At 42.8% G+C, this 115,315-nt stretch overlaps 1 protein-coding gene, 1 long non-coding RNA gene and 1 pseudogene across 2 annotated transcripts; all 3 read left to right on the forward strand.

Moving 5' to 3' along the window:
• The first annotated feature begins 749 nt into the window (after positions 1–749).
• Positions 750–42,678, forward strand: ankrd33ba (ankyrin repeat domain 33ba). The gene is made up of 6 exons (XM_034165213.1): positions 750–1,217; positions 36,799–36,928; positions 37,034–37,174; positions 38,696–38,837; positions 38,922–39,120; positions 41,039–42,678. The coding sequence occupies exons 1-6, from the start codon at positions 834–836 to the stop codon at positions 41,588–41,590; spliced, it is 1,548 nt and encodes a 515-aa protein (XP_034021104.1). The 5' UTR covers positions 750–833; the 3' UTR covers positions 41,591–42,678.
• Positions 42,679–82,231: 39,553 nt separating this feature from the next.
• Positions 82,232–83,505, forward strand: LOC117519003. The gene is made up of 3 exons (XR_004563139.1): positions 82,232–82,718; positions 82,932–83,002; positions 83,094–83,505. It is a non-coding gene; the product is annotated as an uncharacterized LOC117519003 (long non-coding RNA).
• A 3,835-nt stretch (positions 83,506–87,340) lies between these two features.
• On the forward strand, positions 87,341–92,626 carry LOC117521049 (annotated as a pseudogene).
• The last annotated feature ends 22,689 nt before the right edge of the window (positions 92,627–115,315 follow it).

Genomic DNA, 115,315 nt, shown 5'->3' on the forward strand with positions numbered 1-115,315 from the left:
CTATCACAGATTTAGACTGGTTTGTGAACAATATTTGAGGGAAATGGTGATATTGTGTATGTGGAAAAAGTTTTAGATCTTTGAGTTCATCTCATACAAAATGGGAGTAAAATCAAAAGTGTTGCGTTTATATTTTTGTAGAGTTGTCTTGGTGTCTTCCCTCACGGTCAGACAGATTCACAATACTGTTTGTATTTCTATTACTTTTTTAGAGTTGTCATGGTGTCTTCCCTTGTGGTCAGACAGATTCACTATACTGCTTTTTATGTCTTATGTAAATTTACTTCATGACATATTCTGTGACTTGGAAATGTTCATGTATTCGTCCGGACCTGTTCAACGAAAACGGTCTTTAAAAGTGATGATTTGTTTTAACAGTATGTCTGAAGACATGCGCGCGCGTGTGTGTGTGTAAAGTTGGAAGGGGGCCTGCTACCTGGTCCTACCTGGCGGTTTTGGTTTTTCGAAGTCCACCCTGAGTGATCAGAGTTAATCTGACGGTGGACTCGGAGTCTAAACGGATTAGGACGTGCTGTCTCTCCGCCCCACGTGGGACGGTCGCCTAAACACCAGTTTTACTTTCTGCCTCATCACAAACAACCACAATCTGGATTTACGTCCCTCCGGTAAATAGATATTGATTTTAAATTGAAGATGAGTGAAGGATTAAACCATGGAACATGACAGTAAGTTTTTTTTTTAAAGGGATCTGTATTTTTAAGACTGCATTCGGCGACGTAAGAGGATTTTAAAGTTTTCATCAGGGTGCTTGAGTTCCGCATGCCCTCAGCTCGCGTCCCAGACTTCCTAGGCTTTCTAGGCTCCGGGGTTCGATGGTGCTGATCACCGACGACGGTCATGGAGGAGCCGCCGCCACGCTGCGACTCAAACAGCTGCAGCTCAGAGTCGGAGGGAACCAGATCCAGCCGACTCTGTCCTCCTGCTCCGAAGACCACGAAGACCTGGACTCCTACGAGGAGCAGGAGGACGAAGGAGAAGAAGTTGACTTGGAGGACTGTCGGAGCGTTCTGTCCGACGACTCTTTCTACCCGCCGGATGATGCGTTCACGTACACGGAGCGGACTCCGTCTCCGGAGAGCCCGGAGCCGCTGTCCTTCTTCCAGGCGTGCTGCACCAACAACGCGACTGTGGTCCGGTTAATGATCCGGCACGGAGTCACGGAGGCCGAGGTCCAAGAGACCGACAGGAACCAGAGGGTACGAAGACGACTCTTAAAATAGTCCACTTAAGCGCCCAAAGTCTATTTATTTATTTGTTAAACATTAGATCGCTCCCAAACACACTTTCTGCGTCTTTCCTCGCAGTTTTTTAAATAAAAAAATGATCGCAAATTATTTATATTCTTAACATCAGAGAATGATCTTTTTGTTTGTAAAATTGTCATTTCCCCCCTCATTAATTCAAAGTTCTTCACATTTTTCCGAATACATTTGTCAATTTCTATTTTTTTTTTTCTTTCATTATAATATCAGAATATCACATTTTTTCTTGTAAATTTGGAAGGGGTTTCCCCACCTCAGAAATATATAAAATTATATTCAGAGAATTTTTTTTCTAATATATTTATGAGAAACCAACAAATTTATGATTTTATAATCTCAGAAAATATTTGAGATTTTAATCTCAGATAATAAATGATCTGTTTCTGAAAAAAGTGATTTTTAATTTTAGTTTTTTATTTTTCATTATAATTATTTACCATTTAATACTCTTGGAGAATATGAGTTTATGTGGTTAATTGATTTTTTTTTCTTTTTAAATTCATGACACATTTTATTTTTTTCCCCTTGCAAATTCATCAGTTCGTATTCTCAGATAAACTTTTCTTAATGCATAAAATTTTGAGTCTCCTTCAGGGACCATTTTAGTAATGGCCGCCAACCAGAGCCCCACAATGCACTGTAGTTCTCTTGTAACCGTAACACGACAGTATACAGCTGCGATACTTATGCGGTAACAGGAGAAAATAAAATATTGTTTAAGAAAAACGGCGGAACACATCTTTGGCCTCCTGCGATGGTTGGCTACATGAAGTCAGTGTTTATGAAAAGTTTCATCATTGTGCTTTTGTTACGTTATGCTGCGTTCACGTTGGCGGGAAAGGTAAACCGGATGTTCAACTGTTTAGGGCGAAATTAAGGTGTAACTTCCTGTTTTAGTGTAACATTGTGCGAAATTCAGTTGTGGTGTCTCACATCAACAGCCACCGAGTGTGATTCTGTTGTAACAGTTAGTGTGACGGGTTTTGTGCCCAAAGGCAGGGTTATGTAGGGATGGTAATGAGCTTTTTTTGAGTTCTGATGGTGCACTGCACTAGCATTTACATAACATTTATTTATTTTTGACAGTCATCATTTTATTAGCTAGGATGCGTGCTTACTGACTCAGCGTCCCCTTGGCTATGCTTCATGCAAACGCTCAGAGACATGAACTACAAGTACATGTTCTTAACTCTTAATGCTCGTTAGTGTTCAAATGTGTGTGTGAGCATGTGACTGTGTGTCTTCAGGAAATGATACAACGTGACAGTGGACAAAATGTTAGCATTTCAAATGCAAGTTCTGATGTTAGCTGTAACTTGAAACGGAAAGGAATTGAAAGTACAAGAATAAGATCAGCGCCCAAAGAATGGAGCCAACATGCTGATTTCTACCATGAATCTGTTTTCATATTATCACAGTAAAATGTATTGTTTGTGATATGTTGTGCCAGTCTTGAGCATAGGAATCAGACTCGCTCTGTGGGGACACATCACATTGAAAGTTAACATTTCTCAAACCTTAACCCCGAGCACTGTCTTTGTACATTTCTATGTACACAGTTTGACTGTGTTCAAAATGGTGGAGACACTAATATTAACAACATATTTATCAGAAAATAATAGAAAATCATAGAAAGCATGTGTCATGTCACAACAGACGTGTCATGCTTTTCGGTGATAGCCCATATGAGTCGTCCAATCTGTTAGCGTCCCAAGCTAATGGCTGAAGACACAATCAGCTTTTTTTTTATCATTACAAGACTGTCTTTCCCAAAAGCGCAATGTATTCCATGGCAACAAAACCCAGGACTACCCACATTGACCTACCCAAACAGTTTATCCTCTTTTAATCAAACCGGCTAGCAGGCATTTAGCAGCACTGCTAGCTAAGTCGTGGCATAGCGTGTGTAGTTCACAATGAATCTGAACACGGCCGTCCAGCATACAATACATGTTCTAATTCACTCACATGCTTTAAAATCTCAGCAGCTGGACACAGCTGTGCATTTCATGTTTATTTTATTCCTCAAATGTTTACATTCAGGGCACAACAGGCGCTGTGCTTTCGGTGATAGCCATCCAGAATAGTTTATATCGCGATCAACCAAACAAAAAGAGTATAGTTTCAAATGAAGATGCTTGGCTGGTTAGAAAAATTTGAAATCTGAAATAAGTGTAGCTAATGTTGAGATAGTTACATGGCTAATGTTAACAATAGAAGTGAGGGGGGAAAATGCTGTATATCGCCACCAACAGCACTGGAGTGGTAATGCTCGGTGCAGGCCAATGTGGCTTTTGAAGACAGGTGTCAAGTCAGTGAGATAATTACCTCTGACAGTGAAGTCAGAGATTATGTGTATTTGTTTGTTCGTTTGTTGGTTAGTTAACAGTGTCATGATCACAGTTCTGCATCTATCGTCGTAAAATTTGGAATACGGTTCATATAATCCTAGAATAGAATGAGTTAATTTTTCAAAGTCATAGCTCAAGTTTCAAGGTCAAGGTCATGGAAAAAGGTGAAAATCACATAATCAGCTATACTCACCATAGAAACGTCCAATTTGGCTCATATTGTTCCGCTTAGGGAGATGCTTTGTGATTGACCTTGGCCTTTGACCTTGACCTTCAGAAGTTCGGTCAAGGTCAAAGTTGACCTGAAAATTAATATTCTGTATTTAAATCTGATGTGTGGAAGTGTATTGGGTCCTACAATACAGTGAGTTCACTTTTCAAGGTCACAGTTCAAATTTCAAGGTCAAGGTCACACAAAACATGAAAAATGCATAATCCCATTTGAAGTTCACCATTCTGAAGTATCATTTTGGTCTATGTTTAGTTGGAATTTTTAAGTGGAACCACTTGTTGGCTTCATGCAGAACTTTTTCATAAGTCTTTGATCCAACTTGAATTTTACCACTTTGAAGCTCAACGTTTATTTCATAATGTGACATCAAAAGTGACCACTCTGGTGGCGGAGGTACTTGCGTTCTCTGAGAGCAGTTTTAGTTTTCTATATGATAATTAACATCCCCGAAGCATCTTTGCAGAGGCTGATCACCAGTGTAAAGAGTCTGTAAAGGTCAAAGGTGTGTTTCTTCCATTGTTATTGTGTGTGTGTGTGTGTGGTGGGAGGGTCACAGTTCATAGGGTCAGTTACAGATGCAGCCCTGAAGCCAGTTTCTTTGGACAAATGATTTTTAACATTTTTCTCAGCACAGGATATCGACCCACTGCTTGTGCACTAAATAACTTTTTTTTTATATCTTTGTGGTTTAGTGCCAAAGTTTAATCATGTTACACCAGTGTGGGCCAGCTAGAGGGATAAAAGATTTAAGATGAAAAAGTTAAGCAAACACGAGCCATCGCTTCTGTATTCAAATTGTCTGCAAGGCGGCTTGGATTAAAGATGGCCAACAGCCAAAAGAAAAGACAAAATCCTCAGATAAGTATTTTTAAAAAGGCAAACGGATATTTCTTCTGCTGAATAATAATAATAAAAAAACTTTTACAATGCCTTTAAGTGGGACCATAGCTAAATTATTTTATTTTTTTTATCAATTAAGTCACATATTTTCAAAATTTATATGCATTTAAGGTATATTTTGTTCTGTTGCGAGCATCCAATTCACAAAGCATCGGAAAACCGTAAGATATGACTCTATGTACATGAAGGTATTTTAGATTAAATGTAGATTTTATATAGAGTACATCTGTAATAAAGTGAGAAAAACAAAAACAGACTGGGGGGGTGGGATCACTTATTCACATTGTGAGACATTTCAGAAATATATTCATGTTGGTGCAGATTCATAGAAAGATCCAAATTTTCTGGATCAAAATATGAATTTTAAGAGGGTACATTTATATTTGGTGAGTGCAGGATAACAAATTAGGCTAGAAACCCGCAACTATTTTTTCTCATTCTGTGAGCACACAAATATAATATTTATTTTTGATGGTGTACATGCAAGAAAACGATTAAGTTTTTTGGATTATGTACAAAGCTCTGAAACCAAAACAAAGCTGTTCCGTGTAGAGGAAGACCGCCACTACAGAAGGCGACCATGACAGACTGGTGCCGTGTCTTCTTGTTGATTCTGGCCATCAGAGGGCGCTGTGTAAACAGTGACACAGCTGCTGGTGCAGAAGAAAAGGTGTAAACGTTCGAGTTGATTTTGTTTTAAATCGTATGGTGCTTTGTAACTTAGTGATTGAGTTTTGCTTTTTCAAAGCTCAAGGTAATTTTCTCCGCATCGCCAGCTAAGTTACGATGATGATGTTGGAACTCTTCACCATTGAACACCCAATGTTCAGGTGAAAAACTTGATGGCTCCCCTCACTGTGTTTGGATCCAGACACTGTTTTTAGAAGCCAGAGTTGGAAAGAGGGGTTGCCACTTGACAATCGAGGCGAGTTTGGTTAAACAAACTCTCTGTAATAGATCAGTGGCTCATATCATGATGGAGCCCTCTGCAGGCCTGGAGGATCAACCTGGATACCACTTAGTGCAAATATTCACCATTAAAATGCTGGGATTCTTAATGTTGGGATTTTCAAGAGCCAGTCTTGTATCATTCAAATGATTGGAATTTATCTGAAAATTGATTGTTTTTTCCAGCCCCATTGTCATCAGGCACGTCTGCTCCTGTTTAGTACAGTTTGTTTTGCTTCTTGGTACGTTGGACAAACTGACATGCTCACATAAAATGTCAATAAATACACTCAGTTAAAATGAGGCCACCCGGCCTGAACCCCTCAACACACACACACACACACACACACACACACACACACACACACACACACACACACACACACACACACACACACACACACACACACACACACACACACACACACACAAACAAGACCACACAGTTCCATTTTCCAAATCAGCTGAGCAGTACAGTCAGCCGCAGTTACACCGATTAAAGCAACCGTAGACCATCGAGCAGATCGACTAAATGAACCATTTGGCGCCGCAGATGGCTCTGAGAATGATGTTGCTCACAAATACAGATGAGGGGAAAAATGAAAATTATGGTCATACCTACCGAGTTTGATACCAAGTGCTGAGATGCATACTGAAAAACATGAAAGAGGAAGACCGGTGGCAGAAAGGTGGTGCAATAGCTTTGTGCCACCTCGCATAAATGCTCAATCAAACGGAGCATCCTGCTGTGTTTGGTTCAGTCAGACTGCAGGGATGCCAAACATGTGCAGGAATGATCGTGAACTTTGATTTATCAGAACACTGTATGGTTTAAAAAATGGTCAAACCTTCTTTCAGGTTAACTGGATATGTAACAGTAAAAATACATTGGGCACCAAATATGTAGACTTGGGTTGTTTTCCTGATTACACTAGAAATGGGTACTAGCCTTAGCTGGGGAAGTAAGCTATGATGGACTGGTGTTCCATCCAGGGGGACTGTCATCTGCCTCATGTCCAGAAATGCTTTAATCTAATTTTGGCTACCCCTGCTTGCTCAAGGGGCCACATCAGATCTTTTTTTTATGTTAGATGCCCTTCTTGATGCAACTCCTGTACATTTTCCTTATAAAAATGTTTAAAAAATATGTTTTGACTCATCAGTTGTCATGATAATATGTTTTAAAACACTCATATTCAACAAAAAAAGCCATACATGTATAGAAATAATAAAGGATTATTAACCGAGCAAGCAAGGTTAATAGTTCATTTATTTTATATATATATATATATATATATATATATATATATATATATATGGTATGGCCCGAATATGAAAGTTGCTGACAGTTTTGGGCTCGTAGTCAGACCTGTTCGCTTCACCTCCATGAACAACTTGCTAACAAATGGTCCATTTGTTAGCTGGTAAGCTTTCAATCTGTGTTTTTTCCGATGTTGTTTAGATATTTATAGAGTGTGTTCATTTCCGACTTGATTTTTCTAATCATGTTTTTAGCTTTGTGGTTTGTAACAAATGTGTCACGGTCACGGTCTGATATGGAAAAATATCAGACCAGTCAGCCAATCAGAGCGCACGTAGCATTGTAGCCATATAATAATGGTATTTTTCAACTATGATGCACTGATTTGATTTATTAAGCACCATAATAGACGGGAGTGTGCTGGTAATTTGTTTCTAAAGCAGCAGTCATAATATTTCAGATTGATGGTTTTGAATTCTGTATGAAATTGTCATTTTTGTGAAGAGAAACAAATAATTTAAAAAACATAATAAAACATTTCTGTTTCTGCTGACCGCTGTCCTAAGAGAGCTCTCCTCCGTGTACTAATCAGGACCTACTCTGATTAACTTCTGAGATCTGGTCGGATCAGGTGTACACAAAGCAGAGTGACCGCCCTAATAATGTTGAAAGGTAAACCACATAATTTCTCTGTAAGTAAGACCCTTCGGCTGCTCCCTTGTTTGCACTCGGGAGAGTGACAAAAAGGTGTAGTTTGCACTATTCTTGGACAAAACCTTTTTGGCATTATAGGATAAAAAGAACAAAAAATGCTGAATGTAAAGTGTTCAAATTTTGTTAAAAAGTGATGTAAAGTATTGGTTGAGCTAATGGGATTTTTTAAAAAGGAAAAATGTGCACAATCGCATATGTTTAGTTATCAGGTTACATGATAACGTGTCACAGAATCTTACATACTGTTACAAAAACAGTCAAACTACAGCTCAAATGCACACAGATGGCATGTTTGTGGTGTTTCAAGGCACTTGTCATGTAGTGCTTGCTACCCATCTCTCTGCTATCCACCACATAACGCCACATGGCTGCCGGCATTTGCCAGGGTGTGTTCAAAACACTCGCCTCTCTAGACATTGCGCAATCGCCCGTTTGACACCACTAACACGCCACACACATGGCATCTGTGTGAGAGGCTGGAAAGCAACAGCACGAAGGCACAACTGCTTGACCCACGGAATGTTACAAATGTCTCTCAGGGACTGTGCTAGTTGTTCTGCACACCCCTTGAGCACACAGTCAGGTATGTGGTCCAGACCTGCAGCCTTCTGTGGGTTCATTTTTTCAAGGTCCGACAGACATCAGGTGGATGAAGAGCCAGAACCACCTCATCCTGGCCTGGAGGATGGCCTTGGCCTCTGGAGTTTTATTTAGTGTCTATGTTGCTGTTTGTCTTTTAACTGCTCTGCGTATCTCGGGGTCACCACAGCAGATCCAGTACAGATCAGCTTTGGGATGTGGCACAAGTTTGATGCCAGATACCCTTCCGGTCACAATTCCAGTTTTACCTCTCGAAACACACACACACACAGCTCCTAGTCCTCCCAAGTGGTCTTACAGCTAAATCCTAATCAGGACCTTCTCTGCTTCACTTCTGATATCTGACGGGATCAGGCGTGCACAGAGTGGCACGGCTGCGTTGTCATAACCCCTATAGTGAGTCAAATAACGTAGTATACTTTTTGACATGATCTGAGCATTTTTTAAATTCTGACCCTTGTGTGTAGTCTTTCACTGACCCCTGCCTGGCTGTACTTATACAGTGTAGTTGCTATTCTGGGATTATGACACAGATTATAGCGCATTTGCTGGCACTTAGGCTGCAACACAGTTGAGATGGAGCTAATTCCTGGTTAGTTGCATCAGTTCTACAACCCTTGTAGAAATAAATTTAGTATTTCTTTTTTTTTGTAACTCACTTATCTTACAAAGTGAATCATTCCAAATCCTCTTAAAGTATTGCAGTACCAGGAGAGGTCAATCAAGTCACCAGTGCTAACCTGAAGTTCAAGGTTCAAGTTTTTTGTTTATTGTCGGTCCTCACCATACATGTTATAAATGCACAGTACAAGATTCCCTGGCTGGATCAGTGTGCAGCAAACACTTCAGACAATGGTAGAAGCAAGCAGTATGTGACATGTACGCTCTAAACTCTTGTTATATTAAGATTTGTCACGTGATCCTCTCTTGCGCTTTCGGGCTGATAAGACTAAGACTTTCTATTCTTATCTGCAGCTATTCTACAGATTACTGCTCTGTCTGTGTGTGTGTGTGCACGTGTGTGTGTGTGCACATGTGCATGTGTGTGAGAGAGACCACATTTCATGGATGCATGTTTGTTTTAATTACAGCTGAATTGATTCATCAAATATGTATTAACCACTTAACAAAAATTAATTGGCATTTTATCAGATTGTCATTTTAAACCATTATTAAGGAAAAATACAGAACATTGTTTCTGTCATGGATCACATTGTAGGTCTAGTTATGGATTTACTTCTGTCCATTTTATTGTCCGCCTTCGTTTTGTAACATTATTTACGCTTTTATTTTGGTGAGCCTTCTGTATTGGTTTTCAATTTGAGATTGTTGACCCCAACCCAGGCCGGTACCTGCACTTTTAGATTTTTTTTAACGTCCAGTGAGAACACCTCCTGGTGTTGTTTTCTGACAATTTGTGCTACTTCTTTGAAAAGTGCTACTATAGCACCAACTCATAGTAGAGAATCCTATCAAAAAATGTTAGCAGTAATTATGGGTCCCGTTTCCAGTTTTGTGGCTTATATCCCACAAAGTTTTAACTCAAAATGTATTGTGACTTTTATTTATTTAAATTCCAGAGAAGACCGTGTGTACTGTCAGTATACGGGGAGCATGTTTTGAACCCATATTTCGATTTCAAAGGGAGAGTATTTTGATAGACCAGTATCCCCCCATCAGATAATGCTTCCAGTAAACACACACTTTATTTCACACATCCACTCACTCCATGTGTACTTTTTGAACACAGAGAGTGTGTTTCAATATGCTAATATGCATATGTCGCCGACATGAACGAGCGAAGCTCGTCAGCATCTCACCATGTCATTTAGGTCCTTCAGACTTTATTTTGAGCAAATCCTTCAGGGGAGCATTAGCATGGCAAAAACCTTTCAGCTTCAGACCCCTGCCTTTTTCAGCATTTTCCTTATTTTGCCGTTCATCTTCTGGAGGGGCTCTGCCCCCCATACGCCCATACCCCCCACCTATTTAAGCATTTTTCTTTTTTTGACTTGCAGCTGACACTCCTAATTACAGCCCTCTTAACTCCCCGCCACTTTAAGCATTTTTTAAATGTAGATGTAAATTAATATTCAAAGTTTTCAGCTAGTTGACAGTAGGGCTGTATAATATGGCCAAATTATCATATCTCAATATTGTCATAGCAATATGATATACGATATGACTATGTTTTGACACAACGTGCAGCAACAGTGAAAATTAAACATTTTTAAATAAAACAGTAATAATACCGCACTCATTTTGCACTCATCATAAGGGTAGGATACTGTGCCCTCCAGAAGTATTGTAACTCTTGGAATTTCACATATTTTAATTTGTTTATGTCATTTTAAATACAGGAAATACAAAAAAAAGAATAAAAATTTCTAAAATTATCTTCCTCAAACTCAAACTGAAAGCAAATCTCTAAAACTTGATAAACCCTGTAAATAATAATCAGTGAAATGGAATAAGCAAATTAAAAAGTGTGAAACACCAAGTGTTCCAATACTTTTGAGGGCAATTGATTAACACTAAGCAGCAGCATCTTACATCTCATATATAGTGCAGCAGATAAGAGAATATTTAGAGTGGAATCCTACAAATGGTGATACAAACATCAAATTTGGCACAAATAATCCATAGACATGGACTCTTTTGAAAAAACTGATTGGCCACTTGAATTTTCAATAGGCAGCCAGGTAGGTTTCTGTGAAGGCTCTCAGTTGTCCAGGTGGTTTCCATAGTAGAGAAGCTTGAATCTTTGACTGGACTGGGTTGCTTGATGCGAGGACGTTTCGCTTCAAATCACAGAAGCTTCCTCAGCTAAAATTCTTGCTCTGGTAGTCTGACTTCTGTCTTGACTCTTGTAGAGAAGAATAAACAGAAGCCACAAAAGCTGGAGTTATAAACCTAACCAGACCCCTCCTACTGAGAGGCAGACTGCTATAGGCTAGTGACTAAACAATAGCTCTAATTAGCACCTATTGTGCTCTAGTTAGCACCCTCCTAATGACAGGGCAGCTGTCCCTCCCCATTGTGGCCAATCTGTACATGGAACGAGTGGAGAAGACAGCCTTGACATTTTTCACGGGCATCCCTCCCAGTCACTGGTTCAGATATGTCCATGACACATGGGTTAAAATCAAGCAACAGGAGGTTGAGGACTTTACAGAACACATCAACTCGGTGAACTCCAGTATCAAGTTCACACGTGAGGATGCCAGAAACAACCATTTAGCCTTCTTGGACTGTGATATTACAATTGGAGAGAACAGGCAGCTCCAGACAGGAGTTTACAGAAAACCCACTCACACTGACCAATATCTGCTCTTTGGCTCAAACCACCCCCTTGAACACAAGCTCGGGGTGATCAGGACTCTTCAACACAGAGCCCTACAGGTGCCCACAACTGCAGAGGGAAGGGCTAAAGAACAACAACTTGTCCGGAAAGCCCTCACAGTATGTGGGTACCCACGATGGTCCCTGGACAAAGTGCAGAAGTCCCAGAGAACAAAGAGACCAGATAGACAAGAGATGGAGACAAGAAGAAGAGGAGTGTCTCTCCCTTATTTAGCAGGAGTAGGGGAAAAAACTACAGAGGATCTTCAGACAGCACAAAATCCCAGTTTACTTTAAACCGGTTAACACCTTGAGACACAAATTAGTTCACTCTAAGGACAGGATCCCTGGATACAAACAGAGCAATGTAGTGTATTCTATCAGATGTCAGGAAAACTGAAACGAACACTACATAGGTGAGACTAAGCAACCTTTACACAAAAGGCTATACCAGCACCGCAGAGAGGGCACCAGTGGACCTCACTCTGCAGTTCATCTCCACCTTAAAGGAAGTTAAAGTCTTAGCCAGAGAGAAGAAATGGTTTGAGAGAGGGGTCAAGGGGGCATTCTATGTGAAACACCTGAAACCCAGCCTTAACCGGGGAGTGGGTCTGAGACACACTTTGTCCCCTGTTTACAATGGGGTACTCAGGTCAAAGCAGTTTCACTCTTTTGTTCATGGTAATGAGTCATTCACATCATCAGGAGAGTCGCCAAGGGAGCCATCAGGAGAGGCGTCCGTCCCATCATTAGGAGGGACAGCTGCCCTGTCATTAGGAGGGCGCTAACTAGAGCACAATAGGTGCTAATCAGAGCTATTGCTTAGTTACTAGCCTATAGCAGTCTGCCTCTAGGTAGGAGGGGTCTGGTTAGGTTTAAAACTCCAGCTTTTGTGGCTTCTGTTTATTCTTCTCTACAAGAGTCAAGACAGAAGTCAGACTACCAGAGCAAGAATTTTAGCTGAGGAAGCTTCTGCGATTTGAAGCGAAACGTCCTTGCGTCAAGCAACCCAGTCCAGTCGAAGATTCAAGCTTCTCTATAGCCAGGTAGGGGTCAATTGAAGAATTGCACAGGGGTCAAAATTAAAAGATGCTCCAGTCATATAGACAACTACACCACATTATTTGCCTGATCATAAAGATTCCAAAAGGTATAGTTTGGACAATCTGAGTCTGAATGTTATGAAGCTGGACAAAGGTCAGTTTCAGTTGGTACAGGGGTCAAAAGTTAAAGTTGCTCCAATTTTGGTAAAAAAAAAAAAAATGATGCAAATTATTGGTTGAGTTAATCAGGTTTTAAAAAGTAACAGTTTGCATCTTGTGCCATGCTTAGTTCATGTTACAGGGTAACATATGTCACATGTCATAGAATCCAATGTACATTAACCTTGTTTGACCTTTACTTTGGAGACCACGCATTCAGCACTCTCAAAACTATTCCGTTTAATAATCCCATTAACTCAACCAATAATTTGCATCACTTTTTTACCAAAATTAGAGCAACTCTTTACCTTTTGACCCCTGTACAAACTGAAATTGACCTTTGTCACCATTCTTGCCGTTTTTACCCCAAAACTCCATAACATTCAGTCGTAGATAGCCCAAACTATACCTTTTTGGAATCTTGATAATCAGACAAGTAACGTGATGTAGTTTTCAATTTGATTTGAGCATTTTAAAATTTTGACCCCTGTGTAATTCTTAAATTGACCCCTACCTGGCCACCTATTGAAAATTCTAGTGGCCAGTCATTTTTTTTTAAACGTGTAGTGTCTAAGCTGCATTTGTGCTGAATTTGATGCTTGCATCACCATTTGAAGGACTGTTTCAGTTATCTGCTGTACTAATAAGCCCACAGAGCATGAACCAGCTACTGTCTGTTAGCTTAAACGTGTATATAAGGCAACCCGAATTAAAGGTGAAATGCTGCTTTTAACAACCTGGACCTCATTTCTGGCATAAAATATGGTCGTTTACTCACCAATATAAGTTTGGTGACATTAGAAGTCCATAGTTCAAACGACGTGTTCAGGTCAAATCTGAGGCAAACATTTTTCTTCTTCTACTAAGGTGGATTGACCTCTACTGGTGGTTGGCTCTCACTGCGGTATTGTATCACTTCCTGTTCCGGAACACAGTGGTGTTTTGCTGTATCTGTTAGCTGTTTAATCTGCGCAGTTAGATTGATCTAGTTAACTAGATAACGATTTGTTTTACAGTGTAATCTTCACGTGCCTTAACTAAAGCACTCCCTCTGCTGAATCACCTCTAAATTATTTACACATTATTCACTTGGCATGTTTTTAGGAATCCGCTAGCTTAACGCAGCTACTAGCTCTTAGCCAGTTTAGCATGGTGGCTTCTCCTGTCTCTCCCGCACTTTTCTGCTCTGGGTGTGAAATGTTTAGTTATTCCTCGGCCTCCTTTAGCAGTAATGGTACTTGTAATAAGTGTAGCTTATTCGTAGCTTTGGAGGCCAGGCTGGGCGAATTGGAGACTCGGCTCCGCACCTTGGAAAATCCTACAGCTAGCCAGGCCCTTGTAGTCGGTGCGGACCAAGGTAGCGTAGCCGCCGTTAGTTCCCTCCCGGCAGATCCCGAGCAGCCGGGAAAGCAGGCCGACTGGGTGACTGTGAGGAGGAAGCGTAGTCCTAAACAGAAGCCCCATGTACACCGCCAACCATAGTCAATTGTCTTCCGGGGGCCAGAGCAGGCGACATTGAAGGAAATTTGAAACTGCTGGCTAAGGCTAAGCATAAATTTGGTAAGATTGTAATTCACGTCGGCAGTAATGACACCCGGTTACGCCAATTGGAGGTCACTAAAATTAATATTGAATCGGTGTGTAACTTTGCAAAAACAATGTCGGACTCTGTAGTTTTCTCTGGGCCCCTCCCCAATCGGACCGGGAGTGACATGTTTAGCCGCATGTTCTCCTTGAAATGCTGGCTGTCTGAGTGGTGTCCAAAAAAAGAGGTGGGCTTCATAGATAATTGGCAAAGCTTCTGGGGAAAACCTGGTCTTGTTAGGAGAGACGGCATCTATCCCACTTTGGATGGAGCAGCTCTCATTTCTAGAAATCTGGCCAATTTTCTTAAATCCTCCAAACCGTGACTATCCAGGGTTGGGACCAGGAAGCAGAGTTGTAGTCTTACACACCTCTCTGCAGCTTCTCTCCCCCTGCCATCCCCTCATTACCCCATCCCCGTAGAGACGGTGCCTGCTCCCAGACCACCAACAACCAGTAAAAATCTATTTAAGCATAAAAATTCCCAAAAAAATAATATAGCACCACAGACTAAAACAGTTAAATGTGGTCTATTAAACATTAGACCTCTCTCTTCTAAGTCCCTGTTAGTAAATGATATAATAATGGATCAACATATAGATTTATTCTGCCTTACAGAAACCTGGTTACAGCAGGATGAATATGTTAGTTTAAATGAGTCAACACCCCCGAGTCACACTAACTGCCAGAATGCTCGTAGCATGGGCCGAGGCGGAGGATTAGCAGCAATCTTCCACTCCAGCTTATTAATTAATCAAAAACCCAGACAGAGCTTTAATTCATTTGAAAGCTTGTCTCTTAGTCTTGTCCATCCAAATTGGAAGTCCCAAAAACCAGTTTTATTTGTTGTTATCTATCGTCCTCCTGGTCATTACTGTGAGTTTCTCTGTGAATTTTCGGACCTTTTGTCTGACTTAGTGCTTAGCTCAGATAAGATAATTATAGTGGGCGATTTTAACATCCACACAGATGCTGAGAATGACAGCCTCAACATTGCATTTAATCTATTGTTAGACTCAATTGGCTTTGCTCAAAATGTAAATGAGTCCACCCACCACTTTAATCATACCTTAGATCTTGTTCTGACTTATGGTATGGAAATTGAAGACTTAACAGTATTCCCTGAAAACCCCCTTCTGTCTGATCATTTCTTAATAACATTTACATTTACTCTGATGGACTACCCAGTAGTGGGGAATAAGTTTCATTACAGTAGAAGTCTTTCAGAAAGCGCTGTAACTAGGTTTAAGGATATGATTCCTTCTTTATGTTCTCCAATGCCATATACCAACACAGGGCAGAGTAGCTACCTAAACTCTGTGAGTGAGATAGATTATCTCGTCAATAGTTTTATATCCTCATTGAGGACAACTTTGGATGCTGTAGCTCCTCTGAAAAGGAGAGCCTTAAATCAGAAGTGCCTGACTCCGTGGTATAACTCACAAACTCGCAGCTTAAAGCAGATAACCCGTAAGTTGGAGAGGAAGTGGCGTCTCACTAATTTAGAAGATCTTCACTTAGCCTGGAAAAAGAGTCTGTTGCTCTATAAAAAAGCCCTCCGTAAAGCTAGGACATCTTACTACTCATCACTAATTGAAGAAAATAAGAACAACCCCAGGTTTCTTTTCAGCACTGTAGCCAGGCTGACAAAGAGTCAGAGCTCTATTGAGCCGAGTATTCCTTTAACTTTAACTAGTAATGACTTCATGACTTTCTTTGCTAATAAAATTTTAACTATTAGAGAAAAAATTACTCATAACCATCCCAAAGACATATCGTTATCTTTGGCTGCTTTCAGTGATGCTGGTATTTGGTTAGACTCTTTCTCTCCGATTGTTCTGTCTGAGTTATTTTCATTAGTTACTTCCTCCAAACCATCAACATGTCTATTAGACCCCATTCCTACCAGGCTGCTCAAGGAAGCCCTACCATTAATTAATGCTTCGATCTTAAATATGATCAATCTGTCTTTATTAGTTGGCTATGTACCACAGGCTTTTAAGGTGGCAGTAATTAAACCATTACTTAAAAAGCCATCACTTGACCCAGCTATCTTAGCTAATTATAGGCCAATCTCCAACCTTCCTTTTCCCTCAAAAATTCTTGAAAGGGTAGTTGTAAAACAGCTAACTGATCATCTGCAGAGGAATGGTCTATTTGAAGAGTTTCAGTCAGGGTTTAGAATTCATTATAGTACAGAAACAACATTAGTGAAGGTTACAAATGATCTTCTTATGGCCTCAGACAGTGTACTCATCTCTGTGCTTGTTCTGTTAGACCTCAGTGCTGCTTTTGATACTGTTGACCATAAAATTTTATTACAGAGATTAGAGCATGCCATAGGTATTAAAGGCACTGCGCTGTGGTGGTTTGAATCATATTTATCTAATAGATTACAATTTGTTCATGTAAATGGGGAATCTTCTTCACAGACTAAGGTTAATTATGGAGTTCCACAAGGTTCTGTGCTAGGACCAATTTTATTCACTTTATACATGCTTCCCTTAGGCAGTATTATTAGACAGCATTGCTTAAATTTTCATTGTTACGCAGATGATACTCGGCTTTATCTATCCATGAAGCCAGAGGACACACACCAATTAGCTAAACTGCAGGATTGTCTTACACACATAATACATAGTAATACTGTGAGAAATCTTGGAGTCATTTTTGATCAGGATATGTCATTCAATGCGCATATTAAACAAATATGTAGGACTGCTTTTTTGCATTTGCGCAATATCTCTAAAATTAGAAAGGTCTTGTCTCAGAGTGATGCTGAAAAACTAATTCATGCATTTATTTCCTCTAGGCTGGACTATTGTAATTCATTATTATCAGGTTGTCCTAAAAGTTCCCTGAAAAGCCTTCAGTTAATTCAAAATGCTGCAGCTAGAGTACTGACAGGGACTAGAAGGAGAGAGCATATCTCATCCACATTGGCCTCTCTTCATTGGCTTCCTGTTAATTCTAGAATAGAATTTAAAATTCTTCTTCTTACTTATAAGGTTTTGAATAATCAGGTCCCATCTTATCTTAGGGACCTCATAGTACCATATCACCCCAATAGAGGGCTTCGCTCTCAGACTGCAGGCTTACTTGTAGTTCCTAGGGTTTGTAAGAGTAGAATGGGAGGCAGAGCCTTCAGCTTTCAGGCTCCTCTCCTCTGGAACCAGCTCCCAATTCGGATCAGGGAGACAGACACCCTCTCTACTTTTAAGATTAGGCTTAAAACTTTCCTTTTTGCTAAAGCTTATAGTTAGGGCTGGATCAGGTGACCCTGAACCATCCCTTAGTTATGCTGCTATAGACTTAGACTGCTGGGGGGTTCCCATGATGCACTGAGTGTTTCTTTCTCTTTTTGCTCTGTATGCACCACTCTGCATTTAATCATTAGTGATTGATCTCTGCTCCCCTCCACAGCATGTCTTTTTCCTGGTTCTCTCCCTCAGCCCCAACCAGTCCCAGCAGAAGACTGCCCCTCCCTGAGCCTGGTTCTGCTGGAGGTTTCTTCCTGTTAAAAGGGAGTTTTTCCTTCCCACTGTCGCCAAGTGCTTGCTCACAGGGGGTTGTTTTGACCGTTGGGGTTTTTCCGTAATTATTGTATGGCTTTGCCTTACAATATAAAGCGCCTTGGGGCAACTGTTTGTTGTGATTTGGCACTATATAAATGAAATTGATTTGATTTGATTTGATTAGAACTTTTTGTTGTACACAGCACAAACTACTAGACAGGAGGAACCTAGCAGTCAATGTGGCTCACTAATTTCAAAATAGGCTAGTAGCAGAACCTTAAAATCTGATCTCACTGGGACAGTAAGCCAGTGAAGAGATGCCAAAATGGGTGTAATGTGGTCAAACTTTGTGCTTCGTGTCAAAACTCTGGCAGCAGCATTTTGAACCAGTTGGAGACCCCTAACGCTGGACTGCGGTAAACCAGAAAATAGAATATTGCAGCAGTCCAATCTAGAAGAGACAAACACATGAATTAGGGTCTCAGTATCAGCCATAGACAGGATGGGATGAATCTTCGCAATATTTCGCAGGTGGAAGAAAGTACTCCTCGTAATATCTCTAATGTGGAGGTCAAAGGACAACGTAGGATCAAAAATTACCCCAAGGTTCCTCACTTTGTCAGTGTGATGTATGACACACAAGCCTAGGCCAAGCGTTAACTGGTCAGATTAATGCCGATGTCTCACTCAACCAAGAACCATCATTTCAGTCTTATCAGAGTTTAAAAGTAGGAAGTTGCCAGACATCCAGCTTCTCACTGATGCAAGGCAATCTTCTAAGGATTTTATGTGGATGAGATTATCAGCAGTTATCGGCATGTATAACTGAGTATCATCAGCATAGCAGTGAAAGGTAACTGTAAAATGCTGCAATATGTGCCCAAGGGGTGCTATATAAAGGGAGAAAAGCAGGGGGCCTAAGACGGACCCCTGTGGAACCCCAAATTTCATGTTACTAAGGTTAGAGGTGGTGTTATTGTACAAAACAGTGAGAACGACTGGTCAGGTATGATGTCAACCATGCAAGGGCACTCCCAGTAATCCCAAAATGATCCTCCAGCCTATTGAGGAGAAAATGATAATCCACAGTATCAAACGCAGCACTGAGATCTAAAAGCACCAGAACTGTAGTGGTGTCTGAATCCGTTTCATTGTGACTGAAAATTTGGCACTTCTGTTTGAGCGTGATCTTGCCATTGAGTTCCCACGAGATTCCATGGGATCTTGTCTGTCAATGAGCGAGATTCGCGCTGCTGCATGACGCTTCGCTCGTATTATCATTTTATAACTTCATGAGGAGCGTATTTTAGAAGACTCAATGAGAATGACAGTTGTAGAAACAGATCTCGGAAACAAAGTCACACATCTCGATAAGGACCATAGCTCAAACGAACACCTGTTTAGCACTTTAGGTTCCATTCCACTTTGTAGCCTTTTGCTTTCCATGTTTTATTTTATTTTATTTATTTATTTATTGGCTCCTTGTTGTAATTTTGGACTCCATGTTATCAACTTTGGAGTTATTGGCATGATTTTCTGATTCAGTTCCCGCTTGGAATTCTGGGTTATCTCACTGTTAATATCAGGGAGAATTTGTGACTTCCTTTTGAAGTCTTTCTGTGTTACTATTCACTCTGCAATCTCAGATTACTGGCCACTGAATAGAGTTTGTGGTTTACTTTGCAGCCTCGGATTACTCCTCCTGAGAACCCTAGTACCTATAAGCCAAGTTCTTTGGTGTTGAATTTAACTTGGGAATGCTGTGATTGAGAAACTCAGTAGCTGTCATCACTTTGTGTACTAGTGAAACCTTAATCTTAACCCGTTTTGCCCCACTGGAAACAATTATTGCCAAAATGTATCACTGTCATTTTCTACTCACAATAAAAATCTCAGAAGGTACTAATGCAGCTTTTTCCACTTATAAAAAAAAAAATCTGGGTGTAAACGGGTTAAGCACGATCTTAATTCTATGTTCTCGCTGATTCGTGAGACCTATGAATACTGGATTAATTCTGCGTATTGACGTGAAACATGGTTTTGAATTGACTGTGTTCCAATAGTTCTGCTTTATTGAGATCTTCAGGTACTGGGTTCATTTTTAGCAGGGGGAATTACAAAAGAAAGCTATAAGAGTTATCAGTAATAAACCATATCATGAGCCAACAAACCCATTTGTCTGTTTCCACATTTTGAAATTTTGGGACTTGGTTGATTATATCACGATACAAATCATGTACAAAGTTAAAAATAAACTTTTGTCTCAATATGTCCAGGATCTGTTTGAAATGAGGGAGTCTAGCTATAATTTCAGAGGAACATTAGCATTTGATAAATTAAAGACCCAAACTATTGAAAAAGTCACTGTGTTGTAAAAGGTGTAAAAATTTGGAGTAACTGTTCTGATAGCATTAAAATTATCTGGTACTTTAGTTGTCTTAAACAGACTTTATAAAAACAATGCAATTACTTGTTATAATATGAACAGTTAGGTTAACTGAGTTTGTTACTGTTTTTTGATTGTGCGTTGCACTATTGTTTGTTCTGTTATTTTGAGATATTTTAGTTCACTGATTAATCTATGTTGTCTGTGCTTGTTTTTTTTTTTCTTTTTTTGGTATTTGTTGTTATAAGTGTACACACACACACATATATATATATATATGTGTGTGTGTACACATATATATATGTTAATTTGGGGGATGAAAATTTGGGGGGGGATGAAAATTTACAGGGTGATTCCATAATTTGTTCCTCAGAATTGAGTGATTCCATATTTTTTTTCCCTCTGCTTGGTCTAAAAAGTAACCGTTACTGACTGCCACAATCTTTTTTCTTGATTTCTTATAGTGTTTCTTAAAGCCAGAAAGTTGCCATTTGAAATGACTTTAGTTTTGTGTCATGTCTGTGATCTGCTTTTTTTCTACAAAATTAAACAACTGAATGAACATCCTCTGAGGCCGGTGATTCCATAATTTTTGCCAGGGGTTGTATATATAGTAGATGGTAAAAGGCGTGGGTGTTTATAAGCTTTTGCTTCTAACAGCACCCTTTCAGCCGCACAAACTGCGAGTTTTTTGTTTTTGTTTCACAAGATTTTTTAAGGCTGTGTGTGTGCTGAATAAATTTAATTCAATTCATTCATTTTATGTTTAGTTATTCTGTTAGCTTCATTTGACGTATTGACTTCATTGTGCACTCAGAGTAGTTCTGTTGCCAAACCCCTGTTTAAGATAATGACTTTTTGCAAACTTTACTTTTTGAATCTCTGCCTCGCTGAACTGTTTTTTTTTTTTGGACAGTAAAAACCTGTTCAGAGTACGTGATAATTCTCTGCTCAGGGGTCTTTGACTAGAATCCAGGTTCTCAAATACGATTGTCTGCTGCATTTTGTTCTTTTTTAGACTTCTTTCTCAGTATAATCTTCCATAATCCCCAAAATTAGTAATTTAGGGTTTTGTGTCTTACTGAAGGACACTCAGGGGACAATCAGGATTCATACCCAGCATCCATTTGGCTGATACAATATAAGCGCTGCCTGAGCACGAGTTGCCCCCTTGTATAAATAACTTTAAATTTTATAGTGTTGCTTTCATAAATCCAGATATTTTATGTCACACTGCTCTCTACATAATTGACTGCGTGTAGCTATTGTGTTGTATTTTACAGACCAGTAATTAATGGATTACCCACTGAAATAATACCCAATAATGGGATGAAATAACAATTTGTTGCAGCCCTTTTGTTTGGACTTCACAACCATCACAACTTGCAGTGTGAATGCTAATTAGACTTACAATAACCATACAGAAAGATGACTAACGGCTGCACTGGACCAGTCTCATTCTACTGTATATACAAATGTAGGGATTTACTTAAGTTCAATATTGTTGTTGCTTTTTGAGCACAATGTTGTTTTCCAGCCATCTATCCATGTATGCATCCTCGTAGAGCAGGTAGGTGAGTGGAATAACGAGCTGGCCTTCATGCTACCAGTCTGTGTCCTTTGACAAGACAGTTAATCTACAATGTCTCAGTCCACCCAGTAGTAAGTAGGTACTGGTCGTGGCTGGGGAAGTAACCTGAATCAGACTGGAATCCCATCCAGGAGGAGTTATAGACTCTCATCTGTTGGAATCTGGAGATAAGCATGGTGCCAATGGGTCTCAGGGACTATATAGGACATACTTCTATCCATGTGCCACCACTTCTCTGTGGTCAGGTCAGGTTGACCTGACCTGAAGGTAGAAGGTAGTCAAATCTTTCACTTTTCCCAGTTCCTTGTGGAGGATTCCAAGGTGTACCCAAGCCAAATGAGATCTTTATGCAATGTTGTAGGTCTGACCATGGGTCTCCTCCCAATTCGATGTGCTGGATAACCTCTAAAGAGAGGCATTCAGGAGGTGTCCTTTTCAGATTCCCAAACCATCTCAACTGGCTCCTTCTAGGCATTAGAGCTCTTCACCATCTCTCTAAATGTCATTGCAGCTGATTTGGTGTATGATCTGACCTGTCTTCATAATTGTAGGTGATGGATGGGTTGCAAATTAAGTGGTGACTTGAGCGCTTTACTTTATGTTCACTTCATTTAAAAATCCATCCACCCATTTTATATACTCACTTAAGCCTCAGTCACACTGAATAATAAGCAGAGGAGAACCTGTAGCCAGACTGTGCACTCTGATTTGTCTTCTAGTTCATAGTTGTTCTTGTGCCGGGCTGCAGGTCTGCGCTCTGATTTCTGTTATAGTTGGTCTTTCTTCCTTTGACCGTGAGCTGCATGCACACACGCACTGTCCATGAGTAAATGTAGAGATGTCTGGAGTTATACTTGATGTGGACATGTCCTGTCTCTGGCAGTAAGTCTGTGAGCAGGACTTAATGTCCTTTTTTGTCCTTTATTTAACACAGTTAAAAGAGAGTTTGCGGGGAGAGCGAGGAACTGCCTGCAGCCAGCCAGTTTTTTTTCTTTTAATTGTTCACATGTGCGCGCGAACGAATCGTCCATGAGTGGACTGGAGATGTCTCGACTTTTTACTGGATATGGACATCTCATGTCTCTGGCAATTAGTCTGTGAGCAGGACATTTGTGGACTTTATTTAAACACAGTTGTGAGAGAATTTAAGAGTGAGTAGCTGCAGCAGCTGTCAGGCTGCAATCAGCATTTTTTTTCTGTGCTCTTTTGAGCGTGTAGTTTTACTGCATTGTGTACACGGTATAAAAACAATCCTATGTGATTTATACTTCGGGAACAATGGAACACAGCAGGAATCATAAATTGTCATCGGGTAACATTGTATTGTGAAGGTGTGGCTTTCAGTCATGTTGAGTACTGTTGCTTTGCCCTGACTTGAGTTGAAACCACTTCTTTTCTGTGTCCTGTGCTCGATGCAGAAAAAATTAAACGTTATTTTTTGGCATCCGATTCGCTTTGTCTTTTGCAACCGTCACAGTGTTCTGGAGTTGAGCTACATCGTCTCGGCACTAGGTTGCATCCACGTGGCGTCACGACGACGCCACGTGGAAGAAATTTTGCACTTCTTGAAATTAGCACCACGCTCAGAGATGAGCCTCGTGAGCTGAATATTCTGCCTCTAAGCCACTCAGAGCCACTATTCTCCCACAATTGTTTAATATCTCCTCTTGTACCAAAAAAATAAACATGCTACATGGCTCATTTCACTGTTCATTATTTGGTGGGACCAGGGCTTCTTTAGTCCAATTAAGGGTCACATGGGGCTGGAGCCTATCCCAGCAGTCAAAGGGCATGAGGTGGCGTACACCCTGGACAGGATGCCAGTCTGACAGACAAACACACTCACACCCACACAAACAGTTAACGTCTCCACTTCACCTAATCTGCATCTCTTTGGATGTGGGAGGAAGTCAGAGTACCTGGAGGGAGCCCACGTGAGCACGGGGAGAGCGTGCAAACTCGACACAGAAAGGCCACAGGTGGGACGCAATCCCACGGCCTCCTTGCTCTGAGGGAGCAGTGCTAACCACTGCTCCACTGTGCCACCTCATTTAAAAATAAGTAGTGAAAATAATAAGGGACTTGTGTAGGGAGACAAAAATAAAGAATGGGTTGGTTAACATCTCAAAGCTTAGTGTACAGTGCTTTGAGATGACTTACGTCTTTGATACTTGAGTTCTTTGGAGGATCCTTGGGTACCACTGGAATGACTTTGTGTTCAGTGAGTGACTACATCTAGGGAAATTCAGATGAAGAGTATCACTTGCATTTTGGACATGTGGACCATTTCTATGCACAAGATCCGATCCAGCACACAGGTGTCTCAGTGTTGAGGACCACTGTGACTGGAGAAGCCCAAGAGGACACCAGCGTGTCACCTAGCTGCAGTAGATTGATTGTCTCTCTGGGTGGTCGCCATCGAGAACCCAGCACAGTTTTGGGGTGTGGTTGAAACAACAAAGTGTGGAGTCAGTGCATGCTCTCAGACTTGACTTGACTTGTAAAATATGTTGGAGATCAGCAATATTTCTACGATAAAATCTAATAAAGTGACTCAAAAGCTGTAAAAAATGTAAAATGTACGAGATAAGTATACTGTTATAATTACACAGTTTGGATAAACTTTGTGGCTTAAGCAATATTTGACAGCAGTGGTGTGCTTATTTGGAAGTGAACTTTGTGTGTTTTGGAGTAGGTTGGCCTGAGGATCGAAGCTCCTCTTCAGTCTTTCAGTGTTGGCCATGTGACTACAGAGGTGCCTGCTAGACCTTGGCAGCCTGAAGAGTCTATTATCAGGGTGTTAAATGGTTTTTGTAACGTGCTGAAGTCTCAGCCTCCCCCTCCTGGTGGATATGCCCTGCAGGTTGGGATGTTGGAACGCCCGCTCTCTGCAGGGCACCACCGTCACCAGCCGAGCAGCTCCCAGACCAGGTGATGCTGCTTGTTAGGACAATCTGCATAGCTGAGGAGTAGAAGGTCTTCAGGATAGAGGATGGGCCTTGAATTTTTGCTTCTGGTGGAAAAAAGTAATCTCTGCATTGACTGTTGATTATTGGTCAGAACTGACTTGCTTGCTTGATTTTTTTGCACAATTCTACTCCTTGTCAACACATTTTTCACACAAGGGTATACTTGCAGAATTGTAACTAGTGTTGCGTATTGCACATGGGTAATAATACCATATTAGTACTATTACAATGCCAACAAAATGATCTGAATTAACCTGCATATATTTTGTCTCTGCTGATTCAAGCTGTAATACCCCTGGAACCATCAACACACAGACATATCACATACACGTATCCTTCGACAAATCAAACATTAGTCAGTGTAGGGAGCGGTAGCTCGTAGGTTGAGTCAACAGGATTTTTGGGTTGCTCATATAAATGCAATGTGAAAACAAACCCAAATGTAGCCCACGGATGGTGGAAGAAATCCCCCAAGACTTGTTCTGAACTTTTTGGTGTAAAAACACCTTAAAACATGAATTCAGGAAAGCTGGGAAAGTTTGCCAAGAGGTTGAATGCAGTACAACCAACATCATTTAGACAGTATTAAAGATTGGCCAAATAAATTGCCATCAAAGGCAGATTTGGACCTGCATTAATTCCAGTATGTCGTTCAAACACACACGGTTTCATCTAGTGATTGTTTGGGGGCTATCAGGTTCTGGTATTTTTGTCACTGACTGGGTAATATTATGTAGCACGTGGTCACACTTTTCTGATTCCTGTGTGCATTTCGCTCATGTGCTTGACTTTGTTTGGATTTTTTGAATAAGGAAATGTGTGTCACCATAAGCTTGGAAGAGATGTAAGATATTTTACTGTGCTAAGGAGAAAACTGGAGCTCAGAGGGGGAAAAACGGCAAAATTTGTTTGTGCATGTGTGTCTGAAGGTGTTTCATAGGTTAAGTGGGACATTGTTTGGCAACTAAGATTGCTACACACATGTTGCAGGGCAGTCTGTTAAAGTACATCACATCAAGTTTGGAGGGTCTCCAACAATGTGTGTGAGAGAGAGACAACGAGAGGCACAGAGGCAGTCTGTGTGTGTGTGTCCAAACAGAGTTATCTGGACCCAGGCCAGTGTCAGTGAACTTATTCCAGGATGTCCAGCAGTTACTCCTCGGGACCTCTCACACCCCTTTCCTCTTTAAAATTCTCAAGGCTGACTGCAGTAATGTCCCCAGTTGGCTAACCGCCCGACTTGTTGTTATCTAGGGGTTTATTTAAGTTCACGTGGCTTTTCTACTGCAACAAGATCTCGAATGCAGAATTATCTGGCTTCCGAGGCTTCATCCCAGCGGGCTGGGAAGACGCTAAACTTTGTGTAAATTTGTCAACATGAGACACATGGGTCTCAATTGTTAAACCTTTTTGTCCCATTCTGCCCTTAAGCATCACTTATGTTGTATTTCAGTGAAGCAGAACTGAAATAAGACTCTCATCCCCTACAAGAAACATAATTTGGAGATATCTACCAGCACCAGTGGGCCCATGGGCCGTATATATAGGAGTTGCGGCTTTATTTCATGCTACCTTTTCAGCAGTAAAACTGTGTTGTTGTGTTTTAATATTAAACTGTGGTTTATTGCTGTAAGGTCCACCCCAGTAATCCCCAGGCAATGAAAAAGTACAGGAGGAAGAAAACATCTACTTTCTTACAGGAATCCCATTTTCTACTGGACATGCACTGTAAATGGTGCAAGATGTCTCCAGCAGCACGTATACATATCACGTCAATATATGCTGATGATACTATACATAGCAGCTCCCATATTAGGAGCTATGTCATTTTTTTAGTTTAGCTGAACTAAAGTGACTTGTGTAATTATCAGTTTGCATTATGACCTCTCAACACAAGAAACCTAATTGGGGTTGGGACCAAAATAAATAAGCTTGCTACATTGCATTCACCTGACAAAAAACTGCTCTAGGTATCATAGAATCTGTCAGTAACTTGGACCAAAAAAAGCTGGACACAAATGCAGGACTCACACAGAGGCGTAGAATGAGTAAAAGGATTTACTGGGTAAACTGGCAGAAGTCAGTACACAAAGGCAAAACCCCAAACATGAATACAAAGAAAATACAAAACCCCAACCATGAATACAAAGAAAGTACAAAACCCCAAACATGAACATAGTACCACATAACAGATTCACTGAGTCACCTTGCTGACATTTCTTCCTCTCTGCAAGTAATATGAAATCAAAATATTCAAATATTATTGGCCTTGTTGTGGAAGTGGGATGAGGCTATTGTAATGTTCATATTTGTTTCTGTTCATGGAGATATCTTCAAAATGTAAAGAGCAATTTCAATAAAAATAGTGGATAAACTCAGTAGATGGCCCACTTACAACAAAGGTTATAGGTCTAAGGTAAAGCACAAATCAGAGGTCACTGAGTAAAATAAATTCAACCTGATCTCGTGCCAAGGTCGTGATGTTATCAGGAAAAGTGATTTAATCTATTAGTTTGTGATGCCATCATGAAATGTTACATTTTCGTGATAGTATCACAAAATGTGCGGTGACACGGTGGGGGCTGTTGGGGTTATGGTTAGGGTTAAAAATAGTAACTCAAAATTGGTCGTGTCATGAAAATGTGATGCATTTTGTGACGGTGTCAAAAAAACAAAACATGAGACTGTGCTGAATAAATGAATTGCTATATCTCAGGAACTAGATGAGGTAATGAAACACTTTTTTGTGCAGACGTCTGCTCTGCTGGGGTTAACAAATGTATCAAACCTTTGACAACAATGATGTTATGTGTTGACGTCAAGCAGAGTTGAAAAAATAGCTGGTGACATTGAGGCTCTTCAACCACCATGATGCCTTGTTATAAAAAAGCAGCAAGCACCATAACTTCCATACTTATTTAATTACAAGTATGGACATTAATAATAATTTTGTGTTTGGGAATAATACAATAATAGGTAGTACTTTGGCCTGTATACCACCTAAATCATTAAACACACAGTTGAAGTACTTTGCGTATATGTGTGTTAAAACCTGAAGCTAAGGCTAGAAACTGCCAGGGGATTTTCTGGAAATATGTTTTTAATATCTGTTCAATTCTTAAGCAAAAAACATTATGGGAAACACTATATAGTTAAATCTGCATTGAGAAGTTTTGACCTTATTTTAATGATAATAACGAACACTGAAAATAATACCTGGATGATATTAATTAGGCACCTTTGTGTGATTGTAAAACGTGTTTCCCTCACCGTATGACTGGTTGATCTTTCCAACACACCTGGCTGAGGCACTAATTATGATTCCCAGAAGGTTCCCAGTTATTAGGTCCCTACAAACAACAGTGTTCATGTGACAGTTTTAGAATTAGACTTTCTGGATGTAGTCTTTCAGTGATATACGTAAAATTTTCAATACATTTTGTTACTTTCTCAAAACTATCCACTTGAACATTGAGTATATTCTGGAATTTTAGTGTTTGTGTTTAAGAAAATTCATATTCACATTAAAGAGGGAAAAAAAGTTTTTCACAGTTTGGCTTTGAAATTCCTGCTGGGTGTTTAAAAGCAGAACAGCAACAGGTTTTTAGTATTCCTGCTATTATTAGCTTCTATTTTTTTGCATGTATTTGTGCTAAAAAACAAAAATGTTGTATTTCATATATTTGTGTTTAAATGAGAAAGCACCGCCTTCCCATTTAAACAACCGTGTTTTGTGGGATCGGTGGACATAACCTTATTGTTGTGAAAGTGTAGTGACACGGACCCACAACAGGGGGCGCAAATGAACGGACAATAGAAGGAGTCAAATTTGAACACTTTACTGTGTGAATGCCACAACCATACACAGCAGATTATAGAATGATACAAAGTCAATGGATAAAGGTGTTGTGTGGGCAGGCTCGACGATAGGAGACGTCCGTCTAGAGAAGAACCGGAACCACACGATTTCCTCCGCCACCGAACCCGAAGGATACTGGAGCCGCCAGGTCCCGAGTCCCTCAGGTGGCCACCGTCTCCGCGTGTCGGATCTGGTACTGCTGGCGAAGAGCAAAGACAGTCAAGTGTGGGTGTGTGTACACCCAGTAACAACAACGGTGGGAATTCCACCTCCACCTCAAATCACACACTCATGCAGCTCCTGTTTAAGCACTTATCTGGAAAGAGTGAGAGGCGAAGACGTCGGCACTCTCACAAACCACCAATCAGCTGACAAGGCACCACAGGACAACGGCTGCTAACAGAGCACACGTAAGTTATAATTCCTTTAGTACGGCAGAGAATATTACCTCCTTAGAAGAACGATATCTCGGCGACATGGTGGAGGTGTCATCCTGCTTTTATCCGGGATGAAGTGTAGATGATCGGTGACAGTTGTCACAGTTGATGAGTGACAGCTGTCACCTCGGTTGTTCCTGTGAGGTGGCAGCGCCCTCTAGTGCCTGAAGCCCGCACTTCAGGCAGGGCGCCCTCTGGTGGTGGGCCAGCAGTACCTCCTCTTCTGGCGGCCCACACAACAGGACCTCCCCCCTCAACGGGCGCCCCCTGGCGCCCGACCAGGCTTGTCCGGGTGGCGACGGTAGAAATTGGCCAGGAGGGCCGGGTCCAGGATGAAGCTCCTCTTCACCCAGGAGCGTTCTTCGGGTCCATACCCCTCCCAGTCTACCAAATACTGTAAACCCCGGCCCATTCGACGGACATCCAGGAGCCGGCGCACTGTCCAAGCTGGCTCCCCGTCGATGATACGGGCAGGAGGCAGCGTCGGACCGGGTGTACAGAGGGGTGAGGTGTGATGTGGTTTCAATCTGGATACGTGAAATACTTGATGGATCCGCAGTGAGGTCGGACGTTGGAGCCTCACTGCGGCGGGACTGAGGACCTTGAGGATCTTGAAGGGCCCTATGTACCGGTCCTTCAGTTTAGGGGAATCCACCTGGAGGGGAATGTCCCTTGTGGATAGCCACACCTCCGGCCCGGGCCGATATGCGGGGGCCGGGGATCGTCGACGGTCTGCATGGGTCTTTGCCCTCGTCCGGGCCCTCAACAAGGCCGAACGGGCGGTGCGCCACACCCGATGGCATCTCCGCAGGTGGGCCTGGACCGAGGGTACACCGACCTCTCCCTCCACCACAGGAAACAAAGGGGGCTGATACCCCAGACTCACCTCGAACGGGGAGAGGCCGGTGGCAGAGGACACTTGGCTGTTATGCGCATACTCGATCCAGGCCAGGTGTTCACTCCAAGCCGTCGGGTGTGCGGATGTGGTACATCGCAGGGCCTGCTCCAGCTCTTGGTTAGCCCATTCAGCCTGTCCGTTGGTCTGAGGGTGATACCCAGACGAGAGGCTCACGGCGGCCCCCAGCTCCCGGCAGAAACTTCTCCAAACCTGCGAGGAAAACTGGGGACCATGATCTGAGACGTCTGTTGGTATCCCATGCAGACCTACGACATGGTGGACCAGGAGATCCGCTGTCTCCTGGGCCGATGGGAGCTTCGGGAGGGCCACGAAGTGGGCCGCCTTGGAGAACCGGTCCACTATCGTGAGGATGGTGGTGTTGCCCTGGGACGGCGGGAGGCCCGTGACGAAATCCAGACCGATGTGGGACCAGGGGCGACGAGGCACAGGAAGTGGTTGAAGGAGTCCCTGTGTCTTTTGGTGGTCCGCCTTGCCCCTGGCACAGGTGGTGCAGGCCTGGATGTAAGCCCGGACGTCAGCCTCCAGGGACGCCCACCAGAAGCGCTGCCGGACCACTGCCACGGTCCTACGCACCCCTGGGTGGCAGGAGAGCTTGGACCCGTGACAGAAGTCCAGGACGGCAGCCCTGGCTTCTGGTGGGACGTAAAGTCTGTTCTTTGGCCCTGTTCCGGGATCCGGGCTTCGTGCCAGGGCCTCCCGGATGGTCTTCTCCACGTCCCAGGTAAGGGTGGCCATGATAGTGGACTCCGGTACGATGGGTTCCGGTGGATCCGACAGCTCGTTTTGACTTCATGTTCATGCACCGGGGACAAGGCATCCAACCTCTGGTTCTTGGTCCTGGGGCGGTAGGTGATTCGGAAGTCAAAACGACCGAAGAACAGTGACCAGCGGGCTTGCCTGGGGTTCAGCCGTCTGGCGGTCCTGATATACTCCAGGTTCCGGTGGTCAGTAAAAACCATGAATGGCACTGATGCTCCCTCCAACAGGTGTCTCCACTCCTCAAGAGCCTCTTTCACCGCTAGGAGTTCTCGATTGCCCACGTCATAGTTCCGTTCTGCAGGGGTCAACCTGCGGGAGAAATAGGCACACGGGTGAAGAACCTTATCGGTCTCTCCGCTCTGGGATAGCACGGCTCCTATCCCTGAGTCAGAGGCGTCCACTTCAACCACAAACTGGCGACTGGGATCGGGCTGCACCAAGACGGGTGCAGTCGAGAAGCGCTGTTTCAACTCCTTGAACGCGGCATCGCACCGATCCGACCAGGTGAAGGGGACTTTTGGAGAGGTCAGGGCTGTCAGGGGGCTACCTACCTGACTGTACCCCTTAATGAACCTCCTGTAAAAATTTGCGAAGCCGAGGAACTGTTGCAGCTTCCTACGGCTCGTAGGTTGGGGCCAGTCTCTCACCGCCGTGACCTTGGCCGGATCCGGGGCGACGGAGTTGGAGGAGATTATGAACCCCAGGAAGGACAAAGAGGTGCGGTGGAACTCACACTTCTCGCCCTTCACAAACAGCCGGTTCTCCAACAACCACTGCAGGACCTGACGTACATGCTGTACATGAGTCTCAGGGTCCGGAGAAAAAATGAGTATATCGTCCAGATATACGAAGACGAATCGGTGCAGGAAGTCCCGCAAGACGTCATTTACCAAAGCTTGGAACGTCGCGCGGGCGTTAGTGAGGCCGAACGGCATGACCAGGTACTCAAAATGACCTAACGGGGTGTTGAATGCCGTCTTCCACTCGTCTCCCTTCCGGACCCGAACTAGGTGATATGTGTTCCTAAGATCCAGTTTCGTGAATATTTTGGCTCCATGCAGGGGGGTGAACACCGAATCCAACAAAAGCAATGGGTATCGGTTGCGAACCGTGATCTCGTTCAGCCCCGATAATCAATGCATGGACGAAGACCGCCATCTTTCTTGCCCACAAAAAAGAAACCTGCTCCCATCGGGGAGGTGGAGTTCCGGATCAGCCCGGCAGCTAAGGAGTCCTGGATGTAGGTCTCCATCGATTCGCGCTCAGGTCGTGAGAGGTTGTACAGCCTGCTGGACGGGAACTCCATGCCTGGAATCAAATCGATGGCGCAATCGTACGGATGGTGCGGGGGAAGGGTGAGTGCCCGATCCTTGCTGAAAACGTCAGCAAGATCGTGGTACTCAACCGGCACCGCTGACAGATTGGGAGGGACTTTGACCTGCTCCTTAGCCTGGGAACCGGGAGGGACCGAGGATCCTAAACACACCCGATGGCAGGTCTCGCTCCACTGTACCACCACCCCGGACGGCCAGTCAATCCGGGGATTGTGTTTTAACATCCATGGGAACCCCAGAATCACACGGGAGGTAGAGGGAGTCACAAAAAACTCCGTTTCCTCCCGATGATTCCCTGACACCACCAGAGTTACTGGTAGTGTCCTGTGTGTGATTAAAGGGAGTAGGGTGCCATCTAGTGCTTGCACCTGCAATGGCGAAGGCAGCGCCACCAGAGGGAGCCCTACCTCCCTGGCCCATCTGCTATCCAGCAGATTCCCTTCTGACCCTGTGTCTACCAGTGCTGGGGCCTGAAGGGTTAAATCCCCGCTAAGGATTGTAACTGGGAGTCGTGTGGAAATATGTGTGTGTCCCACTTGAATTTCTTGGCCCACCCTAAGCCCAGTTTCTAGGGGCGGGCGTTGGTGTTTAACCATTCGGGGCAGTCTCTCAATTGGTGCTCAATTGAGCCACAAACAAAACACGCCCCGCGGGGAAGCCTCCTCTGTCTATTCGGTGGTCTGAATGTGGCCCTGCTCGTGTCCATAGCTTCGTCAGCAGGGGGAGCTGTAGTCACAAGGGGCGTAGAGGCCATGGAGCGTGGGAAGGGCGGACCTTTTTCGGACCCGGAAGGAAGAGGGACGGTGCGTGCCCGGCCACGCCCTTCGTCTCATTCCCGACGGCGTTCCTCCAACCGATTGTCTAACCGTATAACAAGGTCGATAAGCCCATCTAATTTCCGCGGTTCGTCCTTGGCCACCAGGTGCTCCTTCAGGACCGACAACAGTCCGTTTACGAAGGCGGCGCGGAGCGCAGCGTTATTCCAGCTGGACCTCGCAGCCGCAATGCGGAAGTCGACTGCATAAGCGGCTGCGCTCTGGCGTCCCTGTCTCATTGACAGCAGCACAGTTGAAGCGGTCTCTCCCCTGTTAGGGTGATCAAACACGGTTTTGAACTCCCTCACAAACCCAGTGTACGTATGAAGGAGCCGTGAATTTTGCTTCCAAAGCGCCGTAGCCCAAGCGCGTGCCTCTCCTCAAAGCAAATTAATCACATAAGCTACTTTACTAGCATCAGACGCGTACATGACGGGACGTTGTGCAAAGATGAGCGAACACTGCAGGAGAAAGTCCACGCACGTCTCCACACAACCTCCGTACGGCTCTGGGGGGCTTATGTATGCTTCAGGGGATGGTGGGAGGGGTTGTTGAACGACCACTGGAACATTTATATCCTGCACAGGGTCGGCAGGAGGAGGAGCTGCAGCAGTGCCCTGAGCACTCGCTGCCACCTGTGCGGAGAGAGCCTCCACCCTGCGGTTCAGGAGGATGTTTTGCTCGGTCATCTGATCCAACCGAGCCGTAAAGGCGGTGAGGATGTGCTGCAACTCACCAATCACGCCTCCTGCAGACGCCTGTGCACCCTGCTCTCCCATTGGCTGTTCAATCGCTGGGTGACGCCCCTCGGAGTCCATGACGCTGGCCGAGATATCCTGTTGTGAAAGTGTTGTGACACGGACCCACAACAGGGGGTGCAAATGAACGGACAATAGAAGGAGTCAAATTTGAACACTTTACTGTTGTGAATGCCACAACCATACACAGCAGATTATAGAATGATACAAAGTCAATGGATAAAGGTGTCGTGTGGGCAGGCTCGACGATAGGAGACGTCCGTCTAGAGAAGAACCGGAACCACACGATTTCCTCCGCCACCGAACCCGAAGGATACTGGAGCCGCCAGGTCCCGAGTCCCTCAGGTGGCCACCGTCTCCGCGTGTCGGATCTGGTACTGCTGGCGAAGAGCAAAGACAGTCAAGTGTGGGTGTGTGTACACCCAGTAACAACAACGGTGGGAATTCCACCTCAAATCACACACTCGTGCAGCTCCTGTTTAAGCACTTATCTGGAAAGAGTGAGAGGCGAAGACGTCGGCACTCTCACAAACCACCAATCAGCTGACAAGGCACCACAGGACAACGGCTGCTAACAGAGCACACGTAAGTTATAATTCCTTTAGTACGGCAGAGAATATTACCTCCTTAGAAGAACGATATCTCGGCGACGTGGTGGAGGTGTCATCCTGCTTTTATCCGGGATGAAGTGCAGATGATCGGTGACAGCTGTCACAGTTGATGAGTGACAGCTGTCACCTCGGCTGTTCCTGTGAGGTGGCAGCGCCCTCTAGTGCCTGAAGCCCGCACTTCAGGCAGGGCGCCCTCTGGTGGTGGGCCAGCAGTACCTCCTCTTCTGGCGGCCCACACAACAGGACCTCCCCCCTCAACGGGCGCCCCCTGGCGCCCGACCAGGCTTGTCCGGGTGGCGACGGTAGAAATTGGCCAGGAGGGCCGGGTCCAGGATGAAGCTCCTCTTCACCCAGGAGCGTTCTTCGGGTCCATACCCCTCCCAGTCCACCAAATACTGTAAACCTGCCTGAAGCCCGCACTTCAGGCAGGGCGCCCTCTGGTGGTGGGCCAGCAGTACCTCCTCTTCTGGCGGCCCACATAACACTGATTAACTAAATACCTTTTGAGAGCGTGTATTGTTCTTGTTAATTTGTGAATTACTGTATTATTTATATTCAAATGCGCTCAAAGCCATTCAGGTTTTTTAAAATTTGTATTCCAAGTGTAGATATTTCAGTACACTTTTTTATGTGATGTTGAAAAGTTCTTGCTCCCAAATTCCATTCACAGCTCCCACACCTCTCTCTCTGTCCTTTTTCTTTTCTTTTTCCTTTCTTTTTGTCTCTCTCTCTCATTCTCCTCCTCTGTCTTTTTCTTTTCCCCCCTCTTACTTCCTGTCTCAACTTGTTTATGTTGGTTGAAGAAGTGCAGCTTTCAGATACTCCAGAATTTGCAGACATGCGGGCAAAAAACAAATATGTACTCAGTAATCCACATTATCAGACAGGGAGACTCCTTATTACTGTTTGTGCTGAAAGTCAAGCTTCACAGATTGAGGTAAAACCTTTAGAAATGGTCATTTGGTCAAATTTAATTTATTTTAAATTGAGCAATGAACCAAATCAGCCTCATAAGTTCTTTTTAGTTCATTCTGCAGTTTCTTTACCATCCCGATGGGGTTACCTTTGATCTCATAGTCTCTAATTATGACATCATAAAGATGTGTTGGGGATAAAAGTCTGAATTCTGAGTGTCTTCCTCTGGTGGTTGACACAGATAATAAACGCTGGCGGGATTACATATCCCAGTGGGATCCCCCAGGAGGAGCAGCAGGATGTGACTCTGGTCTGGCCTTTTGCAGCCACATAAGTTATGCAAAGTGAACGGAAGGCAGAGAGCACAGAGAATACCAAAACAACTCCTCTTTCCAGCCAACAAGACCCAAAAGCAAATCCATTACCCACTTTCAGTACTTAATCTCAGTATTTGTGTGGAAGATCACAGCTGAAATAAACTTGCCTCTGCAGTGGCTAATGGGGTTAAAGGCGACTCCGGTTGTTTTCATACCCTCCAATGACTTTGTTACTCCTTTTTTCTCTGGATTCTGCTCTTCCAAGCAGACAGTGGATATGCTTTTGGCCTGTTTGTCCAGTCATTTTGTGGTTGCCTACAAAAGCTGCACTGATGACACTTTTTGACCTGTGTACAAAATGGGTAGTGCATCCAGGGGTATTGCTTTTTGCCTTATGTGCCCACCTATATCTGAACAAAATAACTCAGAGATTTGATCTGATTTGCACCTAACATGTTGAATGATCGATGGTCAGCCAAGGACTAAAACTGCTTAAAAGTCAAAGTCACAGGTTAATGTCAATATTTGGGCCCAGTGCTTACGAACAGGATATTTAGAATTGGCTGGTCCAAGGAGTTGGGCAAAAATGCACCTGTGGTTACTATTAAACACTAATATGAAGTCATGGGCAGCACTGTGGCTTAGCACTGTTGCCTCACAGTGAGAAGGTCATGGGATCGATTCCCACCTGTGGCCTTTCTATGTGGAGTTTCTGTGTTCTCCCCATGTTTGCGTGGGTTCTCTCCGGGTGCTCCGGCTTCCTCCCACATCCAAAGACATGCAGGTTAGGTGGATTGGAAACTTTAAACTGGCAGTAGGTGTGCATGTGGGTGTGAATGTGTTTGTCTGTATGTGGCCCTGCGACAGACTGGCGTCCTGTCCAGGATGTACTCCGCCTCACACCCTATGACTGCTGGCATAGGCTCCAGCCCCCGCGACTCCTAATTGGAGTTAGCGGTTGAAGATGAGTGATGAAGTCATATATCACCTTCCTTATGACCACATGACCATTAACCTTGGATGAACCTGAAAGGTCAAACTTAAGGTCATAATTGTTTAACTCAAATTGTATGGTTGAACATGGCTGAAGTTCTGCCGGTTATGGATAAAGCAGTTCCATTTTTTGGTGATTAGCTCGCTGTTTCATCATCTTCTTCGTTGTCCTTTATCTCTGTTGTCCTTTCGCTCTGCCTCAGATAGGGCTGCTGGTTGCATGTTACCAAGGTTATGTAGATGTCATCATAGCGCTGTCTCAGTGCCCATATCTGGATGTCAACTGGCAGGACAGTGAAGGAAATACCGCTCTCATCACCGCCGCACAGGCAGGTAAGACCCACACGTACAACACAACTATCGCCCATCACTCCTTCTACAGTTACACCAGGTTTACATTACAAACAACAACAACTACAGTACTGTGTTTTTTAAAAGGTCACATAACAATCACCAACTATCTGTTGAACTACTACTCTGGGCTGGACATCGAGCGGAGGAACTGTCACGGCTTCACTGCGGTGATGAAGGCAGCCATGCAGGGCCGTGTGGACTGTGTGCGTGCGCTCATATTGGCAGGTAAGGCGGTGCTGATTTGCAAAGGTTTAGAATGGAATTTAAAAGCAGAAGTTGATAGATTTGCTCAAATAATCTGCTTTGATCAGCGCCAACAACCAACCACAAGCCCTCCTGCTGCTGTTCACCTGAGAAGTGAAGGACATAAACAAAACTTCTGAAATAATGCCCCCAAGAAAAAGGTCAATAGCTCAAGACCACACGTGTCCCATTGTGTCCCTCGTCTATGCTGAATGCTAATGTTAGCTTGTGTCTAACATTGGATTTAAGTTAACGTTCAACTGCTCAAATTCTCAACCTAATCTCTTAAAAGTAATATAAAAGAGAAAAGAGTAAAAAAATATTAATTTAATGATTATAAAAATAATTTTCTGTAGGTCAACAATTGTTTTACCTCTAACCTGTCTGTTGACTCCAGCTAATCGAAATGATAGCTCTTATAACCGCTAATCCACTAGCTAAAAAGTTAACTATGAAAACATAAAACTGATAACTGCAAAGTTTTTTCCTGAGGCTAACAGTAACTGCTAACTATTGTATGAATGTAGTCATGTTGAGTAGACTTGTAATCAAACATTCAGATATGAGGACTGTGTGAGCAAGTGGCTGCCTGTATAGCATGTTAGCATGTCACGCAGCCAACATTCACCATTAAACATCAGTGTGAGAGTTTGTGTTTAATGATGGGAAATTTGGAAACAGTATTCTGTCAGAACACGTCAGAGTGTGCTTATGTATTACTGTCTAACTGGAAAGTTATTTAGGAGCAGCAGAGAGAATAAGCAAAGTGGATAATGCAAGAGAAACACTTGCACAAAACTTCACTCCATCTTCACATTATGAATGTGACATCACTGCTAACAAAGTGGAACATCTGGAATTTACCATATCTATGCAGAAAAATATACAGCACTGCTGCGCTGTGATTATCAAACATGGCTCATCCAACTCAACAAAACAGGACGAAGCTAACAGAGTGATAAATACTGTTCTCTGAAACTGGAATATTTATCAATAAATAGTCTCCTGTGACGTTCGTGCAGATGACATATAAGCTCCGTAAGTCCCTTTGGCTGCTCCCTTGTTTGCACTCGGGGTCGCCACAGCAAATCCAAGGTGGATCTGCATGTTGAATTGGCACAAGTTTTACGCCGGATGCCCTTCCTAACGCAACTCCACATTACATGGAGAAATGTGGTAGGGGTGGGATTTGAACCCAGAACCTTCTGCACTGAAACCAAGCGCATTAACCACTTGGCCACCACCCCTGCAGATGACATATAAGCTCCAGCAGGAACAAACATTTATGATTTAACGGTTGACTTTTTTTTAACCGTTAAAATTTATTAAATTTTTTTTTTTTCTGAGCAGTGGTTTTCAAAGTTACCTGAAAAAACCAGTCTGCAAACACAGGCAATATCTTTGCTAATTAGCTGTTCGCAGATTAGCATAACTGTGCCCACCATTGGCTATACCAACATTTTATGGATGTTTTTAGCTACACTGTCTGTTGTTCTCCACCAGGAGCGGACATAAGCGCAAGGGACTTAAGCCGCCACTTCACTGCCAGGGAGTGGGCGCTGTTTACAGGCCGCTACGAAACGGCGTGGGTAATGGCACGCTTGATGGACCGGCCCTGCCCCTATCAGTTCTGTGAAAGATACAGGTAAAACCCACACATGGAGATATGAAAACACAAAAACTGAAGGGGAAAGTATGCAGAGGGTTAATACCTAATGTGGTGTTCCAGTCTGGAGTGGCCTCCACTGATTTCTCTGGTGGCCAAAGCCAAAGAACATCGCGGATGTCTGAAGCGCCTGTCTGACAGCATGCGGCACTTCTTCAACATTGCAAATGTCACCAACCCTGAGGATCGAGGAGTTATTGACCAAATGGTTTCTGTCACAACTGCCATGAGAAGCCCTTTTATTGCTGTGGCCTGCCACACGGTGAGAACAAATAATTCAACTGTAGCTCATGTTTGCCTCATTACTGCTGAATCTGGCCCCAAGCCAGTGTATGAAGTCATATATGGAAGTGCACTCTAGCACCGTATGTCCAGATATTTCTTCTGGTAACACATTTCCCCAAACTATGATTCTCCCCCCAACAGATCATGTCTATAACTACTATTTAAGGTATATGACTGTATTTAAGATTCCATTGATCTTGAGGTTCTGGTCTTACAGTGATAACTGCCTCACCATTTTTTCCATGCAGCTTGAAGTGTGGAAGGCGTAGGTAACTGAGATGTTTTGCTGGTGCTGGGGTGTGCGTGTTGTGGAATATACAAGTAACAACTCTGAAGTGATTTCCCATGTAGAGACATAATGACGCCATAACCCTCCAATAAAACCAGCGTAAACCCTAGGAGGGGTTGCGTATAATGTCGAATCTACTAGCATTCTGTGGTGTGAATGAAGCTGAATTCTATTGTCAAAGTGATGGTTGATGCATTAAATGTATATAAATAACACACCTCAATTGTTTAACCAATCACTACTGTACACAAGAATGACAAAATTTACCCAATGCATTCAGATTGGCTTTCAAAACACAAAACGGCTACTTTAACCAGATAGGGTAGAACCAGCCTGACCATTGTCATGGATATATTACATCACACTCTGGAGCTGTATCCCCTTGGGAGACTGTAAAAACATCCCGACAAAGCTAAGCTTTGTTATGATGTGACACAATTTATATTGGCCCAGTGTTAGTCAACTACCATAAAATCAATAATGTTTGACATTGCAAGTTCAAACAGTGTGACATCAGATCTATTCATTCAAAGGAACCCAGGACTCTCCCCAGAAATTTAGAGTATGTAATAATGTACCTGTGGGGATGGTGCAGCAATACACCAGGCAAGGTCTAGCATTTTGCTGATGTTTAAAACGTAGCAACTGATGCAGTGATGTCAGATTAAATAAATATTCTATTAAAGGGATCCTGTCATCTGGACTAACCAGTCCAGCCAGTGGCTGTGCATAGCATCACGGAGAATCTGATCAGAATACATTATTTGCTCTGCGTGGAAAATCATTGTAAAGATTTGGTTTGTCAAGTTAGCGAACTTGTTAGTTGGGTTGTTATTGTAGAAGAATAGCCTATATTGTCATTATACATACATACAAGACTTCTCCTTTGCATTTATTTAGATACAATCCAAACAGTAGGGGCAGTAGGCAGCCACAGTTTGGCACCTGGGGACCAACTACAGATCTAGAGGCACTTTGCTCAAAGGCAGAGAAAGGAGGATGACCCTAATGTGCATGTTTGTGATAATGGGAGGAACCCCGGAGTGCACAGAGGAAACCCACACAGACACGGGGAGAACATGCAAACTCCACACAGAAAGGAACTGGGCAATGGTGGAACCAAACTCAGGACCTAGACCTAACCAGGACTTGTTAACATTAAGTAATTACATTGCTAGTTATGATTTACAGTCCTTAACGTATTTACAAGAAAAAGGCAAGGAATTGATTGTCTGTGGCTTACTGGAAAGTCAACCATCCACCTAAAAATGTGACAGCACACTTATGGAAGGTATTACCACTTGAAGAAAAACAATATTTTAAAGACTAGCCTGTTGAGTTTCTCAGTCAGCTGTCACGCACACTCATTGACAGTGCTAGCTTTGTTATGGGCACTTTTCAGGGCAGCCAGGTTACTGGTACAGCAGCCTCCCTTTTGGATGATGTTTTCCTCTGTTGCTTTAAAGGAAACAGTAACTGGCTTATGATTGGGCATCATAGCAGATTTTCATGTTAATTACATCAACTTTAAACTCAGCACAAAATATGCATATTGATTACTCTAGCAAATGATGGTAATAAGTAGATATTATTGATAATGTTTCAGGTGTGTCCTGACAGTCCTCCGTGTGTGGGGAAACGACGTCATGCAGTTCCTGAGATCATCCGTCAACAACGCGTCAAGGAGATCCGCTCCATCAACCCCGATCGTGCAAACAGCTACCGAAAACTGTTCCAGAACTCTCGGGTCACATTGGTGGCCAAGGGTTCAACAGAACGTAGGGCCAGCCTTCAGGTCCAGAGTATAGTACCCAGACACAGGAGCTCCAGTCTGGCTGCAGTTGCCAACAGCAATGGCCTCGAGCTGCGGAGGACCAGCCTGTTACCAGTGCACATGGTGATGAGGAGAAGCAGTGTCAGGCCAGGATTCAGCATCCCCAAGGTCAGGGTGTCCAAAGCCCCCAAACCCACTTATGAACCAGAAAAGATCCACAGGAAGAGCAGCGCCATAGAAGGAGGGGGAAATTTCCTGGAGATCCCAAAGTGGCGATACAAAGAGCTGAAAGAGGAAAGAAAGCGAGCTGAAGAGGCTGAGAGGAAGAGACTGGAGTCGGTAACCAAGAGACAACTAGCTGCTGGAAAGAAAAAAATAGTGTAATGCCTCGAATGTGTAGTAAAGGCACCAGGGTACTTCAAGAGCAGTACAACATTCAGGGAAAACATTTTAAAGCTCAGGCCAAAGTCATGCATGTTCTTTTGGTGTTCTTTGCATTGGACCTCCAACCAAAACGATTATCTACTTCATTTTCTCCCTTGCAGCTCCACAAATAGTCACAATATCACTTGGTGAGCTTATGAATGTTGAAGGGCCGACGTAACAGATCAACTTGGTTTCATTCAGTACTTCTACTGCTATTGGCTGGCATCTTAGTCCATAAATACCACAACTGACAAATCAACTTATTTGCCAAAAGTCACAGTAATACCAACGGATTTATAACAGATGTTAGCATAACAATTGTAATATCATTTTTCATTGCTGTCCACTGAATGTAAGTTTCTTTCAGTGCCCGTATTAATGCAACAACATTATTACGTGATGTTGATTTTCTGGCACAAATCCTACAGTTACATTAGGTACAAATGACAGCAAGCGACAGAGACAAAGCAAGGAAATACCATTCATTTTCAATCAGAGTGGGTGTTTTGCAGCGACAAGAGACAACGGTCACTATGCTGCCAGCTAGGTGGGGGCCAAAATAGATGAGAAGTCTATTTTATGCAATTGCTGAGCAACACAACATGGTGTCAGTCTGTCAATCCCAGTAAAAAGGCAAAGTCAAACAAAAAATAAACCAAAACGCTCTTAAACAGCTGAAATTCTGTATTAATCTAATACGTTTAGCATTATTTCTCATATGTTGTAAAAGTTAGCGAGACATAAACACTGAAATCTAAAACATGGTTTTTGTAACCAGAAAACACCTCAGAAGTGATTTACAAGACATCCTTCAGAGATGTTAGCATGCTAACTAGCGATACAGGAACGTCACAGAGAAAGACGTTGGACTTAAACAAATCAAATTAACTTTGGTTCTTTTAAGCAGTCAAGCATGAAGTAAAAACTCATATAGTAGGGTCATTTTCGGATGTTCCGTGACCATCTTAGCAATGCTGACTACTGCAACTGGATTAAAATATATACGGTAACAGAAATTCCAGATCAAGTTTTTGCGGGGAAAAGAACCCCAACAACAAAAAACAACTTTTTGTTGGGAAAGTGTAGTGACACGGACCCACAACAGGGGGCGTAAATGAACGGACAATGGAAGAAGTCAAATTATAACACTTTACTGGTGTGAATGTCACAACCAAACACAGCAGAATCAGAATGTGCAACAGTCAATTAATAAAGGTGTCGTGTGGGCAGGCTCGACGATAGGAGACGCCCGTCAGGAAACGAACCGGAACCACACGATTTCCACCGCCACCTGAACCAGAGGAATACTGGAGCCGCCAAGTCCCGGAGTCCCCAGGTGGCCACCTCTCCGGCGTGTCGGATCTGGTACTGCTGGCAGAAAGCAAAAGACAGTCAAAGGGTGGGTGTGTGAACACCCAGTAACAATGGTGGGAATGCCACCTCCACCTCTCACTCAACACGTTGCAGTGGTCTCAGAGGAAAAGGAGCGCCGTCATGCACAGCCTCCACAAAAACGACCGGTTCTCCTGCAAACACTCACAATCACAGATTTATAAATCTCACAAAAAAAAGACTGAGAGTAGTACCTCCAGATGAAGATGATATCTCGGCAGTTTGGTGGAGGTGTCTTCCTGCTTTTATACCAGATGTATAGATTAGTGACAGCTGTCACAGATGATGGGTGACAGCTGTACCTCCTCTTCTGGCGGCCCACACAACAGGACCCCCCCCCAACGGGCGCCTCCTGGCGCCCGACCAGGCTTGTCCGGGTGGCGATGATAGAAATCGGCCAGGAGGGCCGGGTCCAGGATGAAGCTCCTCTTCACCCAGGAGCGTTCTTCGGGCCCATACCCCTCCCAGTCCACCAAATACTGGAAACCCCGGCCCATTCGACGGACGTCCAAGAGCCGGCGAACTGTCCAAGCCGGCTCCCCGTCGATAATACGGGCAGGAGGCGGCGCTGGACCGGGTGCACAGAGGGGCGAGGTGTGATGCGGTTTTATCCTGGAGACATGAAAGACCGGATGGATCCGCAGTGAGGCCGGGAGTTGGAGCCTCACTGCGGTAGGACTGAGGACCTTGAGGATGGGGAAGGGTCCAATGAAACGGTCCTTCAATTTGGGGGACTCGACCTGGAGAGGAATGTCCTTGGTGGAAAGCCACACCTCCTGCCCGGGCTGGTAAGTAGGGGCCGGGGACCGTCGACGGTCTGCATGGGCTTTAGCCCTCGTCCGGGCCCTCAACAAGGCCGAACGGGCGGTGCGCCACACCCGACGGCATCTCCGCAGGTGGGCCTGGACCGAGGGCACACCGACCTCTCCCTCCACCAAAGGAAACAAAGGGGGCTGGTACCCCAGACACACCTCGAACGGGGAGAGGCCGGTGGCAGAGGACACCTGGCTGTTATGAGCGTACTCGATCCAGGCCAGATGTTCACTCCAAGCCGTCGGGTGTGCGGAGGTCGTGCACCTGATGGCCTGCTCCAACTCCTGGTTGGCCCGTTCGACCTGTCCGTTAGTCTGCGGGTGATACCCAGACGAGAGGCTTACAGTGGCCCCCAGTTCCCGGCAGAAACCTCTCCACACCTGCGAGGAGAACTGGGGACCGCGATCCGAAACGATGTCTGTTGGTATCCCATGCAGCTGGACAACATGGTGGACGAGGAGATCCGCCGTCTCCTGGGCCGACGGGAGCTTCGGGAGGGCCACGAAGTGGGCCGCCTTGGAGAAACGGTCCACTATCGTGAGTATGGTGGTGTGTCCCCGGGACGGCGGGAGGCCCGTGACAAAATCCAGACCGATGTGGGACCAGGGGCGGTGAGGCACAGGAAGTGGCTGTAGAAGTCCCTGTGCCTTCTGGTGGTCAGCCTTGCCCCTGGCGCAGGTGGTGCAGGCCTGGATGTAAGCCCGGACATCAGTCTCCAGGGACGCCCACCAGAAGCGCTGCCGGACTACTGCCACGGTCCTACGCACCCCTGGGTGGCAGGAGAGTTTGGACCCGTGACAGAAGTCCAGGACGGCAGCCCTGGCCTCTGGTGGGACATATAGTCTGTTCTTCGGTCCTGTTCCGGGACCCGGGCTCCGTGCCAGGGCCTCCCGGACGGTCTTCTCCACGTCCCAGGTCAGAGCAGCCACGATAGTGGACTCCGGGAGAATGGGTTCCGGTGGATCCGACAGCTTGGTCTTGACTTCCTGTTCATGCACCTGGGACAGGGCATCCGATCTTTGGTTTTTGGTCCCGGGGCGGTAGGTGATCCGGAAGTCAAAACGGCCGAAAAACAGTGACCAGCAGGCTTGCCTGGGGTTCAGTCGCTTGGCGGTCCTGATATACTCCAGGTTCCGGTGGTCAGTGAAAACCGTGAAAGGCACCAACGCTCCCTCCAGCAGGTGTCTCCACTCCTCAAGGGCCTCTTTCACCGCAAGGAGCTCTCGATTGCCCACGTCATAGTTCCGCTCTGCTGGGGTCAACCTGCGGGAAAAATAGGCACACGGGTGAAGAACCTTATCGGTTTCTCCGCTCTGGGATAGCACGGCTCCTATCCCTGAGTCAGAGGCGTCAACTTCAACCACAAACGGACGACCAGGATCGGGCTGCACCAAGACCGGTGCAGTCGAGAACCGGCGTTTCAACTCCCTAAACGCGGCTTCGCACCGATCCAACCAGGTGAAGGGAACTTTTGGTGAGGTCAGGGCCGTCAGGGGGCTAACAACCTGACTAAACCCATTAATGAACCTCCTGTAGAAATTTGCGAAGCCGAGGAACTGTTGCAGCTTCCTACGGCTTGTAGGTTGGGGCCAGTCTCTCACCGCTGCGACCTTGGCCGGATCCGGGGCGACGGAGTTGGAGGAGATGATAAACCCCAGGAAGGACAAAGAAGTGCGGTGAAACTCACACTTCTCGCCCTTCACAAACAACCGGTTCTCCAACAACCGCTGCAGGACCTGACGTACATGCCGTACATGGGTCTCAGGGTCCGGAGAAAAGATGAGTATATCATCCAGATATACGAAGACGAATCGGTGCAGGAAGTCCCGCAAGACGTGATTAACCAAAGCTTGGAACGTCGCGGGGGTGTTAGTGAGGCCGAACGGCATGACCAGGTACTCAAAATGACCTAACGGGGTGTTAAATGCCGTCTTCCATTCGTCTCCCTTCCGGATCCGAACTAGGTGGTATGCGTTCCTAAGATCCAACTTTGTGAAGATTTTGGCTCCATGCAGGGGGGTGAACACTGAATCCAACAAAGGCAACGGGTATCGGTTGCGAACCGTGATCTCGTTCAGCCCCCGATAATCAATGCATGGACGAAGACCGCCATCTTTTTTTCCCACAAAAAAGAAACCGCTCCCATCGGAGAGGTGGAGTTACGGATCAGCCCGGCAGCTAAGGAGTCCCGGATGTAGGTCTCCATCGATTCGCGCTCAGGTCGGGAGAGGTTGTACAGCCTGCTGGACGGGAACTCCACGCCTGGCAACAAATCGATGGCACAATCATATGGACGGTGCAGGGGAAGAGTGAGTGCCCGATCCTTGCTAAAAACGTCAGCAAGATCGCGGTACTCAACCGGCACCGCCAACAGATTGGGGGGTACTTGGACCTGCTCCTTAGCCTGGGAACCGGGAGGAACCGAGGATCCCAAACACCTCCGATGGCAGGTTTCGCTCCACTGTACCACCACCCCGGACGGCCAATCAATCCGGGGATTGTGTTTCAACATCCAGGGGAACCCCAGAATCACACAGGAGGTAGAAGGAGTCACAAAAAACTCAATCTCCTCCCTATGATTCCCTGACACTACCAGAGTTACTGGTGGTGTCTTGTGTGTGAGTAAAGGGAGTAGGGTGCCATCTAGTGCTCGCACCTGCAATGGTGTAGGTAGCGCCACCAGAGGGAGCCCTACCTCCCTGGCCCATCTGCTGTCTAACAGATTCCCTTCTGACCCTGTGTCTACCAGTGCTGGGGCCTGAAGGGTTAAATCCCCACTAAGGATTGTAACTGGGAGTCGTGCGGCAATATGTGTGTGTCCCACGTGAATTTTTTGGCCCACCCTAAGCCCAGTCTCTAGGGGCGGGCGTTGGTGTTTAACCGTTCGGGGCAATCGCTCAATTGATGCTCCATTGAGCCACAAACAAAACACGCCCCGCGTGGAAACCTCCTCTGTCTATTAGGTGGTCTAAATGTGGCCCTGCTCGTGTCCATAGCTTCGTCAGCAGGGGGAGCTGTCGCCCCACGGGACGTAGATGCCAGAGAGCGTGGGAAGGGCGGACCTTTCTCGGACCCGGAAGGAAGAGGGACGGCGCGCCCGGCCACGTCCTTCGTCTCGTTCCCGACGGCGTTCCTCCAACCGATTGTCTAACTGTATAACGAGATCAATAAGCCCATCTAATTCCCGCGGTTCATCCTTGGCCACTAGGTGCTCCTTTAGGACTGACGACAGTCCGTTTACAAAGGCGGCGCGGAGCGCAGCGTTATTCCAGCCGGACCTCGCAGCCGCTTATGCAGTCGACTTCCGCATCGCGGCTGCGCTCCGGCGTCCCTGTCTCATCGACAGCAGCACGGTTGAAGCGGTCTCTCCCCTGTTAGGGTGATCAAACACAGTTCTGAACTCCCTCACAAACCCAGTGTATGTGTGAAGGAGCCGTGAATTTTGCTCCCAAAGCGCCGTAGCCCAAGCGCGTGCCTCTCCCCGAAGCAGAGTGATCACATAAGCTATTTTGCTTGCATCTGACGCGTACATGACGGGACGTTGTGCGAAGACGAGCGAACACTGCATAAGAAAGTCAGCGCACGTCTCCACACAACCTCCGTACGGCTCAGGAGGGCTTATGTATGCTTCAGGGGATGGTGGGAGGGGTTGTTGGACCACCACTGGAATGTTAATATCTAGCACAGGATCGGCAGGAGGAGGAGCTGCAGCAGCACCCTGAGCGCTCGCTGCCACTTGCGCGGAGAGAGCCTCCACCCTGCGGTTCAGGAGGATGTTTTGCTCGGCTATTTGATCCATTCGAGCCGTAAAGGCGGTGAGAATATGCTGTAGCTCACCAATCACGCCTCCTGCAGATGCCTGCGCTTCCTGCTCTCCCATTGGTTGTTCAACAGCCTGGTGACGCCCCTCGGAGTCCATGACGCTGGCCGAGATATCCTGTTGGGAAAGTGTAGTGACACGGACCCACAACAGGGGGCGTAAATGAACGGACAATGGAAGAAGTCAAATTATAACACTTTACTGGTGTGAATGTCACAACCAAACACAGCAGAATCAGAATGTGCAACAGTCAATTAATAAAGGTGTCGTGTGGGCAGGCTCGACGATAGGAGACGCCCGTCAGGAAACGAACCGGAACCACAGGATTTCCACCGCCACCTGAACCAGAGGAATACTGGAGCCGCCAAGTCCCGGAGTCCCCAGGTGGCCACCTCTCCGGCGTGTCGGATCTGGTACTGCTGGCAGAAAGCAAAAGACAGTCAAAGGGTGGGTGTGTGAACACCCAGTAACAATGGTGGGAATGCCACCTCCACCTCTCACTCAACACGTTGCAGTGGTCTCAGAGGAAAAGGAGCGCCGTCATGCACAGCCTCCACAAAAACGACCGGTTCTCCTGCAAACACTCACAATCACAGATTTATAAATCTCACAAAAAAAAGACTGAGAGTAGTACCTCCAGATGAAGATGATATCTCGGCAGTTTGGTGGAGGTGTCTTCCTGCTTTTATACCAGATGTATAGATTAGTGACAGCTGTCACAGATGATGGGTGACAGCTGTCACCACGGCTTGTTCCTGAGGCGGCAGCGCCCTCTCGTGCCTGAAGCCCGCACTTCAGGCAGGGCGCCTTCTGGTGGTGGGCCAGCAGTACCTCCTCTTCTGGCGGCCCACACAACACTTTTACATGGATTAACGTTAGCTGATGTGGCTGATTAACCAGCTGGTTTAGTAATACAAGCACAGTTCGCTCTATGGTAGACAGAGGCACAAACCGGAAATGGCACAAAAAATCTGCCCAGTGGGGAAAAAGCTGCAAACCGGATAACATTGTTATAAAAAGCCACAAACCGGAAATGGTTTTGCTCGTTCATGTCCGCGACATATACGTATTCAAATATTAAAAATCAGTCAAGCGTAAAACTGTTTTAAAATGTTTACTGAAAATAACAGCTTAAATTGCAAAATGTACTTATCTTTACGTCGTGTAGCAGCGACTGTGGGATACTTCCCTGTTTGCTATTGCAGAGCTGGTGGCTACAGCGAGTAGTCAGTCAAGCATATATGGACAAAAAACACAGAACTACTTCTGGTTGTTTAAAACCGTCGTTGGTTTGACCAACTGGTCAAACCATAAAGATGGACATTTTCAGCTTCCAGTGTTTGTGCTCAGGATGAACTGAAAATCACCAGCAGCTTTCCGAACAGTTGATGAATAAATCATTCAAGTCATTAAGAGAAAGAAGGAGGGAGCTTTGCAGTGCATGATGCACTGAATACCCAGGGAATGAGATACTTGAAATATTTCTTGCTAACTTTATTTTCATATTTATTGCTTTTTAATGCAGATAAGCCAAGTCTTTATTTGTTATTCATTGAATGCTCATTGTGCACGGGGTTTTGTTTTGTTGATTGATTATTGTTGGGGTGTTTTGGAGGTGTGGGGTGTAGTGTTCAGATGCACTGAGTCGGATGTTGTTTCAAATGCTAACCTCAGCAGAAATACATCCATCTGCCTAAAATATTAGAGTCTCCCAACTGAGTTGGGCCTGCTCTTATTTGGACCCTGCTCTTGTGACGCGCCTTGAGATGACCTGCATTGTGATTTAGCACTATACAAATAAATTTAACTGAACTGATGCAGTTTGTTCACATTATGGATTAATGTTAAAAATTTTCCCTAAATGGGAATAAAAGCTAACGAATGTGTCACATTGGATCAATATGTTTTTGTTTTTGTTTGTTTGTTTTTAAAAGCTTCATATGAATGGCATTTCATGGAAATATTTTAGATGCAGTCTGTTTTGTTTTTAGGATAATGTTATATATATATATATATATATATATATATATATATATATATATATATATATATATATATATATATATATATATATATATCTCAGGTCTTGCCTATCAGGTACACACATGTTGTAAATCACATATTACAGATGTATCTTGTCATGCTTGTGTGTCAGTCTTTGATGAGCACACCCTGTTTGTGAACAGCATGTAACCCACAATTTGTCATATTGTCATATATATATTTCATTATGAAATTTTCACAGAGGATTCACATCCTGATAGGCACGAACTGATTCAATTTTCAAGGTCAAAGGTCAAAGTCAGGATAAAAACTAGTCCCTATCATTTCCCTCAAATATTGTTCACAAGTCCCTATCCTTTAACAATGAACAAATTTTCAAAAAAATCATAACTCTGTCAAAAAAGATTTAATTTCTTTCATATTTGACAAGATTATGTAGGATGGTATTCTTTATCAATGGACAATGTTTGATCCGAATGTAATTATGTGAATTTTACAGATTTTGTGGCCATTTAAATTTAACATTGATTTCCTGTTTAATGTATATTTTACATTATATCTTATTTGCCCCAATTTGCCCCAATCACTCTCATATGTGAAAGTGAGGTGTGGACTGGCACTCAGTGGCAACCCTCCCTCATGATGAACAGACTATACATGGCCTATACAGTGCATTGCAAAAAAACTTAGCCCCATCCCCCCAAGTGGAGCTCCTTCTCCCAACCATATGAGAGTTACACAAATGTTCATGTCAGCTATGCATCCAACATTTGTCAACATTTATAGCTTGTAAATTACCTACAGGGTTTGCCACAATCGTTTTGTGTGTCTGCCCGCGAGTAGCTCAGTGGCTCATATCAAGTTGGAGCCCTCTGCAGGCCTGGAGGAACAAACTGTTTACCCATTAGTGCAAATGTTCTCTGATAAAAACTTGGGATTTCAAGAGCTGATCTTGTATTATTCAAGTGATAATTGGAATTCATCTGACATTTTTTTTTTCCAGCCTGTGTCCTCGGGCACACCTGCTCCTGTTCAATAGTTTGTTGTGCTTCTTTGTACATTGGACAAACTGTCACGCTCACATGTAAAGTCAATAAATACACTCAGTTAAAATGAGGCCACCCGGTCTGAAAGTTTCCAAATCAGCCGACCAGTATGGTCAGCTGCAGCTATGCCGATTAACGCAACCGCAGACCATCAGGCAGATCGACTGACTGAGACATTTGGTGCTGCAAATGGCACTGACAATAATTTACACACAAATAAAGATGGATGGAAAAGTCTAAACGATGGTCATCTAATTTGATACTGTGATGTGAGTGTTGACCTGCACACAGAAAAACCGGTGACAGAAAGGCGGCGTAGTCGCTCTGTGTTACCTCCAGTAACCACCAAATCAAAGGCAGGGTCCTGCATTTGGTTCAGTCAGACTGCAGGGATGTTGTGCAGGACTGATTCTGATTCTGATTCTGTTCTGTCTGAGTTATTTTCATTAGTTACTTCATCCAAACCATCAACATGTCTATTAGACCCCATTCCTACCAGGCTGCTCAAGGAAGCCCTACCATTAATTAATGCTTCGATCTTAAATATGATCAATCTATCTTTATTAGTTGGCTATGTACCACAGGCTTTTAAGGTGGCAGTAATTAAACCATTACTTAAAAAGCCATCACTTGACCCAGCTATCTTAGCTAATTATAGGCCAATCTCCAACCTTCCTTTTCTCTCAAAAAGTCCTGAAAGGGTAGTTGTAAAACAGCTAACTGATCATCTGCAGAGGAATGGTCTATTTGACGAGTTTCAGTCAGGGTTTAGAATTCATCATAGTACAGAAACAACATTAGTGAAGGTTACAAATGATCTTCTTTTGGCCTCAGACAGTGGACTCATCTCTGTGCTTGTCCTGTTAGACCTCAGTGCTGCTTTTGATACTGTTGACTATAAAATTTTATTACAGAGATTAGAGCATGCCATAGGTATTAAAGGCACTGCGCTGCGGTGGTTTGAATCATATTTATCTAATAGATTACAATTTGTTCATGTAAATGGGGAATCTTCTTCACAGACTAAGGTTAATTATGGAGTTCCACAAGGTTCTGTGCTAGGACCAATTTTATTCACTTTATACATGCTTCCCTTAGACAGTATTATTAGACAGCATTTCTTAAATTTTCATTGTTACGCAGATGATACCCAGCTTTATCTATCCATGAAGCCAGAGGACACACACCAATTAGCTAAACTGCAGGATTGTGTTACAGACATAAAGACATGGATGACCTCTAATTTCCTGCTTTTAAACTCAGATAAAACTGAAGTTATTGTACTTGGCCCCACAAATCTTAGAAACATGGTGTCTAACCAGATCCTTACTCTGGATGGCATTACCCTGACCTCGGATTGTCTTACAGACATAAAGACATGGAAGACCTCTAATTTCCTGCTTTTAAACTCAGATAAAACTGAAGTTATTGTACTTGGCCCCACAAATCTTAGAAAGATGGTGTCTAACCAGATCCTTACTCTAGATGGCATTACCCTGACCTGGCTGACCATCCCTGAACCATCCCTTAGTTATGCTGCTATAGACTTAGACTGCTGGGGGGTTCCCATGATGCACTGAGTGTTTCTTTCTCTTTTTGCTCTGTATGCACCACTCTGCATTTAATCATTAGTGATTGATCTCTGCTCCCCTCCACAGCATGTCTTTTTCCTGGTTCTCTCCCTCAGCCCCAACCAGTCCCAGCAGAAGACTGCCCCTCCCTGAGCCTGGTTCTGCTGGAGGTTTCTTCCTATTAAAAGGGAGTTTTTGCTTCCCACTGTCGCCAAGTGCTTGCTCACAGGGGGTCGTTTTGACCGTTGGGGTTTTTCTGTAATTATTGTATGGCTTTGCCTTACAATATAAAGCGCCTTGGGGCAACTGTTTGTTGTGATTTGGCGCTATATAAATAAAATTTATTTGATTTGATTTGAATGTTGATTTATCAGAAAACTATGGTTTTTAAAAAATGGGCAATCCTTTTTTCTACTTAACCGCATATAAATTACACTCAACAAAAATATAAATGCAACACTTTTGGTTTTGCTCCCATTTTCAAGATCTAAAACTTTTTCCACATACACAATATCACCATTTCCCTCAAATATTGTTCACAAACCAGTCTAAATCTGTGATAGTGAGCACTTCTCCTTTGCTGAGATAATCCATCCCACCTCACAGGTGTGCCATATCAAGATGCTGATTAGACACCATGATTAGTGCACAGGTGTGCCTTAGACTGTCCACAATAAAAGGCCACTCTGAAAGGTGCAGTTTTGTTTTATTGGGGGGGATACCAGTCAGTATCTGGTGTGACCACCATTTGCCTCATGCAGTGCAACACATCTCCTTCGCATAGAGTTGATCAGGTTGTCAATTGTGGCCTGTGGAATGTTGGTCAATCAATCAATTTTATTTATATAGCGCCAAATCACAACAAACAGTTGCCCCAAGGCGCTTTATATTGTAAGGCAAGGCCATACAATAATTACGTAAAAACCCCAACGGTCAAAACGACCCCCTGTGAGCAAGCACTTGGCGACAGTGGGAAGGAAAAACTCCCTTTTAACAGGAAGAAACCTCCAGCAGAACCAGGCTCAGGGAGGGGCAGTCTTCTGCTGGGACTGGTTGGGGCTGAGGGAGAGAACCAGGAAAAAGACATGCTGTGGAGGGGAGCAGAGATCAATCACTAATGATTAAATGCAGAGTGGTGCATACAGAGCAAAAAGAGAAAGAAACACTCAGTGCATCATGGGAACCCCCCAGCAGTCTAAGTCTATAGCAGCATAACTAAGGGATGGTTCAGGGTCACCTGATCCAGCCCTAACTATAAGCTTTAGCAAAAAGGAAAGTTTTAAGCCTAATCTTAAAAGTAGAGAGGGTGTCTGTCTCCCTGATCTGAATTGGGAGCTGGTTCCACAGGAGAGGAGCCTGAAAGCTGAAGGCTCTGCCTCCCATTATACTCTTACAAACCCTAGGAACTACAAGTAAGCCTGCAGTCTGAGAGCGAAGCCCTCTATTGGGGTGATATGGTGCTATGAGGTCCCTAAGATAAGGTGGGACCTGATTATTCAAAACCTTATAAGTAAGAAGAAGAATTTTAAATTCTATTCTACAATTAACAGGAAGCCAATGAAGAGAGGCCAATATGGGTGAGATATGCTCTCTCCTTCTAGTCCCCGTTAGTACTCTAGCTGCAGCATTTTGAATTAACTGAAGGCTTTTCAGGGAACTTTTAGGACAACCTGATAATAATGAATTACAATAGTCCAGCCTAGAGGAAATAAATGCATGAATTAGTTTTTCAGCATCACTCTGAGACAAGACCTTTCTAATTTTAGAGATATTGTGTAAATGCAAAAAAGCAGTCCTACATATTTGTTTAATATGCGCTTTGAATGACATATCCTGATCAAAAATGACTCCAAGATTTCTCACAGTATTACTAGAGGTCAGGGTAATGCCATCCAGAGTAAGGATCTGGTTAGACACCATGTTTCTAAGATTTGTGGGGCCAAGTACAATAACTTCAGTTTTATCTGAGTTTAAAAGCAGGAAATTAGAGGTCATCCATGTCTTTATGTCTGTAAGACAATCCTGCAGTTTAGCTAATTGGTGTGTGTCCTCTGGCTTCATGGATAGATAAAGCTGGGTATCATCTGCGTAACAATGAAAATTTAAGCAATGCCATCTAATAATACTGCCTAAGGGAAGCATGTATAAAGTGAATAAAATTGGTCCTAGCACAGAACCTTGTGGAACTCCATAATTAACCTTAGTCTGTGAAGAAGAAAATAATGGTAGGGCTTCCTTGAGCAGCCTGGTAGGAATGGGGTCTAATAGACATGTTGATGGTTTGGATGAAGTAACTAATGAAAATAACTCAGACAGAACAATCTGAGAGAAAGAGTCTAACCAAATACCGGCATCACTGAAAGCAGCCAATGATAACGATACGTCTTTGGGATGGTTATGAGTAATTTTTTTTCTCTAATAGTTAAAATTTTATTAGCAAAGAAAGTCATGAAGTCATTACTAGTTAAAGTTAAAGGAATACTCGGCTCAATAGAGCTCTGACTCTTTGTCAGCCTGGCTACAGTGCTGAAAAGAAACCTGGGGTTGTTCTTATTTTCTTCAATTAGTGATGAGTAGTAAGATGTCCTAGCTTTACGGAGGGCTTTTTTATAGAGCAACAGACTCTTTTTCCAGGCTAAGTGAAGATCTTCTAAATTAGTGAGACACCATTTCCTCTCCAGCTTACGGGTTATCTGCTTTAAGCCGCGAGTTTGTGAGTTATACCACGGAGTCAGGCAGTTCTGATTTAAAGCTCTCTTTTTCAGAGGAGCTACAGCATCCAAAGTTGTCTTCAATGAGGATGTAAAACTATTGACGAGATACTCTTTCTCACTTACAGAGTTTAGGTAGCTACTCTGCCCTGTGTTGGTATATGGCATTAGAGAACATAAAGAAGGAATCATATCCTTAAACTTGGTTACAGCGCTTTCTGGAAGACTTCTAGTGTAAAAGTAAGTCCCTTCGGCTGCTCCCTTGTTTGCACTCGGGGTCGCCACAGCAAATCCAAGGTGGATCTGCATGTTGATTTGGCACAGGTTTTATGCCAGATGCCCTTCCTGACGCAACTCCACATTACATGGATAAATGTGGCAGGGGTGGGATTTGAACCCAGAACCTTCCGAACTGAAACCAAGTGCATTAACCACTTGGCCACCGCCCCTGCTTAAAGACTTCTAGTGTAATGAAACTTATTCCCCACTGCTGGGTAGTCCATCAGAGTAAATGTAAATGTTATTAAGAAGTTTTCAGGGAGTTTTCAGGGAATACTGTTAAGTCTTCAATTTCCATACCATAAGTCAGAACAAGATCTAAGATATGATTAAAGTGGTGCGTGGACTCATTTACATTTTGAGCAAAGCCAATTGAGTCTAATAATAGATTAAATGCAGTGCTGAGGCTGTCATTCTCAGCATCTATGTGGATGTTAAAATCGCCCACTATAATTATCTTATCTGAGCTAAGCACTAAGTCAGACAAAAAGTCTGAAAATTCACAGAGAAACTCACAGTAACGACCAGGTGGACGATAGATAATAACAAATAAAACTGTTTTTTGGGACTTCCAATTTGGATGGATAAGACTAAGAGCCAAGCTTTCAAATGAATTAAAGCTCTGTCTGGTTTTTGATTAATTAATAAGCTGGAATGGAAGATTGCTGCTAATCCTCCGCCTCGGCCCGTGCTACGAGCATTCTGGCAGTTAGTGTGACTCGGGGGTGTTGACTCATTTAAACTAACATATTCATCCTGCTGTAACCAGGTTTCTGTAAGGCAGAATAAATCAATATGTTGATCAATTATTATATCATTTACTAACAGGGACTTAGAAGAGAGAGACCTAATGTTTAATAGACCACATTTAACTGTTTTAGTCTGTGGTGCAGTTGAAGGTGCTATATTATTTTTTCTTTTTGAATTTTTATGCTTAAATAGATTTTTGCTGGTTATTGGTGGTCTGGGAGCAGGCACCGTCTCTACGGGGATGGGGTAATGAGGGGATGGCAGGGGGAGAGAAGCTGCAGAGAGGTGTGTAAGACTACAACTCTGCTTCCTGGTCCCAACCCTGGATAGTCACGGTTTGGAGGATTTAAGAAAATTGGCCAGATTTCTAGAAATGAGAGCTGCTCCATCCAAAGTGGGATGGATGCCATCTCTCCTAACAAGACCAGGTTTTCCCCAGAAGCTTTGCCAATTATCTATGAAGCCCACCTCATTTTTTGGACACCACTCAGACAGCCAGCAATTCAAGGAGAACATGCGGCTAAACATGTCACTCCCGGTCCGATTGGGGAGGGGCCCAGAGAAAACTACAGAGTCCGACATTGTTTTTGCAAAGTTACACACGATTCAATATTAATTTTAGTGACCTCCAATTGGCGTAACCGGGTGTCATTACTGCCGACGTGAATTACAATCTTACCAAATTTACGCTTAGCCTTAGCCAGCAGTTTCAAATTTCCTTCAATGTCGCCTGCTCTGGCCCCCGGAAGACAATTGACTATGGTTGCTGGTGTCGCTAACTTCACATTTCTCAAAACAGAGTCGCCAATAACCAGAGTTTGATCCTCGGCAGGTGTGTCGTCGAGTGGTGGTAAACGGTTAGAAATGTGAACGGGTTGAGGGTGTACACGGGGCTTCTGTTTAGGGCTACGCTTCCTCCTCACAGTCACCCAGTCGGCCTGCTTTCCCGGCTGCTCGGGATCTGCTGGAAGGGAACTAATGGTGGCTAAGCTACCTTGGTCTGCACCGACTACAGGGGCCTGGCTAGCTGTAGAATTTTCCACTGTGCGGAGCCGAGTCTCCAATTCGCCCAGCCTGGCCTCCAAAGGTATGAATAAGCTACATTTATTACAAGTACCATTACTGCTAAAGGAGGCCGAGGAATAACTAAACATTTCACACCCAGAGCAGAAAAGTGCAGGAGAGACAAGAGAAGCCACCATGCTAAACCGGCTAAGAGCTAGTAGCTGCGCTAAGCTAGCGGATTCCTAAAGACACACAAAGTGAATAATGTGTAAATAATTTAGAGGTGATTCAGCAGAGGGAGTGCTTTAGTTAAGGCACGTGAAGATTACACTGTGAAACAAATTGTTATCTAGGTAACTAGATCAATCTAACTACGCAGATTAAACAGCTAACAGATACAGCAAAACACCGCTGTGCTCCGGAACAGGAAGTGATACAATACCGCAGTGAGAGCCAACCACCAGTAGAGGCAAGCAAGAGCCCACTCCTCTTCAATGGCTGTGCGAAGTTGCTGGATATTGGCAAGAACTGGTACACGCTGTCGTATACGCCGGTCCAGAGCATCCCAAACATGCTCAATGGGTGACATGTCCGGCGAGTATGCCGACCATGCAAGAACTGCGACATTTTCAGCTTCCAAGAATTGTGTACAGATCCTTGCAACATGGGGCCGTGCATTATCCTGCTGCAACATGAGGTGATGTTCTTGGATGTGTGGCACAACAATGGGCCTCAGGATCTCGTCACGGTATCTCTGTGCATTCAAAATGCCATCAATAAAATGCACCTGTGTTCTTCGTCCATAACAGACGCCTGCCGGTACCATAACCCCACCGCCACCATGGGCCACTCGATCCACAACATTGACATCAGAAAACCGCTCACCCACACGACGCCACACACGCTGTCTGCCATCTGCCCTGAACAGTGTGAACTGGGATTCATCCGTGAAGAGAACACCTCTCCAACGTGCCAAATGCCAGCGAATGTGAGCATTTGCCCACTCAAGTCGGTTACGACGACGAACTGGAGTCAGGTCGAGACCCCGATGAGGACGACGAGCATGCAGATGAGCTTCCCTGAGACGGTTTCTGACAGTTTGTGCAGAAATTCTTTGGTTATGCAAACCGATTGTTTCAGCATCTGTCCGAGTGGCTGGTCTCAGACGATCTTGGAGGTGAACATGCTGGATGTGGAGGTCCTGGGCTGGTGTGGTTACATGTGGTCTGCGGTTGTGAGGCTGGTTGGATGTACTGCCAAATTCTCTGAAACGCCTTTGGAGACGGCTTATGGTAGAGAAATAAACATTCAATACACGAGCAACAGCTCTGGTTGACATTCCTGCTGTCAGCATGCGAATTGCACGCTCCCTCAAATCTTGCGACATCTGTGGCATTGTGCTGTGTGATAAAACTGCACCTTTCAGAGTGGCCTTTTATTGTGGGCAGTCTAAGGCACACCTGTGCACTAATCATGGTGTCTAATCAGCATCTTGATATGGCACACCTGTGAGGTGGGATGGATTATCTCAGCAAAGGAGAAGTGCTCACTATCACAGATTTAGACTGGTTTGTGAACAATATTTGAGGGAAATGCTGATATTGTGTATGTGGAAAAGGTTTTAGATCTTTGAGTTCATCTCATACAAAATGGGAGCAAAACCAAAAGTGTTGCGTTTATATTTTTGTTGAGTGTAGAAAACAAATAAGTTAGGAAACTGAAGAGGGAAGTATCATCTGGTTGGTAGCATTAATTTGAAACTATTTAGAGTATGTTGACCAAACATATCAATCATTTCCTTTTCATCTGTTCCTCTTCTAATCATATATATACACCAAATAGGCTTTTTAATATTAAATTCAAATGTCCACAAAATCCACAATCCAGATTAGATCCAGATCCAACTTTGAAAGTGAGTGTCACTCTGCACCTTACTTTCAAATATGAGAGCAATTGGGACATGTTTGATTAAAATATAATGTAAAATATACATTAAAATGGGTTTTCAGTGTTAAATTTAAATTGCCAGGAAATCTGTCATCTGGATCAAACTTTGTAAGTTGATAAAGGACACCATCCTACATACCCCGATCAAATATGAAAGAAATTTGATCTTTTTAGAAAGAGTTATGAATTTTTGAAAATTCATTCAACTTTAAAGATTGGGATTTTTCCAATTTTTCAAGATTTTTCCTGGCTTGACCTTTGACCTATGACCTTGAACATTGAATTAGTCTTTGCAAATCAGAATAAACTTGATAGTTAGTTGCTAGGCAAGAGAAGATTTGTCTCTTGGTGTTCATTGTTAAGGATTTTGCTGAGTTACCAACACAGGAAAACTTGAGAGTTAGCTGCGATGTAACACATGATTTCATTGGCCCTGTACCAGTACTCTGCACAATGAAATAAAGTTGAATCTAATCTAATCTAATGATTACAAAACAATTCACAAAAACGAACATACAGGAAATGTTGCTGGTGCACAGGACGCTTTCCGGAACAGATACCACACCCATCTCTGGATGGAGCCGCACCTCAAACAGAGAGAAAAGAAAAAAGCAGAATCAAGCATCAGAAAGACAATAAATACAGTGTAATTTGTCAGCATTAAGCAACAAGAAGAACAGAAGAAATACTAAGGTGATCGCCGGCCACTAGCCCAAAGGTTCACTAAAAGTGAGTTTAGATAAAGTTGAGGCCACAGCCCGCTCTGTTTCCTAATAAATTAATTAAAAGAGTAAAAAAGCATAGAAACACACTATGCCATTATGCTAGCCATACGAAAGGGAAAATAAGTGCGTCTTAAGTCTGGACTTAAAAGTCTCTACAGAATCTGACTGTTTTATTGACGCAGGGAGATCATTCCACAGAACAGGGACATGATAAGAGAAAGCTCTGTGACCCGCAGACTTTTTATTCACCCTAGGTATACTAAGTAGTCCTGCACCTTGAGAACACAAAGCCCGGACCGGTACGTAAGGTTTAATTAGGTCACCTAAGTAGGGAGGTTCCAGTCCGTGAACAATTTTATAGGCTAGTAGCAGAACCTTAAAATCTGATGTCACTGGGACAGGAAGCCAGTGAAGAGATGCCCAAATGGGTGTAATGTGGTCAAACTTTCTGCTTCATGTCAAAACTCTGCCAGCAGCATTTTGACCCAACTAGAGAGCCCTAATGCTGGACTGTGGTAAACCAGAAAATAGAATATTGCAGTAGTCCAATCTAGAAGAGACAAATGCATGAATTAGGATCTCAGCATCAGCCACAGATAAGATGGGACGAATCTTTGCTATATTTCGCAGGTGGAAGAAAGCCATCCTCATAATATCTCTAATGTGGAGGTCAAAGGACAACGTAGGATCAAAAATTACACCAAGGTTCATCACTTTGTCAGTGTGATGTATGACACACAAGCCTAGCCCAAGTGTTACCTAGTCAAATTGATGCCAATGTCTCACTGGACCGAGAACCATCATTTCAGTCTTATCAGAGTTTAAAAGTAGGAAGGTGCTAGACATCCAGCTTCTCATTGATGCAAGACAATTTTCTAAGGATTTTATATGAACGAGATTACCAGCAGTTATCGGCATGTATAACTGAGTATCATCAGCATAGCAGTGAAAGGTAACCCCATAACGCCACAATATGTGCCCAAGGGGTGCTACATAAAGGGAAAAAAGCAGGGGGCCTAAGACAGATCCCTGTGGAACCCCAAATTTCATGTCACTAAGGTTAGAGGTAGTGTTATTGTACAAAACACAGTGAGAACGACTGGTCAGGTATGATGTCAACCATGCAAGGGCACTCCCAGTAATCCCAAAATGATTCTCCAGCCTATCGAGTACAATATGATGATCCACGGTATCAAACGCAGCACTGAGGTCTAACAGCACAAGAACTGTCGTGGTGTCTGAATCCACTGCAAGTAGAAGATCATTCACCACTTTAGTGAGAGCCGTCTCTGTGGAATGATATTTTTTAAAAGCAGACTAGAGTGGCTCAAAAAGATTATTCTCGGTGAGGTCGTCCACAAGCTGCCGTGAAGCCACTTTTTCCAACATTTTAGAGCAAAATGATAGATTTAGTATCGGCCTATAGTTTTTCGATACACAAGGGTTAAGATTAGGTTTCTTAAGTAATGGTTTAATCACTGCAGATTTGAAACATTTAGGAACAGATCCAGAAGTTAATGAGAGATTTATAATTTCCAGCACAGTCGACCCAAGAGTGGACCACAGGTCCTTAAACAGTTTTGTTGGTATAGGATCAAATAAGCAGGTTGTGCTTTTTGTAGACGTTACGAGTTTCGTCATCACGCCTAGTGAAATATTATCAAATTCTGTAAATCTAGGTAATACCTCAATAGCAGAGTGTAGTGGCTGGGTTAGGGCATGCTGGGATATGTTTAACCTAATTTCTTCTATTTTATTCTCGAAGTAATCCAGGAAATCTTGTGCTGTAAATGGAGAGCGAACTACAGGTGGTTGTTCATGAATAAGTGTTGCCACCGTGTCGAACAAGAACTTTGAGTTATGCTTGTTTGTGTTGATCAAATCAGCGTAGTAGGTCCGCTTTGTAGCCAGTTGTGCATGCTTATAGTCTAAGATAGCATCACGCCACGCAAGGTGGAATACTCTAATTTTGAACTACACTATCTCTGTTCTAGACCTCTAGCCTTATGCTTGAGGTCACACAAGTAATCAACCAAGGTGACTGTGTTTTGGGGGGTGGGGTTTAACAAATGTGGCACAATCATGTCGAGTGTAGTTTTGAGCACTGAGTTTAAACTATCCACAAGTCTGTCTACTGATACGTGTGGATTTTCCAAACGTGAAGCTAAGATATCAGGCAGTGTAGCTTCGAGTTCAGTCGTATTGAGAAGTTGATGCAACGCCGTAGTGATAAATAAGGTTGTTGTTCCACTAAACACGGCAGCGAAACTGTAAACTTAATAAGTGAGTGATCAGAGACCACCAAAACAAGAGACATGATGTCAATATTTGTGACAGCAATACCACGTGTGAGAACCAAATCCAGGGTATTTCCACTAATGTGCGTCGAGTCCTGAATGCATTGCCGAAATCCTAATGCATCCACAATTTCCATAAATAATTTGCAGAGGGGATCAGAAGGCTTATTTATATGAATGTTAATATCAGCAATAATCAGAATGTTATCTGCACTCCTTGACAAATTAGAGATGAATGTACCAAATTCATCTTAATTCAGAGTATGGGCCAGTGGCCGTATATACAGTGACAAAGTAATACAGCTCATTTTTATTCTTCTGATGTTGGCAATACGTAGCATCGTGGGCAGAGCGGAGAATCAGTTGCTCAAATGAGTAATATTTGTGATCCCCGACGGCTAATAAGCTAAACCTAGATTTATAAATAACAGCAACACTTCCGCTTCACATCACGAGAGAGGTGACTAAATGTGTACGCTGGTGTTAATGACACCCATGCTAAGGACCTCAGTGGGTTGACAGTTGGACTGTTTGGGTTTAGGGGTGGTTCCAGAGTAGCATATATAAGATGCCTGGAAGTAGGTTTATGTTTGAGACATTCCACGTGAGTTGTAGGTAGCAGACACAAAATCTTTGATATTGCTGGAACAGGTAAAGTTAAACATTACCCGTGTAATAAATTGAACTGAATTGTTTGTTTACCATAATTAATAAATTATGGCAAAAAAAAAAACAAAAAACTCAATCTCAAAAACAATTACAGCATACAGAAATGGAGACACCTTATTTTGAGAGATAAAAGTCCTTTGAAAGTCTTTTGTGCACTTTGACAGCCAAAATGAAAGCTCCATTCGGGGCGGTTCGCAAATTGTACACGACCACAGGAACCCAAGTTTATGGACTTGATGAGCTCCAACATGGAGAGACTTATGTTGCTGCTGGAACTCAGCATTTTAAGAAACTGGAGTGAGTATCATGGAGAGAAACAACAATCTCTCTTTGCTTTTTCAGCTCATTGTCATTTGAAAAAGGAAATGTACTATTTGAAACAAAATTCACAGAAAATTCAGGACTTGTGAACACCAGCTCCATATCGCTGGTGTACTGAAACTAGCTGACATTATAATGATTTTTAGCGTGAAGTTCATTCATTAATGGCTGTAATCTACTCAAACAGGACACAAATAAATTTGAGGCAGGAATCAAAACATCAGCACACTTTATTTCATCAATATCAACTGAGTGAATCTGAAACCCTTTCAGTGTTTCACATTTGAAAACCGTCTTCATAAAGGCATGAATAAACCGTGTGAAGAATTCTCAGGCTGACTCTGAACTTCATCGAGTCAAGTCACGTCAGGGAGCATGCGCTGGTGCTGTACTTTGCCGCATCCACAACACTACAGAACTGCTTTGGGTCCTGGATGGCAACCAGGGCAGTAAAGCACACATAGACAGACAACTGGTCCATCCCCGCATCTCTAAAAAAAAACATCTTTCTGCCACGGCTGGGTGAAATGCGGGTGTCTCCTTGGCCTTCTCCAACTACTGGGGTGTTGAACACGCAGGCACTTGTGTACTGGATCATGCACAAAGAAACGGGCCACATGGCCAAAATGTCATAGCTGACGCTCCCTCACAATGCAAGTGATACTCCTCATCCTAGTCTGTCTTAGTAATCACCCGTTTGGTACAAAGTCTTTGGTACTCGGTCTGAAGAGGCTGAGTACCAAAGACATCCGGTCATCGCCTGAGGTCACTTGGTAGCGTTCAAGTCTCACAACCATACAGCAAGACAGGTAGCACCAGGACCCTAAAGACTTGGACCTTCGTTTGCCTGCAAAGATATCAGCATCGCCAAACACCTCTGTCCAGTGACCTCATGACTCCACAAGCTCTTTCCAGGCACCTCCAGATCTCAAAGACCGAGGACCCAGAGACATGTACGTCAGTGCCAAGATAAGTTAATGTCTCTACAAGTTCAACTCCTTCACCACATGCAGATACACTTCTGAGTCCAGGAAGTCATTAAAAGCCTGAATCTTAGACTTGATCCAGGACAATCTCAAACCCAGACACTCTGATGCCTCACTCAGCTTCTCAGAGTATCCATTGATTCCTCAAAGATCACAATATCATCTGCAAAGTCAAGGCCAGTAAACCTTTCCTCACCAACGAAAGTATCCAAGTCACTGTTTCCACAACTCTACCCAACACCCAGTCCATGCAAGCATTGAACAGTGTAGGAGCCAGAACACACCCCTGATGAATGCCAGTTTTCACGAAGACAAACTCTCTGCCTCCACTCTGCACAGCACACACAGTATAGGCTGGCTATGATGTCCGGTACCTTCTTGGGGCTCCCACTATTCTCCAGATGTCACAGAGAGCAGTCCAATTAACTGAATCAAACGCTTTGCAAAAATCAACATAGGCTGCAAGGAAGCACAGCCAATACTAACGCCTGCGTTCTATGATTACCAGCAGGGCTAACATGCGGTCAACAGTTGACTTATTGGGTGTGAAGCCGGACTGTTCGGTCACTGAACAGCAGGAAACTGGAACCAAATCCTTTTAAGAATGATCCTTGCAAGAACTTTATAAACCGCAGGTTTTATTTAATTTATTATCATCGATAATAAGATTGTTTTAAAGCCACAATTCTCCTAAAAATCATTTTAATGTCTGCTAGTTTCGCTTCTTTCAGCACATTCCTGCAAATGTGAGTGAAAAAAGTTACATCACCGTCTGTAAAGTCACCTGTAATGGCCGACTATTGTGATGATGCACATTCATGGACAATAACAATGTCACGCTGTGGGCCCTTTCACAGAATTATACTAAATTATCTGGCTTTCTTGCACTGTAAACCTATCTTTTTTCCTTTAACTCATTTCATTTTTGTGTTTCATACTTATCAGCTACTGTGGAAAGAAGACAGAGCCACAGAAGACAGAAAAAGAGGTGAGAAAAAATTGTTTTTAATCATTCAAACTGAACATTTCTAACAATATAAACACACATTTGTCTTTGTGTTAGATTATGTTCAGCCACCACTGTCAGCGCACGATTCTTTTGCAACACTGCAACAAAACGTGGCTGCTACACAACAAAATCACCAGTGTAAAACTAACACTGGCAGTGTTAAATTAACACTACGTATGGTCCTACCCTGGTCACAGTGGGAACGTACGAGGGTAGGCTGAAAAGTTCTAAGGCTCACTATGATACAAGTTCTAAGGCTCACTATGATACAGTTAATGCATTAACTGTATCATAGTGAGCCTTAGAACCTTTCAGCCTACCCTCGTATGTTCACTGTCAGTGTTAATTTAACACTGGTGATTTTACTGTGCCCCATGACTCAAACCCGGAAAAGCGGTTGAAGATGAGTGAGTGAGTGTTTTTTACGGTGGCCCTGAAAATCACACAGCTGTTGTGCTGTGTGATTTGCTGTTGTGCTGTGCGATTTGCTGTTGTGTTTTGCACTTCAGGGCCACCATAGTACTGTGTAGAATAAAAACAAAACAAAGCAACAACAGTAAAACACTTCAATGAGGTTTCATTGGTTTCCTTCCATTTTGCTCGGGATCGTCACAGAAGGTGGATTTTGGGATCCACATATTGACTTGGTGTTTCTAGCTCAACTCCAGCTATAAAAGCATTGTGAGACATGGTCGGCCTCAAACCAAGGACACTATTTGAAGGCAAGTGTGTTAACTGTGTGCACCACTGTACAGTGCACCAATATATCGGTCAGCTTAACTCATCTGCGTGTGGTGGCACGGTGACTTAGTGGTTGGCACTGTTGCCGCACAACAAGAAGATCCAAGCTTCACCCTCCGACCTTGTCCTTATTATGTGGGGTTTGCATGTTCTCCTCATACTTGTGTGGTGTTGCAGGTTTGGTGAACTGAAATTCTTTAAATTAACAGCCGGAGTGTGAATGTGTTCCCAGTAACTGCTGGGATAACTATATTTTTTCTAAATTACTTGTACATCACGTGGACATTTATTATTTGTCCCACTGTCATCATTATTGTCATGGCAATCCCTCCTCTGTGGTGAAAAAGATTGTTGAGTCATTACTGATTACATCCAGGATCTATCCAGAGATGCCTGGGCATGGGTTTTCTTTAACATGGGAACGTCATTGCACGCAACAAACACACAGCCCTTGACAGACCCTTAGCCTGGTCTCATAGCTGAGAAATCCCAAACGATTGCGGTTTGAGGACCTGTTGCAGCCTTCATCCTCCTTCAGAGCTGTTGGGTTACAAGACATCACCTCCTCTGCCTGATCCGCGGTTAAGGACTTGTGTTTCACCAGAGTTCCTGTTGGGCTTTCATGATTACCATAGCGGCCATGCCACAGACAAGGTCCCCACTATAATTCACCCCAACAGCCAATCCCCTACTTGATCCATTACCCAGGTGTCACGACGTGAACGAGGGGTTGGATTCTGACACCTTGTCCCATTTTATGTGTGGCCATAGAAGAACTATCAGATGAAGAATTGGACAATTAGTGATTTTTCATTGGATTAAAGAAAGCACTCGTGTGCTTTGCACCTCAGAGACACGCGCTAAGATCAGTTCAGATAAATTTAGTCCTGGATGAGTTGCAGGAGAACTGCACAGCTCTTCTTCAACAACACTGTACAAATATTGATTTTGTTCCATTAAACATGCAGTTTTTTTAAACTACTTTCTAATAATGATTATTCTTAAAATTTCAGAGTAAGCCTGTTTGCAACAAAGTTCAGGAAACTGTTCCCAAGAAAAGAAAAGTTGAGTTTTGCCCAATAAAGTAAGTACAGGCATTCAGATTGATAATTATTTATCATGAATATGATTTTTCTCAGTTTGATTATATATCTTTTTATTTCATCATTTTGTAGGGTGTATGCTAATGGACAACCTCAGATTCCTCCAGTCCTCATCAGGATCCCTAAATACGCACTGATGAACTTAGATAATGTGATCACCATGGTGGCGAGCAGAATGTGTCTTCACGGTGGAGTGAACAGGTAGTGAACAAGATCAATAATTTGTAAATCTGAGCCAACAAAAGCTCCAATACTCAATATGCTGACTGCAGTAAACCTAAAACTGATTTACAAAGTAATTACTGAAAACTAATTTCAGTATCAGTACTACTAACATGATTATCCTTTAATGTTTAAGACATGACTGCATTTTTTCTTTTTAATTTCACATAAATAATGTTAAACCTTCAGATGGTCACCACAAAACTTCATTAACTTTATTTTGTTTGACTATATATATATATATATATATATATATATATATATATATATATATATATATATATATATATATATATATATATATATATATATATATATATATATATATATATATATTCTTCTGTGTCTTTCGGCTGTTCCCGTTAGGGGTCACCACAGCAATCGTTTCCATCTCACCCTGTCCTCTGTATCTTCCTCTGTCACACCAACCACCTGCATGTCCTCCTTCAACACATCCATAAACCTCCTCTTTGGGCTCCCTCTTCTCCTCCTGCCTGGTGGCTCCATCCTCAGTATCCTTCTCCCTATATACCCTGGGTCGCTCCTCAGCATATGTCCAAACCATCTCAAGCTCGCCTCTCTGACTTTGTCCACAAACCGTCCCACCTGAGCTGTCCCTCTGATATGTTCATTCCTAATCTTGTCCATTCTTGTCACTCCCAAAGAGAATCTCAACATCTTCAGCTCTGCCACCTCCAGCTCTGCCTCCTGTCTTTTTGTTAGTGCCACTGTCTCTAAGCCGTACAACATAGCTGGTCTCACTACTGTCTTGTAAACTTTCCCCTTCACTCTTGCTGATATTCTTCGGTCGCAAATCACTCCTGCCACCTTTCTCCACCCACTCCACCCTGCCTGCACTCTCTTCTTCACCTCTTTACCACACTCTCCATTACTTTGTACAGTTGACCCCAAATATTTAAACTCATCTACTTTCACCACTTCTACTCCTTGTAACTGCACTATTCCACTGGGCTCCCTCTCATTCACACACATGTACTCAGTCTTGCTTCTACTGACTTTCATTCCCCTTCTCTCCAAAGCATATCTCCACTTCTCCAGACTAGACTCATCTTGCTCTCTACTCTCACTACAGATCACAATGTCATCTGCAAACATCATAGTCCACGGGGACTCCTGTCTGATCTCATCCGTCAACCTGTCCATAACCACTGCAAACAAGAAAAGACTCAGAGCTGATCCTTGGTGTAATCCCACCTCCACCATGAATGAGTCTGTCATTCCGACTTTGCATCTCACCGCTGTCACACTGTTCTTGTACATGTCCTGCACTACCCTAACATACTTCTCTGCCACTCCAGACTTCCTCATACAATACCACAGCTCTTCTCTTGGCACCCTGTCACAAGCTTTTCAAGCTTTTTCTAAACACACAATGTAACTCTTTCTGGCATTCTCTGTACTTCTCCAACAGTATTCTCAGAGCAAACATTGGATCTGTAGTGCTCTTTCTGATCATGAAACCATATTGCTGCTCACAGATCTTCACCTGTTTTCTAAGCCTAGCTTCTACTACTTTTTCCCATAACGTCATGCTGTGGCTGATCAACTTTATGCCTCTGTAGTTACTGCAGCTCTGCACATCACATCATTGTTCTTGAAAATAGGAACCAGCACACTTCATCTCCACTGCTCAGGCATCCTCTCACTTTCCAAGATTTTATTAAACAATCTGGTTAGAAACTCTACTGCCATCTCTCCTAGACATTTCCATGCCTCTACTGGAATGTCATCTGGACCAACTGCCTTTCCACTCTTCATCCTCTTCATAGCAGCCCTCACTTCTTCCTTACTAATCTCTTGTACTTCCTGATTTACTCTCACCACATCATCCAGCCTTTTCTCTCACTCATTTTCATTATTCATCAGGTCTTCAAAATATTCCCTCCACCTTCTCAGCACACACTCCTCACTTGTCAGCACATTACCATGTGCATCTTTTACCACCCTAACCTGCTGCACATCCTTTCCAGCTCTGTCCCTTTGTCTGGCCAATCGGTACAAGTCCTTTTCTCCTTCCTTACTATTCAACTTCTTGTACAGCTCGCAATATGCCTTTTCCTTCACTTTTGCCACTTCTCTTTTCGCCTTACACCGCATCTCCTTGTACTTCCTTCTACTTTCTTCATCTCTACAACTATCCCAAAACTTTTTCGCCAACCTCTTTCTCCTTATGCTTTCCTGGACTTCTTCATTCCACCACCAAGTCTCCTTGTCTTCCTTCTACTGTCCAGATGTCATACCCAGTACTGTCCTAGCTGTCTCCCTCACCACATCTGCAGTACATTTCCAGTTGTCCAAAATTGCTTCTCTCACCTGCTCGCTAAATTTCACACAACAGTCTTCCTCCTTCAGCTTCCACCATCTGATCCGTTGTTGAGCTCTCACTCTCTTCTTCTTCTTTACCTCTAAATTCATCCTACAAACAACCATCCTATGCTGTCTAACGACACTCTCTCCTGCCACCACCTTACAGTCTCTGATTTCTTTTAGCTTGCTCCTCCTATAATGAATGTAGTCCACCTGTGTGCACCTTCCTCCACTCTTATATGTTACCCTGTGCTCCTCCCTTTTCTTAAAGTAGGTATTCACCACAGCTATTTCCATCCTTTTTGCAAAATCAACTACCATCTGTCCTTCCCCATTCCTATCCTGGATACCATATCTACCCATTACTTCCTCATCACCTCAGTTCCCTTCACCAACATGGCCATTGAAGTCCGCTCCTATCACCACTCTTTCATGCTTGGGCACACTCTCCACCACCTCATCAAACACACTCCAGAAATCTTCTTTCTCCTTCATCTCACAACCTACCTGTGGGGCATATGCACTGATGATATTCATCATCACCCCTTCAATTTCCAACTTCACACTCATCACCCTGTCAGACACTCGCTTAACCTCCAACACACTTTTAACATACTCTTCCTTTAAAATGACCCCTACACCATTTCTCTTCCTGTCCTCACCATGGTACAACAACTTGTACCCACTGCCGATGCTCCTGCTCTTACTTCCCTTCTACTTGGTCTCTTGCACACACAATATGTCTACCTTTCTCCTCTCCATCATATCAGCCAGCTCTCTCCCTTTACCAGTCATACTACCAACATTCAAAGTCCATCCATCTATCATCCATCCATTTTCTTCCGCTTCATCCGGAGTCGGGTCGCGGGGGCAGCAGCTCAAGCAAAGCCGCCCAGACCTCCCGATACACACACACCTCCCCCAGCTCCTCCAGGGGAACCCCAAGGCGTTCCCAAGCCAGCCGAGAGATGTAGTCCCTCCAGCGTGTCCTGGGTCTTCCCCGGGGCCTCCTCCCAATGGGACGTGCCCGGAACACCTCTCCAGCGAGGCGTCCAGGGGCATCCGGAAAAGATGCCCGAGCCACCTCAACTGACTCCTTTCGATGTGGAGGAGCAGCGGCTCGACTCCGAGCTTTTCCCGAGTGACCGAGCTCCTCACCCTATCTCTAAGGGAGCGCCCAGCCACCCTGCGGCGGAAACTCATCTTGGCCGCTTGTACTCTCGATCTCGTTCTTTCGGTCATGAGCCAAATCTCATTACCATAGGTGAGGATTGGAACGTAGATCGATCGGTAAATCGAGAGCTTTGCCCCCCTACTCAGCTCTCTCTTCACTACGACGGTCCGATACAGCGATCGCATCACTGCAGATGCTGCACCGATCCGTCTATCGATCTCACGCTCCATCAGTCTCTCACTCCTGAACAAGACCCCGAGATACTTAAACTCCTCCACTTGAGGCAAGGACACTCCACCGACCTGAAGAGGGCAAAACACCTTTTTTCGGTCGAGAACCGTGGCCTCGGATTTGGAGGTGCTGATTTTCATCCCGGACACTTCACACTCAGCTGCAAACCGCCCCAGTGCACGCTGAAGGTCCTGATTTGATGAAGCCAACAGAACCACATCGTCCGCAAACAGCAGAGATGAGATTCTGTGGTTCCCAAACCAGACCCCCTCTACACCCTTGGCTGCGCCTAGAAATTCTGTCCATAAAAATAATGAACAGAACTGGTGACAAAGGGCAGCCCTGGCGGAGGCCAACGTGCACTGGAAACAGGTGCACGTTGGTTCAATGTCCCTACTCTCATTTCCACCCTTCTAGTTTTCTTCTTCTCCCGCTGTTTGTGGAAACGTTCTCCTCCTCTTCTTCATTGTCTTCGCCCAGCAGTAGCCCGATTTCCACCGGCAACCTGTTGGGCAACAGCACCGGTGGCGGATGTTGTTAACCCGGGCCGCAACCGATCCAGTATGGAAATTCGATTCTTAGTCTGCATAGTTGGGTTGGCTTGTTTTACGCCGGATGCCCTTCCTGACGCAACCCTCCTCATTTATCCGGGCTTGGGACCGGCACTCAGAAAGTACTGGCTACACACCACATCTATATACATAAATCAAATCAATTCAAATCAATTTTATTTATATAGCGCCAAATCACAACAAACAGTTGCCCCAAGGCGCTTTATATTGTAAGGCAAAAACCATACAATAATTACAGAAAAACCCCAACGGTCAAAACAACCCCCTATGAGCAAGCACTTGGCGACAGTGGGAAGGAAAAACTCCCTTTTAACAGGAAGAAACCTCCAGCAGAACCAGGCTCAGGGAGGGGCAGTCTTCTGCTGGGACTGGTTGGGGCTGAAGGGAGAGAATCAGGAAAAAGACATGCTGTGTAAGAGAACAAGAGATCAATCACTAATGCTTAAATGCAGAGTGGTGCATACAGAGCAAAAAGAGAAAGAAACACTCAGTGCATCATGGGAAACGCCCAGCAGTCTAAGTCTATAGCAGCATAACTAAGGGATGGTTCAGGGTCACCTGATCCAGCCCTAACTATAAGCTTTAGCAAAAAGGAAAGTTTTAAGCCTAATCTTAAAAGTAGAGAGGGTGTCTGTCTCCCTGATCCGAATTGGGAGCTGCTTCCACAGGAGAGGAGCCTGAAAGCTGAAGGCTCTGCCTCCCATTCTACTCTTAAAAACCCTAGGAACTACAAGTAAGCCTGCAGTCTGAGAGCGAAGCGCTCTATTGGGGTGATATGGTACTATGAGGTCCCTAAGATAAGATGGGACCTGATTATTCAAAACCTTATAAGTAAGAAGAAGAATTTTAAATTCTATTCTAGAATTAACAGGAAGCCAATGAAGAGAAGCCAATATGCGTGAAATATGCTCTCTCCTTCTAGTCCCCGTCAGTACTCTAGCTGCAGCATTTTGAATTAACTGAAAGCTTTTCAGGGAACTTTTAGGACAACCTGATAATAATGAATTACAATAGTCCAGTCTAGAGGAAATAAATGCATGAATTAGTTTTTCAGCATCACTCTGAGACAAGACCTTTCTAATTTTAGAGATATTGCGCAAATGCAATAAAAGCAGTCCTACATATTTGCTTAATATGCGCATTGAACGACATATCCTTATCAAAAATGACTCCAAGATTTCTCACAGTATTACTAGAGGTCAGGGTAATGCCATCCAGAGTAAGGATCTGGTTAGACACCATGTTTCTAAGATTTGTGGGGCCAAGTACAATAACTTCAGTTTTATCTGAATTTAAAAGCAGGAAATTAGAGGTCATCCATGTCTTTATGTGTGTAAGACATTCCTGCAGTTTAACTAATTGGTGTGTGTCATCTGGCTTCATGGATAGATAAAGCTGGGTATCATCTGCGTAACAATGAAAATTTAAGCAATGCTTTCTAATAATACTACCTAAGGGAAGCATGTATAAAGTGAATAAAATTGGTCCTAGCACAGAACTTTGTGGAACTCCATAATTAACCTTAGTCTGTGAAGAAGACTCCCCATTTTATTACAGAGATTAGAGCATGCCATAGGTATTAAAGGCACTGCGCTGCGGTGGTTTGAATCATATTTGTCTAATAGATTACAATTTGTTCATGTAAATGGGGAATCTTCTTCACAGACTAAAGTTAATTATGGAGTTCCACAAGGTTCTGTGCTAGGACCAATTTTATTCACTTTATACATGCTTCCCTTAGGTAGTATTATTAGACGGTATTGCTTAAATTTTCATTGTTACGCAGATGATACCCAGCTTTATCTATCCATGAAGCCAGAGGACACACACCAATTAGCTAAACTGCAGGATTGTCTTACAGACATAAAGACATGGATGACCTCTAATTTCCTGCTTTTAAACTCAGATAAAACTGAAGTTATTGTACTTGGCCCCACAAATCTTAGAAACATGGTGTCTAACCAGATCCTTACTCTGGATGGCATTACCCTGACCTCTAGTAATACTGTGAGAAATCTTGGAGTCATTTTTGATCAGGATATGTCATTAAAAGCGCATATTAAACAAATATGTAGGACTGCTTTTTTGCATTTACGCAATATCTCTAAAATCAGAAAGGTCTTGTCTCAGAGTGATGCTGAAAAACTAATTCATGCATTTATTTCCTCTAGGCTGGACTATTGTAATTCATTATTATCAGGTTGTCCTAAAAGTTCCCTAAAAAGCCTTCAGTTAATTCAAAATGCTGCAGGTAGAGTACTAACGGGGACTAGAAGGAGAGAGTATATCTCACCCATATTGGTCTCTCTTCATTGGCTTCCTGTTAATTCTAGAATAGAATTTAAAATTCTTCTTCTTACTTATAAGGTTTTGAATAATCAGGTCCCATCTTATCTTAGGGACCTCGTAGTACCATATCACCCCAATAGAGCGCTTCGCTCTGACTGCAGGCTTACTTGTAGTTCCTAGGGTTTGTAAGAGTAGAATGGGAGGCAGAGCCTTCAGCTTTCAGGCTCCTCTCCTGTGGAACCAGCTCCCAATTCAGATCAAGGAGACAGACACCCTCTCTACTTTTAAGATTAGGCTTAAAACTTTCCTTTTTGCTAAAGCTTATAGTTAGGGCTGGATCAGGTGACCCTGAACCATCCCTTAGTTATGTTGCTATAGACGTAGACTGCTGGGGGGTTCCCATGATGCACTGAGTGTTTCTTTCTGTTTTTGCTCTGTATGCACCACTCTGCATTTAATCATTAGTGATCGATCTCTGCTCCCCTCCACAGCATGTCTTTTTCCTGGTTCTCTCCCTCAGCCCCAACCAGTCCCAGCAGAAGACTGCCCCTCCCTGAGCCTGGTTCTGCTGGAGGTTTCTTCCTGTTAAAAGCGAGTTTTTCCTTCCCACTGTAGCCAAGTGCTTGCTCACAGGGGGTCGTTTTGACCGTTGGGGTTTTACATAAATATTGTATGGCCTTGCCTTACAATATAAAGCGCCTTGGGGCAACTGTTTGTTGTGATTTGGCGCTATATAAAAAATTGATTGAATTGATTGAATTGAATTTACATGAACAAATTGTAATCTATTAGATAAATATAATTCAAACCACCGCAGTGCCTTTAATACCTATGGCATGCTCTAATCTCTGTAATAAAATTTTATGGTCAACAGTATCAAAAGCAGCACTGAGGTCTAACAGAACAAGCACAGAGATGAGTCCACTGTCTGAGGCCATAAGAAGATCATTTGTAACCTTCACTAATGCTGTTTCTGTACTATGATGAATTCTAAAACCTGACTGAAACTCTTCAAATAGACCATTCCTCTGCAGATGATCAGTTAGCTGTTTTACAACTACCCTTTCAAGAATTTTTGAGAGAAAAGGAAGGTTGGAGATTGGCCTATAATTAGCTAAGATAGCTGGGTCAAGTGATGGCTTTTTAAGTAATGGTTTAATTACTGCCACCTTAAAAGCCTGTGGTACATAGCCAACTAATAAAGATAGATTGATCATATTTAGGGGAGGTGATGGTCTAGTGGTTAAGGTGTTGGGCTTGAGTCCAGAAGATCATGGGTTCAAATCCCCGCCTGACTGGAAAATCACTAAGGGCCCTTGGGCAAGGCCTTTAATCCCCTATTGCTCCCGGTGTGTAGTGAGTGTCGTGAGAGCCTTGTATGGCAGCACCCTGACATCGGGGTGAATGTGAGGCATAATTGTAAAGCGCGTTGAGCGTCTGATGCAGATGGAAAAGCGCTATATAAATGTAGTCCATTTAAGATTGAAGCATTAATTAATGGTAGGGCTTCCATGAGCAGCCTGGTAGGAATGGGGTCTAATAGACACGTTGATGGTTTGGAGGAAGTAACTAATGAAAATAACTCAGACAGAACAATCGGAGAGAAAGAGTCTAACCAAATACCAGCATTACTGAAAGCAGCCAAAGATAGCGATATGTCTTGTTATGTTATGGGTCATTTTTTCTTTAATAGTTAAAATTTTATTAGCAAAGAAAGTCATGAAGTCATTACTAGTTAAAGTTAAAGGAATACTCGGCTCAATAGAGCTCTGACTCTTTGTCAGCCTGGCTACAGTGCTGAAAAGAAACCTGGGGTTGTTCTGTATTTTCTTCAATTAGTGATGAGTAGTAAGATGTCCTAGCTTTACGGAGGGCTTTTTTTATAGAGCAACAGACTCTTTTTCCAGGCTAAGTGAAGATCTTGTAAATTAGTGAGAAGCCATTTCCTCTCCAACTTATGGGTTATCTGCTTTAAGCTGCAAGTTTGTGAGTTATACCACGGAGTCAGGCACTTCTGATTTAAGGCTCTCTTTTTCAGAGGAGCTACAGCATCCAAAGTTGTGCTCAATGAGGATGTAAAACTATTGACGAGATAATCTATCTCACTCACAGAGTTTAGGTAGCTACTCTGCACTGTGTTGGTATATGGCATTGGAGAACATAACAAAGAAGGAATCATATCCTTAAACCTAGTTACAGTGCTTTCCGAAAGACCTCTACTCTTCCTTCCCACTGTTGCCAAGTGCTTGCTCACAGGGGGTCGTTTTGACAGTTGGAGTTTTTCTGTAATTATTGTATGGCTTTGCCTTGCAATATGAAGCGTCTTGGGGCAACTGTTTGTTGTGATTTGGTGCTATATAAATGAAATTGATTTGATTTGATACTGTAATGAAACTTATTCCCCACTGCTGGGTAGCCCATTAAAGTAAATGTAAATGTTATTAAGAAATGATCAGACAGAAGGGGGTTTTCAGGGAGTACTGTTAAGTCTTCAATTTCCATACCATAAGTCAGAACAAGATCTAAAGTATGGTTAAAGTGGTGGGTGGACTCATTTACATTTTGAGCGAAGCCAGTTGAGTCTAACAATAGATTAAATGCAGTGCTGAGCCTGACATTCTCAGCATCTATGTGGATGTTAAAATCACCCACTATAATTATCTTATCTGAGCTAAGCACTAAGTCAGACAAAAGGTCTGAAAATTCACAGAGAAACTCACAGTAATGACCAGGTGGACGATAGATAACAACAAATAAAACTTGTTTTTGGGACTTCCAATTTGGATGGACAAGACTAAGAGTCAAGCTTTCAAATGAATTAAAGCTCTGTCTGGGTTTTTGATTAATTAATAAGCTGGAGTGGAAGATTGCTGCTAATCCTCCCCCTCGGCCCGTGCTATGAGCATTCTGACAGTTAGTGTGACTCTGGGGTGTTGACTCATTTAAACTAACATATTCATCCTGCTGTAACTAGGTTTCTGTAAGGCAGAATAAATCAATATGTTGATCAATTATTATATCATTTACGAGAGAGACTGCAAATTTGGCGTTCCCTTACGCCTCCCTATTTGAGCTGCTATGAAATTTGTTTGATCAGCTTCTACCCGCAAATTGCAGTTGGAACTTTCTGTTCTGCACCTGCCGGTGAGATGCCTGATCCTAAATTTAGCCTGGACATTTTTGCTGTGTAAATCTGTTGGCGTTATAGTGTGTTTGGACTCACCTCAGTCTCTCCTCCTCCTCAGAGACTCAGCTCCGTCGTGGTCACCTGGTGCCGGCTCTTCTCCTGGTCTAATTGACGCTGTGGCTTCCTGCTGTTCAACTGCCTGGAGCGGGCCGTGTCCTCCACTCCACAGACCGTTTGACATTATAATTTATTCTGCTCACTGTGTGTTATTAAATCTCAGTTATTCACTCCCTTCTTCTCTGCTTCTGTTGCGTTTGGGTCCGGTCAAACTCTGGGTCGGGCTTCAAACCCGCATCCAATCCATAACAGAAGTCTCTGGCCACGAAAATGGACCCAGCCGAAGCAGAGTCGGTTTGTTTTCAGGAAAAGATACAACAGTTTTTGGATTCAATCTGGGATCAGTTACAAACACTCTCTGCCCAGGTTAAACATGCTGACGCTTGCATTACGGAGCTCGCAGCTCAAGTTACACCGCTCCCTGTCGTTCCAGCTGCGGCCCTGCCTTCCCCCGTGCAGATAGCTCCAACATCCGTTGATTTAGCTCCCGAGCCTTTAATCTGTCACCCAGAGCCATATGCTGGTAGTGTGGAAACCTGCGCATCATTTCTGATGCAGTGTTCATTGTTTTTTTCCAAACAGGCATTGGAAACGATAGTGATGTCACTCCAAAAGTTTTTCATTGGTCTATTATCGGTTTCTTTTGTATTGTGGGGTGATTTGGTGTTAGGGGTTAAATTTGTTGTTTTTGTTTGGTTTTGTGGCATGTTTGGTGGTCTCTGTGAGTGGACACACAGGCTGGCGGGAGCACAGCTCTTTGGACTCAGGTAAACTCATGTTTATTTACTGTGGGGTTTTTTTTTCCTCTTTGGTCTTTGCTCCCCAGGGTTTGATTGTAAATGTCCCCTGGGGGGTAATGGGCCGTTTTTTTGTTTTTCCCCCAGGGTTTGACTGTGAATGTCCTCTGGGGGGCTTGGGGTCATTATTTTTTTTTTGTTTTTCTCCCAGTGTCTGCCCCCAGGGTTTGATTGTGAATGTCCTCTGGGGGGGAAATGACTGTTTGGTCCTTCTAGCCGTTGGGAGGCCAGGGCTGGGTCTGATTTAGTCATGGGGGTGTCTCCTGGTGTTTGATTGTGATGTCCCCTGGGAGGCGTTGGATGCTCCCACAAATGACTTTAGGCCTCAGATGTTCCTCGGCTGTGGTTATTACTCCCAGGGTTGATTGAGATGTCCTCTGGGGGGTGTTGGTCCATGCATGTCGTCTGTGGGGGGTGTTGGATTCTTTTTTGTTGGTTTATTTTTGGACTGTGTTTACGGGACTCTTTTGGGTGTTTGGACTGCATTTTTTTTTCTCCCGGCGAACACTCCAGCCGTGTCATATTGTCTGCTCGCTGGCCTGACCTGTGTTCCTGGGATGTGCCTTTCCTGTGGACCCAGGAGGGTCGCACTACATGTTCTCCACCGTTGGACCCAGGGGGGTCGCGCCACATCTTCTCTGCCGTGGACCCTGGATGGTCGTACCGCATGTTCTTTGCCGGGGACCCTGGAGGGATGTGCCCTTTCCTGTTTCAGGTCCGTATGGTCGCCAGGAGGCTCCCCGTGAGGGGGTTGGAATATTGTCATGGACTGGGCTGTTTAGCTGGCTGTGTTTTCTGTGTTTCCCACCAGGTGGCGCGTGAGCAGAGCTGAGCATCTGGAGACCTCACCTGCAGCTCATTTTCTCCTGATCAGGAACCACACCTGCAGCTCGTTTCCACCTGATCAGGAGCTGCTGCATTTAAAGCCTGATTATGCAGTTGTTCATTGCCAGAGACTTGACATCTTGATATCTTGACATTTTGAGATCTGATGATGTTACATGGATGCTGAAGCCGACTTGTGGTTGACGATTATGTCTCTGGTGAAGAGGAGAAATTGCTGAGGAATCCTTGAGGTCTGCCGTCAGACAGCACACTTCCTGAGGTAATTCAGGTTCTCTAACTCTCATTATTAGAGCCTGCAAATTTGGCGTTCCCTCGCGCCTCCCTGTTTGAGCTGCTATGAAATTTGTTTGATCAGCTTCTACCCGCAGCTTGCAGTTGGAACTTTCTGTTCTGCACCTGCCGGTGAGATGCCTGATCCTAAATTTAGCCTGGAAGTTTTTGCTGTGTAAATCTGTTGGCGTTATAGAGTGTTTGGACTCACCTCAGTCTCTCCTCCTCCTCAGAGACTGAGCTCCGTCGCGGTCACCTGGTGCCGGCTCTTCTCCTGGTCTAATTGTCGCTGTGGCTTCCTGCTGTTCAACTGCCTGGAGCGGGCCATGTCCTCCACTCCACAGACCGTTTGACATTATAATTTATTCTGCTCACTGTGTGTTATTAAATCTCAGTTATTCACTCCCTTCTTCTCTGCTTCTGTTGCGTTTGGGTCCGGTCAAACTCTGGGTCGAGCTTCAAACCTGCATCCAATCCATAACAAAAATAAGAACAACCCCAGGTTTCTTTTCAGCACTGTAGCCAGGCTGGCAAAGAGTCAGAGCTCTATTGAACCGAGTATTCCTTTAACTTTAACTAGTAATGACTTCATGACTTTCTTTGCAAATAAAATTTTAACTATTAGAGAAAAAATTATTCATAACCATCCCAAAGACATAACTTTATGTTCGACTGCTTTCAGTAATGCTGGTATTTGGTTAGACTCTTTCTCTCCTATTGTTCTGTCTGAGTTATTTTCATTAGTTACTTCCTCCAAACCATCAACATGTCTATTAGACCCCATTCCTACCAGGCTGCTCAAGGAAGCCCTACCGTTAATTAATGCTTCTTAAATATGATCAATCTATCTTTATTAGTTGGCTATGTACCACAGGCTTTTAAGGTGGCAGTAATTAAACCATTACTTAAAAAGCCATCACTTGACCCAGCTATCTTAGCTAATTATAGGCCAATCTACAACCTTCCTTTTCTCTCAAATTCTTGAAAGGGTAGTTGTAAAACAGTTAACTGATCATCTGCAGAGGAATGGTCTATTTGAAGAGTTTCAGTCAGGTTTTAGAAATCATCATAGTACAGAAACAGCATTAGTGAAGGTTACAAATGATCTTCTTATGGCCTCAGACAGTGGACTCATCTCTGTGCTTGTCCTGTTAGACCTCAGTGCTGCTTTTGATACTGTTGACCATAAATTTTATTACAGAGATTAGAGCATGCCATAGGTATTAAAGGCACTGCGCTGCGGTGGTTTGAATCATATTTATCTAATAGATTACAATTTGTTCATGTAAATGGGGAGTCTTCTTCACAGACTAAGGTTAATTATGGAGTTCCACAAAGTTCTGTGCTAGGACCAATTTTATTCACTTTATACATGCTTCCCTTAGGTAGTATTATTAGAAAGCATTGCTTAAATTTTCATTGTTACGCAGATGATACCCAGCTTTATCTATCCATGAAGCCAGATGACACACACCAATTAGTTAAACTGCAGGAATGTCTTACACACATAAAGACATGGATGACCTCTAATTTCCTGCTTTTAAATTCAGATAAAACTGAAGTTATTGTACTTGGCCCCACAAATCTTAGAAACATGGTGTCTAACCAGATTCTTACTCTGGATGGCATTACCCTGACCTCTAGTAATACTGTGAGAAATCTTGGAGTCATTTTTGATGAGGATATGTCCTTCAATGCGCATATTAAGCAAATATGTAGGACTGCTTTTATTGCATTTGCGCAATATCTCTAAAATTAGAAAGGTCTTGTCTCAGAGTGATGCTGAAAAACTAATTCATGCATTTATTTCCTCTAGACTGGACTATTGTAATTCATTATTATCAGGTTGTCCTAAAAGTTCCCTGAAAAGCCTTCAGTTAATTCAAAATGCTGCAGCTAGAGTACTGACGGGGACTAGAAGGAGAGAGCATATTTCACCCATATTGGCTTCTCTTCATTGGCTTCCTGTTAATTCTAGAATAGAATTTAAAATTCTTCTTCTTACTTATAAGGTTTTGAATAATCAGGTCCCATCTTATCTTAGGGACCTCATAGTACCATATCACCCCAATAGAGCGCTTCGCTCTCAGACTGCAGGCTTACTTGTAGTTCCTAGGGTTTTTAAGAGTAGAATGGGAGGCAGAGCCTTCAGCTTTCAGGCTTCTCTCCTGTGGAAGCAGCTCCCAATTCGGATCAGGGAGACAGACACCCTCTCTACTTTTAAGATTAGGCTTAAAACTTTCCTTATTGCTAAAGCTTATAGTTAGGGCTGGATCAGGTGACCCTGAACCATCCCTTAGTTATGTTGCTATAGACTTAGACTGCTGGGGGGTTCCCATGATGCACTGAGTGTTTCTTTCTCTTTTTGCTCTGTATGCACCACTCTGCATTTAATCATTAGTGATTGATCTTTGCTGTCTTCCACAGCATGTCTTTTTTGTTGTGAAAGTGTAGTGACACGGACCCACAACAGGGGGCGTAAATGAACGGACAATGAAAGAGTCGAATATGAACACTTTACTGTTGTGAATGAGCACAACACAGAGGAATGTGAAATTTTACAGACAGTCAATCACAAGGGTGACATGTGGGCAGGCTCGAGGATACAAGACGTCTGTCCTGAGATGAACCGGAACCACACGATTTCCTCCGCCACCGAACCCGGAGAATACTGGAGCCGCCAAGTCCCGAGTCCCCAGGTGGCCACCGTCTTCGAAGGTCGGATCTGGTACTGCTGGCAGGGAGCAGAGACAATAAGATATTGGTGTGTGCACACCCAGTAACAACAACGGTTTGGAATTCCACCTCCACCTCTAACACACACTCGTGCAGCTCCTGTCTACCCACTTATCTGGTAGAGGTGTGAAGCGAAGCCGTCGCTGATCACACCAAACGCCGGTCTCACAGATAAGGAACACCACAGGAAAGCGGCTGCAAAAAAGAGTTCAGACTGACACACAGTTTACTTTAAGGCTGAGAATAGTACCTGAACGGTTCGACGATATCTCGGCAATGAGGTGGAGATGACGTCCGGGTTTTATGGAGTGAGATGATGAAGCATGAATGGGTGACAGCTGTCAAGAGATAATGAGTGACAGCTGTCACCCCCGGCTGTGTCCGTGGCGGCAGCGCCCTCTCGTGCCTGAAGCCCGCACTTCAGGCAGGGCGCCCTCTGGTTGTTGGCCAGCAGTACCTCCTCTTCTGGCGGCCCACACAACATTTTTCCTGATTCTCTCCCCTCAGCCCCAACCAGTCCCAGCAGAAGACTGCCCCTCCCTGAGCCTGGTTCTGCTGGAGGTTTCTTCTTGTTAAAAGGGAGTTTTTTCCTTCTCACTGTCGCCAAGTGCTTGCTCACAGGGGGTTGTTTTGACCGTTGGGGTTTTTTTTGTAATTATTGTATGGCTTTTGCCTTGTAATATAAAGCGCCTCGGGGCAACTGTTGTTGTGATTTGGCGCTATATAAATAAATTGATTTGATTTGATTTAAATGTCACAAATGGGAAACATATATACACACACAATTTAAATAAAATGGAATCAGAATAGTTTACTGCAGTGAGCATTTGCTATAGTGTGTATTAGAAAGTGGAATTGCATCTGTCTCATCTTTGAATTCACAGCCTTTATACGCTCGATGGCTGTCTGATTAAAGATCCAAAGCAGTTGAAGAGCCACGAACATTACGTTGCTGTCAGCGTAGGAAGTTTTAAACCTGCTCTCTATGGACAGGAAGTCCCAGCACCCTCCACAAACAGCAAGAATGAACGGTATGAGGCCAGAAAAGAGAAAATTAAAATACATTTTCTTTGTATTCTCACATGGCTCTCATGTCAAAGAACATTTGTTAACCTTGGCATTGTGTTTCCTCCCTACAGCAAAAGAACTGTGACTGCTGTTCGAAAAAAGTGTCATGCACAGGACAAGGTGAGCGCACTTTCAATTTGTTCAAATTCTTGCACCATGTGCCTCTGAGGCACAAAGCAGCACTCGCTAAGATCAGCTCAGACAAATTCAGTCCTGGATGAGTCACAGAGCTCTTCTTTAACAACAGTGCACAATTGTTTATTGAGTAGCCCTGAATATTAATTACAATTGTTTACTAATTTTTAAAAATTATTATTATTTTTACATTTTCAGACCAAGCCTGTTCTCAAGAAAGTCCAGGAAACTGTTCCCAAGAAAAGAAAAGTTGAGTTTTGCCCAATACAGTAAGTACAGGCATTCAGATTGATAATTATTTATCATGAATATGATTTTTCTCAGTTTGATTATATATCTTTTTATTTCATCATTTTGTAGGGTGTATGCTAATGGACAACCTCAGGTTCCTCCAGTCCTCATCAGGATCCCTAAATACGCACTGATGAACTTAGATAATGTGATCACCATGGTGGCGAGCAGAATGTGTCTTCACGGTGGAGTGAACAGGTAGTGAACAAGATCAATAATTTGTAAATCTGAGCCAACAAAAGCTCCAATACTCAATATGCTGACTGCAGTAAATCTATAACTGATTTACAAAATAATTACTGAAAACTAATTTACCCATATTGTCTGGAGTATGTATAAGTCACAGAGTTAAAAAAGGCCTCTTGAAGTGTAAAAACCCTTATATACAGTACATCTGGAATGTATTCACAGCACTTCACTTTTTCTGCAATTGATTATGTTGTAGCCTTATTTCAAAATGGACAAAATTATTATTTTTTTCCTCAAAATTCTACACACAATACCCCATAATGACAATGTGAAAAAGTTTTTGGAGATTTTTGCAAATGTGTTAAAAATTACAGCCTTTGCCATGAAGCTCAAAACTGAGCTCAGGTGCATCCTGTTCCCACTGATCATCCTTGAGATATTTCTAAAGCTTAATTGAAGTGTCCACATGGGGTAAATTCAATTGATTGGACATGATTTGGAAAAGGCACACACCTGTCTAGTGTTGTCTTACAATTTAACCATGTGTTTGTAGAACTGTTTGTACTTTTGTGGTGCAGAATTGTGTTTTATGAAATGTCACAAATGGGAAAAATACACAGTTTCATTGCTCGTTCGTGAAATGCAATCAGAATAATTTTTAAATACTTGCAGTAGAAATTAGAATCCTCTGAGCTATAGTTTGTGGATTTGAAAGTGGAATAGCATCTGTCTCATCTTTGAATTCTCAGCCTTTATAAGCTCGATGGCTGGCTGATTAAAGATCCAAAGCAGTTGAAGAGCCACGAACATTACGTTGCTGTCAGCATAGGAAGATTTAAACCTGCTCCATATGGCCAGGAAGTCCCAGCACCCTCCACAAACAGCAAGAATGAACTGTATGAGGCCAGAAAAGAGAAACTTAAAATAAATTTTGTTTGTATTCTCACATGGTTCTCGTGTCAAAGAAGAACATTTGTTAATCTTGGCATTGTGTTTCTTCTCTACAGCAAAAGAACCGCGGCTGCTGTTGGAACAAAGCCTCATGCACAGGACAAGGTGAGCGCACTTTCAATTTGCTCAAGCTCTTGTAGCATGTTAAACAGTTTATGCCACTGACCACCTTTAGATTATTGCTGTGACACCGTCGTAGTGACACCCACTGTGAAAAATGTCTGTTTTAGCGCCTCGAGTTGCCAGTGTTGTTCATCTTTTGCCCCCCCACTCTCTCTCTCTCTCTCTCCTCCTATGGTCTACCATCCAAGTATTAATCAGGACAGACTCTGCTGCTGAGATCTGAACACCTTTTCCTAAGATCTCAACAACCAGGAAGCCTAGATGGATGATCTAAAGCACATATTGATCAGCAAAATATTTGTGATTGATTGATATGTGTCAAGTCTGTGTGGGCATTTGTCCACTGCCCATAACACAGCAGACCAGACCCTGTACACTCCTTTTGCGGGTGACTGAATCCCACGGTTGTAGACCCGGCCACCAGGTTCAGCTTCACGCGCCCCTCCCAGGCGTCCCTTACCAAAAAATAGTACTGATAAGTATATAAAAAGTAAACTAGAAGTATACTTGAAACATACTTGCATATACTACTTTTTGGTAAGGGGTGGTTACAGGAGGAAGCCCCGGTCTCCGTGAGGTGGCTCTGTCCTTTTTAGACTGCGCGGTGAGCAGGTTTGAGGCAGAGTGTGAAGTGATTGGGATGAGAATCAGCACCTCTAAATCTGAGTCCGTGGTCCTCTGTTGGAAAAGACTGTCCTCTTTGGGTCAGCGGCCCCAAGTGGAGCAGTTTATGTATTTTGGGGTCTTGTTCATGAGTGGGTGTGAGTTGGAGCATGAGATCGATAAATGTATTGAAGTGGCGTCTGATGTTTTACGGACACTGTTCCGGACCGTCATGGTGAAGAAGGAGCCATGTGTCCAAGCTTTCAATTTAACACTTGATTTTCGCTCCTGTCATCACCTTTGGTCGTGAACTTTGGGGATCCAAAGGTGACCCTGAACCATCCCTTAGTTATGCTGCTATAGACTTAGACTGCTGGGGGGTTTCCCATGATCAAATTAAATCAATTATATTTATGTAGCGCAAAATCACAACAAACAGTTGCCCCAAGGCACTTTATATTGTAAGGCAAGGCCATACAATAATTACGGAAAAACCCCAACGGTCAAAACGACCCCCTGTGAGCAAGCACTTGGCAACAGTGGGAAGGAAAAACTCCCTTTTAACAGGAAGAAACCTCCAGCATGATGCACCCAGTGTTTCTTTTTATTCACCTCTTTTTACTCTGTATGCACCACTCTGCTTTTAATCATTGGTGATTGATCTCTACTCCCCTCCACAGCATGTCTTTTTCCTGATTCTCTCTCCTCAGCCCCTACCAGTCCCAGCAGAAGACTGCCCCTCCCTGAGCCTGGTTCTGCTGGAGGTTTCTTCCTGTTAAAAAGGAGTTTTTCCTTCCCACTGTCGCCAAGTGCTTGCTCACAGGGTGTCGTTTTGACCGTTGTGGTTTTTCTGTAATTATTGTATGGTTTTTGCCTTACAATATAAAGCGCCTTGGGGCAACTGTTTGTTGTGATTTGGCGCTATATAAATAAAATTGATTTGAATTGATTTGATTTATGTATATAGATGGGGTGTGTAGCCAGTACATTCTGAGTGCAGGTCCCAAGCCCGGATAAATGAGGAGGGCTGCGTCAGGAAGGGCATCCGGCGTAAAACAAGCCAACCCAACTATGCAGACTAAGAATCGAATTTCCATATCGGATCGGTTGCGGCCCGGGTTAACAACATCCGCCACCGGTGCTGTTGCCCAACAGGTTGTCGGTGGAAATTGTCTCCCTTCAGACCCAACCAGTCCCAGCAGAAGACTGCCCCTCCCTGAGCCTGGTTCTGCTGGAGGTTTCTTCCTGTTAAAAGGGAGTTTTTCCTTCCCACTGTCGCCAAGTGCTTGCTCACAGGGGGTCGTTTGACCGTTGGGGTTTTTCTGTAATTATTGTATGGCTTTTGCCTTACAATATAAAGCACCTTGGGGCAACTGTTTGTTGTGATTTGGAGCTATATAAATAAATTGATTTGATATCCTGATAGGCAAGACCTGATTAAATTTTCAAGGTCATAGGACAAAGGTCAAAGTCAGGAACTAATTCTCACACAACTAATTCTCCAAAAATTCATAACGCTGTCAAAAAACATTGAATTTCTTTCATATTTGAGAGCATTATGTAGGATGGCATCCTTTATCGCCTGACAAAGTTTGATCCTAATCTGATCCAGATTACAGATTTTGTGGCCATTTTAATTTAACATTGAAAACCCCATTTAATGTATATTTTACATTGTATCTTAATAAACGTGCCCCAATCACTCTCATATTTGAAAGTGAGGTGCAGACTGACACTCACTGTCACCTGATCTGAATATGGGTGATGTTGATGAAGTGCGCTATATTCATATTCAAAGTAAAAACAACCAGTAGCATTGTCAAGAGCTTTTCCAATGGTGTTTCATCACACGTCGCCCCAGCGACGCAGATTTTTGTAATTTTTTTTAAACCAAGCAACACTAAAACATCAATGACAAGTCAATGAAAAATTAGTTAATATCCTTTAATCTGTTGCAATTTCTTCCTCTATTTTTCTCTTCATGCAGTGCACTGAAGCAAAACAAAATGAAACCAGAGTTAAAAGTACAGTGGACTCAAAGAAGTTAGCCAAACAAACGCACACGACCTCAATTTATCCCAGACTAACCGGTAAGTATTGCAGTTGTGCACAAGAAACCTGTTGTGTGCCAGTATGCATGATGTCAGCATTATGTCCAAACACCATGTGTGCACAGACGTGATGGTACGTCAGTGTGTCCTGTGTCAAACATGGTTCCAGTGTGCAGTGAAAACAGAAAAAAAAAAGTTCTAATATCTTAATATAGAAGGTAGTAGCTCTTTCCTGTGAAGATTACAACAAATGACAATGAACACTGTCAAAGAGGCTTTCAGCTGTTTTGTAGAAAGTATATCCAAAAGCATTTCTTTGTCTTTCTGTCTGAACAGATTTAATGGCCTCACTCTTACTCTTTCTCTCTCATCCTCCTCAGGTGCAGTCTGCAAATGCTGGAGAAGGTCGCCATTGCAACGCTGAAGAAATTGTCTTTGGTTAATGAATTTCACTCAACCCCAAAGCATGAAATCAGGATGGGGATAAAGAAGCAGCGCGCACTGCGCGAAGTGACGCGCTTCATCAAACTGAATGGCGTCACAGAGCCCATGTACCCAAAGATTGTGAACATGGTCAGTACAATTGAGGATTATAAATCTGTGGATTAAACTGAAGTTTGAATTGAGGGTGAAACCTGGGCAGAGAATATCGACATTTTCTTACCCTTCAGATTGCGCAGTTTGAAGTGGAAAATTGAAAATATGCTTAATGGAAATGTTTATTTCTTAAAAACTCTTAAATATTGCAACTTTTTAAAAAGTTTGCATGAGGTGGTTTTTTATGTGATTTGAAAAACCCATATTTCACAAAACTGCAGTTCTGTAATTATAGGTCATTGGATGTACAGAAAGATTCATGCAACATTCTAAAATACACAGAGGAAGAGAAGGAGAGCTTGTTAAACCTTATTATATATAGATCGTGTTATGGCAATATTGGATTTGAAAAACAACGAAATGCCAGTATTTTGTGGGATGTACCCATCCTTTGCCGTGACTGATGGAATGACAGTTGTTGTAAAACCCAGCAGTTGCATTCCATCAGATCATTTTGCTGGTAGGCACTTTTTAACCACTCTGTAAGTCTGATGTGGAAATTCGGCAAACATCCCCATTATATATTAAAAGGATTTTCAACCACAGGATATTCAGGAGGGGTGGGGGGGAAGTATTTGAAAAAAAAAAAAACAACTGTGTCTTATATTTGAGGAAATAAAAGCCCATGAAATTTTGTGCATCAGACTCACAGGGTTGTTAGATAGTGCTGACCCATTTTTTTTATCATGTTTTGTTGACATTCTGAAAATATCAGTCATTCTTTGCACAAATCTCGAATGGAAACTGAGCTGATCTGTATGTGTCCAGTCCAAAACCAGTAACAAACATGGAATGTCTCCATCACTGATAAACAGGCTGATTGCCATCATGTTTGAGATTATGACAAAGTAACTTCCTGCAAAGCAAACGATTATCTTGTTTCCAGAGAGCGGCAAACAGTTTTGACATGCTGCTCTGTCCATTCCTGCTGACGTCTGAATTAATCTGTTGGCTTTATAGATGTGTGCCATCCTTGCATTATAACTAATTTCTGCATTAAAGATTGAAATAATCACTTTTAACTTTTGCTTCAGTGTGCAGCACAGTTGTTTAGGACGTTGCCTCCATTGTCCGTTCCTCCTGGTGTAAAGTTTGATTCCAAAGTAGACCACACTGGAAGCCGCATGGCCACACCTCCAGGTCGGTTATTCTGATACATACGCGTACTTTAATTGTCTGCAAAATATATGTGAAGGCAGCAAATGAAAATGATAGAATGTTAAAAACTGTTTCAACTGAAACTTGGAGAATCTCAACTGTTCATTGGTTTATGATGTTAAGATTCAACCATGTGGTGAATCACACTATTTGAAAAACTTAAATGAATAAAATAATAGATGCTCAGAATCTCAGAAGGAGAACAACAGTGATTAGTGAAATAGTACAGTGAGGATCCTCTTAATGGGGTTGGCCTTCCTAATACTGGTTTAGACTCTCTTTTGCCTTTAGAACTGTCTTAATTCTTTTTGTTGTAGATTCAGTATACACTGTCTGAACATCAGGCACTCATGTTATTCATTTATGTCCCAGAATTCATTCCTTTATTTTCATGTGTTTCTCTTGCAGATGGTCTATATGTGTTTCCTTGGATTTTTAGAAGCTCGACTTTCAAGTGGAAATTGCAGTGAAATACATTGACCAGACATTTGTCACACAGGTAAAATAATAAAAAAAAAAAAACGCACATTATAACATCTTCTTGTGTTATATTTGCACAGACACGAGGGAGTTTTTTTTAACAAAAGAAATGCCAAAATGCCAGAAACAAAATGCCATGCATTTCATTCTGACAGGTTCTTTCAAAAGAAACACAGAATAATTGGTTTTAATAATATGTTTCATGTAAAGAGCAACTTTTCTTGTATTGCAGCTCCTGGAACTGTTTAAAAGCAAAGATCCAAGAGAGAGGAACTCCTTCACACTGATACTTTGCAGTATCTGCAATAAGTTATTTGGCCTGACAGTCTTCGTTATCAAAAAGACTGGTAACATTTTCTGCAGGTTAGTATGGCTACTCATTTTAAAATCAGGCTGTATAAACAACATGAATGATTTAGAAATATTAAATGTTTGCACTATGTTTTGTTTGTTTCAAAAGGTTTATCGATAAGACGGAGCATCACAGTGGTATCGCTGAGCTCCTGAAAGTCCTGAGTAGGTATGTACTGCTAGTTTCAGAAGCAAAACTGTACTGTCGTTGAAATGTTTCTCCCCCATAATAGTACAGAGATGGCAGGCCACCAGGCCAAGGAGAACATCTAGCAGACCAGAAATATATTTTTTAATAAGGCCAATTACAAATAATGCCCATAAAATAGCATTAATCCATCCATTTTCTATACTCGCTTACTCCAACTAAGGGCCATGGGGGCTGGAGCCTATCCCAGCAGTCATAAGGCGTGAGGCGGGGTACACCCTGGACAGCACGCCAGTTTTTTTGCAGGACCACATATAGACAAACACATTCACACGCACACGGACAATTTAAAGTTTCCAGTTCACCGAACCTGTATGTCTTTGGATGTGGGATGAAGCCAGAGCACCCAGAGAGAACCCACGTAAACACGGGGAGAACCCAGAACCCATGCAAACATGGGGAGAACATGCAAACTCCACACAGAAAGGCCACGGGTGGGAATCAATTCCATGACCTTCTTCCTGTGAGGCAACAATGCTAACCACTAAGCCATCGTGTTGCCCTAAAATAGCATGAATAAGAATAATAATTTTCGTACATCCGTAGCACTCTGAGCTGTAGTAAAATACTGCTGTTCAAAAAGGTGACGAATGAATGAAAGAGCTCCAATGTTTCCTGTTCTGCTATTATGCCACAAACCAGTCAAACACCTGTTAATCACTGTTTTTTATATACTCATTTACAGTACCGTACTTTCACATTAGTGGAATGGGGTTCAACTACCTACAGTGTCCTTGCTTAAAGCCAAAATATATGAAAACACAATAATTATCAATCAATCCACACATTTTACAACAAACCTAAATGTTCCTGACTCACATTATCAATAACAACTGTATTCACATCCATGTTTTTGCTTCATGTACACTAACTGTGTTTACTCCTTCCTATATCTCTATGTGTGTGTTTATGTCTGACCATGTTGGATGAATGTCAATCTTTTTCTTAAATAACTGTATTTAAATGTCTCTTTGTATCTCAATGTCAACCATGTCTTAGTACACCTCTTTGTCCATCCCACCTTCAAACACAGCCTCATACGACCATCCATGAAAACTCTACTTTAGGCTCACAATTTTCTACAAGAATACAAACTTCCTAAGGGCAACCAACTCGTTACTTTAAAAGTATTCTGGAACTGTTTTCATTTGTAGTAAATGTCTTTTTTGTTCACCGCTTTTGCGTTTCTGAGTACCTCAGGTTTTCCCTCATTATGTGCTTCAAATTTATTTATTTAATTTATTTATTTATGTGCTTTAAATTTATTTATTTTGTCCATCCTGCCAGTCCTGAGGAAAAAAAATCTGTCAAACATTGCTTTGCGATTTTCTTTAAATGTAACTGATATCACATAAAGTAATTCTCTTTACAGGTTTTATCAGATGCACTTATGGATTTCTTTTTTGTATTTTCCACAGCATCATCCCATACCTTCGAGTGCCACTGAGACAAAACATCAAGATTTTCTTCTTAAAGGTTTTGGTGCCTTTGCATGGAGTCAAGTCATTTCCTGTCTACCATCAACAGGTAGTGTGTGCAGAAATGTTTTTGAACTCTGTCTTGAAATCATTCTGTCATATAGATATGAGAGACAATTGTATCACATTAAAAAATATAGTAGTCTCTAGACTGGGTAGTGTTTATAAAATAGGTTGCTGACATTTTGTGGTAGTGATAAATTATGCAAAGTGTCTGTAATGATTTGAACTGAAAGTGCAGGAAATTAAAGTGAGAAAGTTTTGTGAATAATTATATTTATTATTTGGCACATTTAGTTGATGTCATGTTTTACAACTGGCAAGATTGAGCTGTTTCCTTTGTTCAGAGCTTGTCTGGTTACCAGGGACTGATTCGTGGTGATATTAACATCCATTGTTCACTGTTGTTCCATAATAACCCTAATTTCTCCAAAAATATTAATCCTATCAACTTTGCTTTCGCGGCGTTCATCATTGACCCAAAACACATAAACACACCAAACATCAAATGTCAGATCTCTGCAGTTTCTACGTGATTTGAAGACATACACACGCACACACGTACACATTTGGATTTTAAACCTAATATTTCGGTTTCATGTTCCGTTTTCCTGAATGCAGAAGACCAATCTGTCCGCTTCATCGAGAACTGTTGTGAATGTCTTCATGTCCATGCCCGTCTGTCCCGTCACTAACTCTTGTCCCCTGCAGTTTTAGCTTAAACTTGTGTGTAAATTTAAATACTTTGACATTGTGTCTCTTTGTGTTCTTTGCAGCTGGTTGAATGTCTCCTGCAGTTGTTTAAGAAGGACAGCACTCTAACTGAGCCGGTAAGTCAAATAAATTATTGTGCAGTGTTTATTCTTAAAGATGCCAATGCATCAGTCAGACTTCAAACATCTGATACCACAGAATGTATTAATTCAGTCATGGATTTAAAATGATTGTGGCCCTTCTTCATTTTACACACAGAAAAGAATTTAATGAATTAACATGGTTGTTGTCTTACTTTGCCGTCACAACAGGTATTGTGGTCTCTGTTGAAATACTGTCCAAAGACTGGCTGCTGTGAGGAGCTGATGTTCATCAAGGAGGTGGAAGAGCTCCTTTGTGTGATGCAACCTTCTGAGTTTGTGAAGGTGCAGGAGCCTCTTTTTAAGCAGCTGGCCAAGTGTTTGTCCAGTCAACAACTACAGGTATGTGATAAGAGATCATCAGCTTTGCCTTTGTAACTGTGTAATGTTCAGTTTTAGCATCTGTGTGCATTGTCTTGACTGAGGTACTTGTTCTCTGGAGTTGGCAGAAGCAGTTGTGGACCTCTGCACTAAGACGCACATCAGCGACTGTGCAGCGACGATCCTGCCCGTTATGTCGCCCACTCTATACGACTGGTCAGAGATCCTGTTGAAGTAGTAAGATACTGGACTGTTCCTATGCAGTCATCCTGACACACACACTACACACAAGACCAACCATCCCTGTCTAGATTATTGTGCTTCGCTAAGTGTGGATCACACAGAGAGATTTAGGAGACTTGTTGACAGTCTCTGTTGCAGGCCCCTCAAGAATATAGTTATGGACTTTATGGGAAAAAAACTTGCAGTCACATATATACTCACCGGCCACTTTAGTAGGTACACCTGTTCAATCCACATGGCAGCAACTCAATGCATTTAGGAATCTGGACGTGGAGAAGACAACTTGCTGAAGTTCAAACCGAGCATCAGAATGGGGAAGAAAGGAGATTTAAGTGTCTTTGGTTGTTGATGTTGCGCGATCTGGTTTGAGGATTTCAGAAACTGCTGACCTACTGGGATTTTCACACACAACCATCTCTGGGGTTACAGAGAATTGTCTGAAAGAGAGAGAAGATACCCAGAGAGCAGCAGTTGTGTGGATGAAGTTGCCTTGTTGATGTCAGAGGTCAGAGGAGAATGGGCAAACTGGTTGAATGGGCAACTGGGCGTTGGCATCATGTCAATATGGACCAACATCTTTGAGGAATGTTTCCAACACCTTGTTGAATCGATTCCACAAAGAATTAAGTCATTTCTGGAGGCAAAAAGGGGGGTCCAACCTCATCCTAGGAAGGTGTACCTAATAAAGTGGCTGGTGAGTGTATACGACTCTTTGGTGAAAAGCACTGATGCACACATATGCACGATGGTGGCAACACTGTTGTGTCATGAGTACTGTCGCCCTTTTATCCGTCACTGTCCGTGGTGCTGAACTGTGGTACTTTCTGTCAAAGAGGAAGGAGGATTTATCTGCTGCAAAACGTGCGTGACTGTGGCAACATGCACATGGTACAGCATGTGCATGCTACAGCATGCTACAGTCGTGCGTATCGGAGGACATGCTATGGACTCCCGGATCACATAGATACCCCCTGAGACAGTTTGTCCACAATGCACCTCAAGATGTTTGTCTCATAGACACGTCATACTGTAAAAAGCACCAAGCACATTTGACAAGAGTGAGCCCACTGATCCGCGGCCAGAGCCAGGTTTTTGGCGTGCATTTGGCCTGACTTGAAGAGGTGTTCTGACGAAGTGGAGGACAGATTGAGATCATTCCAAAAGGAGTGTATCTGTAGTGCAGAGAGGCATGACCACATGAAGTCTGAGGACAAACAACACCAAACGCCACTGGCATGACTTTACTGTAAGATTATTATTACCAAGTGGGTAATACAGTTTTCATTTCATTCAGCAACATTTGTGTAAAAAAGAGATCTGTTTTCTCACTTTATTGATAAATGCAAATCGTGGTAATCAGCATGCCAGATCCAGAAAATAGTTCCTCTCCTTCTCATGTGTGCAGAAAGGGGAGGCGGGGTGAGATAATTACCAGAAATCCTCTTTATCTTTCCGTTCTGCACGGTTTACCTTCTGTAATATGATCAGGAATTCCCTCAGCTTATATTAATATTGCGTGAACACAAGCATCTGTCTCTCTCCCAAATTGGCGACTGTTGTATCTCGTGTAACAGGGGCTCTCCAGAGTTCATGCTTACAAGTTAGTACATCATGAAGTACAGTTTTCATAATACTTTTCAAACAAGCTTCTTATGGTATTTATTACTGTGTATCTCTGCTGATTGCTAATAATTGTCATATTTCATGCATAAAAATGTATTTATGTTTTCCTCTCAAGCTGAAATAATATGTTGAGTGATATCCAAAAAGTCAGAAAAAAAAAAAAATCTAAGACTTATTTTACTTGCTCATATTTGTACTTTTACTCAGTTTGTTTTATTTAGTATTTTTTAATGGTTTAAAACCACTTTAAACTGAGCATAGACTAGTTTTAAAATGCTTCTTGATTTTGAACTGGTTTAAACAAAATATATTTCTGAAACTCTTCTTCTGAGTTTCCACTGTTGTTGTAAATCAGCAGTAAAAGTGTCTGTCTTCATCACACACAGTTTTTAACATGCTTTAAAGTGGTTTTTCTTTGGAGTCTGATTAAATCATGTCTGAGTAACAAGTAATCCAGTGACACTTTGGGCAGAACACAACACTGACATCAGCTGTGACATTTTTTCCAACAGCAAGCAGCCGAAGTCCAAAGCACATGAAGAACTTCTCATGAAGATCCAGGAGATCATCATTTTCCTCAGGTGAGCACTCTGTGAAATTACACAAGTGTGTGTGTGTGTGTGTGTGTGGGGGGGGGGGGGGGGGGGGGGGGGGGGTGGAGATGGGTGAACACAATGAGTTGTGTGGTGATGACCTACTCTGACTCTTGCTTGCCTCTACTGGTGGTTGGCTCTCACTGCGGTATTGTATCACTTCCTGTTCCGGAGCACAGTGGTGTTTTGCTGTATCTGTTAGCTGTTTAATCTGCGTAGTTAGATTGATCTAGATAACTAGATAACTAGATAACGATTTGTTTCACAGTGTAATCTTCACGTGCCTGAACTAAAGCACTCCCTCTGCTGAATCACCTCTAAATTATTTACACATTATTCACTTTGTGTGTTTTTAGGAATCTGCTAGCTTAGCGCAGCTACTAGCTCTTAGCTGGTTTAGCATGGCAGCTTCTCCTGTCTCTCCCGCACTTTTCTGCTCTGGGTGTGAAATGTTTAGTTATTCCTCGGCCTCCTTTAGCAGTAATGGTACTTGTAATAAGTGTAGTTTATTCGTAGCTTTGGAGGCCAGGCTGGGCGAATTGGAGACTCGGCTCCGCACCTTGGAAAATCCTACAGCTAGCCAGGACCCTGTAGTTGGTGCGGACCAAGGTAGCTTAGCCGCCATCAGCTGTCCCCCAGCAGATCCCGAGCAGCCAGGAAAGCAGGCCGGCTGGGTGACTGTGAGGAGGAAGCGTAGTCCTAAACAGAAGCCCCCTGTACACCACCAACCCGTTCACATCTCTAACTGTTTTTCCCCACTCAGCGACACACCCGCCGAGGAACAAACTCTGGTTATTGGCGACTATGTTTTGAGAAATGTGAAGTTAGCAACACCAGCAACCATAGTCAATTGTCTTCCGGGGGCCAGAGCAGGCGACACTGAAGGAAATTTAAAACTGCTGGCTAAGGCTAAGCGTAAATTTGGTAAGATTGTAATTCATGTCGGCAGTAATGACACCCGGTTACGCCAATCAGAGGTCACTAAAATTAACATTGAATCGGTGTGTAACTTTGCAAAAACAATGTCGGACTCTGTAGTTTTCTCTGGGCCCCTCCCCAGTCGGACTGGGAGTGACATGTTTAGCCGCATGTTCTCCTTGAATTGCTGGCTGTCTGAGTGGTGTCCAAAAAAATGAGGTGGGCTTCATAGATAATTGGCAAAGCTTCTGGGGAAAACCTGGTCTTGTTAGGAGAGACGGCATCCATCCCACTTTGGATGGAGCAGCTCTCATCTCTAGAAATCTGGCCAATTTTATTAAACCCTCCAAACCGTGACTATCCAGGGTTGGGACCAGGAAGCAGATTTGTAGTCTTACACACCTCTCTGCAGCTTCTCTCCCCCTGCCATCCCCCCAATACCCCATCCCCATAGAGACGGTGCCTGCTCCCAGACCACCAACAACCAGTAAAAATCTATTTAAGCATAAAAATTCAAAAAGAAAAAATAATATAGCACCTTCAACTGCATCCCAGACTAAAACAGTTAAATGTGGTTTATTAAACATTAGGTCTCTCTCTTCTAAGTCCCTGTTAGTAAATGATATAATAATTGATCAACATATTGATTTATTCTGCCTTACAGAAACCTGGTTACAATAGGATGAATATGTTAGTTTAAATGAGTCAACACCCCCGAGTCACAGTAACTGTCAGAATGCTCGTAGCACAGGCCGAGGGGGAGGATTAGCAGCAATCTTCCACTCCAGCTTATTAATTAATCAAAAACCCAGACAGAGCTTTAATTCATTTGAAAGCTTGAGTCTTAGTCTTGTCCATCCAAATTAGAAGTCCCAAAAACCAGTTTTATTTGTTATCTGTCGTCCACCTGGTCGTTACTGTTGAGTTTCTCTTTGAATTTTCAGACCTTTTGTCTGACTTAGTGCTTAGCTCAGATAAGATAATTATAGTGGGCGATTTTAACATCCACATAAATGCTGAGAATGACAGCCTCAACACTGCATTTAATCTATTATTAGACTCAGTTGGCTTCGCTCAAAATGTAAATGAGTCCACCCACCACTTTAACCATACTTTAGATCTTGTTCTGACTTATGGTATGGAAATAGAAGACTTAACAGTATTCCCTGAAAACTCCCTTCTGTCTGATCATTTTTTAATAACATTTACATTTACCCTGATGGACTACCCTGCAGTGGGGAATAAGTTTCATTACACTAGAAGTCTTTCAGAAAGCGCTGTAACTAGGTTTAAGGATATGATTCCTTCTTTATGTTCTCTAATGTCATATACCAACACAGAGCAGAGTAGCTACCTAAACTCTGTAAGGGAGTTAGAGTATCTCGTCAATAGTTTTACATCCTCATTGAAGACAACTTTGGATGCTGTAGCTCCTCTGAAAAAGAGAGCTTTAAATCAGAAGTGTCTGACTCCATGGTATAACTCACAAACTCGTAGCTTAAAGCAGATAACCCGTAAGTTGGAGAGGAAATGGCATCTCACTAATTTAGAAGATCTTCACTTAGCCTGGAAAAAGAGTTTGTTGCTCTATAAAAAAGCCCTCCGTAAAGCTAGGACATCTTTCTACTCATCACTAATTGAAGAAAATAAGAACAACCCCAGGTTTCTTTTAAGCACTGTAGCCAGGCTGACAAAGAGTCAGAGCTCTATTGAGCTGAGTATTCCATTAACTTTAACTAGTAATGACTTCATGACTTTCTTTGCTAACAAAATTTTGACTATTAGAGAAACAATTACTCATAACCATCCCAAAGATGTATCGTTATCTTTGGCTGCTTTCAGTGATGCCGGTATTTGGTTAGACTCTTTCTCTCCGATTGTTCTGTCTGAGTTATTTTCATTAGTTACTTCATCCAAACCATCAACATGTTTATTAGACCCCATTCCTGCCAGGCTGCTCAAGGAAGTCCTACCATTATTTAATGCTTCAATCTTAAATATGATCAATCTATCTTTGTTAGTTGGTTATGTACCACAGGCCTTTAAGGTGGCAGTAATTAAACCATTACTTAAAAAGCCATCACTTGACCCAGCTATCTTAGCTAATTATAGGCCAATCTACAACCTTCCTTTTCTCTCAAAGATTCTTGAGAGGGTAGTTGTAAAACAGCTAACTGATCACCTGCAGAGGAATGGTCTATTTGAAGAGTTTCAGTCAGGTTTTAGAATTCATCATAGTACAGAAACAGCATTAGTGAAGGTTACAAATGATCTTCTTATGGCTTCGGACAGTGGACTTATCTCTGTGCTTGTTCTGTTGGACCTCAATGCTGCTTTTGATACTGTTGACCATAAAATTTTATTACAGAGATTAGAGCATGTCATAGGTATTAAAGGCACTGCGCTGCGGTGGTTTGAATCATATTTGTCTAATAGATTACAGTTTGTTCATGTAAATGGGGAAACATTCTTCACAGACTAAAGTTAATTATGGAGTTCCACAAGGTTCTGTGCTAGGACCAATTTTATTCACTTTATACATGCTTCCCTTAGGCAGTATTATTAGACGGTATTGCTTAAATTTTCATTGTTACGCAGATGATACCCAGCTTTATCTATCCATGAAGCCAGAGGATACACACCAATTAGCTAAACTGCAGGATTGTCTTACAGACATAAAGACATGGATGACCTCTAATTTCCTGCTTTTAAACTCAGATAAAACTGAAGTTATTGTACTTGGCCCCACAAATCTTAGAAGCATGGTGTCTAATCAGATCGTTACTCTGGATGGCATTTCCCTGATCTCTAGTAATACTGTGAGAAATCTTGGAGTCATTTTTGATCAGGATATGTCATTCAAAGCGCATATTAAACAAATATGTAGGACTGTCTTTTTGCATTTACGCAATATCTCTAAAATCAGAAAGGTCTTGTCTCAGAGTGATGCTGAAAAACTAATTCATGCATTTATTTCCTCTAGGCTGGACTATTGTAATTCATTATTATCAGGTTGTCCTAAAAGTTCCCTAAAAAGCCTTCAGTTGGTTCAGAATGCTGCAGCTAGAGTACTGACGGGGACTAGCAGGAGAGAGCATATCTCACCCGTGTTGGCCTCTCTTCATTGGCTTCCTGTTAATTCTAGAATAGAATTTAAAATTCTTCTTCTTACTTATAAGGTTTTGAATAATCAGGTCCCATCTTATCTTAGGGACCTCGTAGTACCATATTACCCCATTAGAGCGCTTCGCTCTCAGACTGCGGGCTTACTTGTAGTTCCTAGGGTTTGTAAGAGTAGAATGGGAGGCAGAGCCTTCAGCTTTCAGGCTCCTCTCCTGTGGAACCAGCTCCCAATTCAGATCAGGGAGACAGATACCCTCTCTACTTTTAAGATTAGGCTTAAAACTTTCCTTTTCGCTAAGGCTTATAGTTAGGGCTGGATCGGGTGACCCTGGACCATCCCTTGGTTACGTTGCTTTAGACGTAGACTGTGGGGGGGTTCCCATGATGCACTGTTTCTTTCTCTTTTTGCTCCGTATGCATCACTCTGCATTTAATCATTAGTGATCGATCTCTGCCCCCCTTCTCGGCATGTCTTTTTCCTGGTTCTTTCCCTCAGCCCCAACCAGTCTCAGCAGAAGACTGCCCCTCCCTGAGCCTGGTTCTGCTGGAGGTTTCTTCCTGTTAAAAGGGAGTTTTTCCTTCCCACTGTGGCCACGTGCTTGCTCATAGGGGGTCGTTTTGACCGTTGGGGTTTTTCATAATTATTGTATGGCCTTGCCTTACAATATGGAGCGCCTTGGGGCAACTGTTTGTTGTGATTTGGCGCTATATAAGAAAAAAGTTGATTGATTGATTGATTGATCCTCATTGAGCACAACTTTGGATGTTGTAGCTCCTCTGAAAAAGAGAGCCTTAAATCAGAAGTGCCTGACTCTGTGGTATAACTCACAAACTCACAGCTTAAAGCAGATAACCCGTAAGTTGGAGAGGAAATGGCGTCTCAGTAATTTAGAAGATCTTCACTTAGCCTGGAAAAAGAGTCTGTTGCTCTACAAAAAAGCCCTCCGTAAAGCTAGGACATCTTACTACTCATCACTAATTGAAGAAAATAAGAACAACCCCAGGTTTCTTTTCAGCACTGTAGCCAGGCTGACAAAGAGTCAGAGCTCTATTGAGCCGAGTATTCCTTTAACTTTAACTAGTAATGACTTCATGACTTTCTTTGCTAATAAAATTTTAACTATTAGAGAAAAAATTACTCATAACCATCCCAAAGACATATCATTATCTTTTGCTGCTTTCAGTACCACAGGCTTTTAAGGTGGCAGTAATTAAACCATTACTTAAAAAGCCATCAGTTGACCCAGCTATCTTAGCTAATTATAGGCCAATCTACAACCTTCCTTTTCTCTCAAATTCTTGAAAGGGTAGTTGTAAAAAAATTAACTGATCATCTGCAGGGGAATGGTCTATTTGAAGAGTTTCAGTCAGGTTTTAGAATTCATCATAGTACAGAAACAGCATTAGTGAAGGTTACAAATGATCTTCTTATGGCCTCAGACAGTGGACTCATCTCTGTGCTTGTTCTGTTAGACCTCAGTGCTGCTTTTGATACTGTTGACCATAAAATTTTATTACAGAGATTAGAGCATGCCATAGGTATTAAAGGCACTGCGCTGTGGTGGTTTGAATCATATTTATCTAATAGATTACAATTTGTTCATGTAAATGGGGAGTCTTCTTCACAGACTAAGGTTAATTATGGAGTTCCACAAAGTTCTGTGCTAGGACCAATTTTATTCACTTTATACATGCTTCCCTTAGGTAGTATTATTAGAAAGCATTGCTTAAATTTTCATTGTTACGCAGATGATACCCAGCTTTATCTATCCATGAAGCCAGATGACACACACCAATTAGTTAAACTGCAGGAATGTCTTACACACATAAAGACATGGATGACCTCTAATTTCCTGCTTTTAAATTCAGATAAAACTGAAGTTATTGTACTTGGCCCCACAAATCATAGAAACATGGTGTCTAACCAGATCCTTACTCTGGATGGCATTACCCTGACCTCTAGTAATACTGTGAGAAATCTTGGAGTCATTTTTGATCAGGATATGTCCTTCAATGCGCATATTAAGCAAATATGTAGGACTGCTTTTATTGCATTTGCGCAATATCTCTAAAATTAGAAAGGTCTTGTCTCAGAGTGATGCTGAAAAACTAATTCATGCATTTATTTCCTCTAGACTGGACTATTGTAATTCATTATTATCAGGTTGTCCTAAAAGTTCCCTGAAAAGCCTTCAGTTAATTCAAAATGCTGCAGCTAGAGTACTGACGGGGACTAGAAGGAGAGAGCATATTTCACCCATATTGGCTTCTCTTCATTGGCTTCCTGTTAATTCTAGAATAGAATTTAAAATTCTTCTTCTTACTTATAAGGTTTTGAATAATCAGGTCCCATCTTATCTTAGGGACCTCATAGTACCATATCACCCCAATAGAGCGCTTCGCTCTCAGACTGCAGGCTTACTTGTAGTTCCTAGGGTTTTTAAGAGTAGAATGGGAGGCAGAGCCTTCAGCTTTCAGGCTCCTCTCCTGTGGAACCAGCTCCCAATTCAGATCAGGGAGACAGATACCCTCTCTACTTTTAAGATTAGGCTTAAAACTTTCCTTTTCGCTAAGGCTTATAGTTAGGGCTGGATCGGGTGACCCTGGACCATCCCTTGGTTATGTTGCTTTAGACGTAGACTGTGGGGGGGTTCCCATGATGCACTGTTTCTTTCTCTTTTTGCTCCGTATGCATCACTCTGCATTTAATCATTAGTGATCGATCTCTGCCCCCCTTCTCGGCATGTCTTTTTCCTGGTTCTTTCCCTCAGCCCCAACCAGTCTCAGCAGAAGACTGCCCCTCCCTGAGCCTGGTTCTGCTGGAGGTTTCTTCCTGTTAAAAGGGAGTTTTTCCTTCCCACTGTCGCCAAGTGCAAAACTATATGGATTTGAATCACACGTGATTCAAATCCATATAGTTTTTGGAAAAAATAAAAAGGTCCGTTACTTTTTGGACAGACCTCGTAGTAGCGTCACAGGCTGGTAGCTAGCTGCAAAACTATGTTTTGTTTGTGTGTAAATATATCCGCTTTGTCATATATTATGTAAAAGATAATAAGAAATAAACACTTTGAAAAATGAAAATGCTCTTTTTGTTACCTGATAACTTATTATGCGGCGTTAGCGTGCACGCTAACTTCCTATGGAGTTAAATTTGTCTCATTAATAGCAGCAAATACTCGAGCAGCTTAACTACAATTTGTGCATTTTGGTACACATATTCTAAATTAACTAAGGTTTATTTTCAGCTATAGGGCCATCCTGGAGCTGACCTCCAATGAGCTACAGGGGTCAATAAAGAATTACAGAGGGGTCAAAATTTTAACATGCTCCAATCATGCTGAAAACTATATCACATTATTTGTCTGATCATAACAATTCCAAAAAGATGTAGTTTGGACTATTTATGACAGAATGTTCTGGAGTTATGGGGTAAAAACAACAAAAATGGTGACAAAGTTTGGACATGGTTCAAAAGTTAAAAATGCTCCAATTTTGGTAAAAAGTGATGCAAATTATTGGTTGAAATAAAAGGATTAAAAATGGAATAGTTTTGACTCTGCTGAATGCTTGGTCTCCAAAGTAAAGGTCGATGTCCATTGGATTCTATGACGTGACATATGTTACTGTTAAGGATTTTATATATATATATATATGTTATCACTGTTAAACATTTGTACCTTTTGTCTTCTTTCTGATGAGAACGGTGTTGTGCTGTTTGCACTTAAACCCGAGAATGTACGTGTTATTCAACCTTGTTGGAGCTGGATGTACTTATTATTATTATTACACAACTTGTCTTCGTAGCCGCTAACGACTGGGAGTAAAAGAACTGAAGGTTGAATTTTGACTGATTGTGATGTGATGCTTAGTGTTCCAGGCAGATGCAGAACAGCTGATAACTGCAACAGACGAACGAGATGTGCTGACCTCCGACGATAAGAGTAAAGAAAGAAACTGTTTTTCCTTACAGCTGCGCTTATTGACGTATGTGTTTATGTTACGGGAAGAAACTTGTCTCGCGTTGTCCCCCCCCCCTTAGGACAAGTTTTATAATGTGATGAGGGATTCACTAATAAAAAGAGCGAAGCGCAGGCCAGACTTTAGTGTAGCTTTGGTGTACAGCCTGGCCGCACTCTGCGCGTAAAATTTGACTTTCTGTCTCACTGGTGTTTCTTGACTCTGTTTGTCTTATCAAAGGTTTTAAGAATGTTTGGAGGAGGAAAATACCCAACATTGACTGGGGGCTCGTCCGGGATCTCAACAATACCGGAGGTGTCCAGCGGAGGTCGTCAAGTCCAGATGTAAATCCTTGGCCAAGGTCCGATCGATTGATCGTGTCTGCAATTGTCGACCACCGTTGGCATCGTCTGGTTGACGAGATTTTCCCGAAGAAGACAGACAGGAAGTCGAGTCAGTGAGTAAAATTTCTTTGTAAACAGTACTGAGTGAGTGGTGATCAGATCACATAAACAGTTAAATTCCGCAAGCGATGATACAGAATCGTCTGTTAATGAAAAGCAGTTAAACTCTGTAAGGAGGGTGCGGACTCCTCTGTTTATATACGCGTACCGGTAAGGGATAAAAGTGATCACATAAAACAGTTAAACTCCGTAAGCGATGATACAGAATCGTCTGTTAATGAAACACAGTTAAACTCTGTAAGGAGGGCGGACTCCTCTACGGTTGCGAGGGACGCACGTAGTTAAATTCCGGAAGGAGGATACGGACTCCTCTATTTTAATACGTAAAGGAAATCCCGGGTAGAAATATGTGCACTGTAAAAAAGCAGTTAAATCTGGCAGGGACGGCGGAGTCCCCTAATGCAGGACATTAGTTAAATTTCACGGGAGGGCGAGCTCCCCTGGCATAAGAATACGCGTACGATTATTAAAAGTGTTTCTATGTGTAAATAGTGTTTTGTGTAAGTGTAAATAACTGTGTGAAAGTGTAATACTTTGGACAACGTTAGTGACAACCGTGCGTGTGGAAGCAGCAGGCAAGTGATTCCGCTTCCTACGGGGAGGTGAAAGGAATCAACCACACGACGGCAAATTAATTGTCACGTCCAAAGAAAGTGTGAAAACTTCAGATTTAGAACACCCTAGGTGTGCCCCCGTCTGAAGTCCAAATTATAACAAGGGATAATAAAAATGGGGGGTAAGACGTCTATAAATAAGGGAAATTTATCAACTGACGACTGGAAATTTATGGAAGCAAAAAATCCAAAAACAACAAAGAAATTGGAGACCTGGATAAATAAACATGACTTTGACGGACGACTGAACCTGATCAGTATACAGAAGCTAAAGAAGGAGTTAGAACAGCAACATAAAGGTGATGAGAAAAAGATGCAGAAAGTAGGGGCAGATTTAGTGGCATTTTGGGAGGAGGAAGCAGAGAACAGACAGAAGGGTGCAGAGAAGCGACGATTAGAGAAAGCAAGGAAAAAGAAAGCTGTAGGTAAGGCAGAAGAAGATGTGATAATTCAGCACAGAGAACCAGAACAGCCTCAGCAACCACCGACGGCTGGATCGTCGGTGACAACAACACCCTTATCTCCTCTACCAGAGGATGACGATGTACCGCCACCACAGTATGATTTGGCAGTAAAACCTAAGGTAAAAAGTGAAAAACCAGAAAAACCACAAACACGCAGTCAAGCGAAAGTGCCTACAGCCCCTCCCATGGTGGAACACAGTGACCAGGGAGGTGCCTATCCTATGATAGAAGTACCAAATCCTCGTGCAGGAACAGCAGGATATCGATCAACCATGCTCGTATATCGAACATGGAATGCTGATGATATCAAAGCAGCAGTCGACATGATACCATCGCCACATGTCGATATTGAGGGATTTATGCAGGATATAGAAAACATTAGAAGTTCTTACCACCTTAGTGGACCTGAAGTCCAACAGGTGTGGATGAAAGCATGTGGCCCTAAATGGAGTCAGGTACGCGGAGACTGGAATCCTGCAGACCAACAAGGCGTACCACGGACACATGATGATCTAGTCTTAGAAACAAGAGTGGAAGCTATGATTACACGGGCAAAAGGTGTGTTAGGACCAAAGATAAATTATACTGAAATTACCAGGACAACTCAGAAGGAGAACCATGGATAGAGTTTAGATGCAGATTTGAGAGTGTATTTAGAGTCCATAGTGGCATATTGTCAGGAACACCAGTGTATGAAAACAAATTGAAAAATATTTCACCTGTGAAGCTGACAATGACCGATTTGATTCATGATGGCAACTCAACAGCTGTCATAACAGTAACAGGTGCCACTGAAGATGTTTTAAAATTGAGATTCACAGGTATGCCATTACATGTGTCACTTTGTAAACCATATTTGACAGAATGGCAAGAATTGGGACTGACAGTCATAACAGCTTTGTCAGCCACTGATTGGAGCAGAGTCCATCAACTAAATTGTATAAAGTGCCAGTTAATGTCTCATTGGTGCTGACAGCTGGAACACACATTGATGTGTCCACTTCACAATCCTGAGTGTTTCAGTTGAGTCCTGAAGAGGATGATCTTCTCTCTTCTGTACCATCAGGATTGTGGACAACAGGTCCTTCAGACGTAGGACTGATAAAAAATGCACAACCTGTAGTTATAAGACCAAAAACAGAATACAGACCATGTGTAAGACAGTATCCATTGAAACCTGATGCAATTGACGGAATCAGGCCAGTAATAGAGGATTTATTAACAGCAGGAGTAATAGTGCCATGTCCAGATTCACCATGTAACACACCCATATTTCCTGTAAAAAAAAAGGCTCCGCCCTCAGTGGGGTGGAGAATGATTCAAGATCTGCAGGCAGTAAATGCTGCTGTGATTAAAAGAGCACCATGTGTACCAGATCCGCACACACTGTTAAGCTCATTGAGATTAAATTCTAGTTGTTTTTCTGTAATAGATATCAGTAATGCATTTTTTTTTTTTTTTTCTGTACCAGTACAGAAGTATTGGATTCTGCTTCATTGCCATCCTCATTTTCAGCACAAGCAGCTGAATTAGTTGCTTTAACTGCAGCTTGCTATCTGTTTAAAGGTACGGCTGTGACGATTTATACAGACAGCCAGTACGCTTTTAGCACAGTGCATGTGTTTGCAAAACTGTGGGAAGAGCGTGGAATGGTGACATCATCTGGAAAGCCAGTGACTCATGCCACTCTCCTAACTGCACTAATGAAAGCTGTGAAATTGCCTAACCAAATTGCTATATGCAAATGTGCGGCTCACACCAAAGGCTCTGCCAGTGTTTCAAAAGGACATGATGTTGCTGACAAAACCGCAAAGGCGGCAACAGCTCTTTCTATTTTTCTCCTATATGACACCCCTCCGGATATGACCACAAAAGAAACCCATATTGCCAAAAAATATGTTTAAATGGGCAGCTATTATGAGCCATGGCGTGACGCATGTCTCATCAGGGGGTATGATATCGCAATTGCAATCTATTTTTTGTCTTTATGGGTTCGATGCATATGCAAAACAGCATTGTAGAGCATGCATGACGTGCAAAACACAACTCACAAGGCAATTTGAGACCCCAAAGAGGCAAATTTCCAACACCACAATATCCCTTTCAAGTGATTCATATGGATTATATACAGCTGAGTAAACATGAAGGGAAGGAATTTTGTTTAGTCATAATTGATGCCTTCTCAAAATGGGTAGAATTGTTCCCTACAAAACATGCAGGTGCACTTACAGTGGCTAAGGCATTGTGCAAAGACATCATTCCATGATTTGGAATACCAGAAACAGTCTATTCAGATAATGGAGCGCATTTTGTTAATACAATAGTGCAATACGTAGGAGAAGCGCTACAGGTCAATCTCAAAAATCATTGTGCTTATCATCCACAAAGTGCCGGATTAGTGGAAAGGACAAAGGGCACAATAAAAATAAGATTAAGGAAATGTATAGAAGAGACAAAACGAACCTGGATTGAATGTTGGACCTAGTAAAATTGTATATGAGAATAACACCAACACCATCAGGGTTAACACCATTTGAGATACTTTATGGACGACCATATCGTCTACCAATTTTGACATGGATACTAAAACAGCAGATGAGGAACAAACATTAGCAAATTTTATGAAAAAGACATTAACACAGAAAGAGATAACTTAAACACATTTACTGCCGAATAATTTTGATCTTCCACAGGACGGCCTTCCAGTAGTCTAGCCAGGAGACTGGGTGTTCATCAGAGTCCAGTCCTCGTTGGGAAGGTCTATACCAAGTGCTGTTAACACCACCAACTGCAGTAAAGATAGCGGAGAGATCAACGTGGATACATCACTGTAAGATACAGCGTGTGTTGGCGGCCTCCACAGTGGAAGGGGAAGTCTGGCTACAAAGGGAGTCTATTTAATTAGCAATAGATTGTCTCAATGCCAGTGAAGCAGGGAGATCCTTGCACTATTAGGTGAGGTGGTTAACAACACTGTATCCTAGCAATCATGACTGAACTACAGCAGACCCCGGAGCGGCGTGCTCAGCGCCGCCGCTGCCGGACTGTTGGTAGGGCAGCCGGTTGCGTTGTGATCTTAGTGTGTTTCGTGCTCCTCGGATTCCTGGCCTGGTGGTTGACCCAAGAATTGCAGCTCACTGTGGACCAAGCCAGAGAACAACGCAAGCAACGTCAGAAGAGGTTTATTCATAATGTGAATGAGACAGATGGACACCCTCATATATACCATACTAATATGTGGTACAGATATGTTCATTTATTGGCTATGGAATTACGTTACTAATTGTTATGTTTGTTCGCAAATACCTATATCCTCAACACACCCAGCTCTGACGGCTAAACCGTACCCTGCTAGGGTGACAGAATGTCTTATCATACGGATGCATAATCAAACTGTATTTCGGGGGCAGCAGTTCTCAGCAAATCTGATAAGATGTAACACCACTTGCCTCAGTGCAACCACTTATATGATAGGGATTTCAACAGAGGACGTACAAGCGTGCCCAAGTGCTGCTCCATTGACTAGACTGAAGGGAAACGCAAAAATATCATCACGTTAAATTGTCATCACAACGGCCATTCCCAATTTGCTTTTACGGGACAGGGAATAAAAATGTAGGTAAAATTAAGAAACGTCTGTGTACCCAAACGTATGTTTTATCAAATAATTTAAGCCTAACCAAAACATAATATGTGGATGGTACTTATCTTCATCACATTGGACGGGGATGTAATTATACAGGCTCCTGTCCATGGGGAACGGATGAATCATGTGCTTATGTTAGTAAGTTTTTGCTACCACCTGTAAATGGTATTCCGGTGTATGATGACATCTATTGGCTTTATGGTTCCAGACTGTACATGAGTCTCCCACCAAATTGGGGTGGTGTGTGTGCACCTACCCAGGTGACTGACCATACATATGTGGTAGGACCTCCACAGAGAAGAATGGCAGCACCAGACGGAGGAGATTGATATACCCAGATGTGTTACCACATAATCACATGTGGGGCTCGGATGTACTAAAGGACCAAAAAAAATTGTGGTCTGTAGGAGATAAAATAGCACATTCATTGTTCCCCTGGATAGGAGTGGGAAAAAATTCATTAATGATTGAAACTCTGAATTATCGATTGGGTCTGTTCATGAATGTAACTAAAAAAAAAAATAGTAGCAGCTCAAAACACTGAAATAGATGCTTTACGTACCATGGTGATGCAAAATCGCATGGTTTTAGACTTGCTTACTGGTTCACAGGGAGGAGTTTGTGTTCTGCTGAACACAACATGCTGTACTTTCATCCCAGACTCCATTCATTCAGTGGATATGCAGGACGCATTGGAAGAGCTGAATAAACTTTGTGATGCAATGCATAAAGACACCCTAGCCGTGAACCGGTGGAATCCCTGGTCCTGGTTGACTTCAGGACCATGTTGGCAGTTACTATTGAAAATGGTGACACCAGTTATTATAGTCCTAATTCTGATTGGACTTTGCATGTGTTGTGTGATCCCTTATATCAAAACAATGGTTGGCAAAATGGTGTCAAATACATTTGTACAGTGTAATCTGGCCTTCCAACAAACTATGCCAAAATATCAAGCATTGAAACAGTCAGACCTTAGTGGAGAAAACTGTAATGACTGTACTGAGAATTATGATGATATTGAAAAGCTCACAACTCCAGTTCAAGCTTGAACTGTTGACGTGATGAGTTAACACACTCTTAGCCTATGAAGCTTTAGCTGAAAAAGTAATGACAAGTGGTGTAGTCGAATAATACAGAAAAACGGTTCATTTATACCAGTCGGTAGGAGTGATGTATGGTGGTGGTGTGGTGATAACAGAATCTTTGACAGACTGCCACGAAATGTGTCAGGTTATTGTGCATTAATATCATTATTGTTACCCATGACCCCTGAAGATGTTACGACATATGCAGCCTCTCTTATTCCTGAGGATTGGCAGAAAGGCATAGCCAGACATAGAGTAAAAAGAGATTGGAAAGGAGTAGGAAATCCAACATATATTGACGCAATAGGAGTCCCCAGAGGAGTGCCTGACGAGTATAAACTGGTTGATCAAATAGCAGCTGGATTCAAATCTTCCATCTGTTGGTGGTGTTCAATTAATAAAAACGTGGACAGAATAGATTCAGTTAATAAACTAACTAACTAAGCTGGGTGATGCCTACTGTATGTTTAACAGGTGATAAACAGGTGGGAAATGTTAAGGATTTTATATATATATATATGTTATCACTGTTAAACATTTGTACCTTTTGTCTTCTTTCTGATGAGAACGGTGTTGTGCTGTTTGCACTTAAACCCAAGAATGTACGTGTTATACAACCTTGTTGGAGCTGGATGTACTTATTATTATTATTACACAACTTGTCTTCGTAGCCGCTAACGACTGGGAGTAAAAGAACTGAAGGTTGAATTTTGACTGATTGTGATGTGATGCTTAGTGTTCCAGGCAGATGCAGAACAGCTGATAACTGCAACAGACGAACGAGATGTGCTGACCTCCGACGATAAGAGTAAAGAAAGAAACTGTTTTTCCTTACAGCTGCGCTTATTGACGTATGTGTTTATGTTACGGGAAGAAACTTGTCTCGCGTTGTCCCCCCCCCCTTAGGACAAGTTTTATGATGTGATGAGGGATTCACTAATAAAAAGAGCGAAGCGCAGGCCAGACTTTAGTGTAGCTTTGGTGTACAGCCTGGCCGCACTCCGCGCGTAAAATTTGACTTTCTGTCTCACTGGTGTTTCTTGACTCTGTTTGTCTTATCAAAGGTTTTAAGAATGTTTGGAGGAGGAAAATACCCAACACTTACCTCGTAACATGATAACTACAAATGACAGGTGGTGCAAACTATTCCTTTTTAGAACCCCATTAACCCATTTGAAACAATTGTTTCATTTGATGTTTCAAGCACCTTGAACAGCAAATCCTATGTTTTAATAATTATTGCCATGAACGAATGCTTCAAGCATTCTGAAATAGTGGATTATTTTGGGGAAGGAACTGCCTCCCTATTATTTGAAGCATTACTGAAACATTGAATAATTTTGCCATAACTTCATTTTATATTTGGAGCATGATTAAACAAGAAATCAGATTTTGAAGCAATTGGTTCATTCAGCCTTCACCTGGTTTAATATTTCTGGAGCCCGACAGAACGGCCTTAGACCTCTGATTTCTGGAGTCAGAATTCTGACTTTTCTCACATAAGACCTTTGTGATGTCATAAGGCAAGAATGTTGATGGAAAATGTATCTTGTAAAAGATATAAATTGAAACACGGATCACTGAGTCATAAAATTCCTTTAAAATCTGTCCAGATGGTTTTCTGATCTGGTGTCTGGAGTCGCACTGAGCGACCGGGTGACCTCTGCCTCTTCTGTTTGGTCAAGATTAACGGCGTGTGGTTTTGTGTTTTGGTAGTTTGTGTGTCGTGTATGAGCGAGGGATCGCACGGGGAGATCATGTTATTAGTCCTGCACATATTTAGGTCACTATAGTATCTGAAACAGCCGTTGGCTCAGATTGTAAACTCAGATTAAGAAGCTGCGCCCACATTACAATCCAAATCTAAACTGAAGGTTTTAATTAGCTGGATAAGCAGAGCCAACTGGTGTGATGTTGGGATTAGTGCAGGATGACCTGATCTGAGATCAGAACTGAATGAGTCCCAAAGCTCAGAAACAGGAGGGAAATCCTCAGATGGCACCATCTGCTGGTTGATTCCGGTAGCACATCAGCATGTCTGAACATGAGAATTGTTAATGTGATCTTGTCGTTAGTGTTTCTTCATTATCATATTTGTAATATGCATAAAGAAATATATGGTTATAAATTTGAGAAACTGTTTGAAAGTGTGTCATGGCAAACAGCAGTTACTGTTCATTGTTATTTTCAATAATAACTTGCGTGCATTCTCTCACATTGAGTTGTTTGTTGACCTCCAGGTTGACCTCATCTTATGCTCACAGCTGCACATACATTTTTTCTGTTACATGAACTGTTTTACTCTGCAAAATGTATCAAGCTAGAAAATGCATTGTCTAACTGAGTGACAGGTGTCTTGCTGTCCAGGCTCAAGGCTTTTGACGCCTCCCATCAGACAACTGTTTTGCCATATAATACTGTCAAGTTATTCGACACAGCTTTTTTCTGTGCATCATTCTTTCTATCTGTGCATTTTTCCTTTGCAAACTGCCTGTATCCTGATTAACCTGTTTTTGTTCGAAGCTTAGAATAAGTCCAAGACAAAGAGGACGATTCTGTCAGAACCTTTGTTTATCACCGTGTTCAGATAAAACTTACTTTTTTCCACCACAAGTGTTTATTACACACACATACACATATACAGCTGTATGTAAAGTTTGGGCTCCCCTGATGATTTCCATGATTTTCCTATATAAATCATTGGTTGTTTGGATCAGCAATTTCAGTTAAATATATCATATAGCAGACAAACACGGTGATATTTGAGAAGTGAAATGAAGTTTATAGGATTTACAGAATGTGTGCAATAATCAAAATTTTATCAAAATTAGGCTGGTGCATAAATTTGGGCACCCCAACAGAAAAAAAATACATCAATATTTAGTAGATCCTCCTTTTGCAGAAATAACAGTCTCTAACCACTTCCTGTAGCTTCCAAAGAGAGTCTGGATTCTGGTTGAAGTATTTTGGACCATTCTTCTTTATAAAACATGTCCAGTTCAGTCAGGTTTATTGGTTTCTGAGCATGGACAGCCCTCAATAATATTCAGGTCTGGGGACTGAGATGGCCATTCCAGAACATTGTACTTGTTCCTCTGCATGAATGCCTTAGTAGATTTTGAGCAGTGTTTAGGGTCGTCGTCTTGTTGAAAGATCCAGCCCCAGCACAACTTCAACTTTGTCACTAATTCTTGAACATTGTTCTCAAGAATCTGCTGATATTGACTGGAATCCATGTGACCCTCAACTTTAACAAGATTCCCAGTATCTGCACTGGCCACACAGACCCACAGCATGATGGAACCACCTCCAAATTTTACTGTAGGTAACAAGTGTTTTTCTTGGAATACTGTGCCATGCATATCACCCCTTGTTATGTCCAAATAACTCAATTTTAGTTTCATCAGTCCACAGCACCTTATTCCAAAATGAAGCTGGCTCGTCTAAATGTGCTTTAGCATACCTCAAGAAACTCTGTTTTTGGTGTGTACGCAGACTTCCTCTGCATTACTCTCTCATTCAGCATATCCTTGTGCAAAGTGCGCTGTATAGTTGAACGATGCACAAAGACACTATCTGCAGCAAGATCATGTTGTAGGTCTTTGGAGCAGGTCTGTGAGTTGACTATGACTGTTCTCACCATCCTTCGCTTCATCTTATCTGAGATTTTTCTTGGCCTGCCACATCAGGCCTTAACTAGTACTGTGCCTGTGTTCTTCCATTTCCTCACTATGTTCCTCACAGTGTAAACTGACAGCTGAAATCTCTGAGATAGCTTTTTGTATCCTTCCCCTAAACCATGATGTTGAGCAATCTTTGTTTTCAGGTCATTTGAGAGTTGTTTAGAGGCTCCCATGTTGCCACTCATTAAAAGAGATGCAAAGAGGGGAAACATTTGCAAATGGCCACCTTAGATACCCTTTCTCATGATTGGATTAACCTGTGTAAGGAGGTCACGGGTCAATGAGCTTACCAAACCAATTATGTGTTCCAATAATTAGTGCTAAATGTATTCAAATCAATTAAAATGACAAGGGTGCCCAAATTTATGCACCTGCCTAATTTTGTTTAATTATTGCACACTTTCTGTAAATTCTAGAAACTTCATTTCACTTCTCAAATATCAGTGCGTTCGTCTGCTATATGATATATTTAAGTGAAATTTCTGATCCAGACAACCAATGATTTATAAAGGAAAATCCTGAAAATTATCAGGGGTGCCCAAACTTTTGCATACAACTATATATATATATATATATATATATATATATATATATATATATATATATATATATATACACAGTGAGGAAAATACGTATTTGAACACCCTGCGGTTTTGCAAGTTCTCCCACTTAGAAATCATGGAGGGGTCTGAAATTTTCATCTTAGGTGCACGTCCACTGTGAGAGACATAATCTAAAAAAAATAAAATCCAGAAATCACAATGTGTGATTTTTTAATAATTTATTTGTATGTTACTGCTGCAAATAAGTATTTGAACACCTGTGAAAATCAATGTTAATATTTGGTACAGTAGCCTTTGTTTGCAATTACAGAGGTGTCTTGTCGTCTTGTCCCCTTTGCAGAAGAGCACCCCCAGAGTATGATGTTTCCACCTCCATGCTTCACGATTGGGATGGTTTTCTTGAGGTTGTTCTCATCCTCTAAACATGGTAAGTTTCCCAAAAGCTCTATTCTGGTCTCATCTGACCATGACCTTCTCCCATGCCTCCTCTGGATCATCCAGATGGTCACTGGTGAACATCAAACAGGCCTGGACATGTGCTGGCTTGAGCAGGGGGATCTTGCTGCCCTGCAGGATTTTAAACCATGACAGCATCATGTGTTACTAATGTAATCTTTGTGACTGTGGTCCCAGCTCTCTTCAGGTCATTGATCAGCTCTTCCTGTGTAGTTCCGAGCTTTCTCAGAATCATCCTTACCCCACAAAGTGAGATCTTGCATGGAATCCCAGACCGAGGGAGATTGACAGTCATCTTGTGTTTCTTCCACTTTCTAATAAATAATCATAATAGTTGTTATCTTCTAACAAGCTGCTTGCCTGTTGTCCTGTAGTCCATCCCAGCCTTGTGCAGGTCTACAGTTTTGTCCCTGGTGTCCTTAGACAGCTCTTTGGTCTTGGCTATTTTTTTCAATTTCAATTTATTTTCATTTATATAGCACCAAATCACAACAGAGTTGCCTCAAAGCGCTTCACACAGGTAAGGTCTAACCTTACCAACCCCCAGAGCAACAGTGGTAAGGAAAAACTCCCTCGGAGGAAGAAACCTCAAGCAGACCACACTCAAAGGGGTGACCCTCTGCTTGGGCCATGCTACAAACATAAATTACAGAACAATTCACAGACGAATATATGTATAAGAAATGCTATTGGCGCACAGGACAGGAGGATCGCCAACACAAACACAACTCCCATCTCTGGATGGAGCTGCACCTTAAACAGAGAGAAAAAACAGAATCAGGCATCAGAAAGACAAGAAATACTGTATAATTTGTCAGCATTAAACAAGAAAAACAGAGAAATACTAAGGTGATCGCTGGCCACTAGCCCTAAACTTCACTAAAAGACCCAGAATTTAGGTAAAGTTGAGGCCGCGGCCCACTCCAATTACTAATAAAATGAATTAAAAGAGGAAAAAGTGTAAAACAAAATGGTACCAGTATGCTAGCCATATGAAAGGGAAAATAAGTGCGTCTTAAGTCTGGACTTGAAAGTCTCCACAGAATCTGACTGTTTTATTGATGCAGGGAGATCATTCCACAGAACAGGGGCACGCTAAGAGAAAGCTCTGTGACCCGCAGACTTCTTATTCACCTTAGGGACACAAAGTAGTCCTGCACCCTGAGAATGTAAAGCCCGGGCCGGTACGTAAGGTTTAATTAGGTCATCTAGGTAGGAGGGTGCCAGTCCATAAATAATTTTATAGGTTAGTAGCAGAACCTTAAAATCTGATCTCACTGGGACAGGAAGCCAGTGAAGGGATGCCAAAATGGGTGTAATGTGGTCGAACTTTCTGCTTCGTGTCAAAAGTCTGGCTGCAGCATTTTGAACCAATTGGAGACCACTAATGCTAGACTGCGGTAAACCAGAAAACAGAACATTGCAGTAGTCCAATCTAGAAGAGATAAATACATGGATCAGGGTCTCAGCATCAGCCACAGGATGGGAC

Source organism: Thalassophryne amazonica, chromosome 1, assembly GCF_902500255.1.
Source record: "Thalassophryne amazonica chromosome 1, fThaAma1.1, whole genome shotgun sequence".
Classification (NCBI taxonomy): domain Eukaryota; kingdom Metazoa; phylum Chordata; class Actinopteri; order Batrachoidiformes; family Batrachoididae; genus Thalassophryne; species Thalassophryne amazonica.

Bases quoted from the DNA above. Each gene is read 5' to 3' on its own strand.
- ankrd33ba (XM_034165213.1), top strand. From the start codon at position 834: ATGGTGCTGATCACCGACGACGGTCATGGAGGAGCCGCCGCCACGCTG. The intron at 36,929-37,033 runs GTAAGACCCACA...GTTTTTTAAAAG, and splicing joins CATCACCGCCGCACAGGCAG to GTCACATAACAATCACCAAC. The intron at 37,175-38,695 runs GTAAGGCGGTGC...GTTCTCCACCAG, and splicing joins GCGTGCGCTCATATTGGCAG to GAGCGGACATAAGCGCAAGG.